The sequence below is a fragment of the Lepidothrix coronata genome, unplaced genomic scaffold (genome assembly GCF_001604755.1).
Source record: "Lepidothrix coronata isolate B3197 unplaced genomic scaffold, Lepidothrix_coronata-1.0 Scaffold22, whole genome shotgun sequence".
Taxonomy (NCBI): domain Eukaryota; kingdom Metazoa; phylum Chordata; class Aves; order Passeriformes; family Pipridae; genus Lepidothrix; species Lepidothrix coronata.
In genome coordinates, this window is record NW_016690202.1 from 3,639,692 (window position 1) to 3,761,027 (window position 121,336).

Genomic DNA, 121,336 nt, shown 5'->3' on the forward strand with positions numbered 1-121,336 from the left:
GATCCAGGTCTGCCTGTTCCAAATATCTGATGTCCTTCAGAACTCTTTTATGTTCAGGCCCATGTCTGTAATTACCCCTGAATCGCTGACTGAAATGGCAGAAATAATAGGTTGGAAACATTTGAGCAATGTTTATGGAAATGTTTCTGCTTATCAGAAGGTAATCATGAAATTAAATGGTAAGCACTAGTTGAGTTACATTTAATTGAAAGTATAGATGGAAGGACTGTATTCTGGTGAATTTCAGTTGTTCAGGTGTTTTGAACTCCAAATTTCCCAGAAGGAAGAATATTTTGAGCTTGGTGTCAGCAAAGCATGCTCTGTTACTCATGATCAGTATAGTTGAGAAGCATGTTGGAGTTTTAGCCATCTCATGGGGGTTTTAGTTTGTGAGACTCCAACACAGTTCTGCCTGCAGGACAAGCAGAAGTAACCAATCACTTACTAATAACTTAAACTGCTTCCCATCTTTTTAGTGGTCCCATGCAATGCTCATATCTTGTCCTTGAAAGTTGTTATACTGCTTTCTTTGAAGAATTATGCTGTAAATTAAATGAGAACAGCTGGAATCAGAATTGGAAATTTAATTGCTTCTGCTGTGCAAACTGTGATTTACAGTAAAACAGCTGATGCACCCTAACTTCTGTCAATAATTACTTTGTGTGAAATATCCTTCAGCACTCAGCACTTATTCTATATGCCAAGAGAGGTTTCCCAAGGCTGCAAGTCACCTTTCATAACCCGTACACAACCATTCAACCTCAAGACTGGCATTGAAAGGTTGAGAGCCAGGCAGGGGGGTGACCTGATCGATCCATAAGTTCCCCCAGGGCCCCAGCACTCTGCTGTGTGGCAAAGCAGGGTTGAACACGCAGCCAGCTTGCAGCATGACCTGTGGCATCAGGTTCAGTGACACTTAATGGCTCAGTCTTCACACAGCCAGGCTTTCCAGATTACCAAGCTGCCAGCATTGTTCAGCTGATGGCCATGAACCAGCCCCAGAGCTGGAACCCTTCCCTCAGCACCCATTGTTCTTCTTAAGGGCTATACAGAGGAATATGCCTTGTAGTTTACCTGCAACATTAGCAAGCACCTGTAATTTGTGAGGGAGTCCACTCCCCATCTGTGGCTTAGCCACAATCAAGCTTTGCCTCCTGTACTCCTGAGTTTCACCTCGTGAGGGGAAGAGGAGGGACAGGCACTGATCTCTTCTCTGTGGTGACCAGCGACAGGACCCGAGGGAACGGCCTGAAAATGTCTCAGGGAAAGTTTAGGTTCGATATTAGAAAAAAGTTCTTCACCCAGAGGGTGGTTGGGTGCTGGAACAGGCTCTTCAGGGAAGTGATCACAGCACTAAACCTGACAGAGTTCAAGAAGCATTTGGACAACACTCTCAGGCACACACACATAGTGTGATGGACACAGGTTTAAAATCAGACCACATCTGGTCATGTGGGACTCTGCAAAGAAAAGGAACATTAGCAGAGAGGCAATTTCACCCCTGACGTTTTTGTTTCCTCTGACAATTTGAGTATGTCACTCTGAAACCTTGCTCCTTAACTTAAAACTGGAGAGAGGCCCCAGAGGATAGGAATGGTTACCCTCCACTGACTGAAAGCAGGTGGTGTTCAGTCAGCACTGTTGTTTTTGTCCTCTTGGCTGCTTTGTATCTGGACTGGGCTTGGTTTGATAAGTTTGACCTATAATGGCTTGTTGTAGCATTCATTCAGCAATGCTAGGAAAACTGTGTAGGAAAATTTTCATTTCAGGTGAAGCATTACTCGCTTTAACCAGGAGCAAGACTCATTTCTCACGTTTCTTGCACTATTCGAAAGGAGCACAAGTAGGTCCACAGCTTGGCCTGAGCATCTTCAATGAGCAGGAAGCAGGGAATGCAGACATCCTGTTTCTTTACTTGCATAGGAGGGACAGAGACTCATGCTGATATTTACAAGCCATCTTCAGTTCACATGATTGTTTATCCATGCAGGGTTTTGTTGTTAGTGGTAACCTGAGTGAGCAGAAGGTTCATGCCTCTGCATAGCTCCTGTAGTCATGGTTTGGCAGTTTTTATAGGAATCTGATAAGAAAGTTCCCTTGAGTCCAGTAAGCAACCTCCATAGGAGAAATTCTTTGTTTCAACTTGCATGCTTCGCTGTCCCTTTTGTAAAAATCTGATCCTCACTCTGTTTGGCACTGGAATTGAAATATGTGGCATCTAACCAGTTCTCAGATTCTCAATTAAACAAACAATAAGTAGTGTGATAAATACCAACTTTTTTTCTCTGAATAAAAAAGTTTGTTCCATGAAGGAGCTTAGAAACACTTCATGGCAGGGGACCACTCCTCCTGTCTTCTCTACACCCAGACCACCTTCTTCATGTTTCTTTTCTTCTGGTCTCTACCCAGGATATTTCAAGATTCAAACTCACAATTTGGTGGGTGCTGCAGCCCACCCTGTGGCAGAGCCCTTCCATATAAGGAGTGGGAACATCCTGATCTGAGCCTGAGTGAAGAGAAGAGGAAGACGCTTCTGCATAGATGATCCATAAGATAAGAAACATAGCTCTCTGGGAATCTGGGAGCCAACTGCTGGCCTGAATAGAGCTGCTGCCAATACTGCTCTACATGTCAGTGGAAAACAATGACATTCCCAGATGAGGTACCTGGATCATTTCATCACCACAGCCCACAAAACTCTTGCAAGTTCTTCCACAATCCACTTAGTCTTTGATGATCTCCTGATACAAGAAGACTAATAGTCTATTTTCTGATGTACTTTTGCAGAGAAAAGGGCTGTGTTGATGAGAACACTTCAGATTAATCCCAGGAAGGTTATTCTTTGAGGTTTTTCATTTACATTGAAGAACTGAAACACTCTGTTTGACATCAGCCTGCCAAAGGGATCCTTTCTGCAAAATTCAAGACACTGAATTCAAGCCAAATTCACAGTCTTATCTCAGAACCTGGCAGCGAGACAGAAAAATCTTTTTGAAGGTTAACATGTAGCTATCCTTATGATTAAGATTATCAAGAATATTCACAGCTACTTCTGCAGTGTTTTTACATACAAACCTTTACTAAGGATGAGAAAATAACAAACACATCCATGTACCTTGGCAAAATAGCACAAATCAACTGCAATTCCATAAGAAAGAGCACACATCCAACCTGTTTCAGTGTGCGAACGCCCCACAGCCTAACCTGTTTCTACTTCTGTAATATAAACTGGGCACAGTGAAGGGTTTGGATGGGAAGGATTTGGGGCTGGAACTCTTTTCAAACAGAATATTCATTAGAAGGTATCCAAGTAGTCATGTTATTTCCCCATTTGTCATCAAAGTCATAAGGAAAACTGCCTCATCTGCAACTCTTCATTGTGTTCAAAATTCAGTCAGAGCAAGTTGTACCTTACTTAGCACAGCTCAACCTCTTTGCGTTTCTTTGAATGAACACTGCCATGAAAACATTTTTAGCAACAATATGGAATATTACTACAGAAGTTGCACCTACTTGATTAAGAAGCAGTGAAAATCTTACTTTTTAACCTAAATCGGTGGCATATAAATTAATGCAGCTTACAGGGCACTCTAAGCAAAATTATTCATGTTCCTTACATGAATAATCATCAACAGATTTTTTTTCAATCACTTCAGTAAATAACCTTCGAGGAGTTTTGCTGAGAGCCTAATCTGTATTTAATTTAGTAATTTGAAAATAACATGGATGACCTTTGTGAAAAATCTCTTAAAATGCAGCTGTGTTGTTTACCTTAATAGTTCAACAGCAGCCAAGTGAAGCATTTGCTCTATTCTTGCCTCATCCTACAAATGACTGAATATATAAATCCAAGATTCTGGATCCAGGCCACTGTAAGCCTGAGCTGTTCATTAATTCCTTCTTTACCATTATTATAGGCTTGCTGAAAAAAGATTTGTTGCAGGTTTCCCTTAAAAATATCTCAAAGTTGTTTGATCTGATAGCTTCACTAGCACACAACAACATTGAGGAGAAAATGCTGGAAAACTCTAGGTACTACAGAAAAGAAATACCCCTTTTGTTAAATGATGGAGAAAAAAATATTTAAAAGAAGAAACAAAGAGAAAGCTCATCCCACTGCCGTGGATATTTGTAGTAAAGTAACTGCTCCTTTAGCTTAAGCACTGACATGAATGACTAAATTAGATTCTGAGCTTTCAGAGGCAAGATACCTTGAGGAGCATAGCAAAAAAACCCCACAATATATGTGATGAAAAACAATAGGCCTTGCAAATAAGGCCCCTTCAAAATAATGTAAAAAAGGTGAAGAGAATTTCTGAATATATTTTTCTAAATAAAAAGGAAGGCACACCATTAATATATGCCTCATGATAACTGAAAATGCATCCTGCTACAATGGCTGAATCTCACTGGGGCTGCATTTAAATTCTGCTAAGCATTAAGAAATGCCTAAATAATGGACAGAGTTCAGGGCGCATAATACATCTTGTTATAAAGAGCACCTGCCAAAACCATACTGGCCTATATTTAAAAATTTTTTACAATTAAAATACCTAAATCTAGAGGCCATCTGTTTCCTGCCTTTGCCTTCCTCAAGTGCTAGAAGCTTTCCTGTAAACACAGGTGAGTAAAATAAGATGCTGCGTGATGTTAGGGGACTTAAAGATTTGCACAACATTTGAAGTCCTGGCCAGCTGCTTTTCAACTCCCAGCCCTTCAATTAAAACTGATGAGAGAAGCAGTATCCTCTCTTCCTCTCCCAGTGGCAAGATCCTTACATGGGAATTCCCACACCAGACTGGGACAGCAGCTATTCATCCAGCAGCTTGGATTTGACAGTAACCAGTACCAGATGTTTCAGCCAAGGCACAATAAAATGCAGAGAGAGTAACTGTGGAGAAAACTACTCATTTTTCCCCCAGTTTCCTGCAGGTCCCTGGGCAATGCACATATCCTGGGACATACAGCATCCCAAGAAATTGGTCTGTACACTCAGAAATTTGCCAAAAAACTGTTCAGATGGTAACTCTGAATTCAGTGCTGACTGGTAAAACAGAAAGGCCATGGACTGTCCTTACTGCAGAACCCTTAAAAGAAGTTAAATCCACATTTTAATTTTAGTCTAATTGTGAAAAGTACAAAAGGTAAAACAATTCTAGAATTCTAAAAAGTTTTTTCTCCTATAAGAAGACATAAAAGTGCTGTTGGGTTAGGATGAGTCTTGAAGGCTGGACACAGACACTGGAAAATACATCTGCAGGCCCAGTCTTTCCCTGATGACATTTGCACACCAAATAATACCAGCTGAGAATCAGGTTCTGTTCATGAAGAAAGTCAGGTGCTCAGTTGTTGGCCCAAGATACCACCTGAACAGCTAGTCTGGTAGTCCAGTGAGATGCAGCTCAGAAAGCTCTGCCTTTGAGTATTCCCCACAGCACACCAGTCTCTGGAAGAGAATCTTCTGCATCAGGAAACCCTTGCTGACAAACATACACCATCTAAAACTCTACTCCCTGAAAAAGATTTTGGACAACTCAAGGCTTAGGGTAAAATGAAAACCATATGACATTTGGGGCTTACCCAGACAAATGGGCAGGACCAATCCTGTGCTTTTCTGCCCCATGAGGGTAGAGGTGAGGCAGCTCTGACTCTGGAGCTGTGAAGCCACATTCCTGCTGCGCCTCTGCTAATCCCATCAGCCACACAAAGCAGCAATAAGCACATCCTTGGTTTTGCCAGCTGAGATGCATGGAGCACAGCTTTGGCTGTGCTGGACCAAGGCAGACACATCTGCAGCAGAGCTGAGTGCAAACAAAGTTTGAACTTTATTTATTTTTTCATTTTCCTCCTGTTTTCCTATTTCTTTGGAGAATCTGCCAATGAATCAAAGTTACAGTTTTGCAGAAACACACAGAAAATTTATTCAATTTGACGGAAGTGTACAAATATTTCTGAAAGACGAAAAGGCATGAAACAGGTCCTGGTTTCTTATTGCCTAACACACAGACAACCCCAGGAACCTGAAAGCAGAAAGCTACCTGGCTCCTACATGGGAAAGCAGTGGAGTTTCAGAAGGGTTCAGTTAACTAGAAGCCTACTATTTCCTCCCTTTCTTGTCTTTTGACCAGTGAGATGGTTTCATCTGATAAATTTTAATGCATAAGGGCACTTACTGAAATGAGATATAATACAATAACAAACAGATTTACTGCATCTCTGCACAGAAACTGGCACTAGTACCATAATGATGATAGGCTTTGGGACATGAACAAACACTTATACTTATGCATAAAAAACATCTTCTGCTGAACAGTTCCTGAGCCAGGGGATAAAGAAAATGACCCAACAGAGAAGTGTACATGGCACATTTCAGCTAAGACTGTAGCCGCCATTCTTAGATTGCTGTCTTCTCATGTTATATCACAACTGTTAGAAGGTTACTGATACACACTCTCAAATCTCAAATAGCAGGCCTGTCTCTCCTAGTTTGCCCTTTTAAAAAGAGGACTCATGAGAAAATCAACATTAGTTTTCACAATTCCTGGTGGCATCTTTGCAATTCCAAAATGTCTCTCCTGCTACCCATTGTTTCTTGCAAAGCAGTTAAAATTAAATCAGAAATTAAAGATTATACAACAAAGGCTTTGAAATAACTTAATTGCTGTATTTATCAAGGGAAAAAATTTACATTTAATATTAAACACTATCCTTAAAGCCAGCTGGTCATACAGAGAGCAGCTACAGATACTTATAAAAGCAAACATGTTTATATTTCCAAAGTGCTACTGAGATTAGAAAACAAGCCATCAGAGGTAAACAATCTTCTCTTCTACTCTGCCTCCACTTTCTGTGTCCTGCAGGCTCTCAGGCTGACGGCTCAGCACCAGTGCATCCACTTGTGGCGACTGGATGGATCCCTTGTTTGGAATGCTTGTTTCAGGACCCTGGGTCTGTGATGTGTTCAGATCTGTAACACACAAGAGAAGGACATGAGACCATGCATCTTCTGCCATGCCAATGCTGTCACAAAGAGAGAATTCTGACTTTTTCATTAGCACCATTTTCTAGTTTGTTGCGTCTGTCTAGAAAGGAAAACAGCATTCTAGTACAAGTTATACTACAGTTTGGTGAGAGGTACCTTACACAAGTTTACTGAAATCTGTTCAAGTCTGTCCACTGTCACATGAAGGATGCTCACTGTCATTATTTTTATAATAATATTTTGAAAAAATGAATAGCCATACTTTACTGAACATACGCAATAATGGAAAGGCTTAAATGAGGTCAGAGTTGGGTTGGATGGAAACATACAGCACATAATCAGTGCCTTTATTAGTAATAATACAATGGTAGAATTAATAGAGTTTTCATCATTACATAAAAATTTATTTGCAAGCCTTCCTTTTACAGATGAAAAAATCAACTGAGCAAACCCAGTTAAAAGTCTACGTGGCTGGCACTTGCATTCTGATGTATAAGCATTCTTTTTTTTCTACCAAGTTATTAGCGCTTATTTGCACAAACTACCTACTCTATTCTTGTCTCAATCCTTTAGGTGTGATGTGGAGAGAATACTTGCACCCCAATACTACAACATTATTTCACACAGATCTTCATTTGTTATCTTTCCAGTCTTCTCCCACAAATGCAGAGAATCAGGTACTTGTTTTCCAGCATTGAGCAATGGAGACTTTTGTGATGATCTGTGTATGGCTTAAAAAAAAAAAACAAAACACAACTATGGTTGGGTTTTATCCCTAGCCAGCATTCTGTAGCACTTCCGGCCCTACATCTTAGTAGTTGGCTTTTCTACATTTGTATGTCTTTAAAGTAGTTTTACCATAAAAACAATCTGCATAACAAGGGAACGTGTATCCTCATGCATAGTGATGAGAAAAGTTTGCAATATTTTTCACTGTAATCTTGGCCTGACCAATCTCTACTATTACATCAGGAGAGTTAAATTTTCATTCTTCTGTCTCAAAAAAGGACTCTGCAAGAAGAAGGGGAGCTTGGAATCCTTCCCATAGCATGATAACACCAGAAGCAAGCAAACTCAGAAATGGGGTCCTTTGAGTCTTGATCATTCATGCAAAGAGCTGAAGATGTCATGCCTGCTCTGGTCCATACTTCTACTCACATGTATGTACAACGAAAATCTATTAAAAAGGAGTTATTTGGGGCTTTACACACCATGTCACTCTAACTGGTGGTAATTCAAAATGCCACCTGCCTGCATTTGGCACTGCCCTGACACATGTGCCTTTCACCAGTCTTGTTCACTGAAGCAGGAGTTTAAGGCAAAACAGGCTTGCTGGCACCCTGAAAAGCTGAGGCTCCCCAGCTGCTCCCTGCCACGATGTGTGTGGAGCAGTATGAGATGATTATGTGATGGGCATGTGGGAACACATCCTATCACTGCCTCTGCATTCAGCATCTTCTCCTCTTTGATATTCACACAGCTGCGGGGAGCAAACAGGTTTTGGGGCTTCAGCTCCCAGGGTAAGCCACATGTACATTATAAAGATTGCTGCCAAGACTGCAGGGTCATTGGCAGGGGCAAATTATTATAAACAAGCAGTGCTTAGTCATAGAGGGATGACACAGGACGTTACCACAATTAATCCCCAAATGTCTTTCTTTTACTGTTTTATATTGAATTTAACAGATTAAGTTTCAGCCTTGATGAAAATTTAGAGTAAGTCTTGACTGCAAGTGAGTTATTTGCAATGTGTAACATAGCAGAACTTAAATCCCCAACTTATTTGAACAGCCTTGATTTTTTTAAAGATGACTTCTTAATTTCTTTATTTTTGATAGTCATATTAGAAAAAGAATGCAATTTGCATCAACTAAAGAAAGCAGGAGTATGTCTGCTTTTCTTTATGAAAGTTGGATACATTGAGTTTATTTATTTATTAAAAAGAGCCCTATTAGTGTAAGCTTCTAAACACTTACATTTTTGGGTAATTTTACCCACATTAATAGTCCTTTTTAAGTCCTGTGAGTCTATTCACTTTACCAAAGTTATGCGCATAAGAATACCAGGCACTAAACATTTATTTGAAAGATCTGTGTCCAAAGTTTATGAAGTACATAATTGGAGAAGGCTAATTACAAATTTGAAAAAAAACACAGAAAAGAAAGATAAGCACCTTACATGCAGTTATTTTCCACCATCAAAACTAAACAGTAATTGCTTCACCAATTAAAACAGTAGCTGTTTCCAAGACATTTCTCATTACCTGTTACAACTCTAAGCAGTAGAGCTGAGCAGTGGAGACCATCCAAGTTCTGGGAAAACAAATCAGATTCTGTCACTATCAAAATTAATGATTTATTACTACTTTAGCTGCCTTTTTTTTTTTTTTGGTTAATTCTGTTGCATCTGGAGAATCTGAACAGCAGAAGAGCATTCAGGAGGTGACAACGCAGCTGCTGCTGGGGTGACAAGTGGCGTCAGGCTGGAAAGGTTGTGCTTAATCCAGCTGAGGATGGAAGGAGCTGGTTTTGGACGCACTTCAGGTGGCACTCAACACAGACTCTGCCTAATAAAAGTACAATGTGTCTCCAAGGCAATACACTCGCCCTGCCGCTGGGGAGAGCGCCTGCTGTTACTCTGCCCGGTGCCATGCTGGAAGCAGCTGAACCAGGAGACCAGCTGTTATCACAGGCAGCAGTGTGATGTGGCTCGAGAACAGGTGCACATAAAGGGTGTAAGGAGTGACAGGAATTATAATAAAAGTCTCAGATGAAGGAAGAGTACGGAAAGGGGACTGAACCACCAGCCAGCACTGTTCTTGTAATGTGAGAGCACCAACAGCAGCCAAGAAGCCTTCCCTGAGCTCTCTGGTACAGCACGGGGGAAATAAGCTGTCCTCGTCACCAAGCAGGAGAATGCTGAGAGATGCTCTTTAAATGCTCTTCCAAAACAGGGAAGAAACTTCCAAAACTAGACTTGAAAACATCAGCTGCTCTTTACTAGAGAACTCTGGGAGCTGAGGATGTTTAATAAAAACGCAAACCAAACTGATTATCTGTGCAGACATCAAGGCTGCTACTGGAAAAATGACATCCAGAAAGCTCTCCTGGGCTCCCCAGGCAGCTGGAACATCCAGGGGAACTCCACAGACCCTCTCCAGGCCCATTCTCTGCTACACTGCGACAGATAGTCAGAATTCACTATGGTTCAAGAGTCAGGTAAGTAAGGACCTTTTTGAGCCTCCTTAAACATCACTGTAATTCACCTGTCGACATCAACCAAAAAATGAGTTTTGTATTACTCCCTTTCTTTAAATTCAGCATTTACTTATCCTTTCCTCTGCTCCCTTCCAAGGTGCCAAGGGATGCTCCCTCTGGTAAGCTGTGTTTAGCTCAACAGCGCGCCCACCAGACCAGCACCCACATTACCAGTGCCCGGAAAAAGCTCTCCCACAGCCCCTACCCGTACCCTTTCCACCGTGGGCCGGGCTCTGCCTGCTGTCTGGCTCCCACAGCCTTGCACAGAAAGGACAAGCAAAAGAATAAGACACAGCCCTTCTCTTGCTCATTTACACTCATTTTTTTTCCCTTCGTATTTATGTAAGTGCAGGAAATATACCCTGATTTCCAAAGCTTTAATGAAACTGATCTGTAGCTGAGACACTTCCACAGGTTCTACTGTGAGACTCACAGCAACCTACTTCCTCCCACTTTTACACCAGCCAAGGGCTGTTGGTATCTCTCTGCATCCTGGACCCTGGAGTTTATGGGCAAACTGAAGCCCCCTTTAACTGTTTCTCACTTATGTAAAATATTTTTCTCCTATGACACTCCAGGTAACTCTTTCCTAAAGAGCAAGCCAGATCCGCAGCTGCATCATGGGTAGTACCCCTAGACAAAAGTGAACAGCAAATCAGAGAAATACATTCTTTCAATGTTGGGCTGATCAAACACCCCAGAAAGAGAGATGTGCTTGAGGCTGGAGACCAAATATTAGGTAATCTGTGATATTAGGTAATATTAGGTAGTCAGCACTTCAACATTTTGGTCACATGTAGTTCAGCAGTGCCACATCACAGCACAAAATGCCCTGAAAGTACAGCTTTTTGTCCTTTTTATCTCAGCCAAGACCATCCCATTAAATAAACTCCAGGCATTCCCTGTTGTGTACCTCATCAATTTTCTCAAAAGGAGTCAGAGGCTGTTTCTAACAAATTCTGAAAACAATCACAAATTGTCTAATTCACACAGCTACTGCCAAATCCAACATTAAAAACAAATCCAATTTTTTCCCCATTTTCCATGAGTTTAGGTCTGGTATCATGAGGACAACCATGAGGAAACTGCAGACACTCTTTCCATGCTTTTCTTAGACAACCTCAATATAACAATAATGACAGTTCTCTAAATGGATTCAGGATCCAAACTCTGAGAAATGACAGCTCCTGGCTAAAAACATCCTACTGTTGTATGGGAAAGGGGGAAAAAAGCATTCTGCATCCTAACTACCATACCCTACCTTTTCCATAGCACTGAGACAGGTTAGTGGTGTCTCACAAACTGCTGAGAAAGTGAAGGACAAAGCAATTGTATTTGCAGGAATCTGAAATCAATACATATCAAAACAAACATAGCCCATGTTGGGGGGGGGTGGGGGATACAAAAGCCAAGTAAACAACTCATTAGTCACACTGATTCTCACCTCCTGTCTGTTGTCATACGATGTAAGCACTTTCACATCAAATAAATGCCACAGATTTTCTCCTTCACCCCCTTCACCCCTCCTCTCTCTCTCCCAGGATCAGAGCTCTTCACGTAAGCCTGGAGTGCTCACAGTGATGATTATGGGAAGGACAGGAGGACATTATCAAGGCAAGAAACACTCAAGGCAAAAAAAAAACTCTCTCGAGCCTCTGTGTTTTGAATAGAAAGCCCTCAGTTTTCCTCCTTCAGCTCTGACTCTGGGGTTTCACAGCATCATAGGATAATTCAAGTTGGAAGGGATCTTAGGAGGCCCCTGATTCAAACTCCTCCTCAAAACTGGGTCAGCTCTGAGGTCAGGATGGGCTGGACACTTTTTTACTTCCTAGCTGTTTCCAAAAAAAAAAAAAAAAAAAAAAAAGGAGAAAAATTTAAAAAAGAAAAAAGAAGAAAAAAAAAAGAAAAAAATAAAGGGAGGTTTGGAAGGAATACACCACATGGATTTTGCAGACACTGAATTAATTTGCTGTGCCTTTCAGAGATCTGTGTCTCATTGGCCCTCTTTACAAAGTAAAATTTCATTAAATGAAGAGAGATTTCTGCCACTTTTAGCAGCAAATATGTCAAACAATCTCAAAGCCATTACTCCTCTGAAAATAATAAATAAAGTTAGGTTTTGGTTTTACATGTATTTATAATAACTGGTACCCAGTTCATCTGGACTGACAGCTGACACATCAGCTTCAGGCCACCGTTATGTGAAATGGCAGAGCTGCTCTATTTAATCCCCCCACTGGCACTCATGCATAATGCAAAGCAAAAACAGACACCTAAAAAACAGTGCTAAGTCTACCAGGTCTGGGGTATTCAAAGGAATTCAAGGGTAACAGGATCTCATTTGCCATTACTGTTCAATATCTAACGACAACCTAACTCCCACGGGCTCCACTGAAAGTCCCCATCGGCAAATCCCACAGCACCTCTTTGTCTCTAACGATGCTCCCAGTGGTTTCCATGCAGACTCATTAGTGACAGCCAGCCAATTCCCCAGGGAACTCCAGGCACCTCAGCCTCTTTCCCTTTCCTCACCACGAAAGGCATCAGTTTTGATTGCTTTTTTTAAAGCCTACTAAGACTTTCCTAATTTGCGATGGATTTTCCATACTACAGGTTTAGTCGTTTATGGTTGGTGGGAGAAAGGGAATAAACACCGTGTGCAGGACTGCACACCTGGAACGCTTTGCCATCACCCTGGAACAACTAGGACACTGCTGCTACTGTGCCAGTTCAGAACACTTGCTACAGATAAGTCATCTGTAAGCCTTGAGGATCTGAGAACAATTCCCAGCAATTTCGCTAGGAGTTGAGATCTCACATACCATGGTCAAATAAGGCCCTTCGCACCTCAATAAAGCTCATTTCACAGCAGGAACTGAATTTGGCACTGGGTCTCAAAAAACACTGGGAAAAATATTTTTACTAAAGTTACCAAGGAAAGAGGAGCCTAATCCATTTCCCAGCTGACTGAATAAGGCAGGAAATCAATCTGGGTATTTTAATGCTGTTATTTGCTTTTAGCCAGTCCAACCCTGTGAAAAAGCAGCAGTTGCATTTCTTAGGCAAACAAGCACTTTCATGAATAAGAGGTCTTTACACAAAAAGCAGATGAGGAATTATATCATAATAGAGCCTACATTAATTAGTCTTATCAGCTTTTGGTTCATTTTTTCGTTACAAGACAAAGAACAGAAAGAATTCAAAGTCTATGATGAATAAGGTCTGTAACACAACTCTTCTCCACGTCTGTACTTTAGATTTTTGATCATGGTAAAATTACTGGGAATGCCATTATTCTGCATGTTTCTGCTCTTTGTGCAGTTGTTGTCTCAGGTAAAATAGCGCAGTTCAGTTTTCAGGTTTTGCCTCATAATTCTTTTAGAAAATTTGGTCTAGAGAATTTGGATCAAATTCTTGGCTAAGACAAAATATAATTTATTCCACCAAAACTGCACTTATCATGAAGTTCCAACTCATACTTGTCTTAAAGCTCCAGGTTTTGGAGTAATGCAATGATGCGACCATCTTTTCTTTTATTAAAGTTCAATAAACATACTATTTCTAACACTGGTGTTACCAAAGAAAAGATTTTAAAAACAACTCAAGCTCAGACAATGACAGTGACACCTCTTTAACATCAAGTTCATAGCATGCCCCTGGGTCAATTAAAATTTTAACCTACTTACATGGCTATGTTATCAGCTATTTTTGGCATGCTATTTTCTAATGCATATCAATAAGAGAGACTTAAAAATAGGTCTGGCTTGAAATCATAACTTGTCTGTGCATTAAATGCCCACAGTCTCACCTCAGCAGGGCATACTGCCTGACAGCTGTCTGCTTCTGCTTAATATTAATTTATTTAGGTATGAATTCCTTATTAAATAGTCTTTGCGCTAAGCTTTGAAGCTTTAGATGGTCAATTACAGACACACACATGGTCCAACAGGTATTCTGCTAACAATGAACACATGTTTTATTGACCTACTTCTTTTCCAGCTCATTAAACACAGCTGCACTCAAATGATCAAGAGGAAAGAACCATAAAACCCCAAGAACACCCTTACTACAAAGGATCACAAGGAACGTGACCAGCTGCCGCCTCGGGCCACTGCTCCACCCAGGGCGCCCACACAGGGCACGTCTCCAGGGGCATGGGCAACTCGCCTGTCCACTGACAGCAGTGGTATGCACTGGAAACCAGCCTCCCAGTTCGGGTGTCTAATGTGGGTGTGTATGAAGTGGGCTGCAACCATTTCCTCTCAGCCCATAATCTGCAGAAGCCATTTTTGCCAGCAAACTGAAGTCAAACCAAACTACCATCAGTAAGGAACACTCCTGTTTCAATGTTTGCTGGAGAAACAGAAACCCCATAAAGTTACAGACCCAAAGAGCACTTTCAAGGACTCAGCAGATGATGAAACCAGTTCCCCTTTCTGCAGCTGGCCAGCACATCCCCACACCTCCCTCACACTCTGCCCCAATTTGCACCCTGAAAAGAAAACACTACATTGAGGCTTTCTCTCCTTCCCTCCCCAAGAGAGAAACGGTTACCATATTAATCCTGAAAAAACACTGTCTCTGGCACATGAATTCATTCCCTTTGAAACAAAAGGGGACATTTACACATCAAAACTCTTCTTTTGAGCTCTTTGTTACCACACACAGATGTTATTCTGTTGATTAACTTTGCCTCATATTTTATGGATGCTTTTTGATTGTGAATTGTTTTGTTGGGGTTTTTTTAACTACAATTTCACTTTGAAATAAATGTAAAATCAAAGACCTTGGCAAAAAAATCAGTTCAGTCCCCGGCATTTGGCCAGTCTTTCAGGTGCAACACAAAGGAGTGTGCTCTGGAGTTTGGCAAACATTTTCTTGAGTAGCAGAAGGGTACAGCTGGATTACAAAAGCCAAAAGGGGGAGGTAATATATAAAACACTCAGGTCTCCTCCTAAGCACCTTGGTTTTATAGGGTAATGTCCCGTCAACAAACCAGATCCACTACTTCTTACTCATAAAAGCTCAAAGAGAGTAGCAGAAGAATACCAAGTCAATATACAGAATTGCCACAGAATTAAAAATAAGGCAAAGCACCTGTTTCAAATCAATTACATGCTAATCTTACCCTTTAATAGAGCTGTGGATCTTGATTAATAGAGGAAAAAATATGGGCATTACTGCAAGAGTGAGCATCTGAGAGAAGCCTCTTATCTGATAATCACAGAGGTACTGAAGGAAATATTTGCTAATTTTCTACTGCAGTTTGAGCATTAGCACAGCCCTTTTTATCCATTTTTAGCCAGATTGGCAGGAAGTATATGTGCTGATGTTTTCTTCTTGCAGCCATTGAAGAAAAACCCATCAAAAACTGAAAAGCAGCATATTCCCCAAGTTTTGCATCATAAGCATAGGAATTTTCAGGGTGCAACTGAATATTTTGAAATGGTAGCCCTTTTTAATTGCTTGCTAAAAGTTCTGTGAACATGTAACTGATGTGAGAACAGTCTGCATAAAAGCTAAAGGAAAAATTGTACAAAGTCAAAAAAAAGCACAATTATCGAATAAGCATCTCTTCAGCCAAGTGCTTTGCATGAGTGCATGAAGAGTGCTCAGATCCACTTTCCTTACTTCTCTTCCCACTTCTCTCTGCTATGAGATACACTGGTCTTATCCTTAAGCCCAAATTCATCACCTCATTCTTCTACCTTGCCTTCATCACAGGTTTTAAAACACCTTCCTGTATTAATTTCACTTTCAGTTCAAAACTGTCTGTGTTTAATGCAGAAGCCTTTCTTAGACCTTCATCACCTTCTTGATGGCATTGTGCTGCAATGGCAAGTTGCCCTGCACAGGAGATACCTTCTCTGAAGTTTTGGTTTCAGGAACAATTACCCTGCAATTTTCAAGCTCAATTAATAAAAGAAAAAAAAAATCTCTTTTCATCTTTGAAAAATATACCACCTTTCCTGTCTGTCATGTATTCTTTATCACAGAGTAAATTCAATGATATTTAAAGGCATATATTTTTTATTTTTCTATGACAGACCCTAAGCAAATATGGACCAATTACATCTGTCATCGTATCATTTATGTTCCAGCTCTAGATCAGACTTCCATGGGACACTCAAGGAATCTCAGCAGGTGACTGTTGGAAGTCTTCCTATTTGATTAAACCGAAAACAAATTCCATACCAATATCAAAGCTCTTCACCTCTACTGCCCCACCAAAAATTTACACCCAAAGGAAAGTTTTCTACAGCATCAGGAGAAGGATTTGGATGGCAACTGGGTGCTCCTGTGATGAAGGCCAGAAAAAGATAGAAAATCTTCACCAGTTTCCCAGTAAATATTTAACAGCAGATGATGAGGAGGAGGTTTCATATTAATAAGACTTCATTACTTTAACACAACATGCTACAGGCCATTTCCTGGAATATGGAAAGTATTTTACTAAATAATTAAAATGAGATTGTACTTTTCAAAATAAGCCAGACCGATACACTTGGTGATTCAGCTACATGATTGTAGAAGGTGTGCTTACATGCTCAGTGTCTTGCAAAATTTGATTGTCCATAAACAGCTTCTCCCAGACATTAAGATGCATTATTTATTCACACTTGTGCATCTATGTCAGGTTCCAACTCTATTACAAAACACATAAAAAACATATTTAATGTACTAAAGCAGGGCACACAACCAGGTCTCCACCCACAGATCACATTTCCCAAGGAAACAAAGACCTCCAAAGGTATCTTCCTGCCATCAACCAACCCACAAGACTCTTGTTTTGTGACTCTTTTCCTCAGAGATCACCTCTTTTCCTGTGGATTTGCTGTCAAAGTCACAGCTCTACACAACCCTGAGTTACAAACCAACTGTCTGGCTAAAGACCCTCTGCTCAGGGTCTTCTGCTTCAAAATGTGCTCCTTTCCCTCCTCCTACTTCCCTGAAACAGTCACCCACTGGAATATGCTACCTAAGTAAAGAATAAATCTGCTCATAAGAGAGATGGTCCAAACCACTCCAGTTTCACTGACACCAGTAATTCAACCAACTTCAAAAACCACTATGCAAAAGTTGTTGGAACCATAAATGAGAGGAAAATGAGAAAGATTTGGCCCATCATCTTGTTGCTGTTTAAGAAGTCTGCAGACAATGAAACCTAGTGTGGTGTGCAGATTTACAGTGGTAACCTCAACACCAGTGGTACCTCAAAAGACAGGGACTGACAGTGCCTTTAATCCATTCATCACCTTAAAGATGTGCACTGTTTTAAACTTCCCTCCTAATGAACAGACTCTAAATGAGAAGATACTAGAAAGAATAAAATCAGACAGGCATTACGCAGGAAATTCTGTACTTATATTAGTGTACAAAATAAAACCAAAATATCATTAGTTGCCTTAATTAAAGGGTTATGTAATAGTGCTGCAAGTACTGTGGTTACATTCAGAAATGAGAAAAAGTGTTTTGAGATGAGAAAATCAATAACAGAACCACAACAAACCTGAGTGCTGCAGAGGTGAAATGCAACTGTTACTTGAAATATACTAATTGCAGGGGACATAAAATGACATATTTTTCACTTTGGTATCACGCTGCCATGTGATTTAATCCCTTTTGCCATTTGGTTTAAACAAATGGAAGTGTGATTCCCAAGAGGAAAAAAAAAAACTTCCTCTCTTATTCACTTCCACCAAGTACCCCAGAGGCACTGATGTCTTCCAGCAGAGCATGAAACGCAAGTGTTTTGTGGTATGGAGAAAAGGCAAATTTGCTATTATATGTTGCAGAGTTAAAAGTAAGATCTTAATTGTTCTAATGAAGGAATGTGATTTTGAACTTGGAAGATGAGGGTGTTGATATTGCTCAACTTCATGTTCTTATATATTTCCATTTAATTTTATTCTCATTGTAACTTACATTGAGCACTGAATGGGCTCTGTGCTCACCTATCTAGCCACTCCATGCTAAGAGTAGAAGGAGTCCGTTGAACACAGAAGGGGCAATTTGGAATTAATTGCACGTTCTCAGTGTGGCATCTGCTCAGTTAAAAAAGACAAAAAATTGAAAGTACGTCAAAATATCACACTGGCTAAGGAGGCTCTCTGACTAACAGGGAGCTCCACAGGTCATGTCATCCTTTACTTTTAAAAGATTTCCCTCTTTCCCTCTTCTCAAATGAAAGAACAACAGAAAGAATTTTTTCACTGTGCAGGACAAACAGTGAAAAAAATGGCAGTATTAAAAATATTATGAAACACATCAGCAAAACATTAAAATAGGCTGAAAAGCATCTTCAAATGCCATTCTGCAGGTGATAAGGGGGTGGTTTGTCATTGACTACAAAGGATGCTGTTTAAACGGGAGACATGTAAAGTGTGTGCTATATGGGGTACAGTTACATTTCCAGCTCAGAAGAGGAACAGTCAGATGTACTCAGAAGGAGTTATTTCATCAACTTGTTCTTTTCGTATAGAAATTAATTCACAATGGTCAAGTATGCAGAAATGCGACAACTTTTTTTTTGGGGGGGGGGAAGAATGCAAGGAGGCCCTAATCAATTTAACAGGTAGTCCTCAACATGGGATCCCATTAACCACCTTCAGTGCTGGCAACAGTAGCCACAGCTCATCTGAGTAAGTCCATGAGTTAGAGTTCCGGTGCAAACAGCCTGTACGTGCATATTTCACATGGTTTTTATGACACTTGAATCAGCTTTACATTGCATACCTCTTCTGACTGCAACAAATTTGTCTTACACAAACATGAGAAAAGAACCAGGCCCGTACAGCTTGTTCTCAACCTCCCTGATGCAAACATAGAGGAGGTACTTCCATACAATGTCATTAGGCCATAACCAATGTTAAGATAGCCTGTCATGGTTTAGCCCCAGCCAGCCACCAAGCCCCATACAGCCGCTTTCTCACTCCCCCACCAGCAGGACTGGGAAGAGAGTCAGAAGGGTAAAAGTCAAAAAACTGACAGGTTAAGATAAAGACAGGTTAATAGTGAAAGCAAAAGCCACACAAGCAAGCAAAGCAAAACAAGGAATTAATTCACTGCTTCCCATGAGCAGGCAGGTGTTCAGCCCTTTCCAGGAGGGAAGGGCTCCATCACACAAAGCAGTGACTCAGGAGGACAAATGTCACTCCAAACATTCCCTCTTCCTCTTTCTCCCCCCCCCTCCCCATTATATACTGAGCATGATGTCATATGGTCTGGAATATTTGGTCAGTTGCAGTCACCTCTCCCAGCTGTGTCTCCTTCTAATTTCCCATACACCTCCAGTCTCCTCGCCAGTACACTCCTGTGGCAGTCCAAAAAGGAGAAAAGGCCTTGGCTCTGTGTAATCACTGCTCAGAAATAACAGAGGCATCTCTATGTTATCATCACTGTGTTGAGCACAAATCCAAAACACAGCCACTGTGGAGAAAATTAACCTATCCCAGCCAAAACCAGCACACAGACAAAAAATGTGCTGTTCTAAACCTCATCTAAATTACCAATGGAAAACCAAAGCAAATGAATCTGATCTACAGTATTAAGAACAGGTTCAACAGAGCAACCACCATTAGCACAATTTGCCTTTAGAAATAGGAAGGAAATTTCATATAAAGAATAAGGAAAAACAATGGAGTTATAGGATACTACACATTGTTCTGGAATTTTTGGGTTTTTTCTATTGTAAATTAAATATCTTACATGTCTAGAAACCACTCACTTTGATGGAAACCACTATAAATTGATTATTTTTCCAAAAGCAAACTATCTAATTTGCTTATATGCATATATGTACAAATTTCTGTCCTTTAAAAATATTAAAATTATATTAGCCAAATTGAGTCCTATTTTTGCTCCCTAGTTTTGCATTTGGCTGTTTCTGGACATTACAGGTTTTTGTACATTCCCCATAAAGATTTAAACTATGTTTTTCACTATACCACACATAAAGATCCTTCAGGCTAAATGTCTGAGGAAAAAAACCTCCCTCAATCCAGTTTCAGTGCAGTTTTCTAGATCTATCACTTTTCAACTCTATTTCTGTAGCTACAGCATCTGAATAAAAGAAGTTAAAGGTAGCACCAGCAAACAATGCTGTTCACTTCAAAGTTCAAAAGAATTAAAATTGCACTGATTCCTGAAATCAAAGAGGTGAATTCACAGGTAAATCCTAAGGCATCACTTCAGCTAGGTAACCCGACATGTCAATTAAATGCAAGAATAATTTACTGAATTCTCCGTCTAGTCTGACACAAAACCTATACTTCCTGATTCCCGAAGCCAAAGTACTTGTCTTCTTTCATGCAGATAATTTCATAACCATTAGTGTAAAGCATTAACACATTTTTCTTTCAATCATATTTTCCTCCTGTTGACTGACACACCTTTTCTAGAGAGTGTACTTGTGCCAGTTTCAGCTTTGTGGGAACTTGCCTGAAGGTCTTTGGTATAGTTCCCTCCCATACACATAAAACAATGATATATAATCATGATGTTACCTATGTGAAGAGACATATGTCTTACCTTAGAAAACATAAATGGAAAATTATGCACTGGAGGAATGTAACCGTTTCCATTTGTGGATATTTATGAAGTTTAATTGAATAGTACATAACATATGGTAGAATGCAGTGTGATTAACTCCTTGGAAATGTGTTCAGGTGGTGCTTCTCTATAAATAATTTGAAGGTTTTTTTGACAGGGCAAACTTCTTACGGAATGCCTAATAACTGTGGGAAAATAATTCAAATAAAGAAATTCCTTTTGTGTACACAAAAAACTTTAAATATATACTGGGTCTGGCATGTATGTATGTGGTATGTAGACATATACAGTAAACCATACTCAGTATTTGTTTCTTAGTTCTATTTTTACTTATTATTTAGAAATGTTTTTTGAAGTATGATTACGAGACTTTACAAATAAAGCTGGTTGAAAAATGCATGAAAACATTATGAAACATTCACCACATGAAAATATTAAAAGTTTCAGCTAACTTTCAAATATTTTCTAGTCTTTCATTGGATCTCAGCTGGTTTTCCTTCACAGTGATCAGAACTGACTATATGCTGCAGAGGTGTAAGGAAGTGGAGGCACAAGGTCAGAGATCTTCTTAAACTCTCCTAAACTCTCTGGGGGAAAAGCACAGACAAAAATACCTAGCAAAAAGAAAATCAGCTTCCTTGTATGAAATGTTTGTACTGTTCAACTTGATTCACATAGCTTAGGAACAAGCTATCTACTTAATTTTCATGTGCAGAGCCATTTCCTAGGGCTTTGTATGCCATCTGTCTTTTAGGGGGAAGTTTAAAATTCTTCTCATTCTCCACTTCCTGTGGAGTGGCTCCTGATGCATGACAGAAGCAAGTCTGAACCATGCAGTCTCATGCACTGCACGATCAGAGCATAAAATACTTGTCACTTGAATCACAAATGCAACTTAGAACGTGATGGTACATCCCTCTAGGGAGAGGCTTCCAGCCCTATCTGCTCCAGCAATGCACTGGTAGGCTTGACAGCATCATCTGCACCATGAGGATGCTGCAAGGATTTGCTTCACTCCTTTGCATAAGGCACCTTGTGGCACCATGCAAGCAGTAACTAACTGCAGGTTTTACTGACATGAATTAGCCAGAGACTTATACTAGCCTGCTAGCATCTTGGGCAGGCTTTGTAGCCAGTGCTGGTCCCCAAGCTGCTGGGACTGCCTTGGTGCCCTGTTACCAGGGCAAGATAAGGATGTCTACACAAGATGAACTGGTAACAGCTTAACACAAAGCTGGTCCATCGTAGGTGTCTTTATATACAGAAGCTCCTCCAGTTTATCTTAAGATCAGTGCAATTAAACTGGTACAAGCCAGTTTAATTAAACCAGATGCTCTCATGTGGGCTCAACAGAAAGTATTGGTTAGCTTGCATCTGAATGCTTGCCAATGCAAGCTAAGACACTTTTGAGAAGTTTAAACCCACATATGTGTTCCTTTTCAAATTTGCTCTAGCTTAGCTAACCTATCACTAAAATGACAACTTCAGTCAAACTAGAACAAGTTTCACTAGGCTAATTATTTAGGCATTTTTAGAAGTATTAATCTCTTTTACTAATCAGCTTGGTTTGCTGATTTTGGTGATGTGACTAGTCTGCCCTATCTTTGATTATAAAATGCTATTTTGTCAACCCACGTACCAAGGATTAATAAGGCTGTGGTGGATGCCTGCTTAATACATTACAAAGAATACTAAGGCACAAGTTCCTTAATCAAGGCTCTAAGACAATTAAAATCCATTGAGCCTGTGTATGTTTTCAACTCTTAATTCTGCTGCCAACTGGCCTTTGCTATGACCTGACCTGCATGAAGCTGGTGTGAAAACAGAAGTTATTTTGCACTGCCAGTTGCAGAAAAAGGGGAGCTCAGGTACTGTTGCAGTGTTGACTTGCCATGTTTCCCCTGAATTTCACAACTGTGCAGGAAAACCCCAGAAGATTACTTAATCTATTACACCAAAAGTGCACCTTGTCCCCTAAGACTTTTAGCTGTTGTGTTTTTACATGCTGTTCTACCTCTCACACTAATGAAAGAAGTTAGACCAAAACTAACATTGTGCAACACAAGAAATAAATCCCAGACAGTTTAGAGTTTCTCATTAGTGTATTTTTAAGTATTTCAAAGAATTTTCAATGCAATGCATTGCTCAAATAGGCAGCCTCTTCCTCTCATTTTGGTAGCCACCATCAATAACTGCCATGCAACCTACATATCTTTGGAGGTTCTGGTAAAATACAAGAATAAAGAAAGGTAATGCAGAAAGAGCTATTTTTAGTAACATAGCTTATTGACAAAGATTACATTATCCCTTAGAAGTGATATAATTTTTCTGTTCACAACTAAGAGTCTTTCAAGATATTTTTATTTTTCAATGAAGAAAGAAAAGGGTACTTGAACACTGATTATCGTTTTAGGATGGTAAATCAGGAGGTATTCTAACCAGAAATCACCAAGTAATGCACACATGCTCTAAAACAATAAAATGCACTTGAAAAAAGAGTGACTTCAGCTCACAGACAGAAAAAAAAAGTAGCATTGGAAAAAGATTTGCAGAGAACAAAATTCTGAGTACTGTTACACAGACATAAATAGGAGTTTTGGGGGTTCTTACAAAAGTTTTCTGTACTTCTGTTCTGCTTTTTTCCTCATCTACCCTCAAAAAGCTTGCATGGAGGCATGCAATTGTTTTCTCAAAATGTATTGCTTCCACCAATATCAAAATGTCTTTGTTCCTAGAACTATTCATCCTGAGAGATGACAAACCGCTCATACTACTCCTTAATTAAATAAAGTGTTAATTACCATTATTAAAGGAATCCTTGTTTTTGCAGGAAAGAGACACATGCTGGTAAGGACCAGTGGATTTCCACAGTGCACTGGTTAATGCTGGCTGACAAGAAGTGTCCATTTTGAGGTCCGCCTGATTTTCACTAGTCCTTGCTACATCAGAATTTGAGATATTCAGCCCAAACACACCATCTTCATAAACGAGAGAAGAATCTGATCTGTCGAGACTCCTTAAAGACACACATACTACAGCTTCATTGAAGTAGAATTCATTTTCACCATTTAAGCTGTCCAATTGATTATGTCCCATTATCTGCAGAAGGGGGAAAAAAAAGCAAAAATAAACAAAACAGAGAACAGCATTTTCACCTTTGCTGAGCAACAGAATCATGGAATCACAGAATATCTCAAGTTGGAAGAGACTCATAAAGATCATAAGGTCCAACTCCCTGCTCCTCACTACCTGAAACTAAAGCATATGACTGAGACTATCATCCTGAAGAATCCTTATACCAAGATACATAAAAGTAACTGCCACACAGAATGAGAATTCATAGCAAATAGTCACCTAATTTGCCAGACCTTAACCTCAAACGTGATAATTTGATGTGTGTTCAGGAATAAACAGCAATAACCTAGCAGATCTTGCCTTAGCTCACCTCAAAACAAGTAATAATTGCAAAATAACAGATAGTGAAGGACTGCTACTGCTGCTGTGATGCACTGAGCTCTGACGACTACTCTCAGAGGGTTAATATTTTGCCTCACAGATGAACAAGGTACCACTTCACATATGTAAATCTGGGTACTCTGCAATCCAAAAATAACACTGTGCTTCACATAGACAGGTAATCACAGAGAACAGAACAGCAGCAGTCAACCTAGGGATGGTAAACAGCTTTCAGCAAGCAAGCCATGGCTCCCAGGGGCCGAAAATGCAAATCCTGCAGACCTTCTGCCTGTAGGTGTTTGTTAAGGCCAAGATCACAAAAAAAGCAGGAGTAGCAGTGTGAGTTACTGCAACATTTGGTCATCCAAAACTATCTAGGTTCAGTATCATAAAAAAACAGTGCGCTGGCAATACTGGCTGACTGGCAACCACTCAGCTATCTCTGCTGCAGCAAGGAGTATGGTAGTGGAAAACACAGGCCAAAGACAATCTCAAGAAACAGCTACAAAGCCACACAGTCTACTTGAAATAAAAATACAACTAGTCTTACAAATTAAATACTAGATTACAAGAACTACCACTGTCTGACACTCAGCATTTAATAATTTTGCCTCTCTGTGCGATCCTGCATCAGGCAATCAAGCTTCAGCTTCCTCTCTTCAAAAGATTGTAGAAATCGCATCCTTTAACGCTGATGGGCAAGTTCAGTTTTGCTTTCGTATCCACTTCTTAAGCACTGCCAAACAAGTCAAAATGGTACCACATGCTGCACTAGTAAAAAGTGTCTTTACTGTTTGGCCTGGCAAGCATATATATGGTTAAGTCATGTTCACAGGGTGTTCACAGAGGCTGGATGAAAAGGGGGAGGTCAGAGGCCAATCCTTCAACCCTCATGCAGACACAGGCTTAGACACCAAATGGTCTCTGCCTGTTACGGGTGCCAGCTGAAAAACTATGGAGGTGATGGCCTGAAGAAAGGCTCTACAGATTTTCTTGTGAAAACGTGAACGTGAGGGGAAAAAAGATGCTGTTTGGGTCAGTGAGCTTTCAGTACATGCAAAAGCCAGACAAAATGTTTTGAATTTCAAGTGCTTTAGAGAACAGTAATGGAAACCAAGACTGTACCCATTGAGGAGGGGATTAGAGGTGAGGTCCTACCTGGCATGTGAGCACCAAGACAGCTGCCTTCAGAGCCAGACTGTACCCTTCACCTTCAACAAAAACTTCATTGTTTTTAGTGTTAAACCCTCAAGCAGCTTCAGAGCTACTTTAAATTGCACCCCCTAATAATGACCATCTCCAAGGATTTATGCTGTCAGGGATGGAGCCACATACCAACCTCTTCCCCTGAGGGACTGCTTGTTTCAGGGGAACAGGACAGCAGGGCCTGACACATGGGGGTCACAAGAGCTTGGTGTTTGCTACTCCTGGAGGTGCCCCTTTTCTTCACTGGAGACAATGCTGTGGTCCAGGAACAAGGACAACAATCAAAAACTTCACTAAAAGCCTAAGCATTATAATATTTTAGCTTTCCTACAAGATACAGAGACACAATGTATCTTGAAAACACAGTAGCAAAACAGAATAAAGCACAGATTCTCATATTTAAAATTTCTGTTGCCTCAATTTAAGGAACATCAGCCTTGGTTTTTGTAGGGCATCCAGCTTAAAATCACAGAACAGTTTGGGTTGGAAGGGATCTCTGAAGGTCATCTAGTCCAATCCCTCTGCTCAGGCAGGGCCAGTTGCCCAGGACAGTGTCCAGGCAGCTTTTGAATATCTCCAGTGATAAAGAGTCTACAATCCCCCTGCGCAATCTGTGCCAGGGATCAGTTACCCTCAAAGGAAAAAAGTGTTTCCTGATGTTCAAAAGGAACCTTCTGGGTTTCTGTTTGTGCCCATTGCCTCTGTCACTGGGCACCACTGGGCACCACTGGAAAGAACCTGGCTCCATCTTCTTTAGACCCTCCACTTAGGTATTTATATAGATGAATAAGAATCCCCAATAACAAGAATCATTTCTTCTCCAGGCTGAACAGTCTCAGCCTTTCATCACTGAAGAGATGGCCCAAACATCTTTGTGGCACTTCACTGGACATCCATCACACCTTCTCTCCCACCTCCACCCCCCTCTCCACCCCATAGCTCTTTCTGGTACTGGGGAGCCAGACTGAACATAATAGTTCAGTGGCCAGAGAAGAGAAGAAGGATCCCCTCACTTGACTTACTAGCAATACGTTGTCTAATGCAGCCCTGAAGACCATCTGCCACCTTTATAGCAAGGTCATGTTGCTTGCTGACGTTAACATGGACCCCCAGGATCCACATGTTCTTTTCACAGAATCAAAGAATCATTAAGGTTGGAAAAGACCTCCAAGATCATTGAGTCCAACCTTTGACCAAACATCACCATGTGGTCAACTAAACCATAGCACAAAGTGCCATGTTTCCTGAACAATTCCAGGGATGGTGACTCCACCACCTCCTTGGGCAGCCTGTTCCAATGCTTGACCACTCTTTCAGTGAAGAAATTCTTCCTGATCTTGAGGCCATTTCCTCTTTCCTGTCACTAGCTGCCTGGGAGAGATGCCAAACCTTCACCTTGCTACAACTTCCCTGCAGGTAGTTGTAGAGGGTCAAGCCGATTTCCAGTTGGTGTAGATCTACTGTGCCTGGGGTTGCTCCTTCCCAGGGGCAGGACTTTGCACTTTCCCTGGTTAAACTTCATGAGGTTCAAAGAAAATCCTTGGATATGCCTGAACCTCCAGTTTCCCACATGCTCACTTGTTACATTAACAACCAACGAAACTCAAGACGTACTGGCCTATTTATCAAGGTAAGTCTATAAGTCTGCAATCAGGGTTACAATTACAGTTGGGAACCACACACCTCATTGACCACTCTGGTTGAAAACAGGTTGCTTTGCTGACCGTGCTTCCAGTGCCATAGGAGTTTCTTCTGCATTTTCAGATTGTCTCTTTCTCTCTCCACCATCTTCTGGCCCTCCTGGAGCCTCTCCAGGCTCTGCTGGTACTCCTGAAGCTGCAGTGCCAGTCTCTGTTGGTTCCTTTCCAGTAGCTCCTCCTTGCACCCACACTCTTGCTCCCACTGCCCCAGACGGGCCTCCTGTGCCTCCCACTCCCGTTGCCGCTGGTCGCATTCACGCAGCCATCGCTGCTGCTCTTGCTGAAACTGCTGCTTCAATTTGTGTATGTTGGCCAGTTCCACCCTTTGCTTTTCCAGATTCCGATATTTTTCTTGCTCCAAAAGGACGTTTAGCCGAGAACCATGGCCCCAACCAGTCTTCTCATTCTCTTGCAGGAGTAACCTATGGAGCTCTCTGTGGCTGTCCTGGATAGCCAGTGCTGCCTAGATCCCACAATCAAATCAGACACAAATGTTTAAATATCAGCATTAATCCATTGCTGTGTTTTTACATAGAATCATTATATAAAAATGCTTCAACCTCTTGTAATACCAGTGCTTAATACTTTTTGGGGGGTAATTCCTCAAGCAAGTACAAAATATTCTGTAATCATGCCTTTACAAAGAGCTATTTCTAGCTCAACTCTTTTGAGTACTTTTAACATGGTTCTGGTTTACATTTAGTATTACTACACATGTTTATGTTACAGCTGTGGATATGCACTTCAGTTACAGCTGGGGTCCTGTTCTGTTAGAGGATATTAAAACACATAGAAAAAATGATTTTTCATGGGTAAAGAGAGCATTAAGGCATTGGGAATGCTATACTCACCCAAGTATTCCTAAAACCGTACTATTTTCAGCACAGCTCACTCCAACCCCAAAGCTCTCCTTTCTAACCTGCAGCACCACAATCTAATTAACATCAGTCCTACAGGCAGCTGCCAACAGAGCCATGTCACCAGGACCATACCACTACACACACCTGATCAAGGTATCAGTACAAGCATAATCTGCAGTATAGTAGTAATTTTAAATCTGAAGTTTCTATTTCACAGTCGAGGGCTCTATGTTCCATCCTTCACAAGAATGTTGTGACATTGTTTGCATTAAAGATTGTGACACCCTCCAATAACACAAAAATAAATAGCTAGGATTAAGAAGAAAGAAAAGCAAGAAAGCCCTAGATCTGCTGAAGCACTTGTTGCACCGCCTATCTTCAAGAGCTGGCATGGGAATCTATTTCAACAGATATTCCCAGAGAATTCACACACCCCCATTGCCCCATGCTGTTCACCCCAGAAAGTTTTTAACTTTATGCAATGTACAATCCCCACTTTCTTTGGCTCTCCCTCCAGTATTAGGTCAGTTCCAGTGATTTGTAAACAGGGCAAGGACAGGATCCTCTGCTTGTTTCTCTGCACCTTACTGCCAGTTCATGGTCTGAACAATCAAGGCACGAACCCAAGCCTTATTTTATTATCCCTGTTTCTCAATTATTCAAAAATTTTGCCTGAATTACAAGCTTTTTATTTTGCTTTTGCGTTGCTTCAATCCACTTAAATTCTAAGCCCAAGGTTTCCAGAATTATTATGAAATATGCTAATGTCAATAGGGTCTAAAAATTAAAGCACGCTCAAATCAAACATTTTAAAATAAAATTATAAAACTGCATCTAAATAAGAAAAAGTAAGTTAAAACATTCAAAGTTAGCATAAAAGAGGAAAACACTTCAGACTAAGGACCTACAGAATATACAAAGTATTTAATTGAGATTGAAATATCTAAAATGTGTTGAGTTTCCTATCTAAGTGGCAGAGTCTCTGTTTACTATTAGCCAGAAGAACACTCAAAAGAAAATACTAAAATTTTTCAATATTTTGTACTATAATTTCAGAAATCTGTATGTGAAATGACATCAGTTCAATTAGGGCCATCATTCTACTTTCCTGCTAGATTTTTAGACTGTATAAACATCCTTTTATGGGAGGGAGGCCTGATCTTCAAGCAAGTAAGCACTACTCAGTTCTTAACAGAAACCTACCACTGATGTCGTATATTCTATGACAACTTATGCAACAATCAGTAGAGATCAGTATGCAGTGATGTAATGTCTAAAAGTAGGGCGACATGAAAACAAATCTTAAGAAGTAAATTATTAAGACTAATTACTCTATAAAGTTAGCAGTGGAATAGTCACCTGTATGCTGTACAAAAGACAGGTTAAGTTCTGGATTGCTTGTACAATCTAGAAAATAAAAGAGAAAGATTTTCAAAGCTTTGACCACTGTGAACTATATAGTTAATACATTGTGTCTGAGGTTTAAATAAACTCACTTCTGTGCCTGTATATCCTTTGAAATTCATACTTCCTTCCTAAAATAAAAATATGTTGCTTTAAAAAGTAGGTTTTAACTTCAAAATTGTATCATCTAGGTAATTTTTTTTAAACTAGTGGAGACATTCATATTTCTAAGAAATGCAGTGCTGAGTCAAAACTTTATGTGGCTATGTGAAAAAACAGAAGCAATAACCTACAAAGGCTAATAATTCATGAACACTGGAGTTTCCATGGAAATCACTAGAGATTCTAAGCACAACTGTAAAAATAAAAATATTTCATCAAAATTTTAATCTCTTGTGACAAATGCTACACAGAAAAGACATTTCCATTCATTCTTTGTTTACTTGACAGTTTTGAAAGACAGTAACCAGACCTCTGTATATACAACACAGTAGGTTTAGGTTACTTACAGTAGGATGAGATAGCATGAGACTCTTCAAAAACACAGATACTAACACAGTAAGAAACTAGCAGGAGTCATGTCAGTGGGTTATGGCAAATGCCTTAGATATTCTGCAAGATTCTTGCCCAGTATGTTCTACAAAATGCACTAGCATGGTTACTACTCTACCCCTGCAGCAAGGTACAGCCACTTCACACTTTCCACACTTTTTCTTTTTTCATAGGAGCAGAGCAGGGTTTGGGGAGTATTTGTTTTCTCTCTGATTCTCCTAAGTTCTCTACTGAGTCTGATTTAACACCACAGAGAGCAATGCATCTGCTACATTTAGCTGCAATAATTGAAACTGAAGATGAAAAAGGTCAGGCTTCCAAACACAGCTCAAAGCAGACATGCATGGGGGAAAGGGAACACCAGCTGCAGCATTTCCTCCACTTCTTTCTCTCACATTATCTCCCTTTAGTATTTCCTTCCATTCCCCCTCCAGATCTTCATCTCCTCCTTCTCATTGCATCCACAAGCCATAAAACTGCTCAGCTCTGCTATGAGAAGCAGCAGATTTTGCACAGATGTCTCTGTGCAGCACAAGGACAGGCACAAAGCAGCTCTGCTTTCCCTTTGCTGGACAGTGAGCAGCAGGCAGTGAGGCAGAGCAGAGACAAGAGAGAGAGAAAAAGGGTGATGCTGGAAGGATGATGGAGTCCACAAAGTAGAGCCCACACACTGAACAAGAGTAGAGTTTCTTTCAGATCTTGAAGCCCTTTCTAATTAGGAAAAAATGTGTAGCAGGGGGAAGCCTTAACTGGCTTTGGCTTGATCAATGAGCTGCAAATTGCCAGCCCCAGTGCCTGTGGTCCTCTCACTGCAGCACTGAAGCACTGAGGGAATGAGGCTGAGGTAGGTTTAGCTGAGCTGACCAGGGACAGCAGCATCATTGCTGCACCATTACAGCTTCAGTATATGCCCTGTAAGTCAAGCTAGGAGCAAAGCAATAATTTCAGGTGTTTAACTGTGCTGAGGGCTATCATCACCTCCCTGCCACTGTTCCCCAGCACCCTGGTTCAGAGACATGAGGACAGTGAGATCCCACAGCATGTTACATTGTGCTTTGGACAACTCCCTCAGGGATGTGTTTACAAGACAGGAGCGAGGAGACAGGGGACCATCTCTCACAGCTACCGGCTTGGGACCTCTCAAGTTTCAGAGGCAACGCTCTCCCTTCCAGTGCCTAGTCAGCATCTAATCCCCAAGCTAGAAACTCTTGCTCCGCCTGACCAGCTCCTGTTTTCCCAGGCTAACTGGGCTGAGTCCAGAACTGGCACTCCACAATCCCAAGACTGCACACCCAGCTACCGACAGAGGGCAGAACAACCATCACCCTGGAAAACCCTTGCCTTGCCTCTTTGCTCATTCTGCCACCTCCTGGTAAGTCTGATTCTGACATGGTAAGATGTGACACAAGCCTTGCCCAAATAATAGGCCATAAATAACAGGATAATGGCTTGGTGTGAAATAATAGGATAATGACAGAGTGGAAGAGTTGGGCGCAGGTCCCTTCAGCTTTTTGAGCAGGGATAGCTTCAAATAAAAAATAGATTAGAGGAGGTTTCTCAAGTCCTTCTCCAGTCAAATCCAGGAAACCTCCAAGGATAGAGACCCCCAAAACCTTTCTGGACAACCTGTTCCTGCTTGCTCATCCTTGCGGTGCATTTTTTCCCTTATATACAGTCAGAATTTCCCTTGGTGCAGCTTGTAATCTTGGACACTCATCCTTTTGCTGTGGACCTCTGAAAAAAAGTCTGGCTCTACCCTCTCTATAACCTCATTGGAAAAGTTTTCATGTGGAGCTACTGGAACTTTTAATGGGCTCGATCTGAGCCCCTCTACCCTCTATTAGGTTGTTTTATTTTTCTTCACCTAGCTTCTCTGCTCCCTCACTTGGATTTTTGTTTTCAACCCATTGTTTCCACTCACAATCTTCTTCCTTCTCCCTTCTAACACAGCAGACTGGTAAATAGGATGATCTAGAGCTCAAAATAAGGCCAGTTTATCGGGGAAATTAGTGTATTAGCAGAAGTCTTCCAGATACAGAAAACAAACAAACAAACTCAAGGTTTCAGGCACACAAGCCTCCTTTCAGATCTGATGAAAAGACAGTATGCTAATGCTAAGTAATTCCTTTTCTAGCAAAGCTTAATTTCCATTTCAAGTTGCTTATCTTCTGTTCTTGTCTCTTCCCTTTGTTCCTTTTGTGGTCTTTCTTCTCTACCTAAGAACTACTCAATTACAGTTCACTTTTTTCCACACAGTAATTCACTCTGCTTACTCCAACACTCAACTGCTACATGAAATTTGTCATTCCTAATTTTGTCCAGTACTGATTTTTGATCTTGCTTTTTTCCCCAGATCTGCTCACAGAACTTTGAAAAATAGGAAATTCCTCTTCTATTTTCTAACTGCTCAATTTTGCTTTAATTCAAAATTCTGAAGCAAACTGGTGTAAGAAAACCTATCCTATTTTATGTGCCTGTTCTTAGAACAAAGTTCTTCCAATGCCTAAGTCTTCCTTGCATTAGCTGAGGTCTCTGTCATTGCAGGAGACTTTCACTATCTTATGAATAGGAGGAGGGAGAAGAGGGAACACTATTGTCTGTTCCATAGAGATGCATCTATTGAATGACAACAGACAAGGATGAGGCTTTGAGTGGCCCGAACCAGTGGTTTGAAAGCACTGCCTGTTATTACAACTCCCTGATTTGTAAGTCTGGCAGGCAAATTCTTCTGCAGATCGTTTATGACTGCTTTTCAAATTTTTATTATTAATTTCAGTGTCCTCTATTAAACTGAATTATCTGGATCTGAGTGAAATATGCCTATCCCATGCTTTCTGTTTTAGAACAGCCTTTAGATACGCCATAAAAATTTGGACAGCATGTACATGCCCAGTGCCCAGAATGCTATGTGCAATGCAAAAAGAAAAATTGATTACAATACCTTATTCTCAAGATTGGCACCTGCCATTTCCTTTTCAACACTGAGATCAATTTCTGATGATTCTGCAGCTTCTTTTATTTCTGCATCTAACAAATAAAGCCCCAAGAACATGTAAAAGAAAGGTATCAAAGCATATCCTGATTAGAAAAACAGAAGGTGGCATCCTTTTTTACAGTTACTTACAGGATGCTGAAATAGAGATAGACATAATTTGGCATCATGAAATGGATTCTAGGCTGGGTAAAAACAAATTTGGAAGCCAGGATGGCACATATGGCATAATCCAGTTTTTCTACCTTAAAAATTAGCACGATTTCACAGTACTTTATTTGCAATTTTTTTTGTAAGAAATTCATGCTACCTTTTACAGCTGAAATTATTGGAATGTCATTCCTGGTTTCAGGTCTCCTGACAAAAAGTAGCTAACCTGGGAAATGGCCTGTGCCACAATATAGATTTGCTGTGGAGCTGAGTAACAATGACAAGAAAGCATACCTTCAACCAAGTTATATGACAATTTATATTATTTGAGCACCTGCCTAAAGATAATTTTTATTGTATTATTTGTTATTGATTCTGCCACAGACTGAGAAACTTTCCAAAAAAAACAATCCAGTATCAATTGTTTTAGCACTCTGAACTAGCACTATGTAAAAGTATCAAATTTTACTCACCATCCAGAAGAGATTCCAAGATTTCATTGGCAGTAAATCTATGCTTCACACTTATTTCCTCAATACTTTCCTCTGGTGATCTGTCTGTTTGGCTCACATGTGATGTTATGACAGCTTCACGGAGACTTTCAACTAAAGAGGAAAACACGCTGAATTACAGAGGCCCCGTAAATAGCCCCTTAATGCATAAATCAATGGCATAGAACCATAGAATAATTTAGCTCGTAAGGGACTTTCAGAGGTCTTCTAGTCCAACATCTGACTTAAAGTTGGTCAAACTAAATTGCACTGCTCAGAGCTTTGCAAATACAAGCTCTTAACTCCTCCAAAGATGGTGACTTCACAGTCTCCCTGAGCAACTTCTTCCAGTTTTTAACACCCCCATGGCACATAATTTTTCCTTTCAGCTAACTGGAATTGCAGGTGTTCCAATATCTGACTGTTGCATCTCGTCCAAGTGTTTTTCTTTTATCATCACATGACTCTGCAAAAAACCTGGCTTCTCTGTATTCTCCCATTAAGGAGCTGTGGACAGTAATGAGACCCCATAAAGCCAGCTACCTCAGCTTTTCTCAGATGTCATATCCTCCAGCACCCTAGTCATCCTGGTGCCTTTCACTGGATTTGCTCCACTTTGTCAATGTCCCTCTTGTCCAGAGAAGCCCAGTACTACTTCATGGCACTTCCCTCAATTTGCTGGCAACTCTCCTCCTATTGCACCAGCCAAGGAAGCAGTTGGCCTTCTTTGCCACAAGAGCACACTGCTGCCTCATGGTCAACCAGCTCTCGAGTAGGACTTTCAGGTCCACTTAAACAAAACTGTTTTCTATCTAGTCAGTGTCCAGCCTGGACCAATACACAGGATTACTCCACCCAAGATGCAGGATTTTGCACTTGTCTTTGTAAAACACCTAGATGTTCCTCTTAGCCCATTCTCCCAATTTGTAGAGGTCTCTCCAGCACACTGAACATCCCACCTCATTCAATGACAGTCATGAATTTGCTAAGAGTGTGCTCAATCCCATAGTTAGCTGCATTAATAAATACGTTGAACAGTACTGGTCTCCGAATCCATCCCTAAGGGAATCCCCTAATAACGTGTTACTGGCCAGACATCATATGACTGATCACAACCCCTTCAGCCCAGCAGTCCAGTCTATTTTCCATCCAGTTAAGCAGTTCACAACAGTTCATATGTAAGGATACTACAGCCAGTGCAGGTAGTGTTTAAGGTCTCACAGATGTCAAGGTAACCAACGTACCCTGTTCTCTCATCATAAAAACCATCAGGCTAGTCAGACACAATTTGCCCTAGATTAATCTGTTAATCTCTGGCTGTTCCAAATCACCTTCATGTCTTTCATGTTCTTGGAAATGGCTTCCAGGAGGATTTTCTCTATCACCATCTCAGAGATGCTGGTGAGACTGACTGTTTGGTAGTTCCCTATATATTCTTTCTTGAAGATAAGTGTGAGGCTTGCCTTCTTCAAGTCATCAGGAACCTCTCCTGATCTCTGTGATCTTTCAAAGCTGACAGAAAACAGCCTCACAACGACATTAACAAGCTCTCTTAGAAGTCTTGGGTTTATCTCATCTCATCTCATGGATTTGTGTATATCTAATTTGCTTAAGCACTCTGTAATTCTATCATTCTCTACTGTGAGCAATGCTTTATTCCTACAGAGTCTGCTATTAGCTCAGGGACTATTTCTGTCCTGGAAAATTGTCCCCACAAATTTTCTGCACTGTAAACAACTGTAAGCTCCTACAGAGTGCCGTAGAGTACTGAAATCCAAGACATCATCAACATCAACAATAGCATGAGAGAAACTGAAAAATAAAAAAGTGGGCAGAATAGTGTGTGTAAGTATAGGCTGCCATTTTAACTATTTACTGTTGCATCACAGATTTATATTCCCTACACAAGTTTAATAATTTTTATCAATAAAAAGCACTCTGGTTTTATAATGATGATGGAGAGCAGGCTTCACTGCTTTATCACTTGAAATGTTAGTAGCACACAGGTCTCAATTTAGGTGATTAGGGCTCAGTTTACCAGAATTCTTTTCAGCTGAGTTAAGCAGAAGTTTAGCTGAAGTTCCAGCCAGGGAAGGTATCTACAAATACCATTCCCTCCCTTCCTTTCTTCAGAGGACATTACTATAGGTGGTCCAAGGTTATCATCTCACTGTTAGATAATAGGCAGAAAAAACACGGTTCCTACAGTGATTCTGGCAGGTGTTTCTTGGTAGATCTGAACTGGTCTGTATATGATCATACATGATTCTGATGTGTCATCAAATTAGCCCAGGTAGGTGAAGGTCAGGGACCAGGTGCAATATCATACTGCAACTTTTTATGTGCTTCACAGATTTGTACTGCAAGGAGTACAGCTAACAACCTAACTCCATTTCCCTGCATGCTCACTTTTGATGCTATGCACTAAACGTCCCTTATTTTACGGTCTGGCAGATACTATCTCCTATATCTGACAAGAATAAACCTGAGAAATTTCAATATCCATTGACAAGTTTTGACACTGCCAGTTCTTGAGACTTGACAGAACTGCAACACAATGCACTGTCCATGTGAAGAGCCACCAATCCACTCTACCCATGCAAACTCACCTTCTCTGAGTGCTGCTGCCAGCAATGGAGCAGCCTGTGGAGTTTCTCCTGAATCAGGTTTGATAAGGAGGTGAGGTTCTACACGAACATCATCAAACCCACACATATCTCCCAGTTCGGCATACACGTGCAACTTCTCTTCCAAATAATTGCAGATTTGCTGGTCCTGGTTACTCAGCAACTCTGTCAACCAAAATTGAACACCGTATTAATATTTTTTTATCCTGCAGGGAAACACATTCCTCATTCACCCTTCTAAGCTTTATGCCACATAGATATTGCTAATTCAAGCTAAACCTTTCTTAACTGGCCAGGAACCAAATTCATCCCATAGTCCATCCTAATGAAAGCTGGCACAGACCCTGATAGAGGTCCAGAGCTCTACCCTGATCAGGTGGCCTTGGCTGCCCTCTTGGGCCCTTCAGTTACCTATTGCTGCACTCACAATAACAAGTGAGTGCTGCATCCTGGAAAATTACTTGGCTCAGGTGCAGTGATTCAGGGCCTCCACATCAAAGAACACCTGCTTTCAGCAGAGGGTACCCTTCCCTGTGGCTCTCTACAGGACAGACATTGCTGCAATTTCTCTTCTTGCAACAGTACAAAGATTGGGAGTTAGATGTAGGGGAAACAGGGAAGCAGAATTTATCTCTATTAGCTATAGTTTCAGATAAAAATAATAGCAGCAAAGTGCATAAACAAGCACAAAGCCACACAATTTTGAAGATTCGAGGTATTTACACAAACACAAAACTACCTGGTCCTGAGGCTAATCTGGGAAATTCAGTGTTTATTTTGAAAACATCCATTTTTCTTTTTTGGTCATGGTAATATAGAAAAAAACACTAAACCCTCCGGGGAAAAAAAAAAAAAGCTTCTCTTTCAATACATTCACATCATACCATCAGACCACCCCAGCTGTGACTCTGCCTATTGAGCCAGTTTGAACCCATCAGCCAGTATTGGGCACATTATTAATTCATCCTGAACTCTGAGGATGCCAGAGCTCTCAGAGTGGCAGGAAAGATACTACACCTTGATATTTCTGAATTCTGTATGCTTTGGCCTCAGCAATACGCCTGTCTTCATCAGATTCATTCATTTTTACCTCTTCTTCTTTTTCCTCTGGACAACTTCAAAGATAAAAGACAAAGGTGGACAAAGCAAAATTGGCTATCATCTATTAATCTTCAACACAGTGTTATGTTCACAATAAACAAAACACAACATCAGCAACAACTTTTGCAATAATCCAGAGGCAAGCCATTTGTCAGCCTCTTTAAGAAGCAGTAAGTGGACATAAACCATACTGACTCTTTTTAATTCTGGTAAGGCTGCATTGTGTAGCAAATGGGTGGCTGGCCCACATGCAGGTTTGCTGTCCTAAGCAGAAGCTTGGGCCCCATGAGAGGCAATGGTTTCCCTACCATTCTTAAGGCACTGACACCAAGATAACAGGCATGATTCACCATTTCGTCAAAATGGTTGTAGGGACACCTGCAGGACTCTGGAAAACATCCAGTGCCAAAGGCAAAGGTGCAGGTAGCTCAGAAGGATGTCTGATAAGGAGTGGGAAGGATCTGCTGATTCAGTAGGAAACCAGAAGGAATATGAGAAGTTTGGTAGAACTGATGATGAGGTTTTGGCATCTGTGAACTTTGAGCTAGGAGAAAAATCCAATCTCACAGATGCAATGCAGAACAAAGAGCACGCTGCCGGGAACATCCAACTGACCTCCCATCTGCTTTGGGCTGCCAGGATGAAAACCAAAACCCTTTTCCCCTACCTTTCCACCGCATCTTGAATATGCCTCATCCAGTTGTTACGCTCTTCTTTGGAGTTCGTATGGACCTCATACATCTCAGGCCCTGAAGATGAAGCGCTAATCAGAAACATCCCTCTTTCTTCATTGGCTACTTCTCTTACTATAAGCCTCTGAAGGGAGATAACTGAAGGCTTCTGGTCCTGAGGGAAACAGTCACAGCATATGCATAACAAATGACTTTCTTATCAAACATCACACTTTAGGAAGAATATGATTTTTCAATTCATTGAACTAATTCCAGTCCTGGAAAAGTCAGACTACTGAAAGTTTTCAGTAATCAGACATCTTTTTAAGCTATTTTTTAAAATATGTTATACTGTTTATGAACAAATAAAGCACTGGCTATGTGCTAAAAAGTAAATCTCAGAGACTCAATGATATGGAGGCACAGTATTCATATAATGTTTATATTTATATACTTTGGGAACTTCATTACCTTTCATATCTTTTATGTGTGTCTACTACTACATTTGCAGTTAAAATTATTCTTCTGTTTGTTTTACAAAACCAGAAATTCGTACTTATTTTAGACAACTGAAAGAGCCTGTATCACTTCCCACTTTCACAATCAGATGAGGCATGACACTAATAAAAATATAATTCTGTTATTTTCATCCTTCTTCATAAGAAAATTATTTATTTTTGAAAATAAACTTAACATTCTATATACTGACATATTACAGTTCCAAATACACTACCAGGATTTTAGAAAAAAAGAAATTATGTGGTAATAACCTAGATAAGGACATAACTTTTGAGAAATATTCAAATAAATGTGCAATGTATATATTCAAATATTTGATAATATACTCACAACAGCTGCGAAGATGTACTTTTGATCCTTTTCTTGTAAGAACAATAGTACATCAGTTAGAAGCAGAGCCAAGGTGTCTTAAAATTTTGAGAAAAGGAAAAGCATGGGTTTTAATTAAAGATAGTACAATTATAGATAATTTCTTATTTTATCTTTATAAAGGGAGAAGCCCTGATCAATAAATATCTCATAGAATCCTACAGTAAACTAAATAGGAAATATCTGAATTAGCCAATGGTCTGCATGAAGCACTTGCACATCACCACTTTGTATCTCCCAGGCAGAGCACCATGCTGGAGCACTGGCCCAGGAAAAGAAGAAGTCCTTGCACCAATGTCAGCGCAGCTTCCCTAAGCCATTCACCTGGGAACGACTTTCTCATGTAAATTTTACTTTGTCTATGCTGTAACTACACTCACAGCACAGTATTATACTGGTAAAAGTATTTCTGGAATAATAATGAGCAGACAGCTTTATAAAGTTGTACAGTAAATATTACTAAGCTCCAAAAAACTCCAATCCCTACTGTGTGATTAACACCAAAAATTCAGTTCTGAGCTTGCATGTAAAAATTGTGCTCCAGGAAAATGTGGCTTCAGAACTTCTTTTCTACGGCAGATGTCCAATTACCACTGATTTTTTCATGAGTTATTTTCCATGGCCAATACTGTGAACAACAAAAATGGGCAAGTAAGACTCTATGTTATGAGATGAAACTGAGAAACAAAAAAACTAAAAGGAGGGCACTGGAAGAAGAAATGCAGTAGATGGCTTTGTATGTGAACTTGCCTTCTTATGCAGATTACCCACAAACCACTTCAGCTTCTGGAACCACTCTTCTAGCAATTAGTGGCACGTTTGCAATACCATTACCTCAGACATTCTTATTTGCAATACAGTGTAATAAAGTATTTTCATTCTTAAAACAAACAGTCTTCAAACACTATTTGCAGACGAAGAGTTAAAGGACCTCACTGCTTGGATGAAATACCTTTGAAACGACCAGTCGCTGTCTTCCAGTACACTAAACCTTCATGAAGAAGTATCCTCTCTTTCCTCATCAAGTCTTGCTTCCTAAAGATATGGCCATTTTTCAGCTTTGTGTATGTTTTGTTTTCAGTTCTGCAGAGAATTTCCAACAACTTTTGCTTTTTCTCATACTCATTCACTTTCAAATCTACTGCTGCAATCACATCCTTAATTAGACAAAGAGCTTTGCACAGGTCTTTATGTTCCTCTGTTCCTTCTGTATGAAACAAAAAATTAACATGACACTGGTCAGCGTGTTCAAGAAAAGAAGTCATTCCTTACTTTCTGGGAAAAATCCTCATCATGCAAAAGCTTAAACTGATAAATATTGGTAAATATGTTATTTTAAGCTGAACCTGTCAACCAACTTGCTAGAAATATTAGAGGCATATACCTTTGTTTGACTTGCCTATTAAAAGATCACATGTATCCCAGATTTATTCATCAGCCAAAACAACTCATTGAATAATTTCCACCATATTTATGAGGTGTAAGCATTCAAAAAAAATTACTGGCTAAGTAAATCATATAGTATATTACTCTTATGACTAAGTGAAAAGTACCCTTGAAACAGGATTGCAAATACTGAGGGTTTGCATTCAGACATACAAATTTCTACAATGCTCATTTAGGGGGTATATATCTGTAAGTTTTTGGTATTTGTAAACTGTTCTACAAAATTCCAGAGGTCATTCAAGCTCTGCTCTCAAACCAGAAAGTGATTTACAAAAAGTTTGCCTAGCCCTACTTACAAGAGACTCCTCCAGAATTAATTCCAAAAGTGCAGATGGGTGTCTGAACTAGTTCTCATCCTGTAGTCAAGGTCTTTTCCTAAAACAAGGATGCTCTTCTGGACTTCTGCCTGACTGGGATATCAGAAATCTTCTCAGCCCAACCTTGACAAAGCCTACATACACACTGAACAGTAGGTATTTACATTGCTCTGGTTGTATCTTTACAGAGCAGTGATGATAATCTTTCGTTATATTGTAGCTGTACAAATTCCTTAAATTAGAAACGCACTAGGATTTCAGACATGAAGCAACGTTTTAGCTTTTATTCACCTTTTGAGTATTGCAATATCCTTTCAACCAGAACAGGGTATTTGGTGATTCGCTGGGTGACGAGCAAAATGCACTCAGGGATTCCTCGGCGTCGTGCCAACAGGTTACTATTTCTCAGCTGCACAGATACAAATATATACCCTAAGTAGTAAACGCATGTGAAACCACCAATTGACTGATAAGAGACATGATCTAAAAGCATAAGAGTAAGTTAAAACAAATGCTGGGTAATCTGAACCATCCCCAAGGAACAGTTGCTGCACTGAGGGATGAGGTGTACTATAATAGGAATGTGTGTAATACACGCTGGATGACAGAGCACTCTAAAATTTGAAAGAAAAATGTGATTTATCAGCTCACTAGTTAATGAGGAAAAACCTTTGCCATTTTGATTAGCTACTAAAACTGAGGTATGGAATATAATTCCAATCCTATATCCAAGTAAAACCTATGTATCTTTCTCCTGGGCATTCTGTCAACAGTGATCATGATTCCATATTAACTTACTTTGATAAAATTCTGGAACTTCTTGTTTTGTTGCAACTCCTTGAAGAGATTAACAGCTTCTTTCTGATGGCTGCAAAACTCTCCATATATTTTCTCCATTTTAGTTGCATTTTCCTCTGAAAACTGAAGAAATTAAGTGAATTGTGCTCAACATTGACTCAGACAGGAAACTGTATACCTTAAATTAATGTATTTTGTACGAATAAGGAATTTTATGCTACTTGTTTCTCAAGTTCTCTGTCATTACAGAATGAAAACGGCCTAGCTGTTTCTAGGAGCAAGAAGGGGAATATAAGCCTGAGAAGGCACAAGCGACCTCATTACAGTCTTGCCAATAACAGCTAGAACAGTTATTATAAGAGCATTTCCTTTGCAAACATAACTTCTCTGAGGTTTATTTGCTTATCTCCACACTGCTTCTAGACAAGATAACAGCTCAGTTATTTATTTCAGTGGAGAGAAAACTGACTGACTGAAGGTGAGTAGCCACATTCTCCCTATTGCAAGGAACTGAAGCATGAATGGCAAGCCATTAGTTAGCCATTCTTCAGCCACAACAAACACATTGTGACCACTCCTTCTCTAGTGACCAGTATAGTGAGATCACTACAAGAAATAAATGGGTAGTTTCTTTTCCATCATCAGTCAGTTTTTCTCACCTCTACTCAGATGTTAGGAAAAGTGAATCCCTTAAAAAATGAATCCAATTTTGCAGTCCCTGGTATGACAGCAGCCTTCCACCACAAACGGGACTAAGTTCATCATTTTCCTTGTCACTCATACCACATAAGTAGAAGTTCATCCCAAGTTCATCACAGTCACCTGACAGCAATGATTCTTTGCTGTTTCACCCTGAATAATCTGGACGGGACAGTTTTTGAATTTTATGAGGCAACTATAGCTGTCTTCTTGCCCACAAATATTTAGAATCGAAAAATTGTTTAAATTGGGAACCTTGAGCATTTAAAGGATTAACAGAGTTGATGTGTCTACCTGCTGCACAAGGATGTCTCCAATTCTGCTGATGACAAAATTACGTTCATTCCCTGCCTCACATGATTCCTGCCGCCTGTCCTTCATTCTGCAGAAGAATTGCCTGTGCAACTCCAGTAGCTCATCTAAGCAGGGGAATATTCTGTTCACTGTACTGTGATCGAGCTGCAGTTCTTCCTTCATCCCTTTCCTGAATATTTCAGACATAATGAGCAGAGTATGGATGTGATGTACTTCTGTTTGCATCAGCTCTGAAGTATAAAAGAAAACAAAGTAATGTAGTAATCACCTGAATATGTTGCACACCTTCTAAGACTTTAGTAACATTCAAATATACAATTATAATCCCTTTTCCTGTGTGAGCTTAGAACAGAACAGATTATGTCAGGAGGAAGACTTAATTTGTCTGGCTCTGGCCCAGTTCTCTCAACTACATCCCACTGAAGCTGGGGTTGCGACTCCTTGAGCTGGGGATTGGATGACGTACCTTTTAACTCCAAGCACTCTGTAAACAGATTAGGTATGTCTCTAGTAGTCACTACTACCCATTTCTTTAGTTCTAAGACACATCGTAAATTTTATGGCAAAAATTTTCTTTGAATCTTCTTACTGTTTTGAGCTTAATTCATTGTTCTGGACATAAACCATGTAGGTTCCCTCTCTATTTGATACAACAAATTGCTTTAAACTTACACAAAGTTTTGAAATACTGACCAAATATGACATCCTGACGCTTGACGACATCTTTTTCTTGCTTGCTACAGAATATTGGGTCCACAACAAGACTCCAGGACTCTGCCTCAAACTCTTCTGCATCTGTGCAGAGATCAGTCCACTGAGACAAATCCACATCATCTATGACAAAATTTATATTTCTTTAACACCATGCATATGAAGAGTATAGGAAGTCCTATTCAGGCAGATCTATTCATATAGTAAGAGCAACACATCACAGGGTTGAACTATAGGTAAGGCTTCTGCAAACACTGGCACTGGCTTTACAACAAAGAAGTTTACCAGATGTTAATATCATTAACAAAGTGTTGAACTGCTTTTGTGACAGGAAGTGAAGAGAATAAAAATACCTTATTCTTCTTTTCTCAGATGAAATCCTTTTTATAATTCTTTGCTTGAAGAAACTTTTCAAAATTTAAAAATAAAATCCAACATTTCCAACAGCAGATGTCCAGTGAGTGATATCTACACCATTCTATGTGATTGAATTCCCTTCAGCTTTGAAATTCAGTCTCACACCTAGCTATAGAAAAAGCCTATTTCTATTCACTTCACAAGGCTATGTGACTATTGTAGGAGGAAATTCACCAGTAGGATGAAAGACTTTGGGGCTACTGAGGAAATGGAAGTATTGTAGGTCTACATTTTGCAATGAACGCTGTCAAAAGAGTTGATTGGATGGGTGCAGAAGAAAAGTATATTGCTGTTCTGATTCTGCAAGAATGGCAAATATATTTATTCCAGTTACTTTAAAATGGGAACAACATACTAAAATATTCTAAAAGTTATAAAATAGTTATAAGGAAGAAAAGTTCTATTTTAGGACTAATATGTGTATTTTATCGTTTTAATGAGGACTGCCATTGTAATTATCAAAAATAAGCGCCCTTCTTTTAGGAGATGAAGTGTCTTCCTATATCAGTTAAGGGGTTTTCTATTTTGCACTTTCCAATACAGGCTACAAGATATAATATCTGTGCAATTCTTCTCACCTTCCACCATAAAAGCATCCATTGAAGAAAAGGTCCCTAATGCTTGTAACATCTCTTCAGACTGTGACTTGTACCTCCAAGGGCTAGTCTCAGAGTCTTGTTCAGAAAATTGTGTAGGTCTTCTACAGCAGAAAAAAAAAATCACATATTTTTTGTGGTTTCAATTTTCACACAAGTGCTGAATAATGTATTTAGCATAGTCTCTTAGCAGCTGCCCCTCTACCTTTCGAAACTGGCACTGGGGACACTTTTAGACAAGAAGTAGGACTGTTGTGAGGCTTCCCTCTTTCCATAAGAGAGTCCAATAGGCACAGAGGAAGAAGGATGCACCAAGGAGATCACCATTTGTGGAATGTCTCCAGGCAAGGAATCTGTGAGGCAAAGCACAACACAACATTTTGACAAACAACCAAGAGTATGTCATCAACAGTACACTTAAATTCACACAGGAAAATGTTATCTGGTGTTCATATTGACCTACACTAGATATCAAGAATGTCTGCTTGCTGAGGTACAAGACTACAATGCTCTCTCATGGAATATAACAATAAGCCTGTAGGCAAAGTGCAATAGCTCCATCACGGATATTATTTGATAAGAAAATAATCTCAAATCATACATGCTCTAACATTGCAATCTGAACACAGGTGCATAAATATTTGTGCACAAAGTAAATTACATACTCAGACAGAACCGACTACATTTATTTTTGTTCTGACAGAAAATGTGGTAAATTTCCACTTGTTTTAGTAGCAGATGAGTTAATTCAACAGTAATCTCTTCAAAAATTCTGTTCATATTGGAGATACAAATGGTTTCTTATAGATATTGACATGAAAAATAAAAACACAAATGATGCAGCAAAGTCCATGCTGTCAGTCCCATGATTTTTAACCAAGGTTTAACTTAGAAGGGTTAGGTTTACACCTAACTTACTTGTTACACCAGCTTGGGGCTTGTTTTTATTACGGTACCTCTCCTGGGATTTCTGAAAGAAGGAGAATTTTTTTAAATTGTATAGCTGATAGCACATTTAACAGTTAAGTCAGTAACTCTCTTCCACATACTGTCACACCAAGGGCTATAAAAAAGTAGTCCTAAATTATGGTCCTGATTTCTTCCAATAACTAATTTTATTAGTTATTGGTAGATAACAATATTCGAAGTAGAATACTATTTGTACTACAATACAAAACTTTATTCTAAGCAGAGTCACTGAATTACAACATTCTACTTCCTCTATGTGAGTATTGCTTGTGAAGGCTGCAAGAAAAGTGCGCATTCAGGGCTTTATATTCAAATAAGCTCAAAGCATTTGTGGCAGGACGGTATCTAAGGAAGCCTGGGTACTAAAGGCAGAATCGGTCTCCCTTTCAAAGTGGACTTTTGCAAAACCTGTAGAAAAATTCTGCTGTGCTTAGGCATGTACTTCATTTCAAGTGGGTCAGTGAACATTTTCTGCATCTCATTCTTGTTGAGATGTTGACGGGTGGTGGGGGCACCTCTTGGCAAATAACCCACCAGCTCCAGTAACTAAAGCTGTCAGTTCAGCTGTCTTAATGCCCTAAAGTTGCCCAGAAATTTGTGCAAGGCTATGACATGACAATTATAACCAAAATTAAAACCACTTGATTTATGGACAGTTTAAGGCTTATTTGTCTTGAATACTCTGTATGGAAGCATGCTCTCCTTGCAAGCCACCATGATGCAAAACCTTGCTACATCAGAAAGACTCACTCCACTAATTTGAAAAATGACTCGTGTCACTGTGGCATATTTCTCTGCAAGTCCCATTTTATTTCAAGACGGCAGAAGCCTTACACATCTGGTTTTTAAAATTATGTCTTTGTCATGATAATCTCACCATGTATGCATTTCTACCTAACAGTTAAGGCAGTATCCATCAGATCTAGCACTGATTTTGCCCTGTCTGTAGTGGCAGCTGAACACTGGGAATGACTGCCTAGGCAGGCAGCTGTGGAATCACCTTCTCCAGAGATTTTCCAGAATGGGTCAAACAAACATCTGCCTACATTGCTACCTAGAAGTGAGACTGCTCAAGGGTGAGGAGATGGATCAGGTCACCTCCCAGGGCCCCTGTCACCTGTGCTTTCCACTGTTCCAAACATATGGGCCCCCCCCTTCTACACAAGGATCTCTCTATGGTTTTGACCTTTTCTTTTCAATCCCTTTCGTAACCCTTCAGGCACATCATTTCACAATTTGAGCTTGCAACTCTTCAAAAATATAAATACCTTTTCAAATTCATTTTTGATGCCCTACTAAAACTTCTTCTTTAAGCACAGTGTTTGCTCACATTAGACATTTTGACACCCTTGCAGCCCTTTGCATACTGAGTCTGGGCAGGCTGTCTTTATTTTCTTTTTCCATTCATAATGTTTTCAGACCCCTTGGAAAGCAGGTATGCTCCAGTAAGATCAGATGGGAGGTTACCTTGGTGCACACAGGAGCATGCTCCTTGCAGCTTTTATGTACAATCACGTTGCAATCTGAAAGAGAAGGGACATTTCAAAGCCTGGCAACAAACAAGGCCCCCAGTTTGCAGAAAATGTGCCCTGAGGCTTCAGTTTTTCCCTTCTCCCCTTCTCCAGATTCAGTTACTGAAGTAGTCAGGAGGATACTTTGATGTGCAGACACTGCCTAGGAAGAGGTTTCTGCCTAATGAGCTAGAGCTAGAACATGGACTGAATCTGCCACCTGCTGTCCTTTCTCCCTCTCCCTTGTCAACCTCAGCTCAATACATAAAGTAGGTACATCCAAATATAGACAAGGTTTCTTTTTCAAACAACACACTGAACCAGGATCTGAAAACAGCAGTCAGAACACTGTAAATTCACATGCAAAAGCCAGCAGTTACTTACAAGAACACTGCAGTGACTCTTTTCCTAGGAGGGCCTTTTCACAGACCATACATGGCATAACTCCTGGGAAGGTTCCATTTGTAAAATTGTGTCTGTTAAGTTTCTCTTTATCTTTAGTATCTTTATTTTTTGTCTTCACCCCCAACAGCAGAAGCCGGAAAAAATAAATAAATGAAAAAAAGATACTCAAAAAAAAGATAAAGCGATTCAATCTTCAAACCAGTAAAATACTCTCTTTTAAGAGCAAATTATTCTAAAACATTTATTCCCTGTCCTGGAAGACTTGCAACAGCATACTGTACTATTACACCCAACATTGCTGAAGTCCTAAAATGATATAGGCATTGCTTTCACTGGCAGCTAAGCCAGGAAGCATTATCAAGGAAGACTGGCAGAAACACATTTAAATACCTAAAAAAAGGAGAGGGCCGGAAAATAAAATTTAAACGCAGTGTTATTGACTCACTGCACACACAAACAAATATCAGTGCCTACATCCCCTACTATATACATCTCATGCCTCTGTAGTTAAAGCTACAGTTATGCAAATTTATACAAGTTGTCTTTAGATCTTAGAAGACATTAGAAACAATCTATTCTTAATGAGCAGTAAAGAAGTTGATAAATTCTGCCTATTGTTACAGTACTCTTTTTAGCATAAGTATACATATAGTCTACTTGTAGTTACTGACAGTTATTCTTTAGGAGAACACACAGACACAGGCCAGTGTATGGCTGCGGCCAGTGCTGATGCTCTTGAAGGTATCACCTCACACAACCATCTTCACATCCATGCAACATTAGGATACCCTGGGGCACAGGAGGGCATAATAGGGAGCCTGTAAAAATGCCAAAAGGCCAACTGGAAAAACCCTGTAGGTGAAATCCATCTCTCAAGCTGTTAAGTGATACCATTAATCTAAGTTGTCTCAAAATCAAATTACAAATGTTCTAATGTACCTTCCACACTACGTAAGTTCAGCTGTGCAGGCCTCAAATCTCCAACTTGTTAATGCTAAGCAGTGCTTACTCATGCAAGAAGTCCCATTAACTTCAAAGAAGTCAAATTCAACAAATTACGTACTTAATTACCTATTGTGAGCAATTCCAAGAACAGGTCCATATCTCTTAATTTTATTTAACAAAGAAAATTATTTCTTAAATGCAATTCATAGAATTAAACTTCTGCTAAATCATCAAATGAAATTACTAGTAACATAAAAAAATGGCAGAGGAAATACTTCATATTGTTCATCTAAGGCTATTGTTTAAAAGGAAAGCTGGTTTTTAATATGAAGGCCATTTCAGGGTATCCTGCATATGTTTTAAATTTTAAAAATAAAGGTAAAAGATTCTTCCTATTACTCTTGTGGTTTTGTAATAAACAAATTATCTTTACATGAAAATTTAGATTCTCGCCTATAATTCATTTAATTACAGTGACATAATTATACATAATAGTATAAACATAAATCCCAAGTTACCTTGTATTTATTTCGTGTGCTGGTCATTCTGTTCATCAGAAAACTGAAAGTCCGACTCACTTTACATTTTTCAGACTCATTTTTTGAGGGTACAATATATTTATTCCATTCCTCCTCCTGAATCCTAAAACAGAGACCAGTAAAAAAACTCATTCCAGAGGGAACAGTCCCTTTATTAACACACAGCAGAATCTCGATGGTGCTTGTGTCACCTAACATTTATAATTACATGTTTTGTTGTGGGTACAGCAGACATTATGAAAAAAATTGCAATCCCTCTATAAAAAGGAGGAACTCTTGCCCATGGACCACTCTGCTTGGGCAAGGTGTAACAAGCTTGCCTAGATTATAGTTGGTATCAAAAGCTCCGTTGCTTTTACTGCAGTGGTTTGGATGCTCCTACAGTGGACAGGAGGCACACAGTGGAAAGGAGCCCATCCCTACTTAGCACATCCCACAGTGGTGCACAGCAAATCCCTGCTACAGGATGTGTGCAGTGAGAGCCAGGTTGAGCTTGGCACAGGGTTTAGGCACGTGCCCGCAGATGGCCTTGACAGGGAGGGCTCCTTTAAATCACTGCTCACATCTTGGCTAGAAGGGGAGCCAACGCCTCTTCCCCGCACGGCTCCCTAGATGGCAGTCTTGCGCAGCACCTTGTTCCCCGCACCTCCACGACACGTACCCGTACTTTTTCTCTCGGGACTGCTCGGGCAGACTGTATGCTCGCTCTGTAAGACAAAAACAGCCATCAGGCACTCAGACTGCAAGGTCATCAGGTTTATTTGAAACTCACAACCTCCATCAAGCCATAAGCTCGCCATTAAAGGGTTGCAATGTCATTTGAAAATTAGGAAAGCAAAAACATACACACATGAGAAACAGCTTTTCCTAGGTTAATACCACAAACTTTTAGTTGACAGAATCTGCCAGAACTGAGATGGGTATCAGTGAATGCCAGTCTCTGCAAACAGTCTGTTTTTAAGAACAACAAAACACATTTTTTTTTCTAAACAACACAGACTTGAATGATTGATGCTTCATTTTGCTTTTTGTCATAATTTGTTGTAAAATATCTTAATGACATTCTTCTAACATTCGTAGTTACCTGTCTTATGCAGCTTCTTCTACAGTATTAAAAAAATTTAAATCCCTCTATGCAAAGAAGAATACTACTACCCTATGTACTGCACAGGATGTTTAATGTGTTTGTATCCTCTATGATTCTATGATCCTAGAAACAGAGGACTCAAGGAGATACTTTTCACAAACTCTCTAAAACGCAAAAAAAAAAAAAAAAAAGATAAGATATTCAGTTGAGTTGTTTTGGAAGAAAATAAGCCCAAATCTACAGAGACTATTTTCAAATTAGAAGCCACTCCATTTTGCAGACAGTTTCAGCAAAGCTATCACAGATATGGTTCAGAAAGATTCTCAAACACTTGCCTAAATCAAAGAATCAGACTATCTTTCTTTAGATACAAACTTAAACACTCTTCACTGAAATCAGCATCTCTTCAGATGGATGTAGACTTCAGGTTAGTAAGAACCAGAATATTTACCAAAGAAGCAGCAAGAATAAAAGGGCATTTCAGTTCATTATCATGCATAACCTGTGCTACAGGATGCTTTCATAAGAAACCAACACCAAGCATCCATGGGACATGAAGACAGTCTTGTGCAAAACAGCACTGGGGCGTTGGCACTGATGTACTTACTAGAAGGGTGGAGCTGAGACACTGACTTAGAGAGTGTAAGGGCCTGAAGAAGGGATGGACCACTGTTCTTGAGCACACCATCTACAGAGAAGGGACAAATCCTTTACTGTTACAACCTGATAATACCCTCTCAAAGAAAAGCAGGTAGTTGTTTTAGACCTGAGCATACTGGAAAGTTTTCATCAGAAATGGATGGTCCTTTCCCACTTTTTTCTCATACTTCGTGTGAAAAACACCATCCTGTTGCCATCCTGCATCCAACTCCTTTGGCTTATGTTTCATCACAAGGTACAAGGTCAGCAGAGCCTCCCTCCTGCATAGCTAAGCCCTGAGCAAGATGTCAAAAGTGCTGGCAGCTGGCAGAAGGGAAGGGGCAGGTTTTCTGTGTTCAGTCTCTTACACAGACCTAGACACAATCCCACTACAACCCACAGAAATCAGAATGAATTATTTGACCTAGCTTCTTGGACCAAGCTTCTGGGCTAGTCCTGTATGCAGATACAAGTCCTTGAAGTGAATACAGCTATGCCTGCCTCAGACACTGATCATCGCTGCCAGTTGCCAAACACTTCAGTGCTCCCATCCTTGCAAAATGCTGGACAAGGCAGGACGTGCTGGTGGCAGGGAAGTGCCAGCAGGAATCTCAGCAGACCGCCACCTTCCCTCCCAGCATCACACCACATCTGTAGTGCAGGCTGCAGAACAGCCTGGTTCCAAAGTATGGACGAGAAAGTGTTTCCACCTTCTCCACAAGATATGTAAAGGTCCAGCACTGACTGTCCCAGGAGGAAGGGGAGAAAGGATGAAAAGGAAACAGATCCAAGCACAGATCAGGTCAGGGCAGATAATGGTGTCTGGGTGAAGCTTAACGGGTTGTGATACCTTTAGCTGCGGGATCAAAGGAATTCTGTTTTAAGCACATGCCACAGGGCTTTGCTGATCTGTCATCTTCTAATTCTGTGACATGCCTCCTATTTTTTCTTCTGCTTTGTTTTGCCAGAGACTTCTCCCCTGATCTGCTGAATACAAATGCTTACATATACTTTAGGTGACAGGGAAAAATACAACATAGCTGCATGCTGAGTACATACTCCTCCTTACAAGCTGACATGACATCTTACAGTGAATTTGAGCAACAGCAAAGAAGTTATTTGCTGCACAGCTCAACATGGTTTCTTAAGGAAAAAAGAGGTTTGCAGTCATTGCATGTCTCACCTTGACAACAGCTTTTGAAATTAAATGATTTCAAAGTTAATGATAATATTTCCACAATTTTGCATGTTTTCACGTTCAGTGTCCTAGAATCATAGAATGTTTATGTTTGGTGTCTGAAGGGACCCTAAATATCATTTAGAGTACAGAGAGAGCTGGCAGAATTGCTTGCCAAGTCATCCTCCATCCTTTACCATCAGTCTTGGTTAACCAGGGAGGTCCCAGATGACTGGAGGTTGGCAAACGCGGTGCTCATGTACAAGAAGAGTCAAGGAGGATCCAGGGAACTACAGGTCTGCCAACCTGACCTTAGTGCCAAGGAAGGGTATGGAACAGATTATCTTTAATCTGACCACCTGGCATGTGCAGGACAACCAAGGCATCATGTCCAGCCAGCATGGGTTTAGGAAAGGCGGGTCCTGCTTGACCAAGTCAATCTCCTTTTATGACCAGGTGACCCACCTAGTGGATGAGTGAAAGGCTGTGGATGTTGTCGTTGTCTACCTGGACTTACAGTAAAGCCTTTGATACTATCTCCCACAGCATTCTCCTGGAGAAGCTGACATCCCACCGGCTTGGACAGCTGGGCACAGTGTTAAAAACTGGCTGGATGCAGAGAGTGGTGGTGAATGGAGTTACACCCAGCTGGTGTCTGATTACCAGTGGTGTTCCCCAGGGCTCAGTAGCAGCGCCAATGCTGGTTAATACTTTATGGACAATCTGGATGAGGGAATTGAGTGCACCTTCAGTAAGTTCACAGACAACACCAAGTTGGATGAGAGTGTTGATCTGCTGGAGGGTGGGAAGGCTCTGCAGGGGGATTTGGACAGGCTGAATTGATGGGCCGAGGCCAACAGTATGAGATTCAAAGTTCTGGGTCCCCCAGGCAGCACTACAGGCTGGGGAAGGAGTAGCTGAAAGTGTCCCCACAGAAAAGGACCAGAGGGTGCTGGTCAACAGCAGCTGAACATGATCCAGCAGTGTGCCCAAGTGCCCAAGGCGGCCAGTGACATCCTGGTCTGTATCAGCAATAGTGTGGCCAGCAGGACCAGGGCAGTGACTGTTCCTCTGTACTCGGCACTGGTGAGGCCACACCTTAAATCTTGTGTTTGGTTTTGGGCCCCTCACCACAAGAAGAACACTGGAGTTGATGAAGCACGTCAAGAGAAGGGCAATGAATCTGGTAAAGGGTCTAGAGAGTAAGTCATATAAGGAGCAGCTGATGGAGCTGGGGTTGTTTAATCCAGAGAAGAGGAGGCTCAAAAGAGACTTTATCACTCTCTACAACTACCTGAGTGGCGGCCGTAGACAAGTCGGGGTCAGCCTCTTCTCCCAAACAACTGGAGATAAGACAAAATGGCCAAGAGGACAAGATGAAATGGCCTCAAGCTGTGCCACAGAGGTTCAGGTTGGACCTCAGGGAGAATTTCTTCACTGAAAGTGTAGACAAACATTGGAATCGGCTGCCCAGGGAGGTGGTGGAGTCACCATCCCTGGAAGTGCTCAATATACAACTAGATGTGGCACTTAATGTTATGGTTTAGTTGACATGATGGTGTTCAGTGAAAGGTTGGAATCAACGATCTTGAAGGTCTTTTCCAACTTTAATAATTCTACAATTCTATGACCTAGTTCCAAGCCCCCTGCCATAGGCAGGCTTGCCACCTACTAGACCAGGTTGGCCAAAGACCCATTCAACCTGGCTTTGAACACTTCCAGTGATGGGGCATTCACAATCTCTCTGGGTGTCCATCCCATCTGGTTCACTGTAACTCACATGTCCTACCTCTTGCTCTGGACTACTGGACCACTAAAGGTATACTGGAGTGAGAGACAAGCTGAAAGTATAACAACTGACAGGGTTATACAGGACAAGCCTCTTGAAATGCAGGTGGTTTTTAACTGATGTGAGTTGTATGAAAAGCACAGTGTATGTATTTCACACTTCACATGGTTTTCAAACATAACCCATAAAACATACACTCATTGTAAAAAGTGTGGGTTGTCTTCTAAATATGAAACTGTGTCTAGAAATAATGTATGTCAGAAACAATTTGTGAAAAATTACAAGCTTCTTGCAGGGACGTCTCTGACTCCACTTGATGAAGAGAGTGGATTTTGCTCCCCAGCCTGTAGAGATGACCACCACCCATCTGTGTTTCGGAGATTCCCTAGGGCCTTTGGGAAGCTGGATTCACCTGCCCTCTTTGACATCTCTTCTGTGTCATCCTGAGCTTCCTCCTAGTCTTTGTCAGGCGCTCAGCAGGAGGCTGGGGTGAGAATCTTCCAAAGAGAAGATTACTGCTCTTGCCTGCACTGTTCTTTGTGATTATTGCTCTCCCAGTTCGTGTGCCCTCCCAAGGATCAGCAGATGTATCAGAGGAGGGCATGACAGGGCTGTAGACAGGAGAAGAGTGAGGGACAACAGTAGGGCTACCTAAAGGCTACTAGACCCACACACTGGTGAGCTGGGTGCAAGACAAGCCTGAGTAAAGCTGTCAGCACTGGGACTGAAGCAGGCAGGTATGGGATGAGGCTGTGCCAGAGACCTGACCTTGATTTGAATCCTGAACTGCAAAGTCCCGAGGAATGCGAGGTCTTCCTACCAAACCTTTGGGTGAGGAGCAGGAATAGGAGCGTGACCGAATCCCAAACACCGTGCATTCCTACAAGAAATTGTAACAAATTAAAACTTTGTCATTTTGAAATGCATCAGCAACAGAAACAAAAAAATCAGCAACAAAATTTCTGAAAGAAAGGCAGTTGATCAGACACATACAGTTTTCTGGTTTCATTAAATCTTTGAGTTGAAGTAAAATTTTTGATGACTTCATGTGAATTCTTAGGAAGTCTGTCATATTTCCATCACAATAAATTTTTGTATGTTAGAGGAAATGACTTGTGGGTGCAAGTTAGACTAAGAGAAAGCTTACATTCTTCTCCAGTTTGGTGACAGGCCACATCCAAAGAGTGTTGTTGGCCATTATATCTGATGACGAAACTATCTTCTTTTACCAATGGAGGCATTAATCTTAGTACTTTAATACCTCAAACACATTTCATGGAGACTAAGGCTATGCCTTGATAATTACTAATGTCAGAGCTTCCAAAGAAAGGAGTTGACCTCTTTCCCTTTCCTCTGTGTTGTTTGTTTGGTTTCTTTTATTATTACTGTGTATGAAAACATTTTCCAATCCCCAAATACGTCAACAGTAAGGCTTGAAAGAAAATCCCATAATTTTTGATGTACCATTTACATTTCAACAGAGCCTACTCCTAAAACTCCTGTAAAGTGCTCATCTTACTGTTTTTAAAAGTAGCCCTGATAGAATTCAGTGTTTATGCTGAACTCTTTTTCTCCTTCATGTAATCATTTGCTAAAGGTCAGATAAAGTTCTACAGTGGCAACAAGTGTGTCTAAAAAAACCATAAAGAATCTCTACAAATTAAAAATAACTCTATATGTGTCTGAAGATCTCAGAAATGGCACCATGGTCTAACGAAAGGTAACGTAGACAGGATACTTCAGAAAACCATAACAAAGAGGAGATATTTGCATTGCTCAATGTATAAAACCCAACTCAATTTCCCTGAGTGTAGAAATTGTTTTAAAACAGGCAGCAGGACAGTTCTACACTTTACAAAGCTGTTACCCTTTCACATAACTACAGCTGGTTAAAAATTTCCTCACTAAATATCTTTGTTAGGAAATGCTGATTCACTGAACCTGAGATATTTCCTTTGAAATACTTCCAATAAATGACAGGGTTTTTTTTGAACTCGAAGCAACATCTCATGCACTATTTCCATAGCTGCTGTCCAGCCCAGCCACAATCAGGGAGTTTCAGCTTCACAACCCTGTATGAGTGTTCTCTGGTGACACTAGCAGTGCCAACTGGGAACTCATTTTTCCTCTTCAGATTCAGATATTTCTCACATAGTTTCAGTGATTTACTTAAAAGGAAAACAATTCAAACCAACATAGTATCAAATACCTTGGGCTGGAGACTGGTAGATAAGTCTAATCCATCTCTGCTAGAAGCCATGGCCTCTGAAGAGCCGAGGGGAGGGTAATAAACATGGGATCTGTCCAAAGCACCCCCACTTCCACCATCTACTTCAAGGTCATCGAGACTTGAACTGAAGCAGACAACAAAGTCTTTAATTTCTCTGAATTTCTCATAAACAATTTATCTCAACCTTAATGTAAAAAGCAAAGATACTGCTGAATGCTCTCATCAATGACAATCCAAACCATCATCATTATGTCAGTTAAGTCGTGCTCTGAGGCCTCTCTCAGGTCTGCAATCACCTGGACAAGGTACTCAGTCACTCTACAGGACTCCTCTGACTCAGCCCTGTAGATCTGCAGTGCAGACGCCAATATCACCGACGATCTTGCAGACTCCCACCACAGCCAGCCATCTCTGAAGGACGACTTTTAGACCCACGTTCAGCATTTCCCTTAAAATATAATGTTTTGTTCCATGCATGCACCTGCCCCTCTATATAGATGATAATAAGAACTAAGACAACAAGCAGAATTGAGACAACTAGCTCAGATTTCAGTATTAAGATACATGGGTATAGATGGACATTTTGTGCATTTGTATATTTGAAGGATATGATGTGGCTGTTCACAGACATATTTTTTTCTACATCTGTGACTTTACAATGGAGGATAAAAGAGAAAAACAACAACAGAGATGAAGACAGTTTATAAGATTCATTTCAAAAGATATAAATTTAAAAACATATAGAACTATAAACAGACTGAAAAATCTCTGGCTAAATCAATACACCAAACACCTAGAGACTACTTGATTGGCAAGAGTTCCTGAGCAGAAGAGTGTCCTAAGGTTTCTCAGCAGTACCAGGGTTTCCCAGGATGGGTCCTGTTACCTGCAAGACCAAGTTCATGGTCTCTTGATCAGAGTAACTGGAAGGAATGGTTGACTGCTTGCAATAACATTCCAACCTTCAAACATAAAACTTTAAATTATGTGTGGTATTTCTAAATAGCCAGGGTTCCTACCAAGAATAATAGCATAAAAATTCCTTCACACACCACTACTTTGTTGAAGCACAGATCTATCAATACTGTCTGAAACCGCTTCCTTATTACAAATCTAAAGACAGTATTTCACAATGTTGCCTAGTAATAGCCCATGTGATGTCTCAGAAGCAAGTTATTAAAATGCGTTATCAGTTACTGTCACAAGTTAAAACTGAAAAGGCAATACATGCTTACACTAACAGACAAGTATCCATGATTTATTGGAGGTAACTCACTCAGGGAATTTTTCTGACATAAAAAGCTGGTTTAAAAATAGAATTACACACTGGTAGTCTTATTTTATATGTAATATTTGTATCACTCACATGTCATATGACATATTAAGCCCAATTACATGTGTCTGGAAATTCATATACACTCTTAAAGTTCTGATACAGGTACCTGATCTAGGTCTTTAAAACAGTGGGAGTACCTAAAAATGTATAGGATAAAAACGCTTCTGACTAGAGGCAGAGGAAGCTTAGATCATGTAGATTACTAGAGGAAGAGTAATCTGCATGATATCCCCATAGTTAGCAAAAAAAAAAAAAGAAAAAGAAGACTGGGAAAGAAAAAATCTTCGTCTGACACTTCCTGTGTTATCTATGTTGAAGACTCCTCCTAGTGGGACCTTATAGTTGCATAAGAAACTCAAAATGAAGGTAGAGAAAATTTTATTGCCCACTTTAATTAACAATTGGCTGACACTACTGCTTCCCTATTGTTTTTACATAGATCTGATATGTTTTTACATAGACTATCTCCAACGAGTCCTAACACTCTTGAAAGCTGGGAACAAGACTCAAATTTCCTCCTGTACAAGAAGGAACTGATTTCGTGTCTTATCTATCCAGAGAAGCAATAAAGCCTTTTCATCATGAAAAATTATTTTTAAATTGTTTAAATTTTAAATTAATTGTTAAAACCCAATTGTTAAAACCAAAATTATAGTTTCATCTTCAAAATTCCCTGAATTTTGGAAGCCAAGTTCTCACCATAAGCTAAAGCCATTTGGAAGAGGCTCCTTAGACAAACGGCTCCGTTGCCAGCAATCCTTGTGTACCAGCAATGGAGCAGAAAACAATCTGAACCTATCAGAAACAGCTGTAGTCTGCACTGTGTCTTTTGAGATAAAAAATATATATGCAATCAGAAATAACTTGGTCCTCCCACGGGCCAAGGCAAAGAATAGAAAGATTCTCAGAGAATTCCACAAATTTGGGACTATTTTCTTAATGGAAAATATTACTATGGAAAACCATAGTGAAATTCTGGTTTCTGACAAAAATTACACAATGGCAGTGACAGGGCTGATTTTTTTTTGTAAAGAGTACGTGCATATAAGGAAAAAAAAGGTATAAAAGTATCCATTTGCACGGACAGTTTTATTTGTTAAAAATGTCTTCATAGCTATTTTATGAAACAGATCATTAGGACAATAAATATCAGTGATACAAAACAGTGATTTCACCTCAGTAAAAATATTTATTACTCCAGATTCTGCTTCATCTTTTGAAATAAAAGGTGTTATAAATATTCCTTATTCTGGCCATATTATCAAGTCAATTCCATACCTTCTTTTCATGTCAGCATAAAGTTGGCCCCGATCCTTAATAAATCCACGGGTCTTGAATGGAAGATACAAATCTGCTACATGTAGATGAGAAGGTGAAATGGTATGTCTTAATCCTGGTCTTTGACTTCCTTCATTTGGAACATATATATATTGATCATTCTCTTCAAGGGAGGGAGATGAAGAGCTCTTAGCCATCGGAACTGAGCTGGTGGGATTCAGACACATTTCACTGCTGACACCATCTCCACAAACGTAGTTAGTCTTTAAATTTCCAGTCTGTAGGTAAAAATGAATGCTGGTAAGAGGCAATAACAAGATGGACTGTCAGGAAACAAGAACCAGAGTAGTCTACCATTTTATTTATGGGTATATGTTTTGTGGGGTTTTTCCCCTATTACTTTTTATACAACATGAATTGAAGGCAAGTTACATGGCTAAGAGATTCTAGACCTTTCATTACTTTTTTCCCTAATTGGAATAGCAAGGCATTACTATTTGCTATTACTCTGCTATTACAATTAATTACTATTACTGAATTTCTCCCTCATATCTACACCTTTTACTAAATGTACTGATGCACATACTTACAGATTTTATTAAAAGTAACCTTGAGTCAAGCAAAAAATATGCATAATACATTAGTGTGGGAGACAGATGGACAAAATTTCAAACACTGTGCAATTTAATTTGGAAAAATCAGCCTACAAATTGAGCACTTTTAAATTTTTAGCACCAGTTTCCTAAGCTTTGAGATAAACAAAAATGACCTGGAACAGAGTTTCTCCAGGGCAGGAAGGGAAAAGACTCTTATTTTTTGCCATTAAGCAATTATGGGCATGAAGCACCCCTCCTGTTGCACGAAGACAAAAATGGAGTTGGGAATTCTATTTTCTCAGGTACAGGGATTAGAATTTAGACTCTGGTAACAATTCTTTGAATTCTCCTATTGACTATGTAGAAGATACTAAAACACAGTTCACTGTTAGTCTTTTAGGTAGAGGGTACTGTCATCTAAACCCATGCTGAATAATACTGAAAAGTCACACTGCCAGTGAAAACATTCAATCTCTGAAAAGCACCTGTATAAAAGTAACAATAAAGGAAGGATTGCAAGCATTTGCAAAGCCCTGGTCTTTCAGATTGCTGACTTCATCCTCTCCCATCTCTCTTGAGATGTGCTTTCATCTCCATCTTAATTATGTTTCTCTTAGTAAAAGACAGAAAGACCTGCTGGCATTTTTACAGCAGCCCACATTTTCATTCAAAGATATGGCACATGCAGATCTGGAAATAATCCTGTTGTGCTGTGCAGATGAGATGCACAATGGTAAAATGCTTTTCCCAGGTCTTACGCAGCTGTTCCTCCCTGCAAAGTTATTCCTGCCTGGGCAGTGTTCCCCTTCAGCACCAGAGGGACCTTCTCCAGCAGCCACTCTGGCTCCTACTGAGTAGTGCTTAAGGGAGAACTTGGCCCAAATCAGCAATCTAACAAAGTTTAATGTGGCCACATATTAAGCAAAGGTTAGCAATCCAAGCTGAAGGACCCCTGAGCAATACACCTGGGTAACATATGCCTCTGTAATGGAGATGCAGTCCTGTAGCTCTGTCTTTCCAACCTCCTTATTCAAAATCAAATGTACATTATAGTCCCCCTGACAGCTGCTCACTCCTCGGTCATTATTACATGCATTTCTCTATAACTTTCAGTGCATTTTGAACACACTTGGCCTCTGACTTAAACTTCCATCTCAGCTGTCACAACGAACTGGATCTACAGTGAACGCAGTGGGTGAACTGTTTGAGGGAATGGGAGTGGGAGGGGAGACAATAAAAAGAAAGAAAAAAATCACACTTGCAAAATCTCAGACTTCTAACATTATGATCTGGTAACTTCTTACTCTTATATTCCATCTTTCAGCCCAGGGAGAGCCCACAGCAAGCTACAAATAAATAAATCACTTAAACCATCACTAAAAAATAGCTATGTGCCACCAGAATCTTGCATCCATTTAGCTAGACACAACCAGGAGTTAGACTAGTTTTCCCTGCCCAAATTATGATATCGAGTGTGACCATGGAGGATGATTTCAGATGCAGCACGGTGATGTCAAATACAACTTGCTCTGGACACTTTGGGTCATCTCCAGTGTTGGGGACAAATCAGAAACACGAATACTAAATCAGAATCTCCTGACTTTTCCATGAGAGTTGCAGGACTTCAGCTTCATCTCTTCAGCAATATCTTATTTTTACTGAGCATATAAGGTTTGCTCTGAGCTTATAATTAACTTCTGAAATTATCCAGCAACATCAAACTCACCTCTACTATGAATTTACATAGAATTCAGAAATCGAAGTGCACACGAGTAAGTAATATGGTTGATGTTTCTTATAAAGAAGCATACGCTGTTTAGCTCACCAACACACAGAAGAGACAGGAAGAGCTGCCTTAGGGTTCTCCCTATAGGCTATGAAGAATAATTCCTGTCTTCAACTGAAATTGTTAAAAGGGATCTTATAAATAGGTTACAAAATACAGCTGAGAAGGGTAAGGTATTACTGGTTTTATTTTAGAACTTCACTAACTGACAACGCACCACTGCTGGCACATCCAGAATATCCTACTATTATGCAAATAAACAGAAGATGAAGAAAAATTTGCCAAAAGTTCAAATATAAGCTTACTTGGTCTACTACCATGCAGTTTGCATATACTTCATCACTTCCACTCAGCATGGCAGAAAGTCTGGTTGCAGCAAAGAAAGTAGGGGGATACTTCAATTTCCTAAGAAGATCAAGGGTAGAGTGTCTGTGCTCTGGAAAAAAAAAATGTGGAAAATATGGTATTACATCTCAAACCATTTCCTTCTCATGTATATATACTGTCATAAAAATGGCAAAGTCAAACATTAAGCACCAAATCTTAGCATTACAATTTGAGTAATATCGGTAGGACCGCTCGAAAACCTGCTCATTTCATAATTGCCTAACAGTTGCTACATGTTCCAAGAAGCCTATAGCTGACAAGACTCTAAAAGTTACCACAGAATCATTCATATAACCTAAAACCAAGTGTTCTTGTACCTTGGTTAGCAAAAGCTTCTATTTTCCACCTAACCTAGAACTTTGCAGAGATTTGTGATTGCAGAAGAAGACAGGGCAAGATTTATGGGTTGGGATGAACTATGCATAATTATTATACATTAAATATCTAACATCTGACACATTATATGACTGAAATACTGTTCAATTTCAGTCAAATAATGATTCCCCTAAAGCATTCTACCTATTAGCAGCCACATAAATACTAATCTTAAACCAGTAAATCAGATTACTGTTGTTAAAACAAAAAACACCAATAAAATTGCAAAAGGGACATAAATAAAATACTATTGATATTGCCTCCCCAGAATAACTGCTATCAATCAAGATTTGAACCATGAACAGGATGCTTGGGATGGATGCTGCATCTGCTCTGCTTTTGCTACTGATCAGTTTCACCAGAATCATTAACAGAAATCCAGAGTTTAGTTTTCAATAGTGTGCTCATGAATACAAATATTATAAAAAGCTGCATGGGCTGAATATTTAATGCCTTTGAGCAGCAGAAATCCTCTGCTCTGCAGGCCCACTTCTCTTAAAGCTGTTTGTAAGTGTGAAGAGGATGCACCAATTCAGCATTTGAGCTGGATTATCTTCTGATTGCAAAAAGAGCAAAATTTTACAAAGTCAAAACCAGTCTTATTCTAGACTGTGTGAAAACAGGTTAAAAAAAATCACAACTGTAATCTAATTTTTGCCTATTTTAAGATGCTGTAAGTCAAGTATAGCAATTGGAAGTGAACTGAGACAGACTAGCATAAGAATGATGTGACAGAGAAAAGTCTCATACCCAGAAAAATATCTAAAATCAAAACTCTCAATAAACCTAATTCAAGTTTATCTGTTATTGAATATTACTTAACAAATCCTTCTTAGTCTGTATTAGAAATTTATTTTCCGCAAAGGTGTAAAGGAAAAGATACCTCTAAAGACTTTCCCCACACCATATTCCTAAAGCAACATAACTGCTTTTGGAAGATCACAGGGCCATATAGCATGGTTTAGGTTGAAAGAGAACTTAAAGATCATCTAGTCCAATCCCCCGGCCATTTACTAGATCAAGTTGCTCAAAGGCTATCCAAGATGCTTATAGCCACCATAATGCAAGAAAATTCATAATGAAGAAACAGAATTGGATTAGAAACTACACTTATTATGGTCTGGGGCATTTGTTGCTTTGAAAAAAAAAAAAAAAGTCCCAGACTATGGCCAAATCTACAGTGCTACACACCGCAGCTTTTATTTAATTTTAAGATGCTATCACATAAAGCCCAAGAACAGTAAGTTGTAAAGCTTTCCAACGGTTGGTCTTAAACAAAAAACCACCCAGAAAAAAATGTGAGGCTCTCCATTTCTTCTTCTATACTTACTACCTACCCTAGCCTGTGTTTCCACTTGTGTATAAACCCACTGGGTACAGCTGGCAAGGGTGGTGTACAGCTCCAGTGCTAGGTTGCAAGCTTTCAATGCACACCCCTGAAAAACAGCCCAAACATCAGGGATTCCCTCATCATGGTGTAAATCTGAGTCTAAGGAGGTAGTTTCTTGACTTCAACAAGAGTCGCCACCGCTGGGATGTAGAAGCCTAGAAGGTAAAGGGGCTGATAAGTGTGTCTCAAACACTGGTAGCCGGATGGTTGTGGAGACAACCAAGGATTGTTGGTAATAAACACTGTGAGACAGAACAGGATGTGGCTGGAGAGGGGGGCCATAGGAAGTAGGGCAGCACTTTTCTGGAACAAATATTCTGGATCCTGGAGTCAAACACAATACAGTGCAGAGCAGATGCAGAAATGAGGCTAAGAAATAGATATGGACCATAGGGGAGGATCAAGACCACCCAAGAACCCCAAAGCCCTCCCATCCATTTCCAGAAAGGTCTAGAAGAATGGACTGTGCATGATAACTAATTTGTATAGAAAGTAAGAAACTTAGCTCCAGGGTGGGGAAAAACCTATCTATAAAAAAGAACCCCCACAACCTGGACATCCCATCAGTTGGATCCATTCTGAAGTCAGGACTGTTGATTTCTCTTTCTCCCTTCCTTTCTTTCTCTCTCCCCCTCTTTCATTCATCTCCCTCTCTCTCTTCCCCTACACTCTACTCCTTTACCCAAAACTCACTGCTATGCACTTATAGGAGGAGATCAGGAACTAGCTCACAACAATTTCATGACAAGATTGTAATTTACTAATAAAACGTAGTAAGCTTTTTTGGAGTCTCTGAGGTTTTCCATTCATTTTGACCATGAGCATCTATGAGCATCTTGGATGCTCACTTCCCCTTGAGGGTGGGATGCCACGTTGGGTCTCCACAGTCACTTAGTTAACTGCTCAATTAATTACACACACTAAACCAGAAACAACACAAATTCCTCTATTACTTCAGATTTTGATTTATATATATATATAGCAACTTCTAATAATGCATTTTATATTATTTTAAAATTCTGTAAGAGAGTAACAGCCTAAGTAACAAATTCTGGAGAAAGCTACTGCAAATACAACAAACTATATCAGAATATGTTATCTGCAGTATTTTCGGTCTGTAGATCTTTACAGCTTATCACTGTTAAATGCCATATGTTTTCCTGGCAATATTCCAGTTAGTCTATTGTTAAAAGTGAAATGTCTAAATGGGGTTTATTCATTGGGGTTTAAAATTAACAGATAAAAGCTAGCAAGTTATCTTGGGCTTCACAGAGTCATAGAATAGTATAGGTTGGAAAAGACGTTCAAGATCATTGAATCCAATGGCAATATCACCCCGCTGTACCTCCTTACTCCCACTCTCCCCCCTCCATTTCAAACATGTGTGAAGGGACGACTATATCAAACTAACTCTGAAGCATAAGAAGTATTTAAAGACTTTGCTGAATGCAGAGGAGAGCAATATTAATTGCACATTGACTGTGCTAGTAACTTATTTTCACCAGACAGGCCCACATAGGTTAAAAAGTGACAAAACTCTCACAAATGTCTGTATCACATACTGCATTCCTACAGCCTCACTAACTTTCTCCAGCTCACCCTGCTGACTACACGTTCTCTTGATCTTACAGCGACCATCAGCAGACCTTCCCCACCAGGTTAACATTGGCAGAATTATAGCTTGCAGTGCTGGATATCAGTAATAATATACAGCAAGATTGTCCTTGTCTGAAAGATGAGGAATATTAACAAAATACATCTTCCAACAAAATGTCTCAAAAATTTCCCCTAGGCATTGAAACTGCTTATTCTCATTGCAGATGCAAAAATTCAACACAGCTTGTGAAAAGACAGACAAGATTGCTAGAGCAAACTGGCGATGGTGTTCCATAAGATTTTTGGCTCTGTAAGGTATTGGAAATGCACTTCAAGATGCTTACCAAGGTAAAAGTTACCTGAACACAACACAGCAGAAATGGCTTTGCTACTGAAACAACCTAGCAAGCACAGCTCACCAAGCTGATCCTCCCGCCAGAGCTGAAGGCTTTCTAGTTCTATACTGTGATCACAGAAAAAGAATAAAACAAAGACATGCCTCCTCCTTTAGCAGAGCTTGTGGCTTTCTGCCATCTGCCTGATAAACAGTTAAGAAAGTTGTATGCATTATTCAGGTGCAGTGCTGGGAAGAATAATCTCCAAACTTGGATGAAATAAAAGACTTGACCAACAAATAACTAGGCACAAGTTCTCTACATCTTTTGTAATGTTGTGGAGTTATACAGCAAATGCTGCACATTTACCAGTCACAAAAGCTTATACTTTAACTTTTTATACTTTATAGTTTAACTTTAAAAAACACATGCTCATCATAGCAATAATTTAAAGCATGCTTTATGTTGGCATAAGAAAATGTATAGCCTTGAATGACCTGTGTCGGAAAATCCCAAGAACATAACACTCACTGTTTTCTCACAAAAATCAAAACTTAAATCTTTCTATGGGAGAACACAACAAAACAGCAGTGAAGTTCATCAACATGACCAAGCCAAGAGTCAGGAAAGAGGTTACAAATTACCTTCTCTAGATACAATGAATAGTTTTCAGACAGATCATCATATTTACCCCCAGCAAACTGAGCAGAGGTTAATATATAACTGGAAGTCAATGAAAAACACAGTTAAGCACATGGATCATGTGGGACTGCAGAAATACTGCTCTAAATCCAGATGTTACCTGAATTTGACGAAAGAAGTCCACATGTTCCTAGCAAGGGGACAACTGAAGTGACACGCATTTCTGTAGATGTGGATCATACAACCAGTTTCAATGGGGGATCTGCACCCCTAATTCAGGTGTTTTAGGTCTTCATTCAGACAGTGCAACTACCCATGACAACAAAATTAAGCAAGTACATAAGAATAACACCACATGGAACGTAAAGCAAGGTGGACATTAAAGTGCTATTGTCATAAAAATGAAATTTAATTGTCTTAAATCTATAAAGCAGAAACCAAAGCACTGTGTTTCCTTTATACTGCATGAGGAGTATGAGGCATACAGATGATAGAAAATTATGCCATCATGTTCAAGATGTGGTCCAAAAGTTTCCACTAAGAATAATGGCACTTGTCAATCATTGACATTGATCTTGGTCACCTAAATGCGGGCTGTAAGAAAGCATCCATTTCCAACACGGGATTCACAGTTCTGACTCCCTCCCTGAAGAAGGCACCTGACCTACTATACAAATGAGTATAGAAATAGAAATAAGTTGGTGTCTCATTTTATGCAACAGCACAACAAATAAAGTTGTGGATATGAGACTCTTGGTTTCACTTCCCAACTCTGCATGAGTGGATTTGCTGTATAGCTCTCAACTCCCTGTGCAGTGGGACAGACTTGTCAGAGACAGATATTCTCAGCACTCCTAAAGGTGTTTAAAACCCCAAAAAAGGCTCCAAGAGTCACTGCCTCTGAATAGGTAGAACTATGCAGAGCAAAGGCAGGGGAGAAGAAAGGTGCCTTGTGGCAATTTCACATAAAATAGCAAAATTAATGCATTTAGGGTCTTGCAGTAAGGAAAAAAACTAGGTCCTCTCCCCAGCCTAATCACTAAGACAGAGTCATGGCCCCATTCTCTGCTGAGCCCAATTACTCTTTAAATATGTCATGCACAGGAGCTTCAGCAGGAAGTGGGTAATCTGCAGTGTGTGTCCCAAAGGTGTGAACCTGCGCTTGGCTCCTGACAGCCTCCAGGAGTTCAGGGGAAGGGCGGGGGATTCACCAACCAGTCTGGAAGGTGCCTGAGCAGGGATGAAAGCTGACCTTGCACCACACAAGGAAGTTAAAATCTGAAAACACTGATACATATGGTGCAAAATGGAGTGTGATACTTTACATTTTTGACTCTCCATTCCAGAGAGTGGTACAGTCTGCACAGCTCCCCTGCCTCCCATGAGGAGCAACCATGGGCCAGGAAACCAACAGCCTGATGATTCAGCGGGGAAGGGAGGCAATTGAAATTTCATTGTCCAGATTAGCTGGAGCACCCAGCACAGGTACTCAACTTCATGGCTTTTGGAGTGGGCTGGAAGAACCCTGCACCATTTCCAGCGGTGCAGGAAAGCCTCTTGTTCATTGAGACCTGAGCCGCTACATGACAGAAATGTAACCATGTGCTATGTGCCCCACACCTGCACGCCATGATCAACTGGGCATGTTCTGATCCTACCAGAAAAAAACATAGATCATGAGCTTAGATCATGAGCCTGCTGTCTTCTTGAAGAGGCACTTCTCCCACCCCACGGGCAGCCAGAATTTCAATCCTTCAAGGTTCAAGTGAACCCTTGAACTTTACCACTAAAACAAGCACTTTCTTTCTTCAACAACTCCACAGATATGCTCAGTTGTACATACAAGCCACATATACTGGTATGCAATTAACAGGGATGGAAAACAAGGTGCAATGCTGTAATATGCAAACACCACATCTGTATCCAGTTCTTTACAACAGGTTAAGTATTAAAAAAAAAAAAAAGCTGTCTAAACAAAACTGAATGAGGAATGGGTGCACAGCTACAGCATTTACAGAAAAAATGAGTCCTTGTTAGAAATGGAAAGAACACACACTGTGCAACTTGCAACTCATTTCATCTTCTGTGCAAATGGTATGTGCATCCACACATAATGCAGAAACTCCTATGCACTGAGAAAATATTGGATTTCCCCATGCATAAACGTAAAAAGTTGAGGAAATCTCTTGCACATTAAAACCTGCATCCTGTACACATATTTCACTCTAAAAAGTAGGTCAAAGTCTCAAGTCTGTGTAAACATGATTCTCTTGGCTTACTGAGTTTAATGACAGTGATGCATCTTACTTCTCCAACTTGTTTTTTTTCCCTTTCTGAAATACAAAAAACACCAGTTCTATGAAGAGAAGTACAAATTATATTTTTTTCAATTCTTTCTCTTTATTTTTCTTCTTTTAAATGTACTAAAAATTTGTCTTTCCCCATTAAAGCTTCCAGTCATAATTCTTCCTAACAATAACTTGCTGGTCAGTGCCTTTCAACCTCCTTAAAACCCCCTTTAGCATACTAACAACATTTATAATGCTAACCTCCAAAGACTTTTGCATAAAGAAGGGTAATGTCTAACCAAGGCAGTAACTGACCCTGCCACCAAAACTAGTAACTGACCCTTTTCCTTTTCTTTTGCAGATAGCAAAAATTTTTTCTCTTCATTCTGGTGAGATTTTTGTACATAATAAAAAGAAAAAATCCTGTTAGCTGTTGAGGACAGTTGAGTTACCAAATTCTCCCTAAATGAAAATAACTGCAACCAGCAGAGCTTTTGCAGCCGCTGCCGTGCCATACAGCTTCAGGGTGTCAGAATTGTTCAGTGAGAGCTACACATACAACAAAAAGGGGGAAAAAGCCCTAAGAGAGTAAAGAAATACAAACTGTTATAAAGAACAATACATAATCTGTAGAAAATACTTCCTTTTTACTTAAAAACATTCCAACTCCATTATCTAAAAGAGCATAAGAAACAGTGAGGTGGACTTTTGATAGGAAGAAAATCTACCTCACACAAGCTGTTTACAGCCACCTGCACAGAGTCAGACAATGAAAAGGATGTAGAGCTATAAAGCAAGAGTCATTTAAAAGAAGATAACTTTTTCTACCTGGTTTGGATGCCCTTCTTCGAATCCTCATTTTAGGTAAGGAAGGCCAAGAGTAATTAAAAGGTGAATCAGAGTCTGAGTCCATTTTTGTGCTAAATAAACAGAGAGCAGATTCCCAAAGTTGCACTTTGTTGTTCTCAATAGCAAGTCAAGCCTAAGAGTGATGTGAAATAAAGGAATGGACAAAGAAGGATCAAATTGCCCACTAAACACAGGGGAGGGAGAAGCTGTAAATGTTTGCTCTCTTCAGGCGTCCAGGCATGTAGACAGATCAGGCTGCAAATATCAAGGCAGAAGCAAGGAGGTTAAAGTATGAGCTGAGCTGTTGAATTGTGGTCCAGAGTTATTTGAAAGGTCACTGCGTGCCAATGAATCATTAACTCACCTTTCCATTTTGATGTAAATGAAAACAATAGAAGCAGAGTAAGGAATGAGAAAATACTTCTCAAAAGAAAACAAACTATTGCAAAGCTTTGTTTCCACGTTAAAAGTGGGGTTTAGAAGATCTCAAATTAAGGACAGGCAAAATGCTGGAATTAAAGAAGCCAAAGATTAACACCAAGCTAAGAGGACTAATCAATCTGCTGACTCTATGTAAGTGCAGAGCAATACCCCTCCTCTCAGTGTTTATAACGCTGGCTGACTTTGGGATGTTGCAGCTGGAAAAGCAGAGATAACCCACTCAAAATCTGTTGCTCCCGTCTTTTAAGCTCAAATGAGCTTAAAGTTTAAGTGTCATGAAGAAAGATTACACTTTCATTAGAGGAGCATTTTTTCCAATAATATTTAGTCTGCACAGTATATTTTCCTTCACACAGTCACCAAGTTAGACAGTGAATCATAAGGATTTTGTAGAGCTGGCACCTTTACAGCGCTGCTCTAACCTCACTGCAATGCACAATACAGCCAGTGACTAATTTACAACAAATCTTCCATTCAGTTCAGTCTCCCCGAACAACTTGTAGGCAATTAGTATTCAGTAGGAACTCATTATCCCTTCCCCCAACATCTTTACTCTACACAAATTACATGTTTTTTTAAACATGCTCATATGTGGCTATACAAGAGCTAATACAAAAATAACATGTCCACTGTTTCTTAACCAACTCCAGCAAATATTTCTTTTAGCTACCCCACAATGTATGCAGTTTTGTATTCCACATAAAGGAGGAGAGGGAATGTGGATCAGCTTAAATGTCAGTTTTTGGAAGATGATGACATTTGAGCTTGTTAACATTCCTTACTTCAATTATTTTTCAGGCTGCTAAGGTCTGCAGCACTACTTCTGTATTATGTTTCAAGTGATTCCTTGATCCATATTTCAGTCAGAGATAACAGCGTATTTGTTGAAAGAAAATAATGCAATTCAAATGCAAATTTAATTCAAAACCCGTTAGAAAAATATCTATCATATTTTCAGGGATAAAATAATTATATAAGCCCTTCATAAAGTGCACAAATTACATAAAACACAGTGGAAACACATCATTGTTCTGCCCTTCCCTTTACTGAGGTTCTGCCAGCTTTGTTAGGCCTGAAAAGAATAATTCCCCCCAGACGCTGGAAGCCTTAGACTTTCACTTTAAATATTAGACACTCACATAGACTTTGCTTGATTGATATATATATATAATTAACAGCCCCAGGACCTACAGCAGACAATGGAAAATACAGGGAGGATATAAACCCTTGCTTTAATCATCCACTTCAAAATATCTCTACTCCCTGGAACGTCAGGTTAAATTGTACTGATAAGTCTCCTGGGCATACAGGAACGCAGGCACTGACGTACACCTTCCCATCTGCACACCACCCAGGGCACTCGCCTGCCTCCCATCATGGTCACAGTTTGAGAAAAGGAAAGGACAGCGTATTTGTTGGATAACTTGTTCGCTTAAGGAATGTCTTCCCAACTGCCCCAGCACAATAGACTTCCCCTCTACACAGCAATTCTCCTTACACAAGCGTGCTCTCTTGCTCACTTGGTATATTTAATGCCAACCAGAATAAAAGTCTTCGTTTCAGACATGCACAAATGGCAGTGCTCCATGGACAAATAGCGGTTTAAGAGAGAGATGGTTTTTTTTAAACGAGCTTTAAAATTTCTCACTTTTCAATTTTATCAACTATTCTTTTATTCTACTTTTTGAGAAGTGGTAAATTTTGCTTACTTCTGTAGCATCTCCATTGGTACATCTTTTCTGTAAATTAACTAATTCTGGCTTTTTTCACTTACACAATCAAGTAAAAGAATTCACTTCCATTGGTCTTCCTGGACTTCTGTTTAGTCCAGGGAGGGATAACTAGAGCTGAACAAAACATCCACCATGCAGAAATGCACCCAGTGTATTTAATGGCATTAAAATATTTTACATGCCGAGACATTTACTTTGCTGAATGACCTCTGTACACTGCATAGATGTTTTCACTGACTGCTCAGTTTTTGTCTGCTCCCTCCCTTAAACCAGTTGCATTCATTTACAACATTCTAACACAAATGAGTAATTAAGGATTGTTAAACTATTTTTCAACAGCAGCCCTATTACACAATATTTGGAGAATCCATATACTAAATTTCCACAGTGATAAAAGCCTAATCATTTACTCCTGCTGTTTATCATCTATTTCTTGTCTAATTTCTTAGGCTTTTCACCTGCTTGCTGCAATCTTTCCTGAGTAGGATCTTGCATGGGAATTTGTCAATGGCAGTCTGAAAGTACAGATAAATTACCAACTTCAACCCCTATTTCTGAAGGGTTAATTGAATATCACTCACATTACTTGCTCTGTTTGGGCCTTGTGAAAAATTTTTTTTTCCTTGTCTGTAAAACTCCTTTATACAACTGTGAAAGACATCATGCTGTTCTTTGCCACAAAGAAGGGCTTTGCCTTACAGTCTTTGGCTAAAAATATTGTGCTTCCCCATTCTTGCACTTTGTAGGATCATCCAACTCACTTTTCACCTTCCACTCTTCCTTTCCAAAGTTGGGGCATTTGCAAGCAGCTGCCACAGAGATCTGTCTGCTTATGAGATAAAAGGTGCTTTCTAGCTGAAAATTATTAACCTCACTTGCCACTGAAAAAATGTTTTCAATTATATATAGCAAGGTATAGATGTGAAGATAATGAATAAATGGGGGGGTTGTGTGTACTAAGGCTAATGCTTTTGATAAATAATGTAATGCCTTAAATTCTTTCACCCAATGCTTGCCAAAACACATCCATAAAATCTAAATGTTTTTCAGAGATAGCACAGTCTATTGTTTATTGTCTGACCATTCCTGTGGCTTGTGGCAAGACAGAAGGAAGCAGAGCTATGTCACCAGCATCTGCAGTCTCTATGGAAAAGCACTGTTGCCTCCCCGGCACGCTCAGCAGATAGCACCATGTTACCAAGCAAGTGAGCTCCTCCTCCCCACACTGTTAAATCATGGGCTAGCAGCTCTATCTCTCAGGCAGATCAGAAGGAGACAACCCTGCTGGGCCTAGTGCACCTCCCCAGATTGAGAAGGGACAGAAAAGGGGGTTACCAACCCCAGAAATGGGTCTGGGGAAGGTCATTGTTGGTCACAGGTAGGATGAGAGCTGCCTGAGCAACAGCCCTGCCAAAAACACCCTGCTCAGTTTGCTCTAGGCAGGGGGTCCCCTGATATTAGAGATAAAATTGATTTGCCCCAGCTTGATTCTGCCCCATGCCCAGCAGGACCTGCAATCCTTTTCCAAGGAGAGAAGGCTCTGACACGGTAAGATGGTGTAGAAAGGGTTAGGTGACCTTCAGCATCAGCCTCTGTGGTCCACAGGCACATGTGGCTTTCCTACCTTCTTCACTCCACTGTTCTTACTAATTAGAGCATTTCTTCCCACAGAGAGGATCAGCCAATATACCTGGACAAACTATCTGCATTACCCCACATTAGAGTTAACAATCATGTTGAAATCTCAGCAAATGTGAACTAAAGGCAATTAAAAGCAAAACACTACCAACCAGATCCTACACACCAAGCACCCTCCAGCTCTAATACTCTTTCCATCTGCCCCCAAAAATGATGAAATGGCTGTGCAGACAAGAGCTGGCAACAGCCTCATAGGTCCTGTAGGATGGATTGTCACATACAGCTTTTACCACCTTGCTTTTTTACTGCTTTTACCACCTCGCTTCTCTGCCAAAGACCTAGGTATTTCTTACGAAGAGTTTATACAGGAATAGTCAGAAAAACTTTGCCACATCGCTATTCTCTCCCCCTTCCTTTCCCAAATCATTGACAAAGTGATCACTGAAAAACACAGAACCAAGCCCAGATCCTTAAGATCTTGGTAGATGACGTCCTCCACTTGTTTTTACGATGTTCCTTATTGCTAAATTTCTTACAGGTGATTCATATATTTAGTTTAAGGAAGTGGCCCATTATTTTCCTGTTTTGTGAACAGAAGCCTCCCATGAGTAACATGACAGTTTGGGATTTAAACTGTTCAGCAGTAGATCCCAAAAGATCCAGGCAAGCAGTCACTTGCCCATCATCACTGCCCGACATTATGGCAGTATTTGGTGGATCCCATCTCCCTCAGTAACAACTTGTGGCAGGCTACCCATCCTGCATCGCCTGGAGGGTAATAGCTCTGGGAAAGGCATGGAGCAGGGCAGGTGAAGGAGGAACAGAGGGTTTCTTGTACTGCCTGCAAAGAGACTCACTGAATGGGTCAGGTTGGATAGGACCACAGTGGGTCATCTGGTCCAATTTCCCTGCTCAAGCAGGGTCACCCTAGAGAACATGGCACAGGATTGCATCCAGATGGTTCCTGGATATCTCTAGTGAGGGAGACTCCACAACCTCTCCAGGCAATCTGTTCAGTGCTCAGTCACCTGCACAAAATAAGTTCTTCAGAAGGCAGAACTTCTTATGCATCAGTTTCTGCCCATTGCCTCTTGTCCTATTGCTGGGCACCACTGAGAAGAGCCTCACTCCATCCTCTTGACACCCACCCTTCAGGTATTTATACACATTAATGAAGTACACACCTGCTTTCTACTATTTCAACCCTGATGAAGCCACAGGTTTGAACAGGGTGAAGGATCATTTGCATTCAGCATTGCATGATGTCTTCCTCTAACTACAAGTTTAAAGCAGTAAATTTTGCACACCCAGAAAAGCACACTCCTGGGTGAATTAGGTATCAAACCTAGCCACATTCTGACATGAGATTAAATGGCCCTGACTCCTAGCCCACAAACCTCCCACTCACACATCCCCTCACACTCCATTCTTCACTCTTCCATTCAAATAGCTGATGACAAAACTCACCCACATTAGGAACACCTTTTTCCTTAACAAGTGTCTTCTATAGGTGTTGTGTAGACAGATAACAGAAATATTAATGAAAAATACAATGTAACAAACAGTACTATATATTTGGGTCAATTTTTCATTGACTTATTTGTGGAATTTCTTGGGACACTAGCCTGGAAAGGAACACAGAACAGCTGCTGCCTTCACAGACACTCTGCTGGAGCAGCAGACCACCCTACAGTCTCTGAAAATGCTGTTCTACAGAGAACAAGTTTACTGAAACACTCTACAGTCATGGCAGGCTGCAGGAAAAGCAGAGACAGTTTGTATGCACTGCTTTCTGGATTGCTTTAAGCTAGATTGCCAGTTCAAGAATTTTTCTGCTTCACTGCACTTACTTCCACATGGATATACCCTTTTATCAACCCCAGACAAGGCACATAGGATTGGTATTATGGCATACCATTCAGACTGAGAGAAGACCATGCTATCTAAACTTATAATTACCTCCTTACTATTCCCCAGCAGGTATATTTCTAATTGCAATGTGAATTATTCAATGAGTTGTTAAGACCGTTCTCTTAATGCTTTCTTCAAAATCAGGGCGACAACTACAGTTAGAACAGCTATAATGACAATAATGCTTTCATGCTAAAAAGATCTTTGCGATATTCAGTGAATTATGCATTATCCTACTAATAGCTAGCAGTTATAGGTATCTCTTTTGAAAAGTAACTGTCAGTAAGTGGTGGAACTTAAATTTTGTTTCTTCAATAAACTAAAAAGCAGCGTATCTTTAAAAAATTAAGAGAAACAGCTTTGCAAAAACTATACTAGTGCTACAAGACCCTTGGAAAACACCCATCAGACTAGGATAAAGAAAGGCTCAAAATCTTTACAAAAGTGAGGCAAAAACATGACCTCTGCCTAATCCTGCATAAATGTAACTCCAAAGATCCTGTGGGCACGCACACTGCATTATCTCAGGCTTTGTCTTCATGTTGTCCAGTTCACTGTCCTGCTTTCAGGATTTCACAGTGTTCCTCCAACTCAGACCTTTCTGATGTCTGGTTCGTGACTGATGGCAGATATTAACTTTTTTTTTCCTTTTTATACAACACCAAGTTCACTCTAGGGTAACAAGCAAGCTCACTTTAGGATAACAAGCTCATTAATACTACTTTCACGTGACAGCAGTCAGTATGCCCTGACCCTTGAAACAACCTCTAAGCACTTCCAACAAAGTACATAAAGAAATAATTTGCCTAAATGCTCTCCTTGACCAGTATCTATTCACACCAAAAGACTAGCTGGGATATACCACACAAATGTGGATGGAAACCTCGTTGTTTTTTTCCCAATACCCTGATGAAAAGCTCCCTTGAGTTTATTTGCAAAAGCTTGAGAACTAAGGGGCTAGTCTTCCTGGTTTCAGCTCCATGGAGGCCTGTGCAAGCAGCAATTGGGAAGATACACATCTCCTCATGCGAAAGCAAACCCAGGTTTTACTTGGCCCTCGCTCCTACTAAAGCTGTGCCAATGACTTAGTTGTTGAATCTGCACTCACACTGGCAGCCTCTGATGCCAAAAAGTTCACCAAAGAACGATCTAATTAAATATTCAATTTTCTATGTTTCAATGAAGACTTCAGGGGAAGGCTGCCTCTCAAGGAGGAGGAAAGCTGAGAAATGTTTTCTTGTGTGTACTTTCAAGACTACAACTCGGTTTTTTCACAATGTATTTCTGGATTATATTTCACATTTAAAGAATAACTTGACATTAGATATATTCCAGATTGTTTATTTATGTTAACATGAAATGAAACTGGGCACAAGACAAGCAAAAAAGCTTATGTAAACATTGGGGGGGCGGGGAATGGGAGCCTCTTTTTGAAGGATTATTTTGTTGAGCAAATTTGTTCGGGATTTCAGGCAGAGGAAGAGAACAAGTTCTGGGAAGGCAGACAGCATATGTTTGTAGCTTGTTCATTTTTCTTGCTGCCTTTCTTTTGAGATTAACTTGAATTATAATGTCTCAGAAAATCAAGAGTGGAGGAAAACCCAACAAACAAGAACAAGCTTGTTTTAGTGCCTAATGTTGCTTCTTCCAGATTTCTCCACAGCTTTTTAATTAAGCTCAGTTCAGGCTCACATCCCAGGAAGAGTTTACTTCCCACATCTTCTGTAGCTCTTAACTATTTGGCAGTCTTCAAATAACTATTTAGTTGTTTATAGACACTCAAAAAAAAAAAGAAAAGGATAATTTTTATCTATTGAAATAAACTACTGTTACATTTAAATGTTGTTTAAAGGTTGTTGCTAGCAGTACTGTGACAGATCAACCCCAAGTTAAGTCTCCCTAATGAGAGGAACCATGCAAAGGTTTTGCAAAAGTAGAAGCAGTAGCATGAAGATGTCAAAGCTGCAGCCCAAAAGGGCAGAGTACAACTGCCACAGTCATTAGCTGCAGCAGTAACCCTGCAGTTTTCTTCTGTTATTATTTTTCTCTGCAACTTTCATATCATCTACCCTTTGGCTAAAAATGAGTTTTTAAAAAGCATCCTTTACCACAAACTGAGCTTCTTTGGCACAACCAGTCAGAGTATTTGCACATCTCCAATCACCTAAGTACTGCACTGCCTCTTTATTACCTTGCTCTCTATGCTCCTACTTCTTTCAAGCGAAAAACTGAGTTACAGAGGAAAGACAAATGACATACCCAAAGTCCTGCTGTAAATCCATTAAGGAGAGAAACTGAAGCAAAAGTATGCAGTTCCTGGACTAGAGATGCTATGCTGGATCACCCAGCCTCTCCCAAAGCATACATAAGGGAACAATAGGACTGAAAGCTGCCAGAAAAATACAAAAATGACCACGAAGAAAAAATCTGCATAGCCTGAATCACAGGATTCTTGCAACTGTCTCAGATAGGCAACACTTAACAGGTAATGTTCACTCTTATCTATCAATAACCATTAAATTATTTCCTATAGTTCTAATGTCAATATAACCACACTTGACTCAAAATACATCCAGAAAAAAACCTCAAAAGCAAACAAACACCAACAAAAGGAGCAAAAGATATGACAGCAGTTAGTACAAAAAAAAATAATAATTTTACAGACCTAACAAAAACTGCACAAAGGTAGGACTCGAGGCAGCAGGACTATGGTTTTTTTCTATCACAAAAAAATCAAACCAAACCAAACCAACAAACAAAACACAAAAAAACGACCAAACAAACAAACAAAAAAAACCCCACCACTTTGAAGTCTTACCAACCATGCTGAGGAATATAATCAAAAAAGAGAACAAAACAGCAACATTAAAACCAGATTTTTCTGCAGGTTACAGTACAGCCCCACTGGTTTACAGAGAAGATCATTATGATCATTATGTTCTGTTCCTTAAACTGATCCATGGTTAAACTGGGATTTCTGTGGAACCATGAAAATCAAAGGGCAGACTCTACTAAAAATGTTTTGTAGCTGCCTGGTCACATAGAGTGAACTGCCAAAAATTTGGCATGGGTAATTTTATCTCTCACAAACATGGCTTGCAGAAGTCTTTCACCACTGGCAGAGCAAACAGAATAGATTAAGACAGACACCACTAGGTCACTGGCACTGTAACTAGGAGATCAGGGAAAATATTTTGGAAAATTATCATCATCCTGCCTTCCTGAAGTTTAAGGGGGGAAAAAAAGTTGTATGTACTTGGAGGAAAAACAAGTTAGGGGGTTAGATTTCTCTTATCAGAAAAGAAAAACTTTTGCAGCTTTATAATGGTCTTGTGGGCATCCACTTTCCAAACCAGCCAGGCAAAACAGGAAGGAATTATAAATGTTTAAAAACACATACCCAGCTCACACTGTCACATGCCCAACAGTAACAGCATTCATTTGTCACCTCCTAGACTCTCTTTCAAAATGTACAGGGTTGCTGAGTCTGAGGATGACAATGTCTGGCAATAATACATATGGCATAACATTCAAAGGAAAAGAAATCCTTTTTTTTGTGTGCTTTCCGCTTATCTCTTTTATTCATTCTCTCCAACTAGATATTGGGTTTCTCTCAGTGTTTCTCTCAATGATTCCCTTCAATGAAAAAGAAAAAGTGCTGGGATTTTTTTGGGTTTGGTTTGGTTTTTTTCTCTCTTGTAAACATAAAACAGATCTCTAACTATTTTCAAAGGAGAGAGGGGAGAGAACACTGGCAAGTGTGATCAGCACTGAGACGTCTCTGTACAGCCTTCTGTTTAGCATGGTCTAGCAGCCTGTTGTGCCCCACTCCTATTACTTCCATTCTGGAATACTGCAAAACCAAAGCCCGTCATCTTCTTGGCATCTTATTGGCCCATCACACTCACAGGGCTGGGATTCCAGGGGCTCTTCAAAGATCCTGGAGGATAAGAAACCTCCTGCACAAATAGTTGAACTACAATTCTCAAAACTGAACTACAAGACTCACTACTAAATCTGATGCCTAAGGCAGCCAGGTCCCAACACAAAGATGAAGAAGACAAGGAGCAAGGAGAGTTGTGCCCTTTTAGCATCCTACTAAATGTTGCAAGCACCCTGTGCAAAGACAATCCCCAAACTTTGTTGCGTGTGGGGAAAGAGCCATAACAGTCAAGATGCTTGAAAGGGCAATCTGAGGAAGAGAGCAGGAACAGGAGAGTCCTTCCAGGAGCCACTACTTCTTCAAAGGTCCCTGCCAACAAAAACCATTCCATGACAACACTGATTCTTGGTACAGAATCTAAAAGCAAAAGCCACATGGAAAAAGAAGTGAGAAACAGAAGTGGGGGACTTTGCACCCATTCAAAGAGCATTCACATTGTCACTCTTAGAAGTCCTCTTTAATTTACACATCCAACTACTAGTGAGATTCCAGAGTTTGCTTGTTTCTATTCATTCTTTTTCATTCAACCCGCCTTAGCTGCTTTCTCTCTTCCTCTCCCCCACTGACAACTATTTCTTTTTCTTTCCTTATCCCCCACTGTGTGCTTTTCTGCCAAAAACATTGCCATTTAACAACGTTGCCAAATGAACAATTTTTTAGAAATAGTTCAAAACAATCCAGGGTAAGGGAACCATGATATTTAGCAATAAGGTTAAACGAGTCAGGTTAGAATATATGCTCGTTTTTACAGTCAAAAAACCCCAGTAAAACCAGCTCTGGACAACTTACAAATTTCTGGCTATCATCAAACTCTATATCCATCCTTCTTCATCCTCCCCACTTCCACTTTTTATTGCACGCCCAACAGCCCAGTTACCTCCCAGCCTGCACTTCAGCCCCATCAGATCTCATACATAGTACTGACTGGAAGCACTCCAGGCCCTGCTGAAGTCAATAGCAAAATCCCACTGGATGTCTATGTGATGAGTGTTTTGACCAATTTGAGTATGCGCCCAGTGGGCGAGGAGAGCCCAGGGTGCAGCCAGCAGCAAGTCCATGCTCCAACCCCCACACAGTACAGCCAAATTTTCGGTTACAGTGCCTTCTAGAACAAGTAGAACCAAATTTCACTGCAGCTTTTCCACAAACGACTTCTTAATTGTAGTATAAATTAATTAGAATTTAGGGTAGAGACAGAGAGTTGGTTCTTTTTCATACAGGAATTACAACATGGAATTCTCCTTAGTTTAATACAAGATGATCCTGTGCTCAGGACACATTTCATATACACAGGTGCATAACCAGATACATGTGTATTTACACATTTATGTATATATTTATAATTTTATTTATATATAACTAAGACACCTAAGAAAATATATTTAAATCGAGTTTTAAGCAACTAAATCTTGTCCACGTCATAGGCAAATTCACCATTCTTTTTTACCAAAAATCTCCTCTAAGAATATACACTCTACCACTCCTAACATTATGAACTGTGGCCAAAGTCGCTTGCTTGTTCCTTGAAGAGGACTCGAGATCTGATGCAGCTGCCCACCATCAGAGAACAAGCATCAGAGAACAAGCTGGTCTGAAGCCAGAGGACCTGGCTCCTGTTCCAGCTGTCACAAGCAATGCTGTGCAAATAACGCCTTAGAAGGAAAAGGCATTTCAGGGGCAAGAAGAAAGAAGTATCAGCTATAATTTCAGGGTGGAGAACTTCCACTCTGTCAGCTTCTAAGCTACCATATGTTCTGTCCAGATGGTATAAATGGAGCAGAGACTGAAGCAAATGTGGTTTTCAGATTAACAAACCATAATCACCCCCAAGTGGCTCCCTCCTACACTGAGATACAGGCCAATCCTTTCGGTCTTGCTTGACAAAAGAGATTTGAACATATGGGCACTAACATCTCACATACATCACATTATGGAGCAAGACAGGACTTCTTTCCTTGTGACACTTTGAGGACAGTGTCCTATTCTCAAAAGCACTAAAGGTAGGCTAATTGTGAATATTGATATTTTTGCTACTAGCCCCAATTCCCTTATGTAGCTCTCATATTCCCTGGCTGGGACAGTGAGACAAGCAGTAAGACAACACAATTAAGTGGCTGGAGTACAAGTATTTGCCATAATAACTAAAAAACTTGATTAATAGATGCTGATTTTACTGAGATAACTATCTGCCAGCTTCTTATCTTACGTCTATGTCAGTTCATTTCCCTCTAACGTATGCCACCCCCATTCATGCACATATATCCCACCCTTTCTGCACACACAGAGCAAATCTTCATTTTGCAGCACCAAAGTCTGTGTGCAGGCTGTCTGAATGCCACCATTTGGGCTGCTCTTTCTGAGCTCAACACCGAACCACAGGCCAGTGATGTCAGTCTCCACCTGGCACAGCAGCTCCCACTAGCAGAGCTTAGTTACTCATCATCTTTTTCCATCTCGTGCTTCTCATGAGCCGATGTTTGCATATTGCTCTTGGAGCTTTCCACAAAACTTGAAAACACCTTTCCAGCTGAGTTTCAGTCTCTAAATGTACTGTTTATATTGGCTATATGTACTGGCTATATTCTTCTACCAGCCCCACAACTCACTGTTGCATCAAAACATTTCCACATGCTTCGTTTCACCTTCAGTCACATACATGGCTTTATCAGATAGTATTTTCAAGACTGTTGTTGCTACAACAGCTAATATACTACTGAAAAATCCTGGTATCATGATACTGTCAGATACACCACCAATGTATGCTAGAGACAGTTTGAAAGATGCTCCCCCACTGACATAGATATAATTGATTGATCCTTTGCCAAGTTAGGCTGCAATGTCAATTACCTTAACCTCTTTTAAAGAAATTGCCTCGTGTGTAATTGGCATCACAGTATGCTTTTGGAAGTCAAAATTATTAATTCTTTCTTACCAATGCCCAACAAGACATGATCTTCATTTTCTTTCAAAGGAACCACATAGTCTTGGAAAGGCTAGGAACAGAAAACTTGAGCTCTACCTTTGAAGACAAATAGTTGTATTTGTGCTTAGCTGTAAGCTGTCCTATAGGCTTTCAGAATTTAGTTCAAACACTGTCAAGCAGCAGCCACTTCATTTTAGCCATTTTCATAAATGCAACTGACATGGTATGTTACTTCCAGACTCTAAGATATGCACCACAAACTTCAATTTTCAGCCTGTTTTCTTACAAGTTTAATTGTACTCTGACTAGCCAACATACTGTGCTTTGGAGGAAACAGCAATGTGTTTCTAAGATGCCTATTTCCAGTGCCTGATCTGCTCACATCTGTCGCAGTTCAGTTCATGCTTTACAAAGTCAGCTACAGCCTTTCTGCTAGATCAAAACAAGAGGCAGTCAAGACAGAACCAGAATCTTTTCCCCTAGCAAGACTGTTCAACTACAACACTCTGCTCCAATATACACTTTCAACATAGACACCAAAAATGAGTGCATACTGCAGAGAAACACGTGAATCTCGAACAAATGGATCAATCTTCCACACAGGTGGTAATTAAAATTAAAAACAAGAAAAAAAACCAAAACAAAACAAACAAAAACCTTACAGGCGTCACCACATTTATAAAAATGACCTAACAAAAGTGTCACTCACCAATACTTCACTAAGTTCAAACATTTAAAAAAAAAAAGAAAAAGCAGCAGTCACTTGGTATTGAGAAATCTTCACCAAATTTTCCAGATTTGATCAGATTTTGTTTCTCTCAATTACTGAATTACTATTTTAGTGTCATACCCAGGTAATAATCAAGCTGCTGCTTTAACAGGTGATTAAAAAATACCAAGACCAAGATCTTCTGGTTTTGTAAACAGATACCTATAAACAAAAAGCAGAATATAATACTAGAGATCAAATATGACTGACTAACTGTAATGGGACTTCTCACATATATTCTCTCCCAAAACTCTTTAGATACCTCCAAGAAGCCAACAATGGGACCTGCCATATTTTTTACATCAAGCATTTTTCCCACTTAAGTCCAGTTAAGGACTCACAGTTACCCACAAGGTCTCTCTCAGAGACTAACTGCTCAGATGTAATAAACCATGCTGTCTCAAGGATGAAGCACTGCAATTTGTCAGCCAGCTGCTGATTAACCCACACACGCTCAGAAAACCAACAGTTCCAGTGCTGTGCCTCACACCAACACTGCTGAGCAGATGAGCTCTGCTTTTCTTCTGCAGGGGTTTCATGCAGTTTTTCTGAAATTAGACCTCGTGTTTTTAACCCCAAAAAGTAAAAAAATAAAACATAACTTCACTTCTGTCACTTTTTTTCTTCCTCCCCGCCCCCCTTTTTTTATGGTTTCTTCGAAGGGCTGTGGGGAAGGACACAGTATATGCCAAAAAAATCCCCCATGCTTTCCAAGTTTTGCTCAAATGCACCCTGAAGGACTACTGTGAAACAGCAAAGAGGAGTAATCTGGCTACCTGGTTACAGGAATGCAAATGAACAAAAGCATCACTCAGGCTTTCAGGAACACATTATCTAGTAAATCTATTTTAAATAACGAAATTTATTCAGAAAACAGAAAAAAAAAAGCACAAACTACAGAATTACCACCTTATTTCACATTTTATGCTGCATCCTCACTGGATTATATTTCACTCCATGTATTTGAATTTAATTAAGTTGCTATGGGAGATTCACCACTAAGCCAGCAGCACCACCTTACACTGACCCACTGCTTTCATGATTGCATTTCACAAGAAGCAAAATACTGCTATAGCAACCTCCTCTCGATAACAGCTCAGGGCTTCTGATAGCATTGTGTTCTAAAGGTCTGCTGATCTTGACTTTAGAAGCGAGTGGTTACTACTTCCAGGAATGGCAGCAGTTTTGAAATCTGAGGGGGATACTTTCATGATATGAATATGCCAAAATAAAGTCCTGAGCTTAGCAGTCACTTTATAAAGGAGAATGTAACTGAGAACATAGCAAAAAGTGCAGTCATTTCATAAAATTTCTGCTTCTAGAAGCAACAATTTTAACTCAATCTCAAACAAAGGGTTTTTTGATCTCCTGAATGCTGGCCAGTGCAGAGTGTAAAACAAGCTACTAGTTACCAGTAATCACCATTCACGGTTTTTTTAGGTTTTTTGATTTGGTGGTAGCTAGAGAGAAGTCTTGTTTACAGAAATATGGTAACCTATGACAATATTAAAATACAAGAAGATGAAAAACTTCATTGCCTAACAGTGTACAAACAGTAGTTACAGGCTTCCTATGTCTACAAGTAAATAACAAAGTGTAAAACATGCAAGTATGCTTACTACCATTTGTTTGTATAGGTCCTGAATACTAACAAAACGTGGCATGCTTTTCCTGCTGTTGAATTGAAATGTATTTTCTTTTTAAAACTAGGCACAAAATAAGTCTGATGCATGAAGGCACAAAAGCGTATAGGTTCCACAGAAAACACATATAGGTGGGTGTGCCTATGCCACTACCTATGCCAAATATCTTTGCTGCTCATCCTCTATGAGAAATGTATTTGGCAAAGAGGATGAGCAGCTTTACAACCAGAATCCAAAATGAGAGTAGACATCCTGAACTGTCAATTCTCTTTCTGGGTAATGAATATTCACTGATGTTTGCACTCTGCTTGCATCAAGTCAGACTGAATTAAAACTGCTTTTTTGAAAAATATTGAAGTGATCATCACCTAGGAGTCACACTGGCCAAGCTACATATAGTGTTACAAATGCAAGCCATTCACTTTCTATCCCCAAGATGCAGCATAAAGATCACGCTGGTCAGAGTACCGCTCTCAGATGAACACCCAGAATCAATGCATTTACACACTGTGTCACCAAAGTCATTCACAAACCTCATATGATAAATAGTCACTTACACTTACAATAACAGATGTAATTGCTAACAATTGCTTAACATTTCTTTGCAAATTTAACTTCTAATGGCAGAACACTTGCCTGAACACTGCCAGAGAAGTTGGGTATAAAACTCCTTTTCCAATACTAACAATAGCAGCATACATATTTAAATACACAATGACTATGTCCCTATTTTGCCCATTCACTTGAAGTTACTAGCTAATGACACCTGGATCTACATCACTTTTCTTTTCCTCAGTCGGGTCCTGGTCCTGTCAGTAGTTTATGCAGGTGCTCACATTTCTGCTGCGCTCAGTAAGTGAAGCAAGACCGAGCCTCTCTCTCACAGAGCTCTCAGTTTTCAGCTTGTTGCTTCATCCAAATATACAGTGCCAGCTACATAAGCAAATGGACAACTGATGAAAACTTTTAATTGATTCCTAACTATCATATGTAAACCTCCAAGCCTCGCACTTCTGACACTGAAGAATGAACTTTTTTTTTTGAGATTTTCTCCTCAGATCTAAAACATGCTTGCTCTGAAGTACACATGGAGATATTCTGGTAACCAAAGAGCTTTCTCACAAGTACAGTCCTGCAACCCTTAGAGGTAAACCACTCACCAAAATACTGAATGCCTAATGGAAACAAATGAAAATTGTGCCACATTAAGAAGTCTGGGCTGGATTCCAAAACTACCCATACAAAACGTTACTCTGCTCCTATCTTTATTAACTTATTTGGCTTTACTGGAATTTGCAGGCTGGAGCATTCATTCAGTTAAATACTGCCCTCTCCTGGAACTATCTCACATTTTTCTGGCTCTTTAAATGAAATCAGTTAAGGCTTTTCCAGTCACTATAAACGCCATAATATTTTGTGAACAATTTCAGTCTGACATTGGAAAACCAATGCTCTGTAAGGAATATCACGACTTACACAACTCTCATAATGTATGACTTACATATTCCACTGTTCTTTACTTAAAGGTCTCTAACATCATGTGAAATGTGGTCTTCCTGGGTAAATAAATGGTGTAGAAATATGTGCCGACTTTCTAGAGCTTTTAAAGATTGCAAAATTACGGAAAAAAAACTGTACCTTCTACAGAGCTTGTACTGCAGGGCATTTTTTGACCTTCCACTGTCTCAACTTGGTTGGAATTAATACTCTATAAAAAAAATAAAAATTACAGTAACTGTATTTGATGCCCATGACATTATCTGAAAACTCAAGAATAATATCAAAGACTACCAAATCAATATGTTATAAGCAATACTAAAATCACTGATAGAGATTCCACTGGCTACCTTCTAAGGGAAACCGACAGCAATTCCTCAAGGGGGAAACCAATAAAATATTTCTAACCACAGAGAGAAGTTACCTCCTGCTTACAATACACAGGGGATATAAAGGATCAGATTTAACATTTGTACTTCACTGCTTAGAACCTCTTTATGAGAAAAGCAGCACTGCGCCTTTGCACAACAGCTCTGTTCAGAAGTCTACTTTATGTTGAAAGCATCCGCAAGCAGTTTTGATGGATAAGCAATATAAAGAGAATAAACCAGGTCTGTACACTAGCTATATGGTAAACCCAGCCAGGAAGGCAGGAGCCACTCTCTTCCCATGTCTGTGGCCCCTGGCCAGTCTGCCCCCTCACTCATATGCACACTGCCTATATCACTCCTACTCAAAAGAAACTGGGGACTACGATCCAGACTCTTATTTCAGCAATTACCCTCGGAGATTACAAGCAAGGGGGCAGGAAGAAATAATGTATCCTTTTGTGTTGTTTCCTCTACAGTGCTTGCTCCTAGTGCGTTGCCTATGTATCTGCCACCTACCAAGAGCAGCAGAGTAAAGACGTGGTAATCTAAACAGAAAAGAAGCAGTCAGGGATGACCCTGGGCTGAATATTGCAGCCAAACTGATTTGAAAGCCATGAAGCTGTCAAGCTATCTATGATCCCCACCTCAGTGGGGCTAGTTGCATTTTTCTCTGTTCATCTGTTGGCGTGCTAGGCAGTTTCCTATTCCCATGCCTACCAGGCAGAAGTCATCTCCTCCTTGTGAAACTACTAAATCTGTTCACCACCATGTAATAAAATTACTTAAATTATCATAAATTATCTTAATCATTTCGGATTGACCTGGTTTGACCTTTCTGGTTTTTTCATTACTCTGACACCATTTCAAACGTGTCCATCAGTCCCCAGATCTCTCTTCCGGATCTCTCTTCCTCTGACCTCTCCCCTGCACTGGCTGTGCTGCCCAGCAGCTGAGACAGCCAAGTAGATCACCTTTACACCCTGTCTAGGTCTCCAGGGTTGGCACAATGAACCACACAGCCCCACTGACGGGCACCTCTACCACCACAGCAATCTCTGCCCCAAGGAGGTCACACAGAGTTCAAGCAATTTCACGTTTTTCCTCACCATCTTCAGAAATCTCTCTTCTGTATTGCCTAGCACAGCCACAAAACCTGTGAGTTTTCCCTTTCTGAACTGTTTAGTGGAGGCATGGCTCCCCTGTAGGTGATTGTAGATTACTGACAGTTTGTTTGTTTTAACTTTTCCATTACCATTTTAGACTTCTAAGGAACACTCAAGGAACTAAAAGAGCCCACAGAGCAGAGAATGAAGAACACACTTGAGAAAAATTAGTATTTTACTGCAGGAAAAAATGCAAAAATATTTCGTGCTCCTCCCTAATTCAGCCATTTCACACAAATCCACAGCTGCATGCCACCATAAATGAGACGAGCTCCTTTTCTTAAGTTCATGACTCTCTGACTCAAGCATAAAATAGCAATGTGGTCATTTATGCAGTCTCAAGATATCAGTTATACAGCCTTACTCTGCTGTAGATGAGATAAATACTCCATTACAGCAATAAATTCTACCTCTATTTTAAAAACACTATGTATTTTGAAATCTCTAATGCCCACCAAAAATCTCTAATTCCCTACCAGTGTTTTGCATATAACTAAAGTGCTCAAAACCCTTGTTTACAATAGAGATAAAATTAATTTTACCTTTCCTTTTGGACATAATACATAGTCTAAACATGACAGTTTGATCATCTCACATATAATCCAGGATGATATCTGGTGTATAAGAAATTGACTAAATAAACATGTGATCTTCCCAATTATTTTGGTTTCTTTCTGCTTTATTAAAAGTGGTGCAACACTGATGCTGAGGGGGAGCAGGGTCCCCACAATAGAATCTAGACTGCTGCGACCAGAGGAATGAGCAAAAGGGGAACTCACAAATCCACGGCAGTAGGTTTTTTCCTGAAAATACCAAGTACAGAATTTTTAGCCTTTAAGAGTCTTTGTCTTTGAGAATATCAAACATACCACACTTTTTTTTCCCATTTCACAGGAAAAATGAAGGAAAAATGAAGATTTTAGGAGTGCAAGAAAAATCCAGTTATAAAAATAAGAATGCATTCTTGATTATAGTCTTGGTTTTCCTTTGGGGTTTACTATTGTCTCAATGGAAAAGCCACACACAGTTGTAGGGATTCTGCAAGCTACACAGAACAACTTCTTTGTATTGGAACAAGTCAAATTCTTGACAATGTAGTTACACAAGATTATACATAAGGACTATACAACATACCACACATTAAGTTTCTCTGTTATACACAATATACAAATCATTTTCTAAGTTAAAAAAAAAAAAATACAGAATGCAATAAAGATAACTCAAGAAAATCAGTGCACAAACAAGGAAACCTGAAGCAAAGCATAAAAAAGAAAAGCTGAATTTCAAGACCAGGAAAAAAGCCAACTTTTAGTATGTTTTTAGCTCACTAGTTTTATATAGTTGTACAATCTCAATTCTGTACTGCTATTAAAGAACTTGTACATGCAAGCATTCTCCTCCTTATTTTACTGAAATTGAGATGTCCTGAAGGATATCAGAATAGTGCTTCAGACAGCTTACACTGAAATAAGACCAACCATATCATACCTAAACTCTATAGCAAAAGTCTATACTCTATTTCTGCTGTAAATAATAGACCAGGGCTGGCTCTTGATCAAGGTTCCCAGGCATTACAGTACCAAACAAAAAAATTGAACTAAATTAAATATTTCAAAGTATTAAAATGAATACAATGGTGATGCCATTGAAGACATAGAAATTTCAGGGAAAGATACTCACCATAGAGTCCACCATAATTAAAAAACAACTTGGGAGGCAAAGGAAGCTTTGACAAAGCTTCAACATCTCTTATGCTCCGGCTTCAGTCATACAGTGTGCTACACTTACACAAAATAGAAGCCCACAACATTAATCATGCAATTATGCTGGTGATTAGCGACACGGGCAGCTTAAACTAAAGGGCTACTTGAGAAAAAACAAATCCAGCCTGAAAAGTTTAGAGCTGGAAATTATGAAGAAAAGCTATAGTACCTGGTAAAGAGGAGGTCTGTCCCAGAAGTATTTTCTGAAGAGCTTAAGGTGCAACTCCAGCAAGTGCTGTGCAGTGTGGCTAAATGTCAGCATCAGAGCTCCCTATGCATGAACAAACTGTACGCAGGCACCATCGCAGATCTCTGCTCTTGAAACGTCAAGCAAGTGACTGCCGTGGAAGCTGGAATGAATCACTCTTTAAAGTGCTCTGTACCCAGGTAGAAGCAAAGCATGGCCCCAGTGAGCTTCCTGCTCACCTTGGGCACAACCCGTCAGGACCCCAACACACCCACTGCAAAAACCAGAGGCAGAAAATCCGAAACATTCACTGAAAGCACAGCTGGACAAACAAATACCAATTACTCCTATGAGCCTTAGGAACACACAGCTACTTCTAGCTAACAACTGGGAAAAAACAATATTAGCTCTAGATGGTTACTCACTAGTAAAAGAAGCCAGAAAGAGCAAGCTGTGACAACACCTATTTCTCCTGATTGTTATAAGTGAGCAATAGTACCTTTTCCTGTAAATGTTGCCATATATAGCCATAGGACACAACTGGCAGCTAGCAGATTCGTTATCCCACAACAGTGAAAAACAAAGTATCTCAAGGGAATACAGTATTGTTTGGACATTACAAACAAATGAGACAGTCATAACAGAATGCACCATACTGAAGTATAGATAAGTCTCACATAAACTGTAGGCTGCATGGAGCCAGAACCAAAAGAGCCATATACTAGAGTAAAAATGTATCCCAATTTTTGTGTATCTCTATTTGCAAAGAAAAGCCAAGAGTAAGAAGGGGTATCTGATGCTGAATATTTGGTATCCCAAGACACGTACACACACACACACCCTGTGCAGGTCCTGAGGACTGTACAGATGGAACCCCAGACAGCTGAAAGGTGCCAGAAAACACTTGTCCTGTAAGTCATTTATCAGTGTGGCAGCTCTCTGGCAAAACAGTCATAAATGCAGCACTGTCTTTATTGCTGACTCTCCTTTATTTGTTCAAACTTGAGCTTTAGAGAGATCGCAGTCTGCCAAAGTTTCATGAAAGTCAGGTCCTATGATTCTGCTTATAGCAAATACTTCTATGTATATTTTTTAAGGAATGTCTTTTCTTGTTTGTAATGCATCAGGATTCAGCTGCAATAGTTCTGGGAGAGGTACCTGATGGTGCAGCTGGTCCTCTGTCATTTAACTGACTATTAATTGACTTGCAAATGTAATGAAAGATGCAAATAACAAACTTCCTTTAATTGTAAATACAAGTTTACCACTTAAAATGATAATACTGGCAAAAAGCAGCAGAAACCAGCACAAAATAGGCAACTCTTTCAAGACAAACAACAGCATTACCCACATTCCTTAACTGACAGGGTATTTTCAGAGGAAGCGGCAAACCATTTTACTCACTTTGCGAAGACCTCAACTAGTTTGGAGTGTTCATGTTGTAAAGCCAAATCTAATGGTGTTGCTCCCTCCTCACTAGATAATGCTAATGCCAGTGACCCTCCAGGCTGGGCTTCCAGGAACAGCGAAAGCTTAACCAAGCCCAATTTGATCACAAGCTGGAGAAGAGTTTCTTTATGTTTAGACTCTGAAAAAACACAGCAAGCAAAACAAAATCATCAGTAACAAAAACCAGCATTTTATTTGCTAGGAGGCATTAAAAGACACTTGTTATCATCTGCAGAAATATCACAGCTCAGGTTCAGACTTAAAAAATTACTTCAGCAGAAACACTTTTGGTCTTTCACTGAAATCAACAGTTAGATACTTAATTGCGTATGCAGAGCTAAAGGATATCCAAATACCATCTAATTTCATCAGTCAAAGAAAACAGTTTGAATTAGATAATCCATTCTTTATTTCTTTCTTTATATATAGTATAGTATTCAGCACCAGTAAATGCCCCAATATACTGCAGAAGACTGTTAAGGGGCAATTTTCCTGCTGCTTTGTATTGTCTCAGCAACACAAAACATCTGGCAACACAGCCAAGTATCTAAATTAAAAAATTAAAAAAAAAAAATGTGGTATGATTTTTAAAGGCAGGCTATTTATCAGGATGGTAAGAGCAGAGAGAGCTATAAGCTAAGCTAACACCCACATGCATAAAATATGCCACAAAATTCTTGTTTCTCTCCCCTCAGAAAGGTGACCTCCTGTGCCAATCATTCCTCTCCTCCCTTCTCAGCAAATAATCATCAAGTGCAATGGGATGAAGCTTAAAATAAGATATACAACAATTACTTAATCACTAGATCATGAATCACCATTCAAGCCATTCCCTGGCCTTTATTCAAAGAAAGATTTATCTGTCTACATATATTCTCAAACAAAAAGTCTCTGCAATTTAAAAGCGATAAATAAAATATTCTCAAGTGCCACTCAATCTGTTCTATACACTGATATTTTAGTATAAAATTAAATATGAGAGTGCTTCCACAAGGTCAAGTATTTAAGGGGAGTTACCCTACAGCTCTTAGAACAATCATCTGAAATCTACTAGGCTTCCAGTTATTCACGAAATTTCATTGAAATTTATGATCCCTATTCAACAGACTTCTTCTTCCTTTGTACCCAACCACTTCAGAAGAAGTAATCGAAAATTATACACTCCAGAGGCAATGGCAAGGTGAAGCTCACGAAGCATATGTAGGTATGTGCACACATTGGTGTAAATAATAAGAATTGAAGTCAACAGCAAAATTGTTGCCAAATTTCTCTCTACATCAATATTTACAAGATAAACTGTCTGACAGAACGCAATCCCCTAGCAGAGAGACTAGTTATGTAGTCAAAAAGCCAATAAGCATTTTTTTCAGAAACACTTATACACTGAGCAAAGCTGTCATCTACTTACACTCAAATATAGTAGCTCACAGCAGACTCCTATTCAGTTTAAGTATTCCCTCTGAAAGTGTCAGGTATATTTAATTTTAAAAAAATCCTGAAGAATCCTCAAGTGGTCTTTAGTCCATTCTTTGCCTTTATCCTAATTTTTGTCTCATCTCTTCTAAACACCTTCCAACATAACTTCCTTGGGCAATATTCACCAGGGAAAATTTTACCCTCACCATAACAACAATCATCTAGCTCACCCTTTCTCAGTATAAGCCTGCTGCTTCTTTTCCCATCTGAATGAAAAATACTTCATTTCTTTCCCTTCACAGTTTCACATAATTGAAGACTGCTGTCATGTCTCAGCTGAGTACATCCTCTTAACATCTTAACAGGAGAGCTGCCTTCTGCAAAGACCTTTCTGAGGGCGGGGGAAAAGTCTCAACCCCTTTTTGAAAATGTTGGATTTAAAGTGTTATTATATTCAAAAGAATCCTTTATCTCCACATCGCATAAAGCCAGAATGGCAAGGAACCTGAGGAATTTGCTCTACCACTCCCCAGAGAAAATTACTGTAGGATCTCCACTGGTGATAAAGTTTTTGCTCTGAGTATTTGATGACAGCCATCCAGATGTTTTACCTTCCATTTCAAGCATAATTAAAAGTTTCAGACAGTCAAATCCCAGAAAACCAGGCCACACTTCCTCCAATAAACAAAACAAAATCCAGACATCAGAGTAAAAGGGAGCTTCAGGACACGGACTCTAGCACTGTAACAGCCAGCAAACCAGCATGTATTATCTGAAACCCATTTTTCACTGCAGTTCTAACAGAAACAGAACATTAACATTTAGATGCAGGAAAAATTCTTTAAACCAGAATATCACTAAACATATACAGAAAATGTACCTAAGTATTTCTAGAACACACATACAAAATGTTATGTCATTACTTATAAAAAAAATCACATTCAAACTCATTCTTACTTGTGGCTAGCCAACATGTGACCTGGTGCATTAGCCTGCCTATGCAACAATTTTCTCCCCAGGTTTTGGGCAATAAAATTTTTTCTTGGTCTTCCCATTTCATGTTCTAGGCAAAGATACATCCAGCTGGGCATATGATCCAGGGCCACAGGGTTTTTTCCCTCCAAGGTCTACAAAATATTTCTGATTTCAGTTTTTGGAGTCAATGATCATTGCTATATTTTAGTTACCAACTTTAATATGAACTATAGTGTTTAAACCACTATTAAACGAGATAGCATGTATGTTTCAAACTTTTCAAGCATGTGCAACCTTAAAGTCCACTGAATCCAACTAAAGCCTTTGCAGAATGCTTTGCTAAATGGAACTATAGAAAGCCTTGGGTCAAAAGGAACCTTCAAGGACCACTTAGTCCAAAGACCCTACCAAGGACAAGAAACACCTTCCACTAGACAAGGTTTACTTAAAGCACTATCCAACCTGTCCTTGAACAAATTCAACCCAGAGGATTTGACTTCAACTCACAGCTTCAAAGCCCAGCCAAGCACTATGCATCAAACACCCTGGTGTGCCTGGATCTGAGACCTTCTTCTATGGAAGAACATTTAAATGAACAGGGTTCAGGCTTCCCAAAACATGTGGTTGATGTGCCACTTAAAAAATGGGAGCCCTCAGTAAACTTCCTCCTCAGCTAGATGGGATTTGAACACACACAACTTCAAATTTCCTCTGATCATTCCTCTAGTGGAAGCATACCCTGCCCCCTCTGTTGCAGAGTAATTGAAAATGGGTTATGGTGCAAAAGGAAATCCAAGGGATGCAAAGCAGAAGACCAAGAAAGCAGCAGATTGACTACAGTCAATCAGCTATGAGAAGCCTCTGCTGTTTAGACATGGATGCCTTTCTCATGACACACATCAGAAGTGAAAAACGATGCTCAAAGCCTGGATGTCTCACTTGCTCAGAGAATGACGTAACATTCAGTTACAGTATGAAAATGTTTGTCAGTGTCTTCCCTTTCCCAAGCTATATTTCTGAATAGAGACTGGTAACACCATTTGTGATTTGCACTGGCCCCAGTGCTATTTCTGTACTTCAGAGACTATCCCTCACGAGGACCGTAGCAGACTCAACTCTATGCCACCAGTCTGGACCCCAGCAGAGCACCAGCCAGTGATGAAAGTCACTAGCACTCCCTAGTGTGCATTTATATGTACACTAGGGAGCTGAAATATACAGGAAATGCTGTGGTCCAGAACCAAGACCCTGAGCAAACATTATGCATTCAAAGATTGAAATGTTCACTAAAAAAAATATTTCAGGATTGCTCCTTTACCTGGAGTACTTAAATTCTGCTAAAGTCCAACTTTAGACACCAAAGTGGGCTCTTTAGATGCTTCCAACTATATATTAACTATATATTTATATATATATATATAGTTAATGATGAGACAGCAGATAAATTAATCTACTTCAAACATCAACCAATATCAAACACACTAAACATTTGAGCAGATACTCGGATTAAAAACACAGAAACAAAAAGGCAAACTTTACTCTCAACTTTGGCCTGGGGCCACTGGGTTTCAACATATATTGTAACATCACAAAAAAAAGCCAGGTAAGCTTGCTCTGAGCATGATAACATTAGGACTTTCTCACTCAGCAAAAACGGAGCCTGTAGGAAGCCTTCCCTGATGAGCGATAGCCTTCCCTCTGCTCTGACATTGCAGCAGATAAAGTTACCCTTCTGGTGGCCAAATCTGGTGGCAGTATGAATAAGCCTGCTTCAGAAGAAATGAGTTTTAAAAATTATAGTAATTAATCTTTGTCATTTGAAAACACCATCTACAACAATAATTTCTATTATCTCACCACAAATAGTCTAGTAACTGATTTTTTTCTGCCCACCCTAACAACCTTCATCTGACTTTGTGCTAGATTTGTTTATGACCAGCTGGAACACACATAGTAGCAAAACCACCAAGAAGCTTCACTGGCTGCTTTCACCTCTAGTGAACATAGAAACAGCACTCACACTCCTCCCCATACTTTACTTCTCTAGATGATGTGTTTGCTGGGCTACCCTCTTCTTACTACTCCCACATGGCTTACCCAAGAGTGAGCAGAACCTGATGACATAAAGTGATAACTAATAGCTTCATGATACTAAAATCTGAAATACAAATTGTGAAGTCAGAAGTCTAAATGGAAAAGTAAACATGTTCTTTCAACACAGGCAAAGTATTTTTTACCACAGGGATGGTCAAATGCTGGGACAGGTGAGCCAGGTAGGTTACAAACTGTCTGTCTGTGGAAGTGTTCAAAACCTGATCCTAAGTAACCCGATACAACCTTGAAGCAAGCCCTGCTCTGAGTGGAGGATAAGACCAGGGATCCCTTCACCCAAAATCTGCTGCAGTTGTATTCCAGGATCAGCAATATCAAAGCAAAAGAACAAAAAAGACAAAATACTGATAATAAGCTTTTTAAATAAATCTGCCTATAAAGAAAAGATTTACATTAAAGAATGGTAAAGTTTGGAAATAACAGGGGTTTAGCAATTTTTTTTCTTAAAAACATTTTCTAGTTTCAGTTCTTTTACCACCTCTTCTTATAGCTCCTCACTGTGACAGAATAAATGGCATTTTCCCCACACTTTTCACTTTATTTTTCCATTCCCTTGAGGAAGATTTCAAATGTGGCACAACGGCGGGGGGGGGGGGGAATCCAAACAAAAAACCCTAACACAACAGAAAGAAAACCGTCAAGAAATAGACACCACCACCACCCCAATAGTGGAAAAAATCCAATGTAATTAATTTAACTGCACTCTTGGAAAGCTGGAAGAGAATAAGGAAAAAAAGGAAAACACAAGTCTTCCACAACATATTCATATTCAAATGGTATAAAATGCCATTTTTCATCAATACACAAACCCAACAATTCTTAAGATTTGAAAGCCAGCGCTGCTGGCTGATTCATACAAGGTCGACTACTGCAAGGCAGGTGGTGCTGTAAATATGCACTATCAAGATGTTGTTTTGCATTGCATCCCAGTTCTCCAGCCAAAACATTCTATTTGAGTTACACAGAGCTGAGCCAAACTCAGTCTGTTTTAAACATTAAAAGAATCCTTTTGTTCTTCCTTGCACCTGAATCCCTTCCTATGTCCAAAAAAATAAACTAAACCCAAGTATTTCTCTCTTACAGAAATGACTAAGCCTGTTCCAGGCTCTGAATCTCATTCATTTCCTGGAGGCAGACTAAAAACCTCAAGGCTGGACAAGCAGGGGGAGACATCAAAGCTGGCTGAAAAATTCCATTTTTTTCTGGCCTCATACTTTTATGCATTACTGCTAATTTTTCCATTTTTCCCTTAGCTATGAGATTATTTTTAAAGCTGTCTTCGGTACACCCCACTTCGACACGTGCAGTCAGGCATGTGACAGCCCATCTGAGAGCACACCTGTGTGAACGCTCAAAGGCTGGCATCAATCTACAGAAGAAAAGAAGATGAGGGAAGATTAAGCTCCATCACAAAGGTGGGCTCAAAGGAGTTTTGCTCCAGCAGTTTTAGCAGCAGGAGGGTTAGAAAAGGTTCCCATCCACCAGCTCCACACAGGAAAGGCTGCCTGTGGTGCCCCACCTACACTATCATGTGAAGTTTCAGTTGACTCTGCTGCTTGGTGACCCCAACAAAGATGCAAAACACCACAGGATATTCTTTCTGGAGGGGTATTCCTCATTCTTTAGTACTGCAGACAAATGCTCTCTCCAGCAGTCTGGTTTAAGCACTTGTTTACTGAGCACCACCCGATGCCAGGTGGGGACACCCTTTCAGCTAGAAAAGCAGGCTTCTCCAACCTAGTGCCAATTTAAAGTTGACCACAGCTTCATATCTGGTCTCTTGAGCAACAGAGCCAGCTTCTGAGTCCACTACTTATATATTGTCTTAAATAGGAAACTTTATCTCTCATATATCTCTTACAGTACTTGCTCTCTTAACACTCTGATCATCTCCAAGAACTCAGCACTTTTCCCAAAAAGCCCCTTTGTGATCAGAGGAACTTCAAATGCCTCCTCTCTGCTGTTAGTACCATTGACCAGGAGACAAGAATCATGCACTCGCTGCGGACCCACAGGTTGAAGCATGCTTGCCAATATCTTACCCCATGTCACAGTTTTCTGGGTCAGCAGCAGGCACTGAAAGACATTCATCTGCTTCCCAATGCACAGGCTAGCATCCTGCTCTGTCTGCCATGCATAGCTTCCAAAAGGGTAAATTCATACTGGGCCAAAGATCTGTCTGTTTATCTAACTCCCTGAGCATTCTGACCACAAAACAATTACCTCTCCTCACAAATCTTACCAGACCTATACATACTTATCCACTGTTCCCACTGTTTTCCTAATTCCATGAAGGAGAACAGGCAGTCCTCTCCCTTTCCTTCCACAGGAATAAAAAGTAATCTAAAATTCTCACTAAGGAAAAGACAGACAGAATTTTCTTTAATTTACATCAAAAACATGCATCAGTCAGGTTTGAACTTATGTACCTTAGCAGGAATGCGTTAACACCAAGTGGAAAGAGTAATGCGATTTACAACGAAAAGGACAGGGAGAGGGCTATAAAGTGAAAAATGCCATAGAAAAAGGGAAGGTATCCCCTAAAGGCAGACTATAAAGCAGCAACTTTGGGTATTTCAGTTCACTCCACAAGATCTATTCCTAGAAAACAATTACAATGCATTTATGAAATAAAATGGAAAATCTCCTTGTTCATTAGAGGGAAATAAACATGTACAGACACTGTTCCCTTCCCTGAGATCCACAATTTGTTTTCATAACTCAGGTTCTAATTGTATTGCTTCTATTAATAGCCAAAAACCTAAAAGAGTAGTCTTCCTCTTGAAAATAACTAAATAGTGGCAAAGCTGGCTTCCAGGCCCCAGGAATTCAGATCAGGTTTTGTTTTATTCAGAGAGAAGGCAAAAGACTGCACCTTCATTTAATAGCACTAATTTAACAGCAATGTACAAAAGGAGATGTCATCTCTTCAAGTGCAACAGTGCCCATGAGGCAACCCCAATGCAGCATGCTGAAGACATGCTCATCTAACACTTCAAATGTTTAGAGAGGCTCTGTATAGCAACTGGGGCACACAGCTTTTTCACTGTGTTCAAATTTTGTTTATGTATATATATATATAAATATATATAATGTAATATATATTATATATATATTTAAATCTGAAAAATGAAAAAGTATGAAATATACACGGAAACAAAAAAATACAAGACCTGTAAAAGTCTCACAAGGGCAACATACTCTTTTTCCATAAAAATGTTGTTATAAACCTGAAAATTAACAATTAGCATAACTAAAAATTAGAGAATTTTGCTACGTGGATAGCAGCTGCCTTGGCAGAGCTTACTCTGGTACCAGCTGAGATGCGCTCTGACTCTCTGCACTCACGACACACCGAGGATAACTCTTGCCTGTGTTTCAAGCAAGAAGGTACCCAGCTGGCTATGCCCAAGCATCTCTAATTACCATGCCTGGGTTGGGTTTCAACTGGTTTTCATGAAAAACTTAGCCAAGCTTGTGAACAAAACTACAGCTGAGTTCTTCAGGCTTTGACTTAAGGTACTCATTCCTAAGATCCAACACTTGTTTCAGAAGCTGAGTAATGTGAACAAATATTTACTACACATCAAAATGAAACAAGTAATGGCCTTTTATTTTTTTTCTCTCCTGTCTAGACAATATTTGAATGAGACTTGGTACTTGTTTTCACATCTGTTTAAAGAATGGTTTACAACAGACAGACAAAAAGCATCCTTCAGATTTCAAGCTATATGCCATTAAGAATTAGAAATATTTAACACAGGAAAAAAGTGCTCACCCAAAGAAATGGGCTAAGTGCTGTGTTTTTACTTCCCAAGAGCTTGCATGAATATCTATTCCTGTTTGGCTCATATGGAAGCTGCCTGTCTTCCAATTTTTAGCAATTTAAAATACTAAAAGGAAAGCAGCTAAAAGCACCAAATATTCAATGAAAAACATGTGAAGCCATCAAGTTTCCAATCTCAGCTATAAATCAGCTGGGTCTGCAAAAAAAATTATACTCTTAAGCAAACCATAACTACAGCTTTTTGTTTGCAATGAAACCTGAAACTTGGAAAATTTCACGTGGTTTTCTTACAAAAATTTCAAAAGCATACCCTAATGTAAAGTTTCACATATATTTTCACCCCATTCTTCTAAAATAAAAAAAAGCCACAAAAAAAACTTGTTTAATGATATGCTCCCCAAAGAATGATCATAGTCATAAATAAAGCGTAAACATTAACAGAACAGTGACAAAAATTGCATTTACTCTGTATATCAGAATGCCTACAGTAACATATTCTTCTCTTTTATTACCACTTCCTTTTTGTCTGTGTAGATAAAATATCTCACTTGGTTAGAATCATAGCAGCAAAACTTCACTGCTACAGCTTTTGCTTTTTTTAAGCAGCCCTTTAAAGCTTTTAAAGCTCTTTAACCTTTCAAAGGCAGAGTCCATTTATAAATAAAGAACTACATTCACAGATAGTCAAGGCAGAAAAACTTCCTGGAGAGACAGAGTTACAATAACCATTATTATCCTTTTTAACTCTCTAGGCACAAACCAAATCTCTGATTACCCCTCTCACACCTGAACAATTTTTTCATGTTAACCAAAAAATAAAGCACAAGGATTGAGAACGTGGATAAAACAGTGAGATACTCTGCCCTGAACTGTGCGCCAAACCACTGTTAAAAGCTTTCTGACTTAAAATAAAACCCTACCACCTTCTGGGCAGTGTCCAAGGGTGTTCCAGGTCAATGGCAATTCTTCATAAGCAATGGCCATCCAGCAACTGCAGATCTTTCATCCTTAGCCCAAATTTATCCAGCAACAGCTTTTGATTAGTGGCAGTGAGACATTCTGCATGACTGACCAGAAAGCAAGACAACTTGCAAGACAGATTCTCTCTGTAAGTGATGGCACAGCTGCTGAGGACCACAGGTGAGTAACTCCCTGTGTACATTAATAGAGACAGAAACTGCTTCTTGGCATCCATGGCCTGTAATTTTAATTTAAATTAATCACTAACATTATCCGTGTTCAGAAAATACATGTTATTTTTTATTCCACTTCACTTCTAAGAGCTGTGACTGCTCATTCAGAATTATTTTATTCTTTCCTCTCATTACATTTATTTGTCATAGGGCATCCACCAACCATTTCTAGCAATGAACTTGGATTCAACTAGACTGTGAAATGCCATTCCTCTGAATTATACCAACATGATTAATTCTAGAACCAGTCTTTTTAGGTGAGCATTCTTTAACTACAACAGAAAGAACTGAAGGTTCTTGGATAAGCATTAGGAAAAATATGATGCTCATGAGAAGAGTGGGGGAGTGGCCTGCAACATGAACTCTGAGTAAAATATCTATTAACATCCTTTTTGTACCTATCCAGGCCAAAACCCAAAAGCTTTTAACTAGTGCATGTTTCAGGCTCTTGGTAGACTTGATTAAAGGTTGTATCAACTCTCTAACTTACAGCTGGGACCCTTAAAGTCCGAGGGAGTTTGTCTCTCAAACCTCTTCAGGACTTTGTGTTTCCCTCCTACTGCTTTGACATCTAAGGGAGGGTGGATGTCATATATCTAAAAGAGGTGCAAGCTGTACGTCTCACTGGAGAGCTAACCATGATGTACTAAGGGTACAAATCTATATTTTCCAACATACTCCTGTATACCCATTGTATAACTACAAGTATATGTGCAATCTAGTAACTGCAGAAAGAAGCAGTACTTACCACAACTGCAACTGTTTTTAAAGTGAGCTCTGTGTTCCCTTATGTTTAATTTGGCCACCACAAAATAACACTAACATCAGCAGGCTATATTTTAACCTCACATTTTATTTTCATCTGTTCATGCCTTCTGCCATGATTAAGTGTTGCCTGCAGCCCTCTGTTTTTATTACTAGCCCAGAAGCAACCATTCAACAATGTCATTTCAGGCACTTTAAAAAAAAATTTAAAAAGCCTTGGAATGAGCATTGCCTTTTCTCCACTTGTAATCCATGACAATCATTTACCATTTACAGGATTAAAGAAGCCACCACGTAATGGTGATGAACTTTCCTTTTTTATACTCCGCTCTTATTTTCAGACTCTAAATCTCCTTTAGAACACACGAATAAATAACAAGCAGATCCTATTGCACAGGTCCATCACATCTGTAGCCACCTACTCACACAAATGAAAAGGTCACAAAGCACACAACAGAGGTGACAAGTAGGGTTTATGTTACATCCGTGAAGCAGACAATGTCAAGGCAGAAAGCCAACTGAGAAGCAACGCACATCCCCCTGTTCACAGTGAGGCGCCCTGGAATGGTTTCTCAGACACCTCTGTACCATGTCCAGCTCCAGCAGAGCTCCAAGCATTGCAAGCCTCCAGCAGAAGGATCTTGCAAGCCAGGCTGACTGCTACACTGAGAGAAGGCTCAGGAAAAACAGGACTTTTGCAGGTGTTAGGATGCCCAGAGGCAAACAGGTACAGCATAGAATTAACGCATTAAAAATTATGCCACCCCTGAAGACTGCACTTTAATGCATAGCTAACTATGCAAGTCCAGTAACACTGTCTACATCTGATACTGCACTCGCATGGATTGCTACAAAAGGCAGGATCACCCCTGGTTGGTCAAAGGCCATCAGGCAGGATCATCCCTGGATCCCAAAGGCCATCATTCGAACTCCTGCCTTTTCTCCAATACAGAGCCATAAAAGAGTTACACCAAATCGTCCGGTTATGTGCAGCTTTGAAAGGGGGTTTGAGTTTAGGAAAGATTTCAAAAATGTAAACAGGAGTTGAGGCTCACCTGGAACTATGGACTGAAGAGCATTGTCACTAACTCACTCAGCAAACATTATGTATCTTTTCAGGGATCCACCATAAACAAAGTAAAATTCGGCGTCCTCTGGGAGGTAAATGTCCTTGTCAAATTTTGCATGTATAGTCACCTGTCCCTGAAAAAGGAGACTGCATTGAGAAACATCTACTAAATTTCTCATCTTCAACAAATCCACTGATGTCCAGTTCAGATGCAAGTTTATTATAACCTTTATAACTCTACTATAGAGAGGCTATGATACAATGACAAACCTGCAGTTTTCTACTTCCACTTAAAAAATAATGCTGGTTTTATGCCTGCTCAAGCAAAGGTTGATTTTAAAAACTGCATTTTAAATAATGTCTTTCAACTAATTCCCTTCATCCTGACCCACAAAAATGTAACTGACTTTTTATTTAAAATGCATCACAATAATTCAGTCAGTGAACCCAAATATTAAAGCAAGTTTTGTTTTAAAAAATAAAAAATTCAAAAGTGCTTTAAATGATCTTGGACTCAGTTTGCAAAACAAAAGCACCAATGTAATTCTACAAATGAATATGCTGCTTTCAAAGAATACTAGTTCCCAGATATCTGTTTATGGGTTTCTTTATAGTAAATAGAAAGCAACCAGCCAAGAAAAACCTGTCATACAATAGCTTCAAAAAAGAACAGGAAAGGGATCTGAGAAGCAGCAAACAATAACAAATGTCTGACAAGTCTGAGGGAGGAAATGTAGATCAAGCTGCACGGGCTGCAGGGCCTCAGCTCCAGCGGCTGGAGCACCTCCTCCCCCACCTTCTGCACTGACCTTGATGTCTACATTGTTGTTCCCATGTTCTCACTCTGCTCTTCCCTGGCTGGAATTTTCATCTGCGCAACAACCTTCTGTTCTTAAATATATTATCACAGAGCCATTACTATCACTCCTAATTGGCTTGGCCTTGGCCAGTGGCAGGAAGTCCATCCTGGAGCTGACTGGCATTGGCTCTACCAGCTCAAGGAAGCTTCTAGAAGCATCTAACAGAAGCCACCCCGGTAGCCCCCCTACTACCAAAACCCAGCCACAGAAACCCACTACACACACTTATGCCCCTGACAGTCCTTACCATCCTTGCCTTATTCATTACATGGCAAACACACTTCAGTGTGACTGTTGCCACCCCCCCAACATCACATCTTAGCCTGCCTTCCCCAAGGACATCATTCTTGTCACTCATAACAATGTGAATCCTGCATTTGTTTTCCTGTTAAATATAAGTGAGTCTAATGAACTGGGGTGAAGAGACAAAGGCTAGTTTCCAGCACAAAATCTTCCTCAGATAGGATTGTCTCCATAAGAACAGGTGTAAACAACATTATGAGTTCAATATCAAGAGCAAACATACCTGTCATCCCCAGAAACTGATAATGCACCTCTTTTTTAGTAGCCTGAAGTGTTATTATAATTGCCAAGTGTTTTCTCATATTTCTCTTTGGGTTTTGCACTACTGTAACCAGAATATATTATTATTATTATTATTATTATTATTATTATTATTATTATTATTATTACTATTACTATTATTATTATTATTATTGTAGTTGTTCTTATTATTGTTATTAATTCATTATATTTTTAAAAATCATTTTATGTTAGTTACAAATAACCCTTTTGGTCTGTTGAGTAATAATGTGGATGGCTACTTTGGTCTGCAAAAAACTCTGGCATTTGCAGGTAATTTTAATTAAAAAGCATGAAGAAACTAAAATTATGGTTATTGGCATTTAAAAGTATGTAATTAAATCCTAATTCATGTATCAGTTCAAAACAGCAAAACCAACAGAAATAAATTACAATATACACACTATCTGAAATGTGAACGCTGTCCTTCTACAGAGTGATGTTTATTCTGAGTTTGCTCCAGACACTGAAGCTGGAAACACATCCCAACTGGCATATTTCTTCTGCATTTCTAAATACAAAATTTAGGCTTAACAGTTATCCTCTAGGTACCAAAACTCAAACCAGATAAGTCACACAGGTGCCTTATCTTTGGAAAACTGGTCAAGTGGACTGAATACAAGGCAGCTGGAAGAGCATGGACCCAGAGGACTTTGCTGTTGGAGGATTAGGGAGAGGAGGCTGCAGCTATAGCAGCATTAAGAGAGCCACTGAACCAACTCTAAACACATTAAACCCGTGGCTGAGCAAGAGTTAGCATTTACCTCTCTGTGATCCATAAAGTAAATTATACCTTTTATTACCAGTGAAAACACTGCCCTGGCACTGCACCAGGGAGGAGATTAGCAAGGTTTGTATTTTTAACAGGATTTATAGGTCTATGAGCTCTTTTAATGTAACCAAACAGGTTTTCAGATATATTTTTTTCTTGGTTTCTCCAGAGCACTTGAGAGCTGACAGTGTTCAGCACACAGCAGCAGGGTCTCCTGAACCTCACATCCTGGGTGGGGAGCAGAAAAGACCAGACTCCCCAAAGCCCTGGGACAAGAGCTCCTATCTCCATACAGTCTGACCCTATTCTGCATCCCAGTAAGGGACTGACTCGTCATGAGGAGAAGAGGGATAGGTAGGTAGCAATCCCTCATGGCTGAAGCATGGCAGCATCCAGGCAGGCAGGAGGAGCTGAAGAGATGACCATGGCACTTCCAATGTGCTTGATCACTACTCTGCAGCAAGACAGCCCATGCCTTAATTATTGGCCATTAACCTAAACTAAACTTCTTCCACTTCAGAATCATTTAGATTACACCATCTTCTTCACCAGCAACCTGCCCCAGCAAAACAAGGTGTAGTGGTTTGAACCAGGTTTTCCCCCTGAAGCTAAGAAAGTGGTAACCCCCAGAGGTGGTAACAGTAGAGATTTGAACCAATCTGCGCTCCCGTGAAATATAAACATACCACAACCAGACCGGAAGAGACGAGTTGTAGCTGGGTGATAGAAGTGGTAGCCGTGTTCTGACACCATGAGGAAAGGGGCTCTGAGCCCCTTGGGGCTCTGCCCCACCCCGGCCCCGGCTGGGGGGACTGCAGAGACTTGGAACAGTGTTAGACTGGGCTAAGTGTCTGTAGTTATGCTGGGAGATGTTTTCTCCACCCTGGGCAGCGGCAGGAGTAGCGACAGACCAACACTGACCGGAGAAATGGTGGCACAGGGCCAGAAGAGATAAGAAGCAGCAACAAAGGCATGCAGCACCGCAGAGAGGACTCCTGGAAGGAGAGACGAGAAAAGAGAGTCAGCAGCAGAGCTACAGAATTTTGGGGGTAAGAACTAAACCAGACCCCCCAAACTCCCTTGAGACCTCTGAGAAAGGAGGGAGATGGACTCCTATTAAGGAGAGGAGTCTTGGACATACAGCACTAGAGAGAGAGAGGAGCTGAGAAGCTCAGAGCATCCTGGGAAGCTGGACCGGGACGGAGAGGAATGCAGAGGGGGGTGACCTTGGCCATGCCCCCTCGCCACTGCTGCCAAGGTGGCAGCCTGAGGCAGAGCACAGGAGCTCTGTAAAGGGGAATCTGAATTCCCTGAAGATACCAGACTGTCACAAAGACCCTCTGTACTTCATGATATGACCGTGGTGGAACCACCTTTGTCCGGGGTGAACGTAGCCCACGGAAGACCCCTTTGCCTGCGTCAAGGGGCCGAGAGGGGCTTGGATTTCCCCCTCGTGAGTGCTGGCAGAAATCCAGCTATCAGCTGCTGCATGTGAAGAAGACAGATTGCTGCTGCAGAAGATACTCCTGCTTAGAGACTGGAAGGGATCTGTCCTTCTTCCCTCCTGGACTTTTATTTGGAGGGGAGAAGAGATTTGATCCATTGTAAATACATATGTCATGGTAGAGACAGTTGTGATCGTGTGTATAATGTATTATAATATTTATTTGTACAGTCATTGTAATATACTCCCTTTTCCCCATTCTGAGTCTGGTGTTTTGTCTGAAAAAAAACCCATCTCACATTGAATTGAGATGTGACAGGGGGCTAGGACTAGGGAATTAGATTTTTGGGGATCTCAAACCATGACACAAGGGCAATACGAAAAGACCTTTGGTGGGCTTCCAGATCCCGGCCACTATGCTGCCTAACACTCACATTTCAACAATTTTCTCTATTCTTGCATACACAGCCTGGATAATTCTATTTTCCCAAACTTTTACCACGAAAATTTACATTATCTGTAAATGTAATGGTATAAACAAACACCGCATTTGTATTTACTCACTCCATGAAAAATATTTTTGTGCTCAGGTAAAATAATGGCTTATTTGTTCCCAAAATGATAGACCCAACACATCGAAGTAAATGCAAATAGCCAAGTATTTCCAGCAATAATGGGGCTATTTTCCTCTATGTCAGCTGCTACTAGCCACTACAATTTAACCATTATTTTTTCACTGTTCAGAAGTCTCGCTTCAGAAAATCTTTATATTTCACTTGTGCTCAGACAAGAATAGTGGCAGTCATACAGCTTTAATGACCTTTGCTGCAACTTAGCTGCAACTTAGAACACTTCTACACAAAAGATGCAAAAAAAGCAGTAGGGAAATTCTAAATAAACACAAATCAACCATTCTCAAAACCTTAATAACACGGAAACAGTTTTAAACATGCCTTTCTAATGTTCAATGATATTTTTATAATGTCCACTAGGCATTTCTTGTTGACAGATTGCAGTAAGCACTGTAATGGACTTGTTTAAGAAAGCATGTACCCTAATGGAATTGAATGCAATGGGATTCAGCACACAATGAAACAGCATCTACACACAAGCAAGGAGTAAAAAACTGAAAAACAAGATAGGAGAAAAAAGCCGAACTTTTCTCTAGAAGCATTAGCTTTCTAATGGTACAGCTAATAACATTCAAAGTAAAAATAGGGTGTTTTCCCCCCTATTTAATGACTTGAGAGAAGAAGCAACTGAGTATGATTAAAGTTTTTTCTATTCAGAGTAACAAGGCAAGCAGAATTCCACATACAGACTGGAGACAGAGTATGTAATGATAGGGTCATATTTAGTATTACATATTGCCCAAAAGCCTATACACACACTTTTATAAAAATTAAGTGGACACGCAGAGTTGCTTGGAGAAGAGCCAGTCCTCTGCTCATTTACACTACAAAACTCCAGCAGCACCCTGAGAACCTCACTCTTTTGCACTCTTCAGCCCCTGAACCTGTGGACAAGATGCTGATCGCACTTGGGAAATACACCATGGCAGGTTCTCCAAAACACATCAGCTTTAGGCACCAACTACCTGTAGGTACTTTCTCAGTGTGAAGCAGCTTTTTCAGAAATGCAGAGGATGTCAAAAGAGTGAAGAAAAAAGCATTCCGTGACCATTTGAGTCCTAGGATATAATCTGAAAGATGCTTCTATAAAGGTCCCAGCACAACCTTGAAGAGAAAAGCACTAATAGAGAAATTTTCAATGAAGACAGATAAGCTGCTCTCTTTTGACATGAAATATCAGCAAGTTCCTCACTTTGGTTTAGATATGGTGCCTTTTCCAAAGGAAGTGCTAGTAGAAGCTATAGCCATCTTTTTGACTGCTAAGTAGCCCACATAAACTGGAAAAAAATTAAGCACTCTGTTAGACCCAAACCAATGACAAAAATACACTTAAAGCAAAGATGAACAAGGATAGAAGAGATCCAGAGATGTCAACTAGCTGATTCCCCTGCCTCAAGGCAGAATCAACAGTGCCCAAGCTACTCCTCAAAGATGAATTTTGCCCACCCTGTTTGAAATCACCCCTCACATGGTCCCCTAACACACAACACAGGGAACTTCCTCCCACCCAAACAATACCCCTCTGGCCTCTCCCACCTTTTGCAGCTGGTACATACTTCGTGCTTCTTTAAGGGCTTAACAAGTCTTTGGCCTTGATAACAGAGTAGCCAAATGATACAAAATGGCCAGAGATGTGCCAGAATGTTACACTAAATAATTATGCACAGCCTCCATTTCTGCACAGCTGTTCTCAGCCACAAGCTGAGCTCCAGCCTGTTGATTACGTAGAAGCTGGATGGTTTTCATTTTGTTTTGAAGGAGAGGAGAGATGAAGGCTTGTGGTTTACTTTGTTGGGGTTTAATAGGAGATCAGCCTTAAACCTTGTGGTTTTTCAGTCAAGCTTATTACAATACTCCTCCCCCAGTGACACACTCAAATACATGTGCCTTATTGGGAGTTTCTGAAATTGCATACGCTGTGATTTTCCCAAAGCTGATGCATCAAAGTAAGTTACACCTTCTGCCTCATCACTAGCCTCAACCTAGGCTCACTCCGTTCACAGACACAGGCAGAAGAACAAGTTTTTTGTCGAGAACTGCAAGATTTACCTCCAGGAAAAACAAACAAACAAACAAACAAACAAACAAACAAACACCAGCAGCAGCCATTTAAAATACTTCAAATTCTTCTCGTTTACTGCAAAATAGATATATTTCCTCTAAAAAGAAAAAACACAGTAACGGGTAATAACATGCATATGTCAGCAAGTCTCTATGCTATTCCACTCTAGGCTAAGTTGCCTCTAATATTACCCACTTTAAAAAGAAACATGTATTACACATACTGATGCACTTCATTCAGTCCACATGCAATATGCCCACGTTCTTATTTTCTATGGCATCATCTTATCACAAAAAATTGTCCTCTTCAGTCCTGTTTCTTCTGTTTAACTCTCTCAGTCAGCCCTTTGCTCAGTTTAAGGTATAGCTGGCAGCAAGACCTTTTAGATGTCACCATGAGCAACATCCAGCCACACTAATGACCCATGCCAGACCTGGGAACACAATCTCATTTTTGTTGAATTAGCACATGATACAGAGCTTATGCTGGCTTTGTGCTTTTTATGCCTGCTGTATGTCAGCAGCAGGATAAGAGACAGTCATGGATCTGACTGCTGGTACAGAATTAATCTACCAGTGTTTTTAAACAATTTGAACCATAGAGCAAGTCAGCACTTTGCATCAAACTGACATGATTTTTTTTAACTTATCACCACCAATCTTAAAGCTGTGTTTAGCCCATCATCAAACTGTGACAACAGGTAAGGTGGAGAAAAGTTTTCAGTCTCCCATATGGCAAAGGGAGAAAACGAGGAGAAAATATCCTGCATGTTTTTATCAGAAAGCAGAGGAGTAGGGAAGGAAGAACAAAAAAAACTTTTTTCAAGCCCAGTTCCAAAACATATATTAACATTCTTGCTGGTCTGTCGTTAAAAATATCATTCAGTGTTTTGCTGTCAACAACAACAACACAATTTATCTCCATGCATAAAATAACACAGAGGAATTAAAAAGCTTGGGAATGAGCTCTTAACATACACAGTTCAAAAAAACTTCTGCAATAAGGCATATTAGTAGAAAATTACCATCCCTTCTGACATGCAACCATTGACTTAAAAGAAATTATCTCTTTCAGTTGACTTGATTTAAAATACACAAATCTACTTATTATTCTCACATCCCATGTGATATCAGAGCTCTACTGTTGCAGACACTACACAAATACATGTAAGCACAAAGTCCCTGCCCAGAAAAATCTCAATTTAGGGACTGAACAGGAAAACAAAAAGTGGAGGAGAAATAATACACCATGGGAACAAAAATTATCTGCCTGCTGATGGACATGATTTGAAGCACCTGTTCTTTTCCTTCGTATCTTTTAAAATAGATCCTATTCTTTCACATGTATTTCCTCAGTCTCACTCTGGCAGCAAGTCTACATCCAAACAGAAGCCAGCCAGTGCACGCTCTGCTGTGTGTCCCCATGCAAACCACCCATGATAGACCTCACCAGGCTTCCATAGGGGTCAACAACAAAATACTCGTGACCCCAGCCAGCGCTGGATCAGGCCAGTGAACACAGCTCTGTGCATTAGCAAATGCATGCTGAAAGGCCAACACATATTTACATTTTAAACCACATTTCTCTTCTGTGTTATGAAATTACCCTCTAAGTAATTTCAGTGATTTCAGCCTGGATGAACACACAGATGAGCTAAGAATTATGGCCAACCGTACTGCAACAGCAAAGAACATGAAAGCACAGAATGGACAAGATAGGCTAGAAATTGTCTTCTTTCCACAAAGGGCTGGCCAGAAGACACTGAACACATGGCAAGAGCAGCAAGAGCTGTATGTGACCATGGAAAACTATCCCTTCTTCCCACATCAACTCTTAGTTCAACATGGATGAAGTGGGAAGGCAAACATCTTGGCAAGGTAGACAATCAATTAGTCACTTTAGAATCAATAAGTCCTACTGCACTTCCTACTCAAATCGTGCAAAACCACACTGGAATCATGTATCAGTTTGAATTTCAATCATTTAGAAAACAGAATAACATCATTAAATTATTTCTGTTCATTCTGTTTCTCTCATGTTTTTGTGAGGAAGGTAACAATTACTGCTTATTTGTCCTTCTAGCTCTAACTAGCCATACAAATAACATATTTTAGAAAAAAACTTGGAATTTCTTTCTGTCAAACAAGATGATTCACAACTTTTTAACTGCCTAACCAGGTGTTTTCAGAGTCCCTCTGCCTGTGAACCTCTGAACATTTTTCAGCAGATATGCTCAAATTATTCCCAGACACACTTCTAGAGTACAAATAAAAGCCTGTTTATTTAACCACCTTTTGCATGGAGTTCAATGCAGAACTGAAGAATTCAGAAGAGTCCAGGACTGCATGAATATTACAGTGCACTCTAACCCTGTCTTCAGCTGGAACAATATCAATCAACTCGGAGCACTTTGGAAGACTGTCGCACTACAGCCCAAACAACTAAAAGTTGCTGACAGAGTACCAAATTAGTCCAATCCCTGCATATGCATTAAAATCCTCTTTCCAATTTGAACTTTCTACCACCTTTTGCTTTCTGATCTTTACAACAGGACTTTGACTCCTAATCTGAAACTTTCGTCTTTAATTTTCTCCACTGTATAACAGCCATGCTGTTGTATTCTGAAGCTGACCTGGAAGTAGTTTATGCAGATGTCCATTATGGAATTCTGCAATTATTTTTCCCCTTCCATGTCACTGCTGTCAAGTGTACAGACAGAACACTAAGGGAGCATGAAAGCCAGCAATGGGGCAAGGCAAGATGGCCTCTGGCTGCTGGCTTGTTTGATTCGTTGGCCAGTGTCAACTGGTTTATGTCTTTTTTTTTCCCATGAATAATAAAATTAACTTATTTGTCAACTAAGACATTTTAGAATTAACTCTGTTTCACCACATTTCTCACCTATGGAAATCCAGGTAGATGGTAGCTGAACAGTACAGCAGGCTTTGTTTTTAAGAACATTAAAAATCACACCGGGAATTTGCTGTTGTTATCTGCACCCCCCAGGTGTGAAACACATCCCTCGTTTCACTTTTTCCTCTCTGTATGGAAATACAAACTCCTTCTATGCCCAAGGTACCTGTGAATTCATAGGTGGATTTTCAACTGAGTCCTGAGGTATTATGTCAGCCCATCCTTGAGAAACTACAAGATCACAGATTAAGAAAACAGCGAAGATGCTAATGAACCTGGCTGTAGCTAGGTGTTTGCCCAAAAAACTGCTACAGAGAGAGTATATCCTGTGAAAAAGTAACAAAAGATCAAAAGAACTTCAAAATTGTTATTTAGTAGCAAAAGTAAATAAAACAGTGTGGATCCAAGGGACAATTAACTGAGGTTGTAATACAGACATGCCTTTGTAGGGATAGGCTACAGGTATATTGGATGTGATAAAAAAGCAGCCAGATTGTGTCCACAACAGCACTTAATTTCCAAGTTGCACTCCCACTGTCCTTCACAAGAGCCAGCCTCTTGGGTCAGCAGTTAATGTGGAAACAGCAAGGAAGCTACACTGTCATCTCAAGTTGCTCAGAGCAGAGCACCTTGAAGGGCAACCACGGCCACAAGGCTGCACTCACTCCTCCTCCTTTGCTCCTGCCTGAGCTTTGGCAGCATGGTTCCTCTGGCTCCCATTTATTCTCAGAGGGGAGAGAGCTGTGAATGCAGACTGAATGCACCTCCTCCTCTCTGCCTCCATCTAAAGCACCTGCACTCCTTTCTTTGGAAGAGTAAATGAGATGGGACGCACCTTCTCTGATAATAGGGCATGCCAAGAGCAAAACAAATTAGGAGTAGCTTCCACCTGCTGTCAAAGCAAAGCAAGCTACTGCGCAGAAAAATGTTCTTCATACAGGTATCTTTTACTTCCAAAAAGGTAGCCAAGGAGGGATGCTTCCCCATCCTAGAATCCTAGGTTAGGATCTAAGAAACCTGGATGGGATTGTGTTTCACCACATCTTTCATACACTTGCTGCACTTACGTCACCTCAGACCTTCTTTGTAAACAAAGCTAAAAAACTCACTCCTGTTAGTACCTCTTTTTTAACTGTGAGTTCATCTATTTTAAGCAATCACTTCAGGATTTGCAGAAAAAGAATCCACTTGATTGCAAACTTCACCTTCTTTTTTTACAAAACACACAAGTTCCTGCTTTGTGGTAGCTGGGAGAATGATAATTTGGGATTTTATAGGGAAAAAAGAGCCATAAGTTGTGGGAAAGAGGGTGAAAGGTGTCTGTACACAGGCTCTGCTTTTGAAAACTGCAAATGAGACTGTTGCCTTAAAGGATCAGCCAGGAGCCAAAAATTACTCACCAGGCAATTATTATAGAGATAAGAGAGCAGTTTTAATAGAATGCCTTCAACTACCACAGGAGTACAGACACATGCGCCCATGTCCTGGGGCTTCCACAATTTAAGGTATTTGTCCATCCAATCCCAGATCTATCCAGCCCCCACATCCTCCCCCTGGCATGCCTCTCTGGGAATTGAGGCAGGGGGCTCTGGGACCCCCTCTTCCTCATCTTCCTCTTCGTCACAGCACGTCCAGTCCGTGGAGCTTCTCCAAAGCTCTGGGTTTTGAAGGATGCTTTGTCTGTGGGGTATCTTGTTCAAGCCAGGGTGCAAATGTTCTTAAACAGAAAGAAGGCTTACCTTGAGAGAAGTCTAAACAAACTAAGGAATTTAGAAAGTTAGATCCAAAATGGGGTAATAGGGTTGGGTAAATGTATCAACTACTGTGCTAAAGGGTGAGCTAACTACAGCTACTTCTAAAATCTACAAAAAGCTAAAAATCAAAAAAATCCATAGGCATTAAGACTATTGAAGGAGAAGAAAATAATGATCACAAGGAAGGGAAAAATTTGAAACTTCCTTCAGAGACCTGAGTCACAATATTGAAAACTATCACCTCCAGACATTCCTGCATCAGACAGCAACATTCAACAGCCTCCAGTCTCCGGAAAAACAAAGAATGGTTTTTGGTTTCATTCACCCTGCTTTTGAATGAGTTGTTACCCAAAAGAAAGCGACTCTTCAGGCAGAAGCCTAGTGTTGTAGGACTTACATAAAGAGGTAGTTCAGCGCAGCTTAACTCCATTGTCACAGCATCTACAAACAGAATAAACCAGTGGAATTATTACACACCCATCAGGAGGTACTGATATCATTATACATGATTCATGTCTGTAAACCAGGTCAACATCTTTCAGATTTAGGGGGAAAAAAGGATATTAAGCTTATCAGCTACCCAGTTGCCCCAAATGTCCCTAGAATGTGGAAACACTGGTGTAATGTCTGTTATGGCTGGAGGAGGGGTGGCTGGTCTTAGTTAATATGCTGTGTGCATTTCACATAATAGACAGGAAAAACAAAACAGATAGGCTGAGCATGAGACGCTCGTAGTTGCAGCAAATGAAGTAGTGGGAATTTCATAATTTCTTATTTCTAGAGGCAAAAAAATTATGTTTGACCACAAAACGCATTGTAGCAACTTTTACTCCACACCAACATCCTAAGTGTCTGGTGTTGGTTTTCTAGCAACTTCATAGAAGTTATCCCCAAGGCAGGTTGCCTTAACCATGCTAAACAGCAAGCTACTGATACAAGTCATCACTGGAATTAATATAATTATTGTCATCATAGCAACTTTGATTTCTACTATTATACTTCTGATGCACTACATCCTCTAAATTCATAGTCTAAAAGTAGTATTCCTTTCAAATAAGAAGAGCATACCAGAAGAAACTCCACATCTTTACAGCAGCAAGGTCTGAGCTCACCAGCTATGCACAAGTCTTCTACTTGCTAAAACAGGCAACGAAAAAATGTGTCTTAAGAGAAGGCTGTCTCAGCTCAGATATGGCCTTGTTTTTACAGCTGAAGTTTCCAAGAACAACACAGTTGTGCAGCTCATTGCTTGTTAATGCATAGGTACAGCCTTCTATGAGTCAGATAGGATTTGAGAATTTCCCTGCCTGCAATGACACACCCACCATCCCAGCATACACTCCCTTTAAAACCGTGAATTTGTTAATCCTCATCTCCTAGTGCCCATCAATTTATCTACATTCACAAGAACATACATTCTTGCAGTTTTAAAACAGAAGGCAAAATCCTTTACAAAATCACTGGTCACAAATTGTTCAGCCAAAAAAATCCCAAAGCTTTCATATAGTAAGAAAAGAGTATCAAGGTAAACACTAATCCAGCCAGTCTAGTCAGCAGTAAAATTGAGAGAGAAGAGTTTCTTATTTTCTGTGGAGGGAGGAAGTATCCTGCAGCTGACTCCAAGGCATTTCACACCACCAGACAAAGCTCTGCAGTTTCTAGCAGCACCATCCTGAACTCAACCTTAAAAGCAGCAGCACAGGTAGCACAGACTCGTATGTACAGAAGAAAACAGGGTTACAGTGTAAGTTAAGAAACAGTAACGTTAGTTCTGCAAGGAGTAGTTTAAAGTAGAGCTTTTCATAAGTGTTACCTTACAGAACCAGTGAAACACATTAATATCTATCCCAGACCTCACCATTACTGCTACTCACAGGGCATCTCTTCATGGTTGGCTAAAACAAGACATGTCAGTCAGCTGTCTTACACCATTGCTCTATTCTACTCTATAAAATCCCTTCACCTACAATGGTTCTCAATCTTTAATGGAACACATGCAAACTAAACTCCACCATATCCACTGCAAGAAATCATGAGCACATTCAAATCATTATGCCACACGAAGAGAACATGAAGTACTGCTGGTTACTTCTGTCATATGACATCTTCCTCCTCTGCAAGGATAAGAAAGGCAAGTATCAGTCTAGTCTACCTATTCTACAACAAGTGTGCACAAGAAAACATAACTTGGCTCTTCCTTTGGAGGATAATCATTGCATCACCAGTACAACAAACTTTTTTTTGTGTTGGGTAATACAAACACAACTTATTGGAGAGATGGTGCCATCCTGGCTTCTGTTCTCTTCACTCTTTGCTTGTGCCACACTGTGGATTCCCTGGGAGCTTGTGCAATCGGAAATAGTAAGTGCCTAGCTAAACGTGAATCCTGAGAGGATAAATAACCTGAAGATTTAGCTCATCAGAAGTAATCAATGTAATTTATACAGCACTGACTAGAACCATGTTGAAATACAATCAGTACTTTCCACATGTAATGCCCTGACAAACCAGCTTATATTGGTGTTTCCTGGATACAAAGGGGTACCTAATGGTACTCATTGCTTCCTGCAGAAGAATCAAAAAATGTCCACACACAGCACTGAGTGGCCTTTTCTGCTTTTCTCACACTATCGTTGTTGTTTAGAAAAAAAATTTACATGAATGGCTCACATCTTTCCTCCAGCTGGGGATTACAGTAACTCAGCCTGGCTGCTGGAAGTGGCTGGGAGAGGCAGGAAGAGGATGCCTGTAGGGAGGAAATACTCAGCTCTGGCTATGGTGCAGCTCTTGTGCAAACTCCACGTCAGAGCGAGGGACTGAAGGAGACACCATCACATGCATCTTACCACTCACCTCCTCTGTACCGCAAAATGCTGCTCAGGTCCCCAAAAAGCAGGGTCCACAATGCACACAAGGTGCCACATAGACAAGTGCTCTCCAGTAATGAGTAGTCGTACTCCACACAGCAAGGGGAGAGTCGAGCTTCTGACATCATGAGTGCATGTAATTTCACAGAGCGACACCTGATCCCATCCGCTCATATATGCATCTCTGACACAGAAACCAGCAGGATGGGCATCTAACAGACAAACAGGTCCAGTTTCAGGCACTGCCCACATTACCAATGACAGCAGTAGCAGGATTCATCTATACACAGAAAAAAACCTGTTCAACATCCAGTTTAGCAGTAAATTTACTGGAATCTTTTACTGTGATGTGCTGCAAACTGGAGAGACTTGCAGCAGACATTTCATTCAAGCAAAGGCAAACATACAAAAATGAACAAAAAATCTATAATTTTATTTAACTAAACATTTTTTTAATCTACAAAAATCTAGTGGTAAATGCTATTGCCAGTCCCTGACCAGCTCAAGTTATTAAGACAAACAGCAACACGTAATTTAGATTTTATCAAAGATGCAAGAGATTTCAATAATCCCTCAAACACTTTTCCTCACCCAATAATTTATTTATTGGTTGTCAATTATGGGACTGTCATATATCCGATTTTTGCAACATTACAAATTTTAGCATTTTACAGCATGGTGTCCCTGATTATCAAGATATGTTAGAAGGATATATGGAAATAAACCAATGGAAAATAAAACCACCCAGCATTGGTTTAACTGCATTTAAGATGCGAGTTATCAAACATTTTTACTCTGTACCTACTACATAAATTAGATAAGGGGAAGCATTATCTCAGCAGAAAGGCATTTCTACCAGTTGACAAGGTGACCCTCCATCCAACACTGTGACTACTTTTTGGCTATCTTAGCACCTACTGTCTATCATCAGCTTTTTCCTAAACACAAAAGAACACTTTTTGATCCTACAACAACCCAGCTCACAACCTGCAACTTGACTCTCTCCTCTTCCCTGTAAATAAAGCATATCACTGTGGGAGAAAGAGACAGAGAAGGTGAAGACAGGACTCTGGCTTTGATGCTGCTCTGTGATCCAGCAGTCACCCCTACAGACTTCACTTAACTCAGGGCCCTGTGGCTGCCAGAACGAGCCTCCAAGGCTCATTAAGCAGCACCAGACCACAGTCTCTGCAAGCCTTGCAAGCAGGTGCAAAGCAAGAGCAGCAGTACAAGACATGTATTTCATACTTCCGTGGATCAATTCAAAGATAACAGAACATGAGGTCTTTGATCGTGCTCTGCTCACTATAATCCCACACCTCTGTGCCACAGACCTGCTGTTTCATAAACTGTAAAACAACTCACTGAATGTCAAAAATGTCATATTATGTAAATAAACCACCAGTGATGCTTCACAGATGGCTTGGAATTCAATTCTTCCTTTCTTTAATTATATTTCTTTTTGGTGATGGTCACATTGAAACTCATGTCTATAAAACACTGAAGATTAGTGTTACAACAACCATCAAGACAAGCACATTAAATCTTTATTTCTGATCATCTGAAGCAATAGGAACCCAGAGGCAGTCAGGAATACCCAGAGCATCCCATGTGATGCTTTAAAACGTAACAACTTTGTCTAAGAAAATGTCTTGTGCATTGTAAAAGCTGAGCAGCACATGCATATCAAGAGGTCTACTGAGCTCTCTGCTGCTTGTTGACTGTGTTACAGTCACCATTATCACAGTTTCATTATTTTTAACTACGCAATAGTCTATAGGAGGTAGGTGCTACATTAACCCAAAAGACAGCCTCTAAGATGGACACGAATTACCGTAAATACTCTCTCTATATCTCTCAGATCTTAATACTCTTCAAAACCAGTGACATTTCAGTGTGGTGCTCACAGACCAGCCAGTTTCTAAAACCAGCCAGTTTCTATTAATAATGCTCATCCCACAGATTCCTGTAAACAAGTACAGCAACAGAACCAAACTACGTTTCTGAATTTACAGATTCCATCTGATTTACGTTAAATTAATACAGTGAAGGCTCGCTCACAGTTTCCCAAGAACCAGGAACTACCTCTGGGATGAAAGTGGTACAGAATGTTCTTTTAAGTGTAGATCCTTGCTCTGGATCTGACTAACAGACTTTGGAAGAAATAAATTAAAGGAAAAAGTAGCAAGGTGAAAACTCATGGGTAATAAATACCACATTCCTAATGTTAAAGTTTTAAACTTTACAGACAAAGATTTTGACATGACCTTTTTACATCATTTTTACACTTGGGTTTCCTGAACATCTAAAGCACAGTGAACAGAGAGAGGACAAAGCAAAACCCTCAGCTAGTAGCTACACAAGCACATTCAATTACTGCCTTCTGACAGTATTCAAACTGAGAGGTAAAATAAGCCTTTGCCTATTAAATTTATCATGAAGCAGTGTTGATTACTTCACCAGACATTAGCTGCTCTTGAAGCAAGGGAATAGAAGAAATGCAGCTTAACACATTTTTAGCTGTTTTAAAACATCGCTCTTTTCAACAACTGGAGGAAAAAAGAAACCTAGATCTTTCTCCAAAACAACATCATCCCATTCATGGTTATCATATTTCTTTTAATTTGTTAAAGGGACAGCCATTTTGTGTTCCTTAGAAGGGAAATATTTAAAGAGTCTCCAAAAAAGGATCACATTTTTTAACCTTTTAAAAATAGGCTTGGGTTTTAAAATACAGAAACAAGTCTAGGAAAAAATGTCTCTTACAACAGAAGCCTGCTCCTGAGGTTGGCAAAATACATTCTTTATGCATTCCTGAATTAAGATTCTTAATATAGCATTTTCATTTCAACTAAAAATGAAATGGGACTCTAGATTTTAGAAACCTTAAAAATTTAAAAGTTGGTTATAAGTTACTGAAAGACAAAAAAACTCCCAAATGTATCTGTAAGGTTACTGAAACAAAATAAAATATGTTTGATAATATTGCCAGATACCTGTCTTACCTCCCTTACCCTTTCAACACCCATTTTGACAGATATAGTAGTTATCTAATTATGAAAGTTTTAACAGCTTTTAGAATTCAGTACTTCATAGTTTGGGCCCTATGAAACTGTGGGACCAGAGGAAAAGCAAACCCTTTACAGAGTTCATGTAGCACAGTTGTACAGTTTACTGGCAAGGTAGAAAAGAAGTGGATCAGAAATATTTGGTTCTACATAGGCATTCAAATGCATGCTCCAGTGCTATCTGTGACACTTCATCATTACTCAGGCTTGGCCATCCACCAAACTGCTATAACTAGCAAGGTAAGGGAATATCCTGTGTGTTTAATGACCCTTTTGTAACCTGTATTCCACTTTCGTGGACAGTTAGAACTGTGCCAAAAACTCTAAAGCCATTAAGAGCTAGAAAAAAATTTTTGATACCAAAAGTCATTAAACATAATTCTGATATTCAAGGAAACAGCTTCTACTGAGAAGGGCAACTATTCCACCTTATAGCCCTCTTCTAACTATTCATATAGTTTGGTGGTACGTACTTGTTTTAATGACGCTAAACCTGAAAAATTCAACTCACAGAGCTCAACTAGTTGGTACAGAAATCTATAAAATTTTGAAATTTCCGTAATTTTTGAAGAATTTCAACAGACGACATTGAGGAAAATTCCATAAACGTTCCTAGACAGGTGGTGAGAAGATGCTACAGATGTAGTAATATTCAAGCCAATATAGAAGAGGAAAAATAAAAAGGAGCACTTCAGTCAAAAAGTACAAAAACTCCTCATACAAGCAAAGACTTTTTCAGCTTCAATACTTGGGCACAAACATGCATTGTGATAAAAATTCTCCTTCCTGTTCTGGGCACCATCTTGGAAACTAAAATACTTATTTGCAAAAGGTACACAGAACACATATTCCTGCCTTGAGATTACCATATTCCCCACGTATAACTGGGAAATCAAGATATGCATGTGCTGACTGATGTGTGCCCATGCAAAGAGCTGCTTTTTGGATGGTAAAGCCAAAATCTGGGCAAATCTGAGTCACTACATCAGTCATAGGGTATCCTTCCTATATCGTGGTGCAAATTCAACATGTTATTCAGATCCAAAGAACGTCAGGCCACTACACACTGTACCTTTTGAAATGACCCCACGAAGGAACTATTCTCGGGAGGAGAGAATGGGAACTGCTGCATAACAGCAGCAGCTTCAGATCAAGCAAAAGAAATATTCATTCATGATATTACAGAAGAAAATGTTGGCATAAATGTCTAATTTGCAAGTCCAGATGAGTTTCCTGGTAGACTATTAAGATACATCTGCACAATCACTTTCTTAGTTACAGTCAATATTCAAACACCACTCTGGAAAAATAAAAGCACTTAAGTACTAAAATATTTTCACCATTTAGTCCTGTCAATTTTTCATACTGAATTCACAGAATACAGTTAATTTTTTACCTACGTAGAAAAATCCCTCTTACTGAAATCCTACTCCCACAATATGTCATGAAGAGCTATTATCTCTGTAAAAGAAAACATCTGTTAGATTTTCAATCACATTTGTGTGCCTTATAATGACTTATGAGGAGAACTATCTTCATTTTTGTACAGGACCAGATACAGAGACAGGAATAAATCCATAAAAATGAAAGAGAATTTTAGAGCCTTTTTCCTATAGAAAAATCACTGTGCAGGTTGAAAACTGGCCCATCTCTAAGCTCTGCAAACCAGTGTCCCAACAAAATGCACCCAAGAACTGCTTCAAAAGTTGGTTATTATTTTACCATTAGAAAAGCTTTCATTTCCTTTACATTTTTTGGGTGTTAAAGAAGTTAAAGTAAATAAGTTAAAAACTTTTGCTCTGTCTGAGAAAGGCAAACACATTTATGATCAAAACTGAGTACCTTGTCCACGCTGGGGCAAGGACTTGGAAAAAAAACCATGAGTGGCTTTTACGGCAAAATAATGACCTTAAGAAAAAAACACAACATATATTTAAAAAAACCAACCAAACGAAAAACCCCACAAACAACAATAAAAAAATCCCACAACATACAAATCCCTCTCCCCCGTTTTGGAGCTTTGAAAGGCAAATGACAGCCCAGGCACACGCTTTGCCAGGACACTGGCGGAGCCCGGCCGGGCGCACCGCACACCGTCCCAGCCGGGGAATATCCGCGCAGCTCCCTGGAGCTCGACGTCGCGCTCCGGCGAAAGTTCAGGACAACGCGGCGCTCCGCGCCCAACGGAGCGGCCCCGGGGCTGCTGGGCAGCAGGTGCCGCGGGCTGGACTCCCCGCTCCGCCCGAGGCAGAGGCCGCCTTACCTACAGCGAGCGTCCCGGGAGAGGCTCCGCCGCCACAGCCGCCGCGGGAGGCGGTGGCAGCGCTGACGAGCCGCCTGCGGGAGCGCGGCGGGGCGCGCCCAACCCCGCGGATGCGCCGCCCCTGGGCCTCGGAAGCCCTCGGGGCGAAAGAACAAAGCTGTGTGACGGCCCCGGGCAATGGCAGGGTGGTGCCCGGCTCCTGAGAAGCAGACTCCGGGGCAGCCGCCCAAGCTCCCCACTGGCAGCTGGAGGGACAGCGAAGGGACAGCGGGAGCCCGGCAGGGAGCCCTGCGCTGCCCAGACTGCGCCCCGGGGCCGGGCGGGGAGGCCCCGGCGACTTTCGGAGGGGCGCGCTGCCCTCTCCCGGCCGGAGCGCAGGGTGTGAGCCCGCCGGCGGGGCAGGGGCTGCGGCAGCCCCGGCACTCCGTCAAGGCAGCCGGAGCATTCCCCTCCCTCCCGTCCTCTCCGCTCCGGTCCGGTCGTCGGGCGGCGGTCCCGTAGTCGGCAGTACGCGGCTGGGATCTGCCCACGCAAGGTGCTGGTTGATTAGGCTGCTTCCCGGCCGCTCCAGGCGTGTTTCGTGCGGCATAGTGCATTGATCCCGATAAACCACACCGCATTTTGGCTTTTCAGCTGCCAAGCATATGCAATACATAATTTCAGCTGTTCTTAAAATCATCTTATGTTGATTCCCTAAGCCTATTCTGTCAACCCGTTTCACTGGTAATGACGGTGAAGTACTGAAGATGTGGGGTTGTGAGTACCAGGTTGCGGATAGGGACTTCCCAAGCTCCCTCTTACTGCACTGTAATTGAATTCGTGACCTGTTTGCTGTTGATGGACAGCATACTTTCTTCATAACAGCAGCATTTTAGCACAGTGTCATGGGGATGAAAAAAAGGTTTACCCAAGTGCTGTAAGCAGTGCATGAAAGAATTAGTGTTTTACTGTGAGACGGTGGCTGGTACACAACAAAGGTGTGTATTTCCTTGGTAGCCCAAATATCTGGGAAACACAGGAGACTAAAAGTAATCA

The 121,336-nt window shown here is 40.1% G+C and overlaps 1 protein-coding gene across 6 annotated transcripts; it reads right to left on the minus strand.

Moving 5' to 3' along the window:
- Window positions 1-5,806: 5,806 nt before the first annotated feature.
- Window positions 5,807-112,522, minus strand: ARHGEF28 (Rho guanine nucleotide exchange factor 28). Of its 6 annotated transcripts, none has more exons than XM_017808339.1 (27): window positions 112,501-112,522; window positions 60,780-60,910; window positions 58,093-58,370; window positions 55,458-55,602; window positions 54,017-54,128; window positions 49,218-49,263; window positions 48,536-48,659; window positions 47,052-47,184; window positions 46,624-46,679; window positions 45,106-45,157; window positions 44,393-44,540; window positions 44,170-44,291; window positions 43,157-43,297; window positions 42,443-42,693; window positions 41,450-41,572; window positions 40,943-41,060; window positions 39,841-40,095; window positions 38,850-38,926; window positions 37,997-38,175; window positions 37,246-37,343; window positions 36,211-36,393; window positions 33,584-33,715; window positions 32,910-32,995; window positions 29,372-29,419; window positions 27,136-27,615; window positions 23,592-23,889; window positions 5,807-6,967 (listed from the first exon to the last, which is right to left on the minus strand). In XM_017808339.1, exons 2-27 carry the CDS (start codon window positions 60,828-60,830, stop codon window positions 6,807-6,809), a joined length of 3,897 nt encoding a protein of 1,298 aa, XP_017663828.1. In that variant the 5' UTR covers window positions 60,831-60,910; window positions 112,501-112,522; the 3' UTR covers window positions 5,807-6,806. The 6 variants fall into 6 exon arrangements, with proteins under 6 accessions (XP_017663828.1, XP_017663827.1, XP_017663825.1 ...); XM_017808338.1 differs by lacking the exon at window positions 112,501-112,522 and adding an exon at window positions 88,301-88,378; XM_017808336.1 differs by lacking the exon at window positions 112,501-112,522 and adding an exon at window positions 68,316-68,601 and having other exon boundaries at window positions 38,850-38,881.
- Between the last annotated feature and the right edge of the window lie 8,814 nt (window positions 112,523-121,336).

Excerpts from the sequence above, each read along its gene's own strand:
- ARHGEF28 (XM_017808335.1), bottom strand. The coding sequence starts at position 68,400 with ATGGACTCAGACTCTGATTCACCTTTTAATTACTCTTGGCCTTCCTTA. Across the intron at positions 55,603-58,092 it reads TATGCTGACATGAAAAGAAG|TTCAAGTCTCGATGACCTTG; the intron begins GTATGGAATTGA and ends TGTCTGCTTCAG. Across the intron at positions 29,420-32,909 it reads GTGCCAATCTTGAGAATAAG|ATTGTACAAGCAATCCAGAA; the intron begins GTATTGTAATCA and ends TTTATTTTCTAG.